Source organism: Podarcis bocagei (genome assembly GCF_964188305.1).
Source record: "Podarcis bocagei genome assembly, chromosome: 18".
Taxonomy (NCBI): domain Eukaryota; kingdom Metazoa; phylum Chordata; class Lepidosauria; order Squamata; family Lacertidae; genus Podarcis; species Podarcis bocagei.
Window position 1 is genome coordinate 11,315,874 of NC_138144.1, and position 121,720 is coordinate 11,437,593.

General features: G+C 49.6%; 4 protein-coding genes across 9 annotated transcripts; 3 read left to right on the forward strand and 1 right to left on the reverse strand.

Moving 5' to 3' along the window:
• The first annotated feature begins 4,269 nt into the window (after positions 1 to 4,269).
• Positions 4,270 to 32,115, forward strand: LOC308577484 (semaphorin-4D-like). 4 transcript variants are annotated; one of them, XM_081177693.1, is made up of 15 exons: positions 4,270 to 4,361; positions 7,162 to 7,333; positions 8,523 to 8,668; positions 9,285 to 9,344; positions 10,240 to 10,338; positions 11,684 to 11,783; positions 12,831 to 12,941; positions 17,147 to 17,292; positions 17,564 to 17,739; positions 19,773 to 19,929; positions 20,059 to 20,284; positions 21,047 to 21,162; positions 22,005 to 22,171; positions 23,418 to 23,470; positions 31,223 to 32,115. In XM_081177693.1, exons 2-15 carry the CDS (start codon positions 7,216 to 7,218, stop codon positions 32,005 to 32,007), a joined length of 2,460 nt encoding a protein of 819 aa, XP_081033819.1. In that variant the 5' UTR covers positions 4,270 to 4,361; positions 7,162 to 7,215; the 3' UTR covers positions 32,008 to 32,115. The 4 variants fall into 4 exon arrangements, with proteins under 4 accessions (XP_081033819.1, XP_081033821.1, XP_081033820.1 ...); XM_081177695.1 differs by lacking the exon at positions 10,240 to 10,338; XM_081177694.1 differs by lacking the exon at positions 9,285 to 9,344.
• Positions 32,116 to 35,373: 3,258 nt separating this feature from the next.
• Positions 35,374 to 72,723, forward strand: HOMER3 (homer scaffold protein 3). 3 transcript variants are annotated; one of them, XM_081177971.1, is made up of 11 exons: positions 35,374 to 35,532; positions 35,897 to 36,040; positions 54,806 to 54,965; positions 55,548 to 55,704; positions 56,878 to 57,009; positions 57,542 to 57,649; positions 58,430 to 58,551; positions 58,801 to 58,957; positions 65,245 to 65,352; positions 68,042 to 68,122; positions 69,636 to 72,723. In XM_081177971.1, the coding sequence occupies exons 3-11, from the start codon at positions 54,952 to 54,954 to the stop codon at positions 69,822 to 69,824; spliced, it is 1,068 nt and encodes a 355-aa protein (XP_081034097.1). In that variant the 5' UTR covers positions 35,374 to 35,532; positions 35,897 to 36,040; positions 54,806 to 54,951; the 3' UTR covers positions 69,825 to 72,723. The 3 variants fall into 3 exon arrangements, with proteins under 3 accessions (XP_081034097.1, XP_081034098.1, XP_081034099.1); XM_081177972.1 differs by having other exon boundaries at positions 68,042 to 68,116; XM_081177973.1 differs by lacking the exon at positions 54,806 to 54,965.
• A 14,078-nt stretch (positions 72,724 to 86,801) lies between these two features.
• DDX49 (DEAD-box helicase 49) lies at positions 86,802 to 98,276 on the reverse strand. The gene is made up of 13 exons (XM_081177842.1): positions 98,117 to 98,276; positions 97,449 to 97,572; positions 96,733 to 96,818; positions 96,415 to 96,536; positions 94,270 to 94,457; positions 93,540 to 93,680; positions 92,366 to 92,441; positions 91,863 to 91,939; positions 91,277 to 91,374; positions 91,036 to 91,110; positions 89,636 to 89,724; positions 89,027 to 89,098; positions 86,802 to 88,126 (listed from the first exon to the last, which is right to left on the reverse strand). Exons 1-13 carry the CDS (start codon positions 98,229 to 98,231, stop codon positions 87,944 to 87,946), a joined length of 1,446 nt encoding a protein of 481 aa, XP_081033968.1. The 5' UTR covers positions 98,232 to 98,276; the 3' UTR covers positions 86,802 to 87,943.
• Positions 98,277 to 98,698: 422 nt separating this feature from the next.
• COPE (COPI coat complex subunit epsilon) lies at positions 98,699 to 113,813 on the forward strand. Its single transcript, XM_081178004.1, has 10 exons — positions 98,699 to 98,887; positions 101,989 to 102,051; positions 102,233 to 102,333; positions 103,666 to 103,818; positions 105,082 to 105,135; positions 108,172 to 108,253; positions 109,720 to 109,875; positions 110,615 to 110,683; positions 111,511 to 111,585; positions 113,533 to 113,813. Exons 1-10 carry the CDS (start codon positions 98,780 to 98,782, stop codon positions 113,578 to 113,580), a joined length of 909 nt encoding a protein of 302 aa, XP_081034130.1. The 5' UTR covers positions 98,699 to 98,779; the 3' UTR covers positions 113,581 to 113,813.
• Positions 113,814 to 121,720: the final 7,907 nt, after the last annotated feature.

Genomic DNA, 121,720 nt, shown 5'->3' on the forward strand with positions numbered 1-121,720 from the left:
TGGGCGCCACTACTGAGAAGGCCCTCTGCCTGGTTCCCTGTAACTTCCCTTCTTGCAGCGAGGGAACTGCCAGAAGGCCCTCGGCGCTGGAACTCAGTGTCCGGGCAGAACGATGGGGGTGGAAACGCTCCTTCAGATATACTGGGCCGAGGCCATTTAGGGCTTTCAGGGTCAACACCAACACTTTGAATTGTGTTGGGAGCCAATGTAGGTCTTTCAAGACCGGTGTAATATGATCTCGGCGGCCACTCCCAGTCACCAGTTTAGCTGCTGCATTCTGGATTAGTTGTAGTTTCTGGGTCACCTTCAAAGGTAGCCCCATAGAGAGCGCATTGCAGTAGTCCAAGCGGGAGATAACTAGAGCATGTTTAATAGCAGCAACACCAGCACCAGCTCACAGCCTGTTTGTTGTGTCTGCCAGACCCACCTCCCACCCCTAAAACAAGACAATTGTTCCACGTAACAGAACAGAAAACCAGGCAGAAACAAAGAGGAAACTTACGGTCACAAGTCCTTTCCCACGGTTGTAATCTGTGGCAGCTGCAAGCTCCCTAGAACTTGTTACAGTTTCACAGTCCCCCTCTAGAGGGAAAACTTCTGGTTGTTCTTTCTTTTAAGGACAATAGCAACACAGTTTCTTTTTAGATATTTTGTCAATATTTGTTCCTTTAAAATGCGAAAGGAAACGGTGGAATCACAATGTTACTCTTCTTTTAACTATCTGTCAAAAACATTTGTCTCTGGTCAATGAGCTTCAAAACGTCAATTCTGACACCCCGCTCCAGGGTCAGGACGGTGGAAAGTTACTTTACTTTAAACTCACTTCTGCAGGTTTAAACAGTCCAAAAAAGATCCCCCTTCTCCTGCTACCGAAGGGGGGTTCAACGATTTTAAATGGTGAAAACCGATCCTTTAAAAGTGATTTTCTAAGCTCTAGTGTACGTTATCTTTGCTTTCTTCTGACTACAAGGAAACGGAAGGCTGACTTCCTGTTTAGACCTTCCCGTTTCAGTACCAAATTATGGTGAATTTTAAGTCCAATTCCTTTCTAATTGCCAGTTCTTATTTGAAGTCCAATTGTTCAATGTTTAAGTACTCACGGGTGATTATTTTAGATGCCAAATTGTCCCATGAAAAGGCAGCGCTCTCCGGCAACGGCTATGCGGCTTCGCTCCACGGAAAAAGCAGTTGACTCACAGCACCGCGCCACTTCCCCCTCTTCACTTCGGAGCCCGTTAGTGGGTTCCTTTGCGGGTTGGGGGGGCGCTAAGGGTGCCCGCCGAGTCCCACAGTCACAGGCTTCATCCGCCTGTGATTTCTAAAAGGGTCCCCGCTTCGCCGCAGCGGAAAAGACCCATTTCACGCGGAGCTGGTCCCTCCAGTTCAGAGGGAGTCCGCCATTGCCGATGGCACCACCCCGGAAGTCCCCTGCCCTGAGCTAAGTTTGACTGCTGCTGGTTGCTCACTCCTCCCTCAGCCTGGCTGTGTCCGTGGTGGCAACAGTTGGCTGTCCGACACATTCCTGCTTCCCTCCACTGTCCTGCCAAGCTGCATAAAAAGCTGAACCAGTGGAAGGGGAGGTGTGAGAAGCAAAAACTGGGAAATAAAGGCACAGGTGGAACAGACGATGGAGAGAGCAAGATCTTTCTACCCAGCAGCTAGCCAGAACTTGGAGAAAGGAGAAATTTCTTCAATTTATCTCTCTTCCGAAGAAGCCCAGGGCAGCAGAAATGCCAGCCATTTAAAAACAAGAAAATCTAAAACAGTTTAAAAAGAAATCTTAAAAACAATTAAAACAACTACAAGCTGTTCCGGGTAAAAACATTGTTCCATTCAGTGATCTTTGGGTTGCTAAGAGTGGTATTCTTCTGCCACCAAATGCCTGGGTGTAAACAGGAATGTTTTCAAATGTCTCCTGAAAGTTAATAACAATGGTGGAGATGCGTCTTTCCCTAGGGAAGGGTATTCCACAACTAGGGAACCACCACTGAAAAGGCCTTGTTCCACGTGATATAAGAATTAAGAGATCCAATGTGTATATTTTTGATCCTACTAATGTTCAGATGTTTTGCTTTTTATTGCATTTAACCTCTTACATTGTGGGGTATAGAAGGAGAAGCTCTTCTGCAGAAAGCAGTGACCATCTGGTTTATGTAACAGGTCCATGGGTTACCATCCTATGGGGGGGCGCTATATCCAACCTAAGATTTTTGCAGAGTGGGACCTATTGAAATTAAACCATGCATTTCAGTGGGTCGGCACTGCACAAGAATTGATGTTGGATACACCTCAACCCAGTTTGAAAGGAATATTGACAAGCGGAATGTGTGCAGAGGAGGGCGACCAAGATGATCAAGGGTCCGGAAACCAAGCCTTATGAGGAATTCCCAAAGGAGCTGGGGGTGTTTAGCCTGGAGAAGAGAAGACCGAGAGGAGATAGGATGGCCATCTTCTAATATCTGAAGGGCTGCCTCAAGGAAGGTGGAGCAAGTTTGTTTTCTCCTGCTTCACAGGTAGGGCCCAAACCAATGGATTCAAAGTGCAAGAAAGGAGACTCAACTCAACATTGGGAAGAACTTTCTGACAGTAAAACCCATTTGACCGTGGAGTCGACTCCCTCGGAAGGGGGTGGGCTCTCCTTCATTGCAGGTTTTTAAACAGGTTGGATGGTCACCTGCCAGGGATTATTTAGCTGTGATTCCTGCATTGTAGGGGGTTGGACTACAGAGGTGGTCCAAAAGAAATCAGAGCAAGATGTTGAGCACCAGGAGTTGCCGGAAGGAGGCGTACAAGGTCCTACCCAACCATCCTGGGGACTCCATTCTGGATTTGTGTTGTGTTTACTGCTGAGCCTGTTCTTCTGAAGATATCCCGCAAGGCAGCAGAGGTTTAGGAGAAGAGTTTTCTTTCTCCTAGATGGACTTCCTTCCCAGGTGGACAAACTCTCCAGCATGGGCAGAAACTGCCCCCTTGCCTGTTGGACCCACTCTTGGTCTTGTCCTTTCCATCCGCCAGAGCCTGTCTTTGCATGCAGGGAAAGTCAAAGCCGTTTCCGGGATTGGGGCCGCTGTCGCATACTGGCAGCTTCTAGGAGCCACAGGTGGGAGCTGAGTGCAGGGTGGGGACCAAAGGTGGACAAAACCCCCAGAAGAAGCAGGTACCCCCCAACAGTGGTACCACCCCTCCCCTAACGCCCCATACAGCCCATAAATTCAAAGTACGTCCATTGCAATTCAAGAAGCAATGTGGTTAGAGTGAAGGGTTACGACCTGGGAGAGACCAGGGTTTGGATTCCCACTTGGGGATGAAGCTCGCTGGGTGACCTTGGAGACCAGTTGCCACCTGGGATTAAGGAGGGGGAGAACCACATAAACCTCCTTCAGCTCCTTGGAGGAAAATGGTGGTGTATAAATGCAATAAATTGATATAAGAATAAAGGGCCCATTAATTTCCGTGGGTTTCCTCTGAGTAGGCTTTATTTAGATGCAAACCTGTATAACAAACAAACAGGAGTGGAGAAGAACATAGAATCATATAGTTGGAAGGGGCCCTGCAATAAAAAATAATGAAAGGTCTGGCCTCGGCTGCTCTGCACTTGAAGGTGGCGCAAGACACCAAGACGTCAGCCCTCCTGAAAGCAGACTCACTGAAATAGATAGGTCTAACTTGGCTCCATTCATTTGGATGGTTCTACTGAATAGAAGTTTAGTAGAAATTTAATTTGGATGGATCTACTGAATAGAAGTTTAGGCACGTAAGAAAACTAAGTCATATAATTATTTTTTGTTCTTGTTTTCATTATGTATTTTGTGTCCCCCCCCCCCCGTTTTTTAAATGCTGTAAACTGCCCTGAGATGTATGGATCATTATTATTATTATTATCATTATTATTATTACAAAACACAGAATTGCAGTAAGGAGTAAGGTGTAAGGAGATCACAATAATTGGCAATCTGTTTGTTTCAAAGTCCAGAACTGAAGCCTGCCTATTGATTGATTGCTTTCTTGCAAAGTCCAGAACTGAAGCACCGAAGCTGCTGCTGATTATTATTATTATTATTACTAGTATTACTACTACTACTACTATTTACTTATTGTAATTACAACATATATAACTGCAGCTTGGCGTAGGGTGGAGGGACCCCAATTATTACCAATAACAATTGATGGGCTGATTGTTCGGAACTCCAGAATGGCCGCCTGCGCTCAGGGAAGCCTCGAGCGCCCGCCCCCGAAGCTCCTTTGTTCGCCCTCGAGCGCCGCGCGGGCCGGAGCTCGGAGGGGGCGGGGCCAATTGGGAGGGGCGCAGGTCACGTGGGCGTATAAAAGCGCGCCCCGGCCGTTTCCCCCTCCCCCGCCCGGTAATTTGAGGAGGGGGGAGCGGGGAAAGCTGGCGGAGAACCTGAAGGGGGGAATAATAGTAATAATAATAATATTAATATTGGCAGGTTTAATAATTGGGTGGGGTGAGGGCTGAAAATAAAGTGGGGTGGCGCCTGGGGGCTTGTGGCAGGTGAATAAAAAGGTGAGGTTGATAAGGGCGAAATTGGGGAGGCGGCTGAAATAGGGGGACCCCAAAGGCCCTCCAGTCCAGCCCCCCCGGGAATGCATGAAATAAGGGTATCCTGAGGAGAATTTGGGGCGGAGGCGTGTGTGGGAGCTGGTAAAATTGGCGGGGGGGGGTGCCCTGAGGAGAATTCTGGGGGCGGGGGGGGGCTGCAACTGAAGACCAGGGAGGGAGGGGGTTTCCTGAGAGGAATATTTTGGGGTTGGGGTGTCTTTTGTCCTAGGAAGGGCATTGTTTTTTGTGGGGAGACGCCCTTGCTTAGAGGGACAATTATGGAGAGATAATATGGGGATATTTGGTGGGGGGAGGGAGATGTCCTGAGGGTGTGTGTGTGTGTGTGTGTGTGTGTGTATATATATATATATATATATATATATATATATATATATATATATATGGGGGTCATTACAGGACAAAGAAACAAAACCTCAAAGTGATTTTTTTGTGGGGGGGGGGGCTAGGGCTACTTTCACTGGCCTGCTTTCGAACTGCTAGGTTGGCAGGAGCTGGGATTTGAATCGCCAACTTTCTGATCTGCAAGAGGCTCAGTAGTTTAGACCCCATTGACTATTGTGGCAACATCAGGATTCACAGATCGTCTCCCATGTCAGACCTCCTCAGATGAAATTCAACAACTTAGGCTCAGTTCTTTATTTTGTATTGCAAAACTTACAAAGTTTATAAACTTAATAAAGAATAATAAGAATAACCTCTAAGTGGTTTGCACAAAAATATTGAAATGATCAATAAAGCACGGTTCCAAACAACTAAAACCTTTCAAAAGGTAATTAACACTAGCAGCAAGAGATTAAAACACACTTTGTCAGCATTACCTTGCATTACCTGACATTACATATTTTACATTGTCACTTTATCTTACAGGACTATTGTAAGGTTAATGGCAAGATAAGGATCGCTCAGAATGCCTAATGTTAATTATTTTTTAAATTTTATTTCCACATTTATGTACACCACTTCATTATGAGAGAGCCCCAAAGTGGTTCATAAAAAGAAAAATTAGATTATCAATAAAAGCAATTAAAAACAGGTATTCTTAAAACATTTCAAAGGTGATTGAAATCAACAGTAGCACTAAAATCAAGGATGCATGTAACTCCTACATGTCTGGAGAGGCTTGCCTAAACAAAAAATATTTTAAGCAGGTTCCAAAAAGAGTGCTGTGGAGTTGCCTGCTTGAGGTCAACAGGCAGGGAGTTCCAAAGTGCAGGTGCTGCCATGCTAAAATTGTTGCCTTCCTACAGCTGTGGCAGGAGTTTTATGTGGCACTTGTAACCATGTTATGGGTCTGTTCTGAGTATAAGCCGCCCAGAGTGGGTGGGGTATAAGAAATTTATTATTATCACTACTACTACTACGACTGCTATTACAGTATTATTATTGGAATTTGTTGGATACCACCTCTGGAAAATGGTATCCAACGAGCTGCACAAATATAAGCCCTGGGACACCTGGCTTGCCAGTAGTAGATGTGAAAAGGATTTAGGCGTCTTAGTAGATCACAAGCTGACATAAATCAACAGTGTGATGCAGCAGGGAAAAAAGCGAATGCTATTCTAGGCTGCAGCACCAGAGGTCTTGTGTCCTGATGAAGGGAAGTCATAATCCTGCTCTGTTCTGCAGGTCAGATCACACCTGGAGTCCTGTGTCCAGTTCCGGACACCACAATTTAAGAAGCAGAAATGGTGATTGGTATTTGTGTGCGTGTAAGGGCTCTGTTCTAAAGGTAATAATAGGCTGGCTAGGACCCGGGAGACCTGGCTTTGGATCCACACTCAGCCATGAAGCTCTCTAGCTGCCCTTGAGCCAGTCACTGTTTCTCAGCTGAATCTGCCTCACCGGGTTCTTGTGAGGATAAAACGGGGGGCAGGACAGAACCATGCACAGCTTACATACAAATGCACTGGCTGCGCTGACTGCACTGGCTCCCGGTGGAGTACAGGGTCACGTTTAAGGTGCTGGTTTTGACCTTTAAAGCCCTATGCGGCCTAGGACCCTCCTACCTACGGGACCACCTCTCCTGGTATGCCCTGCGGAGGACCTTAAGGTCCACAAATAACAACCCTGGAGGTCCCAAGCCGCAAGGTGGTTAGATTGGTCTCAACTAGGGCCTTTTCAGTACTGGCCCCGACTTGGTGGAAGGCTCTGTCACAAGAGACTAGGGCCCTGCGGGACTTGACATGTTACCGCAGGGCCTGCAAGATAGAGCTGTTCTGCCTGGCCTTTGGTATGGACTCAGTCTGACCCTTAAGTTTCCCTTCCCTTAGGGTTTTGATCTATGGGCTAATTTTAAAATGAGGCTGCATTTTAAATTGCATTTTAACCCGTATTTTAATAAACTGGTTTTTTGTTTGTTTGTTTGTTTGTTCTCTCTCCCCCCCCCCCCATTATGTTTTATTGAAATTTTATTGGTGTTAGCCACCCTGAGCTGTGGTTGGGGAGGGCGGGGTATAAATAAAAATGTATTATTATTATTATAAGAAATAAATAAATTGTCTAGGGTTTATTGTAAAGTCCACCGTAGAGACTGCAAACATTGCCGTATGAAACCTTTGAAACCGTCTTTTGCACCTCAGGTTGTTCAAGGCTACTGAGCCAACGCGGGAGAGACTGCAGGGCTCTGCAACGAAATGTCGGGCGTCATCACAGCCTTCTTTCACCTTCTTGCCCTCTGGGGGACGATCCGGTCACTCAACAACACACAGGGTCTTCTGGACTGTGTACCAAGAAAAACGGTGGTGTACCACTGTGGGTGTCCCACGACAATTGTTAATGAAAAGGGTGCTGAGGCAGTCTGTCAGACTCTGTCAGCCTTTGTCAACCTAGTGCCCTCCAGAGGTTTTGGACTAAAACTCCCATCAATTGGAGGGCACCAGCTGACAAAGTCAGGGCTAGGGAGATCTGATACAACAGGGCAACCTTTTATTTTATTAGAAGGGATCGTTTTCATTATTGTTATAGCTGAGGTAACAGTGCATATTAGAAAGTAATAAAATGTAGTATTCAGATAATATTTGTATATGAAGGGGAAAATACAAGCTTCAGAATTGTGCCAGGCAAGGAATTAATGGGTTAGTTTATGCAAACCAACCTGGCCAGGCTAGCTAAGGCTAGCTGTTAAGGAACAATGGGGAACCAAGTACTGAGCTATTAAGAGTTGTCTGCTCACCCAGGAGTGGTCAGAACTGGCAGGTTGCCAAGGTGGCGGTGGGTGTGATGTAACAGGAAAATTTGTACTTTTTGAAATCCAAATGTTTGCTGGAGGTGGAGTGTAGGAAGGACAAGCTCCTCCTGAGGTGAAAACACTTTAAGGGCACATGAGATTGGGTCCATAAAAGGCTGGAGGCCACATAGGGTATTGCCCCTCTGTATTCTAAAGCTAACTTATTTACATCAGGTTGAATCCGGAGACTTGCATTTGTTGAACTTGGGCCCCACCAAAATCAATGTGAACATTTAAGCACAGCAGAACCTGAGTCCCATGCATTTCCATGAGGAACTTGGGGCAGCTCACTTAGTCTGGATTCAACCCATCACCTGTAGACCAATTTACCACTGGCAGGGAACAAAACAGAAAAGCAAAGGCTTGGATCTTTGTTCCACACGGAGTAGACCCACCAAAAGAAAGCAATGCAAGAGAAACTATAAGTAAATCTCTCTGTTTTGCAGCAGATAGAATTATTATATGATATATAATTATATAATTCTACATCAGATCATTATGATTATAGTGACAGTAACGTTCGCTAATTTTTAATGCTTTTACTATAAGCCATTTTGAGCTCAGCGTTGCTGGGAAAGTGGAATGCAGATACCCAGATAGTCGTTTTCAAGTCATGTTTAGGCCTTGTCTTCTCTCTTCCATTTATATTCCATTTAAATTTCATTGTACACAGGTTGTACATTGACAATAAAGGCATTATTATTATTATTATAGCTGAGAATTTTAACGTTTTTTGGAAACAAGGACTATCCCATTTTTCCACCCTCTTCCTGAGTGAAGAAACCAACATTTTGTATGTGGGAGCCAAAGGCTATATCCTTGCTTTGGACTTGAGTGATATCTCTAAAGAAATAACCAGGGTATGTAATATTAATTTTTTATTATTTCATTGTTTAAAATATTCACACTTGTGTGTCTTTCAGGAGACTTTTTGCAAAGAAACCAAATTGTCAGATTATTTCTAGTCCCTTGTTTTCTTTTACTTTTTTAAAAAAGTAAAAAAAGCCTAACTTAAAAGCTTTTTATGTCAGGGCTGGGAGGTGGAAAATAGGAACCTGCCTTGCCCCGGGTGAGATGACTTGTCCATTTAATGCAGCATTGTCTACTCTGACTGGCAGTGGCTCTCCAGACTGAGAGAAGGTCTTTCCTATTAACCTGATATCCTTTTACCTGGGGATGACGGGGAACCTTCTGCCTTTGTGGCATGTGAGTGAGCCCCCTTGCAAGGCAAGCCGCTGAAAGAGCATCTATGGGTGGGCGAATATGCCCTAAAAACATAACAAAAAAAGCTTCACAGCTCTGGGAAAAACTGGAAAAAAAGCTCAACAACTTTGCCCCAAAAGTAAGCCTAGTACTTCTACTTCCAGCCCAGGAAGTGTTCAGCTAAAAGCAGTGGTGACTATAAAGTAGAAAATGGAATTGGTCTGCAGTTTCCGTTCACTCATCTTAATGTTTCATTTGCTTTTGGGTTCCTAGGAGGCCTGGTTTGCCCCAGAGAACAGGAAGCTTGAGTGCCTTCGACGAGGAAAGAGTAAAGTAGGTCTTGGCCGTGGTGCTTCTGGGTCACTTTAGCAATGTGGGTCTCTGTCCAAGAACAGGGTGCAATCCACGGACTCCAATTGCCCTCCCTGGAGACGGTAACTCTCCGGAGGCAGATTTGGGACCTCTGGCTGCAAATCTCTTAAGACCCTCACCAGGTTTAGGAAGCTGCCTTATACACTAAGTCAAACCTTTGGTCCATCTAACCCAGACTGGTGACTGGGAGCGGCCACATAACACCAGTCCTAAAGGAACTACACTGGCTCCCGGCACATTTCCTAGCAAAATCCAAAATGTTGGTGCTGACCTATAAAGCCCTAAATGGCCTTGGCCCATAGACCTGAAGGAGCGAGGGCCTTTGGTGGTTCCCTCACTTCAAAAAGTGAGGTTACAGGGAGCCGGGTAGAGGGTAGCAAGATGGGACACCCTCCCATCAGATGTCAAGGAAATAAACTTTCCCAAGATATCTGAAGGGATATCAGTAAGTTTTTAATGTTTGATATTTTGCTGTGTTTTGATTCTGTTGGAAGCTGTCCAGTCAGATGGCCGGGGTACAAGTAATAAATTATTATTATTATTATTATTATTATTATTATTATTATTATTATCATCATCATCATCACCATCACCATCACCACCACCACCACCACCACCACCTACCCTGACGGGCAGCGGCTGTCCAAGGCATCTCTCTCAGTGAGTTGCTGAGTCTTTGAATGAATGAACAAATCCCTGCTATCTTCAGTATTGTAAGTCAGGTGACTTTTGAGTCTAGACTTGGCTGCTTAACTCCAGTAGCAGAATAGCTTTCAGAGCTACATGTGCTTTTGATCTGTTTCTCCCTTCCCCCCACTGTTTCATTTTGTGTGTGTGTGTTGTTGTTTTTTAAAAGGCAGATTGCCAGAATTACATCCTCATTCTGCATAAGATAAATGCCACCAGCTTATATGTTTGCGGAACCAATGCATTTTATCCTGCTTGTCGTTACGTGGTAAGTTTGCAAAATAAGCTTCGTGGAACACCTATAAGTATCGTGCCCTAGTGTCAGGGACTGGGCAGATGCAGAGGAGTGATGGAGACCACCTCCCCAGGAGCCTTCCAGAGAGGAGGAAGGGGCAGGTAGTGTAGATCTACAGGACTGGTTCGACACAGGGCACACCCCAGAGGAAGAACAAGAGGGAAGAAGTTGGGAAATAATGGGAGATGAGAATCTAGGTAGCATTGAGCCGGCAGAGCCCGAGCAGTCACTGGGGAGACTCCCAGAACCCATTCCCTCCCCACAAACCAGGCGTTCACTGAGAATAGCAGAGCAGAGGGATTGGAGGCAGGCAACTGTATGAGAGGGGAGGAGTCTGATGAACAGGGAAGTACGAAGAAGGGGTGTGTCGTGTGTGGAGCTTCACTCAGAGCAACGGTAGATACTGAAAGGTGCTTGGTTGCCTTGCCTTGGCATCTGGAATAATAGTAAAAAGAACTAAAAAGCCTGTGCTTTCTCTGCCTTTCTGCTTTCCTGGGCAGTCAGCCAGGAGCTGACAACAGCACCCTGACACCTCCCCTTTCTCATATAGTGTCGTTGGGGGAGGGCCGTAGCGCAGAGGGGGAGCAGCTGCCTTGAATGTAGAAGGTCCCCAGGTTCAAGTCGCCAGTGGCACCTGCAGCTGGAGCTGGGAGAGTTTCCTGTCTGAAACCCTGGATAGCTGCTACCAGTCTGTGTGGGCGATACTAGGCCAGTTGGACCACTTGCCTCAGTAAAAAGCAGCGTCCTGTGTAAGCTCCGTTGGTTAGCGCATGGTGCTAATGATGGCAAGGTCATGGCTTCAATCCCCTTATGGTCCAAGAGGTCTTCGGTTCCTGCTTTGCAGGGGTTTGGACTAGATGATCCTTGGGGTCTCTTCCAACTCTACAATTCTATGATTCTATGTTCCATGATCTGTGAGTTCTGATCCCCTTAAAAGCATTATTTATTTGTTTATGTTGCTTTAAAGCATATATGTCTACTTCAGAGTAACCTCTCTTAGGTTTTAACTCTAAAAAAGTGCGCAGGCAGCTTTGGCAGCTAAAACCCTGTTCCTTGAGCAAAGCTTTCAGTAGCAGAAGTGCTTGATGTTTTATTGTGTTTTTATATTTTGCTGGTAGCTGCCCTGAGTGGCTGGGGCAACCCAGGAGAGTCCTGATGGTTGAACAGAGAGGCCTGCATCTGTTCGCCCCTCCCCTTCTCACCTCTTGCCCCTTCCATCCCTGCCATGTAGCCCCCTGAGGGAATGTGGGCCTCACCTTGGCTGCTGTCTCTAAACAGAAAAGCTCGGCTCATTTGGTTTTGCTTGGTTTGCAAATAGGTCATGGACAATAGGAAGCTAAAGCTGCTGTCCAAGGTGGTAGAAAGCCGGGGAAGATGCCCCTTTGAGCCGAGGACACGATACACGTCTCTGGTGGTTGGTGAGTTTTCTCATTGTCACAACACCACCACGGAGGGAGCTGAGATCTTTCCCACTTAGTCATGGCTGCCGAGTGCTAATTGTTCCAATTAGGTGTCTGGGGATATTTTGGATCTGGTCCTTTCAGGCCTTGAACAAAAGACTGGCTTGAAAAGGGAATCAGAAAGCCGATTTATTTTTATTTTGTTACACACAGCCCAGTCTGTCTGCTTGCATAAAGCCAGACTCCTCCCCCACCCCCCGTGGACTTTCCCCAAAGTTAGTCATGTCCATCCATTTCAACAGATCTGCCCTGAGTAGGGCTAACACTGGATACAGTTCTGAGATGCTAACAGCATTTTTCCAGCTCCACCCACCTTTAATCCTTCCTTCTTGAAATAAAAAAATTCCTTCCAGTAGCACCTTAAAGACCAACTAAGTTAGTTCTTGGTATGAGCTTTCGTGTGCATGCACACTTCTTCTGTATCTGAAGAAGTGTGCATGCACACGAAAGCTCATACCAAGAACTAACTTAGTTGGTCTTTAAGGTGCTACTGGAAGGAATTTTTTTATTTTGACTATGGCAGACCAACACGGCTACCTATCTACTACCTTCCTTCTTGGGTGCTTAAGATTTTGAATGATTCTGGGTCATGATTGTAGCCAGGATTTATGTTAGACGGGGGCCAGGACACCCACCTGTCATCATCCTCTGCCTGGCTCTGTCTAGCAGATTTGGAATGAAATGTATTCTTTTGACCCCAAGCACTCAGAAAAATCTGTCAAAACATTTGGCTGGAAACCCAGCCAGATGGGCGGGGTATAAATAATAAAATTATTATTAAATTATTATTTCAAATATTCTGGTTATTTATACTTTTAGTTAAGTATTTTTATTTATTTACTTGATTGGGGGGGGGCAGCTGCCCCCAGGCTACGCCCATCTGCTCGCTTGCCCTGCTTCTGAATATAGCCATCAGCCTGTCATGCACACACAAAATACTTGCCTGTTCTCTGTCATTAGTGCCAGAGATTTTTAAAAAGCCTGTCTCTTTATTCTCCTGCCCAGACGGTGCACTTTATTCCGCCACTTCAAACAACTTCTTGGGTTCGGAGCCAATTATACTACGGAGTTTGAGGAATCCTTTAAGGACAGAATTTAAAGCGTCATGGCTTAACGGTAAGTCTCTTTTTAAAAAAAGGTATGTCACTTTAACCCCTCCGCCAGGCAGATGTCGCCAATTAATGGAGCTTGGAGGTGCAGTGCTTATTTCGATCTCGTGACGGCATCTGCCTGCCTCTGCCTCTTGTCATGTACTGGGCCCTTTGCACATGCAATTAAATCTGCCATTGTTGGAAAACACACTCCCTGCCTCGGCGTCATCTGGCGAGAAAGCGGCGCAGCAGCCAAACGCTATGTGCACAGCTTTTCTTTACATGGTAGCTTAAAAAGCAGGTTTTCATTAAAACACCAAACAGATTTTGTTAAAGGGAGATCTTTAATAAAACAAAACAAACCATCAAACCAGGCTAGTGCTGGAGGGGATGTTAAAAGTAGCACAAGTCCATGTTTTAAAATACAGTATCCCAGTCCTTAGATTGAAAGAGATCCAGGGAACTGGTGCACAGGTTTGGTTCAGAAAAGATTTGGGTTGGGGGGTGAGTAAAAACGTGTTGTCACTGTGTCCTCCACAGTCGGCTGACATTTGCTTACGCCCCATTACTGTGCATGTGGTGCATACGCTGTTAACCCTGCAGATAGGGCTGAGGTGACAGCAGCAATTGGTGCAATGGCGAATGAGGTCACAAAGGCACACTAGAGCAAATGGAAGTCAATTTGGGCTGGCTCCTTTGCGTGTTGCCTAAGCCACAGCCATCGCCTCCCCACCCACCTAGCCAGCTTCTTCCTAGCTGCACCTCTCACAAAGCAGTTGGGCAAGGACAGGCACTTGTAAATGCACTGAGCATGTCTATAAAAGCTAAGGCTCTCCGTATTATCTTGACCCTGGTTCCTTCCTAATTTCATTTCCCTTTGGCCTCATTTTCCGTTTTCTTGGTTTTGATTTGATTTTTGTACCCCGCCCATCTGGCTGGGTTTCCCCAGCCACTCTGGGCGGCTTCCACAGAAACCAAAAAACACTAAAATATCATACATTAAAAGCTTCCCTGAATAGGGCCGCCTTAAGATGTCTTCTGAATGTCAGGTAGTTGTCCATCACCTTGACATCCGATGGGAGGGCATTCCACAGGGCGGGCGCCACCACCGAAAAGGCCCTCTGCCTGGTTCCCTGTAGCTTCACTTCTCGCAATAAGGGAACCGCCAGAAGGCCTTCGGCGCTGGACCTCAGTGTCCGGGCAGAACGATGGGGGTGGAGACGCTCCTTCAGGTATACTGGGCCGAAGCCGTTTAGGGCTTTAAAGGTCAACACCAGCACTTTGAATTGTGCTCGGAAACGTACTGGGAGCCAATGTAGGTCTTTCAAGACTGGTGTTATGTGGTCTCGGCGGCCGCCCCCAGTCACCAGTCTAGCTGCCGCATTCTGGATTAGCTGTAGTTTCCGAGTCACCTTCAAAGGTAGCCCCACGTAGAGCGCATTGCAGTAGTCCAAGCGGGAGATAACTAGAGCATGCACCACTCTGGCCAGACAGTCCGCGGGCAGGTAGGGTCTCAGCCTGCGTACCAGGTGGAGTTGGTAGACAGCTGCCCTGGATACAGAATTGACCTGCGCCTCCATGGACAGCTGTGAGTCCAAAATGACTCTTCTCTTCGTAGAATCATGGAATGCTGGAGTTGGGGCCCTGAGGGCCATCTAGTCCAACCCCCTGCAATGCTTAAGGACCACCTCTCCCCATATGAACTGACCCTGATCCTGTGTTCAACCTCTGAGGCCCTTCTTCATGTTCCTCCTTCATGAGAGATCCAGAGGGCAGCCACATGAGAACGGGTCTTTTCGGCAGTGGCTCCCCATCTGTGGAGTGCTCTCCCTAGGGAGACTCACTTTGTGCCTTCATTACATATCTTTAAGATTTCTCTATAACCAGGTCTTTGGCTGATTAACATTCTATGGTCTTTTCAATGTGTTTGTGGGAGGGGGAATTATGAGTTTGTTTTTGTTTTATTATGTATTTTGTGTTCTCATTTTGCATTTTATGTTGTGAAGCACCCTGTGAACTTTTAAAAAGGATGAAATATACAAATTTAATAAGTAAATAAATAAATGGAACCACCTATGGATGCTATCACAGCCTCTCAGCCGATTAGCTTTGCAGGCTTCCCTGCTGCAAATAAGCAAGCTACAATATGGATGACCTTTCATGTCTCAACAATAAGCGCCATCTTTCAGCTTATTAAATTTTGTTATTAAATTTTTAACTTGCAATCAAGTACCTCTCAAGGGGGCTCCGTCACCGATGTTTCTGCAGTTTGTAAACGTGCTCCCCGTGATTAAGTGCTTCCAAATCAGATAATTAATCCATAAATAAAGTTCTTTAATCTGTTGACAGGCCTATTTTCACCCATTTTCCTTGCCATCAGAAAGGCTTTATTTGCTCTGCCTTGTCGCAACAGAAAGGAGATGCAAGGCAATTTAATTAATTTCTATAAACGGCCCCTTTATTTAAATGAGGGCAAGAATGTTCTCATTTAGCCTGAGTGATAACAAACTGTCCTTTCTATGAAGGAGTAATCTAGGTTTCTTTGTACCGCTGGATGCCTGATGTTAATCTATGCTGATTTTTGCTGTTTTGCAAGTTTCAACACAGAAGGGGAGAGAGACCCAAGCAAGGATGCACAAAACACTTGAAATTTTAAAATAAGGGAATTAATCTCCCTGCTCTTATTCAGTTTCAGGGCCTCTTGGAAATCATTGGACAATTATGTTTCCCCTTTTTCTTCTTGATGACTGCTGCGTGCTATTTTATTGTTATTTTATTGCGCTTTATTGCATTTCTGTACACTGCCCTGGGCGTCTTGCACTGAGTGTCGGAACGTCTAGAGGAGGGATCTTTCAAGTGTCTGATGAAGTGTGTTCCATTCCATAAGATTTGGGGAATGTAAGAAGAGCCTGACCTGATCCAACAGACTCTTCTTATGTTCACATGATCCATTTAGGAAAAGGGCACTGCCCCACCAACCTCAGTCTGGCCTCACTTGTCCCCCACCTGCCTGCCTTGTTTCTTGGTTTTTTTGTTGTTCAGTCATTTAGTCATGTCCGACTCTTCATTACCCCATGGACCAGAGCATGCCAGGCACTCCTGTCTTCCACTGCCTCCCGCAGTTTGGTCAAACTTATGCTAGTAGCTTCAAGAAGAAGAGTTTTTGGATTTGATATCCCACCTTTCACTCCCTTTAAGGAGTCTCAAAGCGTCTCACATTCTCCTTTCCCTTCCTCCCCCACAACAAACACTCTGTGAGGTGAGTGGGGCTGAGAGACTTCAAAGAAGTGTGACCCAGAAGCTGCATGTGGAGGAGCAGAGACACGAACCCGGTTCACCAGATTACGAGACAACCGCTCTTAACCACTACACCACACTGTCCAACTATCTCGTCCTCTGTCGTCCCTTCTCCTTGTGCCCTCCATCTTTCCCAACATCAGGGTCTTTTCCAGGGAGTCTTACCAGTCTACTGTTGGGCTCCCTGCCTTCCACCCTACCCATCCCCATGGGCGCCAGGTGCCCCAATGGGAAGCCCACAAGCAAGACGGACACACAAGAGCAACTCTTCCCTCCTGAGGTTTCCCTTGCCTGCCTCTGACAGTGGAGGAAGGGCAGAGCCATCATGACTGGTAGCCATGGATAGACTTCCTCCTCCTCCTCTTTTGAAACCATCTAGGTTGGTGGCTATCACTACTGATTAGGGCTGGGTGATACCTGGTTTTCAACATCGCAGTGTATCACCAGCTAAAACATCGCAATATACTGATACATCAGAATGTCTGAAATAGGGATGGAGCTGGTTTTCAGCTTTGTGATATATCAGCAGCTAAACATCACAATATGCTGATATATCACAATGTCTCAAATAAGAATGGAGTTACGTAGAGGCATTGGCTTCATGGTTTTTCCCACATTGTGATTTTTCGCGTGCGCGCACACACACACACACACACTATATATATATATATTGCCAGGTCAAAAATTATGAAACCGATATCACAATATGGGCTTCAAAGTGGTTTTGAACGATATATCAATGCTATAACATAATTTTTGTTGGGTGCTGCAGAACTCTTCCCCCCCCTCCCCTTTTGGTATCAGAGGGGGTGGATTCCCTCCTAAAAGAATCATGAAGTTTGGAAGTCTGAGTGGGGAGAGTACGGTGCTTCAACTGGTTAGGATCTCTACCCCTGACATTGAACAATAACCCTGTGTCATTGTCTTCTTCAGAGCCCACCTTCGTTCACATGGATCTCGTGCAGGAGAATGGGGCAGGCTCTGACTCGGACAGAGTTTATGTCTTCTTCACAGAAGCGGCGGTTGAGTTTGACTTCTATGACAAACTTCTGGTCTCGCGGGTAGCCCAGATCTGCACAGTGCGTACCTGGACCCCTTGATTGTCTTACCAGTGCGGGAAAAGGTCCTCCATCCCTGGGCTAGAACATGGCACCTTCAGTTCTGTGTGGAAGGGGTGGGAGAAAGAGAAAAGGGGGTGCCAGGAAGAAAAGGACGGGCCCCATCCACTTTAGCTCTGACCCTGCCCACTATTGGCATGAAGCTCCCCCAGCCCTGCCCAGGGAATGAGGCCCTGATTCAGGGGAGGGGGAAGAGTTGCTGGCTGCCAGCTTGTTGGGTTATTTTCCACAGGGTGATCTCGGTGGGAGGCGCACCCTGAAGAAAAAGTGGACCTCCTTTCTAAAGGCCACCCTTGTCTGCTCAGCTCCTGAGTCAGATTTTCAGTTCAATGTCCTCCACGCCGTCTTCATGATCAAAACAACCAACTGGCGGGAAAGCATCTTTTATGGGATTTTCACCCAGCAGTGGTAAGGTTTTCTCACAGCCGTAAGAAGACAAGAGGAGCGCTGCTAGGCCAGCCCCCTGTCCTCCCCGAGGCCAAACAGTTGCCCCAAAGGGAAGCCCTCAAGCAGGCCTGAGCCCAAGAGCCCCCTCCCCGCCTCTCGTTTCCAGCCCCTGGGATTTGGAGGCAGAGCCTGGACATCAGGGCCACAACCTGGGTTTCTTTTAAAGCCATCAAAGTTGGCAGCCGCCACTGCCTCCTGTGGCAGGGAGTTTCATCGTTTAAATATTTGCTGTGTGCAGAAGGACTGTGTTATAAGAATTCTAAGGTCTCAAATATACAATAAATGTTCACAAATGCACAAGGTAAGCACACATACATCAGTAAATAAATCACATGTCTGAAATTGTTCTGTGGGGCAGTCCTGATGCCATCTTGATTCTTTGTTGTTGTTTAGTCGTTTAGTCGTGTCCGACTCTTGGTGACCCCCTGGACCAGAGCAGGCCAGGCACTCCTGTCTTCCACGGCCTCCTGCAGTTTGGTTCTTAATAACCCAAAATATTTCCTCTACAGAAGGAAATATATCGGAGAAAAATTCCCCAGTAGTTCTTTTCACTTACAAATCCTACAAAATCTGTTTTAAGGGCACATTTGTGTATGAATAGGGTGGGCCTCTGACCCGGATTGAAGAACTAAAGTATTTAACATCTCAAAAAAATGCCCAGGCTGCCCAGGTAATGCAGTCAGTAAAACATTATCAGGTATCCTGGCAGACAGGAGAGATGACTGCACACTCAATTTTTTGTGCTGGAAACCCTCTTTCTGTGATGTATGTATGATGCTTTTAGTTAAGTCTTTGGCTAAGGGGTTGGGCAATGTCTAAAGTATTTAAAAGTTTCTGCACACTTTGTTCTTGGTCTCTCACATCCTTGCAAGGAGGGCGGGGTACTCTGTTGCAACAGAAAAATAAAGATCTGCCTTGTTTTCTCTGGATCCTACTTCCAGCCATTCTTCTCATGGACTTAGGGGACTCAGAACCCATTGAGGAGTTGGGCAGCAAAAGCCAACCTCCAGTTTTTCCTTCAAAAAATGGTGGGGAACATGTGCTGTTTTGAGCATAAAGCAGAAACCGCAGCTACATCAGCCGCCTTTGCGTGTTTTCCCTGCAACTCCCAACAGCCCAGATAAGAGCACATGGCAATGATGACAGAACTACATCAGCCATCCCACAGGAATGGCAGAAAAAGCCTCACTAAAGGCCCCCTAACATAGCAGCAACACAAGCTTTTATTGAGGTCTTGTGAATAATTGACAGATACAACTTAAGGGCGGCCCACATTTCGGTACCCTGGTTTGACTCAAGGCAGAAGTCTCCTGTGTGAATAATTTTCTCCCCACTGCCACACCCTTTCTGTTTCTGACTTTTTCATACGAAGAAGCTTTGTCACCAAAGGATGATTGGGAAAAGTGGGCATCTCAAGATTGCAATTAGCACCTGAGAAACAGTGAATGCATCATGCAGACTGTGTGGCCGAGCTGTGCTGTTGTTGTTTCCCCCCGGCCTGTAGAATTATTGTTGCCAAACCTCTGCTGGAGCAAATGGGAGAGAAGTGCCTGTTTCTGTAAACAGTAAATTGGTAAAATAACCAATTCTTTGTTTATTTGGGAGGCACTGTAGTTCACTGTGGTGCTTTGCATACAGAAAGTTCAATCTCTGGCATCTCCTGTTTGGGGGGAAAAGGTTGGAAAGGGAAAGATCTTTCTCTGCCGGAGAAGTTGGACCATGATAGCTGTACAATCTTTGGCTTGTTGGACAGCCAAGGATAAGGCAGCTTCATAGGCTGAGCCCAGATCCCCCCCCCCACCTTCAGGGATGGCTGCTTCTTGCATCTCTGCATGATTTGCTTCTTCCACTTCTGAAGAGTGGGAGGGAGTTTTCATCTTATTTGTGGGCAAATTTCTTCATCAGACAAATCCTTTGGTTGTTCCAGAAGCAGGGAGGCATTCTGGAAAGACGTGCTCTGTCGCAGAACTTATTTCCTTTCCGTCTTGTTTCAGGGGGAGATTGGACATCTCCGCCATTTGTGCGTTCAGGATGGAAGCTGTTCAAGACCTCTTCCAGAAAGGAAACTTCAAAGGCCCCCTTGCCGTTGAGAATTCACATGCAAAATGGGTGGTGCACAGGGGAGAGGTCCCCACGCCTCGCCCGGGCGCTGTAAGTTGTCCCCCTCCCCTGGTTGACCATCTATGCCCCCATGTGGTAAGTGTTCAAGTGGATATCACTTGTACCAAACAGGTGAACGTCTGAATAAAAGGAATACTGTAACCATCTTCCTTTTTCTAGTGCCTCGAGATTTCTGCCAGGCACCAGGAGGGATACAGCTCTTCCCTTGACTTGCCGGACAGAGTCCTCCAGTTTGCCAGGGACCATCCCCTGATGGATGGCACCGTGAACCCCATCGGCCGCCAGCCGATGTTGGTCAAAAGAGGCGTGCGATACACACATCTTGTGGTAGACCAAACTAGTGGCATGGATAATGCAACGTACGACATCCTTTTCCTAGGGACAGGTAGGCCAACTTCCTAGATTGGGAATTGCCAGCATGGCACAAGCAGGCGCCCGTGTGCCCTCTGCTACCTCCCATGGAATCTGCTGAAGGTCTTGGGAAACATCTCAAAAATCTGCCATGCTTGAGAGACTCTTTGCTTTCCCCGCTCAGTTCCTTCTTGTGCTGACTCAGTCTCTCTCACATCAAACACTCCCTCTCTAAACATGCCTTCCTTTTGCTGGGTGACAAGGTTGGACGGTCATCCTCTCATCTGTTCCAAACAAAGGAGAGGGGCAAAGAACTTCTTTCTTGGAGTGAGAGTGGTGGGGGCTGATGTAGGCATCCCCCCCCCCCCGCAAGGTTGGCAGGGCGGCTACCAGGAAGCAGGGGGTGTCCCTATTTTCATCAGAGAAACGTGGGAGGATATGGAGGTTATGCGACCCCTGAGCCGAGGAGATAAGTAACTACACATACCTTTAGAAGACACCTGAAGGCAGCCCTGGAGAGGGAAGTTTTTAAAGTTTAATGTTTTATTATGGTTTTTTATATATGTTGGAAGCCACCCAGAGTGGCTGGGGCAAGCAGTGACTTTACCAAGGTCTTTTTGGCTTCTTTATCCGATGAATAAAGCACCTTTTTAGGAGGGCAGGAGACTTAACCTCACATTTTTCCTGCTTTTGAGTAATTTAGACCATGTTTCCTTCAAAACAGTGGTCCCTTCTCTTCTTCTCCCCACCCCATTTACTTTAATTGGGGTTTAAAAGTGTGCTTGATTTTGTGCAGATAAGGGCTATTTGCATAAAGCTGTCAACCTCCAGGGGGAGATTTTCATTGTGGAAGAGTTACAGCTGTTTCCATCTCCAGAGCCTGTGCAGACACTCAAGCTGGCTGCACAAAAGGTAGGACATCTGTCCTGATCCATCCATTCTGGTTTCTCTCAGTTACTCATCTTTCCGAAACTTCAGTTCAGCTTTCTACAATTCTGCAGCAATTTGCAGTTTATTTATTTTCAAGTTTTGAAAATCCAGTGACATTTGGGTCTGAATTTCTCCCCATGTTGACCTTTTTTGTCGTAGTTTCCCCTTTTGCAGAGCAGTTTCCCCCAGCACAATGCATTTTTGAATGTTAGGCATTTTTAGGTTTAACCTGTCATGTGTCAGTTTTGTACGTGTTGCCTGGCTGGAGAACTGCAATGCCAAAACCAGAGAAATTGAAATTTGAAAGAGTGGCTGCCTTTCGGCTTGGCCTCTAAATGCCTACATGGGCTGTGCAGCATGACACCACACCTTCCTCACCGTTTAGCCTTTTCCTTTCACATCATTTTATTCATTTAGTTATTGCCTTTGCACCCCACATTCCCCCCAAGGTGCACCTGCTTCTCCTGCTCCTCCTCTAATCCCCACAACAACCATGTGAGGTAGGTCAGGCGGAGAGGCAAGGACTGGCCCACTGCCGCCCGGTGAGCTTCCTGACTGAGTGGGGATTTGAACCATGGCACCCCAGGTCCTAGCCTGACATGTCTTCTTCTGCCTGCCCTTTTGCGTGCATCTCTTTCATGTACAGTTTAGTCCAGTGCAGGAAAGAGGTCTTAGAATCAGAGTTGGAAGGGGCCACAAGGGTCATTTGCCCAACCCCCTGCAACATGTCCAGCCTGGAACCCATGGCCCTGAGATTAAGGCTCTCATGCTCCATGCCAGCTGAGCTACACCGCAGTCTTGTCTGCTTGGTGCTCCCTTTCCAGGGCCTGCTGTATGCTGGGTCTGCCTCCCGGCTGGTGCAGCTCCCCGTGGCCGCCTGCAGCCGGTACAAGTTCTGCCTCGACTGCGTCTTAGCCAGGGATCCTTACTGTGCCTGGTCACTGCCTCTTGGCGCCTGCATCCCCGTGGCGAACCGGTCTGGGGGTTTGCGGTGAGTAGCACAACCCCTGCCCTGTGGGATGCATAATAACAATAGCTATTAGCATTTATGCAGCATTTGAGAGGGTTTGAAAGCTACGCCGTGCATTATTTACCATTCACTTAACATCACTGCCTCTCATTTCACTCTGAGCCCTCTAGGCGACCTCCGTGCCTGTAACTGAAACGAACACACATTATTCTTCTGCTTACTTCTACCTCCCTTAGCTCAGTGGCAGAGCAACTGTGTGGCATGCAGAAGGGCCAGGATCCACCCCAGCATCTCTACACAGGGCTGGGGGGAAACCCCATCTGACACCCTGGAGAGCTACTTCTGGGGCAGGTGGACCAGTGATCTCTTGGCGTAAGGCACCTTTCTGTGCTTCTGTTTCAGTAAGCTCTTAAGCCAAAGCCAGGAGGGCTGGAATCTTCCTTTAAGGGTTGGAGCATGCAGAAGGTCCTCTGCATTGCCAGGCAAGACCAGTATTGCCCAAACTCCCAGCTGTTTTTGGACTACAGTGCCAATCATCACTGACCACTTGTCCTGCTAATTAGGGATGGTGGGAGTTGTAGTCCAACAACAGCTGGAGACCCAAGTTTGGGAAACTCTGGAGACAATCGTGAGCTAGATGAACCAGCAATATGACTTGACACGAGGCAGCTTTGTGGTTTTCTGTGGAAAACTTAGCTCTTTGTTCAAGACCATGAGGACTAGAATCTTATATTTATCTGTAAAGGAAGGAACAGTGGTCTGACTCAGTAGAAGCTCCCCTCTGTACCCCTGTGAATCAGAACCTTTCCTCAGAACCATGAGGATTAGGATTTTAGTTTATTTTGAGGCGGAGGACCATAGTTCAGTGACAGAGCCCTTCATGTCCAGAAGATCTCACGTTCCATCACCGGCATCTCCATATGGGGCTGGGGAAAAGCTTCTCTGTTTGTTACCAGAGATTGAACTGGGCTGGCACAGTGTGCTTCCCACCTACCAGGCTCCAGCCCTGCCTGTGCGGAGAATAAACGCTCAAGGTGAGGCTTTGAAACCCACGCACTCTCAGCCACACTTCAGTGTGTGCCACCGAAGCACATTGTTCTCTGCTCTTCACAGGAGAGTCCCTGTTCGCTCCGAGCCCCTCAGCCATGATTCTGTGAATTTCAAGGCCAGGCGAGGATGCTTTCTGAGAGAAGTGGTTGCGCAACGCCAAATGCTTTTTCATGCCTGCATGAAGTATTCATGTTAATTCGCCTCTTCCTCCCTGCAGGGATCTGATTCAGAGTGTCAGGAATGGTGATGCCTCCAGGTGCCCTGAAGTGGGTAGGGGAATGTTTTATACATATATTATTGTTATTATTATTTTCTGGAGATAATAGGGTCTGTAAGCAAGTGCTCTGCCTGGATGTAGTTAGCCAGTTCACAAGTGGTGCTCAGGGCCAGAGGTTAAACTGGGTAGAGAAACACATGTGAATTTTACCTTTCTAAAGCCGGCACCATAATGATCCATAGGATGCCAAGTTACAGAAGGGATACTGTGTCCAGAGCAACTGCTCCATCTGGCGCGCCGGCAGAGAGTCTGAGGTCAGCAAACATTTTCAGCAGGGGGCTGGTCCACTGTCCCTCAGACCTTGTGGGGGGCTGGACTATATTTTTTTTGGGAGGAATGAACGAATTCCTATACACCACAAATAACCCAGAGATGGGTTTTAAACAAAAGGACACATTCTACTCATGTAAAAACACGCGGATTCCCGGACTGTCCATGGGCCAGATTTAGAAGGCAATTGGGCCAGATCCGGCCCCCAGGCCTTAGTTTGCCTACCCATGCCTGAGACCTACCTGCCTGTGGACTGTCTTGCCAGAGGGGTGCATGCTCTGGTTATTCCCCTGCTTGGAGTGTTACAATGTGCTCTACATAGGGTTACCTTTGAAGGTGAGCCGGAAACTGCAACTAATCCAGAATGTGGCTGCCAGAGTGGTGACTGGGACCATATAACTCCCGTCCTAAAAGACCTTCACTGACTCCCAATGTGTTTCCGAGCATGATTCAGATTATTGGTGCTGATCATTAAAGGCCTAAACGGCCTCGACCCTGTATACCTGAAGAAGCGTCTCCACCTCAATGGTCCAGCTAAAGAATCATAAAAGAAAACAAAAGATCTCAGTTGATGGAAACCACAGGAGGGTCGAGGTGCTCGACTCTTGCTTGCCGGCTTCTGTTTGGGGCATCTGCGTGGCCGCTATGCAGACAGGAGGCTGGACTAGACAAGGCTGGCCTGACCCAGCTGCTGAAGGGCTCTTATGATTTCTAAATGGATCCTCCATGGACAGAGCCAGTCCACCTTAGAAGAGTGGCGAACAAGAGTGGGAGAAGGCCACTGCTGTCACCTCCTCTTTGTGGGCTTCCCATTGCGGGAACCTGGTTTTTGCTGTAAACTGCAGGAGGGGAGAGAGGAGACTGGTGCTTGAATCCTGCCTCCTGGTTTCCCGTTGGGGCAGCAGTTTGGCCACATGGCCACCCACCCACTTTCAGACGTTGCCCACTTTTTGTGATCAGGAGATGTGCTGAAAAGTGTGAGATAAGCTGTCAAATGATGGAAAGACATGTAACCTCCCCTGCAAAGAAATAAGGACAAATGCTGTCTGAAGAACAGACATCATGCAACTTCTGGATAAGCAAGTTATCTGGAGGAGCACCTTCTCTCACACTCAGTCTTATTATGACATTTGTCTCTTCCCCCACCACCACCCATGACTCATAAAATCATAGAATTGTAGAGCTGGGTGGGACCCCGAGGGCCATCTAGTCCAACCCCCTGCGATGCAGATGTCAAATATACAATTAAAACATTCCTGTGCTTGTGCAGGATCTGCAGGAAAAGGGCTGGGAGATGGAGGCCTCACACCCAATGGGGAAGGGAGTTCAGGCACCCATCCAGGCAGGGGGAGGCTGCCAGGGGTTGAGATTTCAAAGGTCATGGGAGCTGGGCAGGGGAGCCACAAAACCAGAGGTGCCTGTCAATCACAGAGCTTGAGAGACAAGTCAGATGTGAGCAGCCAGTGTGAAAAGGTCGCTCTTCAGGACAAGGCTGCAGCTAGTGCAGAAAGAAAGAAAGAAAGAAAGAAAGAAAGAAAGAAAGAAAGAAAGAAAGAAAGAAAGAAAGAAAGAGAGAGAAATCCTCAGGGTATCGGAGAGAAAAATGCCAGCCTGTTGGGCAGCATGCTGTGGCTTAAAGGGCCCCAAGTAAGCCCAGGAATCCTCTGACCTTGATGTGACCCAGCAGTTACCGATCCCAGCTGAGAATGCCTGCCAGGCTTCATTGCAAGGGATCGTTTGCAGCCTCTGTTTCTAGCCGGCAGCCTGTCCAGAGCTCCACCATGTCAGTGCCATAGAACCCCTTTGGCAGTGCCGGATTAAACCCTGTGGAGGCCCCTAGGCAGTCTCCGCCCCCCTCTAGTGGGATAACAGTGAACTAAGAAGGCTTGGTTGTAATTTTCTTTCAAGATCAAATCAATATTATTTTGATCCATTGTCATGGGGCCCCTAATATGGGTGGGGCCCATAGGTTGGTGCTTATTCTGCCTATTTGGTAATCTGGAACTGCCCTTCGGAACTTGACTTTGCCTGGCAACAGTGATGTCGCAGGCAGGCGGGGGGCCAGGAGCCCTGCACCTCCTTTCCAAAGAGCCTGTTGCTTTCTCCATGGTAACGGTAATGCTGCTGTCCTCCACCCAGACAGACCCACATGCCCTCGCAAGCCTGCAGGCACTTCTCACATGCACCCGAAATGCACTTTTGGCATCAGAGGCCATGAATGCATGTTCCAGATTTGCCACTAGTGGACACTGTGCCATCCAGTTCCCCCTACCCTCTCAGGCTTCTCAGCCCTCCATGCAGCCTGGAGGTATTCTGTCTACATTGCAAACAACTAAAGGTAAAGGTACTCCTGACCATTAGGTCCAGTCGCGGACGACTGGGGTTGCGGCGCTCATCTCACTTTACTGGCCGAGGGAGCCAGCGTACAGCTTCCAGGTCATGTGGCCAGCAGGACTAAGCCGCCTCTGGCGAACCAGAGCAGCGCATGGAAATGCCGTTTACCTTCCCGCTGGAGCGGTACCTATTTTATCTACTTGCACTTTGACGTGCTTTCAACTTCTAGGGTTGGCAGGACCAACAACGGGTGCTCACCCCGTCACGGGGATTCGAACCGCCAACCTTCTGATCAGCAAGTCCTAGGCTCTGTGGTTTAACCCACAGCGCCACCCGTGTCCCTTTTGCAAACAACTACATGATCTTGAATCCTAGATTCATAGAGTTGGGAGGAACCCTGGGGATCATCGAGTCCTACCCTCTGCAGTACAGGAATATGCAGCTGTCTCTTATGGGGATTGAACCTGCAACCTTGGCATTATCAGCATCTCACTCTAACCAACTGGGCTATCACTTAAGGGCAAATCATTACTGTGCCCCCAGAGTCTGATTTGAACCTAGGATCACAGTTGCTGCCTCTTTGGTTAATTGCGTGCATCTCCCTTTGAATCTGCTGCATGGCGACTTCTGATATTTCCCAGAGGCACTGCATGAAAAAATTGTGTTTGGTTTAAAAAAAGCTTGCCTTTGCTCCCACAGGCACAGATTCCCCCCCCCCCCTCTTTTGTTAGCATGAACCCCCTCCTGGCTCTAGAGAATGGGACTGAAGGCATGTTCGCTTTTTCCTTTTGTAGTCATTCTCTCGAAAGCTGCCGCCTTTAATTTTTAGCCCCAGGCTGAACCCAGGGAATTCCCGGGTGCTGGGGAGTGAATGTCAGCGGGACCAGCAACAGCGGCCTGCAGCAGAGATTGTCGGTGCCGTTGCCGCTGAGCGCATCTCGTACAAGACGGCAAATATTAAAGAGCAGAAAGCGCATTAAAATTTCAGGAGCCCCAACCCTCCATGCAGCACATGTTAAGCAGCGCTTCCAAAGATGCGGGGAGGGGGAAACAGCAAGAATCTCTTCTCTTTCTCTGAGAGCCACTACACAAATGGAAAACTCTTTCCTATAGGGGTCAAAGGGACAACACTCACGTTGGCTGTATCAATCTCAGGATCACAAACACACCTAGGCCACCATGGCATGCCATTGCCAGAGCGTCATTTATTGCTTTATAACATCCACCTCCCACCCTTCCATCAGAAACCGGGACCTCAGAGCTGCTAGCTACCACCCTAAAACCCTCAAGTGCTTGTAAACTAACAAAGCAGCCACAAATGGCAGGAAAAGAGCATCAGCAGCCCAGCCCAAGTCAAATCAGGTCTAAGAGCACCCTGCGAGCATAGATTAAATGTGCTTCTAAATACTATTGCCCTAAATAATATTTATTTATATCCAGCTCAGCCCGGAGAGCTCAGTTGGTTAGAGTGCGGTGCTGACAATGCCAAGGTTGCAGGTTCAATCCCCACATGGGACAGCTGCATATTCCAACATTGCAAGATCTTGGACTAGATGATCCGCGGGGTGCCTTCCAACTCTATGATTCTATGAAATATCCACCTGTTTAACAGGTGATTTACTGACTCATTTTTGACCTGGGATAGCTCACTTGGTAGTACATGAGACTTATTAATCTCAGGGTTGTGGGTTCGATCCACACGTTGGGCGAAAGATTCCTGCATTGCAGGAGGTGGGACTAGATGGCCCTTGTGGTCCCTTCCAGCTCTACAATTCCATGATTCTAAATGTGCAAAAGGGGTGGGGTTAGCCAGCTCTGGGTACTGCTACCAAAAAAACCTGTCCCACATTCCCACCCTCTGCACCTCAGATGGTGGTGGGGGCCCTTAAAAAACACAAGGACTAGAATCATAGAATCATAGAATCATAGAATCATAGAGTTGGAAGAGACCACAAGGGCCATCGAGTCCAACCCCCTGCCAAGCAGGAAACACCATCAGAGCACTCCTGACATATGGTTGTCAAGCCTCTGCTTAAAGACCTCCAAAGAAGGAGACTCCACCACACTCCTTGGCAGCAAATTCCACTGTCGAACAGCTCTTACTGTCAGGAAGTTCTTCCTAATGTTTAGGTGGAATCTTCTTTCTTGTAGTTTGGATCCATTGCTCCGTGTTCGCTTCTCTGGAGCAGCAGAAAACAACCTTTCTCCCTCCTCTATGTGACATCCTTTTATATATTTGAACATGGCTATCATATCACCCCTTAACCTCCTCTTCTCCAGGCTAAACATGCCCAGCTCCCTTAGCCGTTCCTCATAAGGCATCGTTTCCAGGCCTTTGACCATTTTGGTTGCCCTCCTCTGGACACGTTCCAGTTTGTCAGTGTCCTTCTTGAATTGTGGTGCCCAGAACTGGACACAGTACTCCAGGTGAGGTCTGACCAGAGCAGAATACAGTGGCACTATTACTTCCCTTGATCTAGATGCTATACTCCTATTGATGAGGCCCAGAATTGCATTGGCTTTTTTAGCTGCCGCGTCACACTGTTGGCTCATGTCAAGTTTGTGGTCAACCAAGACTCCTAGATCTTTTTCACATGTACTGCTCTCAAGCCAGGTGTCACCCATCTTGTATTTGTGCCTCTCATTTTTTTTGCCCAAGTGCAATACTTTACATTTCTCCCTGTTAAAGTTCATCTTGTTTGTTTTGGCCCAGTTCTCTAATCTGTCAAGGTCGTTTTGAAGTGTGATCCTGTCCTCTGGGGTGTTAGCCACCCCTCCCAGTTTGGTGTCATCTGCAAATTTGATCAGGATGCCCTTGAGTCCATCATCCAAGTCGTTGATAAAGATGTTGAATAAGACCGGGCCCAAGACAGAACCCTGTGGCACCCCACTAGTCACTCTTCTCCAGGATGAAGAGGAACCATTGATGAGCACCCTTTGGGTTCGGTCAGTCAGCCAGTTACAAATCCACTGAGTGGTAGCAGAGTCAAGACCGCATTTTACCAGCTTCTTTACAAGAATATCATGGGGCACCTTGTCAAATGCCTTACTGAAATCAAGGTAGGCTATATCCACTGAGTTCCCTTCATCTACCAGGCTTGTAATTCTGTCAAAAAATGAGATCAGGTTAGTCTGACATGACTTATTTTTCAGAAATCCATGCTGACTATTGGTGATCACAGCATTCCTTTCTAGGTGCTCACAGACTGTTTGCTTAATGATCTGCTCCAGAATCTTCCCTGCTATTGATGTCAGACTGACTGGGCGGTAATTATTTGGGTCCTCTCTTTTCCCCTTTTTGAAAATAGGGACAACATTTGCCCTCCTCCAGTCTGCTGGGACTTCGCCTGTTCTCCAGGATTTCTCGAAGATGACTGCCAGTGGTTCTGAGATCACATCTGCCAGTTCTTTTAATACTCTTGGATGCAGTTCATCTGGCCCTGGAGACTTGAATACATCTAAACTAGCCAAATATTCTTGTACTGTCTCCTTAGTTATTCTGGGCTGTGTTTCCTTTGCTGAATCATTTGCTCCAAATTCTTCAGGTCGGGCATTGTTTTCTTTATCGGAGAAGACTGAGGCAAAGAAGGCATTGAGGAGTTCAGCCCTTTCTGTGTCCCCTGTTTGCATTTCACCATCTTCTCCTCTGAGTGACCCCACTGTTTCTTTGTTCTTCCTTTTGCTACGAACATACCCATAAAAGCCTTTTTTGTTGCTTTTAACCTCTCTAGCAAGCCTGAGTTCATTCTGTGCTTTAGCTTTTCTGACTTTGTGTCTACACGTGCTGGCTATTTGTTTGAATTCCTCTTTGGTGGTTTCCCCCCTTTTCCATTTTTTGTACACATCCTTTTTTAATCTTAATTCAGTTAAAAGTTCTTTAGATAGCCACCCTGGCTTCTTTAGGCACCTTCCATGTTTCCGTCTCATTGGTATTGCCTGACGTTGTGCTTTTACTATCTCCCTCTTAACAAACTCCCAGCCATCATGAACTCCCTTTCCTTTTAGTATTGCTGTCCATGGGATCTCACCCAGCACTTCCCTAAGTTTTATGAAGTCGGCTTTCTTAAAGTCAAGAAATTGAGTCCTAGTATGCTTGGCTGCTCCTTTCCGCTGTATAGTAAACTTCAGAAGAGCATGATCACTCGCGCCTAATGATCCTTCCACTTCTACCCCACTAACCAGGTCATCAACATTGGTTAGGACCAGATCTAAAATGGCTGTTCCTCTTGTTGCTTCTCCCACTTTCTGGACAATGAAGTTGTCTGCAAGGCCAGTGAGGAATCTGTTTGACCTTATGCTCTTGGCTGAGTTTGACGTCCAACAAATATCCGGGTAATTGAAGTCCCCCATTACTACTATCTCCCTTCCTTTTGCATGCTTGGCCATCTGTTCCAGGAAGGCATCATCTATGTCCTCCGTTTGGCTTGGGGGTCTATAGTAAACTCCCACAATGAGGTCTCTGTTATTCTTCTCTCCCTTAATTTTGACCCAAATGCTCTCACATTGGCTTTGAGGTTCTAAATCTTGGAGCTTAAAGCTACCTAACGGTGACTGGGAAACTACAACTAGTCTGGAATGTGGCAGCTAGACTGGTGACTGGGAGTGGCTGTTGGGACCATATAACACCGGTCCTGAAAGACCTACATTGGCTCCCAGTATGTTTCTGAGCACAATTCAAAGTGTTGGTGCTGACCTTCAAAGTCCTAAACAGCCTTGGCCCTCTATACCAGCCCAGACACTGAGGTCCAGCTCCGAGGGCCTTCTGGCAGTTCCCGCACTGCGAGAAGTGAGGTTACAGGGAATCAGGCAGAGGGCCTTCTTGGCGTTGGCACCCGCCCTGTGGAATGCCCTCCCAGCAGATGTCAAGGAGATAAGTAACTATACAACCTTTTGAAGATATCTGAAGGCAGCCCTGTATAGGGAAGTTTTTAATGTTTAATGTTTTATGTATGCTGGAAGCCTCCCAGAGTGGCTGGGGCAACCAGTCAGGTGGAGTGGGGTACTACTCCTACTAAAAACAATCATCATCAGAAGCAAAACAGTGCAAGGGCTGTAGGAGGAGGTTGGGAAGGTCATTGAAATGATGGAGGGAGGTGAGTGTAGCAGAAGGGTAACCACCTCTGGCTTCTTTCCTTTCTCAGCTAAGAACGTCAGGAGGCTCCCTGTCCCCCTGGGTAGCAGCCCACATCTCAGCTGCAGCTCTCTGTCCAACCTGGCCACGTCTGTCTGGACATTCAATGGGAGCAGCCTGCAGGACGAAGAGCCCAAATATCTCTTCCACACCAGGGGACTGGTCGTGTTTAACATGACGGCTTCTGACACCGGGCTTTACGAGTGCCAGTCTGTTGAGACATCCAACGGAAGAGAATTCCGCATCTCCATGTCCACCTATTTCCTTTACCTCCAGCAAGAGAGCAGCTTCGCTGTGGCTCCCGAGAGCGATCCATCAAATCGGGAGTGTGCCGTCTCTGCAGCTCCAAAATCGCAGCCCTTGGCGTCTCTCCAGACGGAGGACCCGGCAAGGCTGGAGCGACCCCAGAGAGTCCAAGGGCTCTCGTTCACATTGGTGCTTTGGGGAGGAGCCTTCGCCCTGCTTTTCCTTTCCTTGCTCTCCTGGAACCTTTACGAGGGCCACCTCTCTCTCCCCGGGAAAAGTGTGTGGAGCAGGAGGTCAGAAACGGTGGATGCCCTTGGGGCAGCGGATCCCGAGCCAGAGCAAACAGTCTTGATTCAGGGAAGCTTGGCCTCCTGTCCCATTTCCGGCTCGGCCAGCGAATCAGCCCTGCTGGCAAGCTCACCCCAAGAGACATGCAGCGCAAAGGCAAAGCAGACCACCAGCCTCGCCGCGGGCAGGGCAGCCTGCTGTTCTTCAAACTGCCTGGTCAGCAAAGTCCAGCTCACTGACGAAGAAGGCCTTGCAGCATGACGGCCTTGGCAGAGGGTCCGCACCACAGAAACCCCACGAACTGTCCCATTGTGTGCCCAGGACCCCCCATTTTAAGAGGGTTTGGAAAATAAATAAAAAAGTAAAGTTGATGCCAATTTACCTTTCTTTAATGTTAACTTGGTGGCTTGATTCCCACGTCGTTAGGCTGCCGTTGTGTCCAGTGGGCAAAACTGTGACTTCTTGTCCCTTCCTTTGCCAGGATTCCTTTCTTTGTTGCTGCTGGTCAGCGCAGTTGTCGGAAACTTGGTGGCGCATGGGGGGGGGGAGCATGTGAGTCCCAGGGCACTCGTTGCTCATCCTAATAGCGAGCGCAGCTGGTGAGTGCTGCCAGGATCGCCCCCAGAACAGGGTAAGTGAGAAATGGGAGACAAGTGTCAGCATGCCAGAGAGAGGGAACTACAAGGTTCGCAGCAGAAAACAAAACACATTTCTTAAAAGCATGCACAGCAGCCCAGAGTTGGGAAAGGGTGGCATGCCTTGCTCAGTGTGGGGATAGTGGCAGAAAGCCCAAGCAGGAGCGCACTTGTTTTTGGAGGGTGGATGCAGTGCAGTCGTTTGTTCAAGTAGTTTGTTTGGTGAGCTGTCTCCATTTGCATCCAAACGTGACCCTCCTTTTAGGAAATTTCTGCACCATCACACATTCATTTCTGCTCAAATGGTTTCCAAGGTGTGCTTATTCCTCTCACACCAAATTAAAATTAGAAACCACTCCTTGCGCCTGAGTGTGTAGGAAGAAGAGAAGTCCATCCTTCATAGAAGAAACCCAGAGCAGACATTCATGCAGGGGTGCAACCGGGAACCTCCTCCCGGCAGGCATCGATTCTGCTGTATCTCTGCATCAGAAGGGACAGATCCAGTCATCCCAGATGCAGAGACATGTCAGAACTGCATACCTCCGCGGTGGAGGCTGATTGGAAGAAGAGAAAGCCAGAGTGGTGGCAGCAGTTCATGCAGGGATGCAATTTGCAGCCTCCTCAGAGGATAGGTACTTCCTCTGTGTGTCTACATTGGGAATGACTGAATGAGCCAGCGCCACCCATTTTATTTTGTAAAAGTTGCATACCACTTGGCTAGGAAAAAACCCCCTCAAAGTGGTAGAATTCAGAAGCGGGGCAAAATCACCTGCCTTTCTCAGAGGCTGATAGGGAAGAGGCAAAGCTGGAACAGGGACTTGTGCAGAGAGAGAGCAGGCACACTCCTGCATGCAAGAAGGGTTTGTTGAACTTCATTTCTCAAAGCATAGACACTGGTGGATAAAGTGAATTATTTTAAGGAAGGTGTGATTTGGCAAGCGCTTGGACAATGCCATGCTCTGCATCATCACCCGTTTTCTTGTTTTGCTCCATCCTTCCTGTCCTTTTACCACCACCATGGCCAAATAAGACAAAATTCAAATGGTGCTAAAGACACCTTAGAAAGTAGGGCAAGTAGGGGCACCCTCAACCTGCCTTGAGGCTCATTTTAGAAACTAATTATTGGGCACGAGGCAGATTGTCTTAATTGGGTTGGCGGGGGCTGGAACGGGATGTGGACATATTGCGGGCCTTGCTCTGGGAGTGCTGTTTATGTGCCTTGTCCCATCTTGCTGGGATCAGAAGTGCCTCTCCCAAATGTTCAACAGGAAAGGAAGGGGTGCTTTTTATTTGGAGCATTAATCACCCAGCCGTTCACAAGTTTCCACATGAGGATCTGACTCAGAGCCCCGAGACGGCTCCTGCTCAGAGAAGGAGGCTGCGCCCAGGGCAGGGGTGCTGGGTGCTGGTGCTGCAGCCAGCTCAAGAGGAGTCCCTCTGAAAGGCTATCAGATCCCTAACCTCTGAAATGAGGACAGGTGTCTTTTTAAAAGGGAGAGGAAAAAATAGCAAAAAAAGAAAGCAACCACTTTCTATAAACTTAAGTAAAGGAATGGATGTTTTCTGAGTCCTGCTGGAAATATACCAAAGCAAGTCCATCTAGTTTTAATTTAGGAAACTTCCCCCTGCACACATCCCCAAGGGCTGCTACCAGCCATTACTACTACTACTACTACTACTACTACTACTACTACTACTACTACTATTAGTACTCTGCCCTTCTGACCGGGTTGCCCCAGCCACCCTGGATGGCTTCCAACAGATATAGGTAAAGGTAAAGAAGGGACCCCTGACTGTTAAGTCCAGTCGCGGACGACTCTGGGGTTGCGGCGCTCATCTCGCTTTACTGGCCAAGGGAGCCGGCGTACAGCTTCCAGGTCATGTGGCCAGCAGGACTAAGCCGCTTCTGGTGAACCAGAGCAGCGCACGGAAACGCCATTTACCTTTTTATCTGCTTGCACTTTGATGTGCTTTCGAACTGCTAGGTTGGCAGGAACTGGGACCGAACAACAGGAGCTCACCCCGTCGCAGGGATTTGAACCGCTGACCTTCTGTTTGGCAAGCCCAAGGCTCAGTGGTTTAGACCACAGCGCCACCCACATCCCTCAACAGATAGAAGAATGCAATAAAACATCAAACATTAAAAACATCCCTATACAGATCATGCAGATCGTGGGAGGGAGGGAGGTGCTGTTGTGCCTCAGTTCTGCTTGAGAGTTTCGTGTTGGGGACACTCATAGAATTGAAGCATTGCAAAGGTGACCCCAAGGGCCATCTAGTCAAACCCCTTGCATACAAGACACCATCCAGCCGTCTTAGGGACTCCACCAGATTTGTGTAGGGTTTAGTCCTTGCCCTTTTCTTCTCCTGAAGACACCCCACAAGGCAACAGAGGTTTAGGATCAGAGTTTCCTTTCCCAGGGGGATGAGCCCCATCTGCCTCTCACTTCCCTCTTCAACCTGTGCAGAAACGCTTGGTCTCATCTGCTCAATCTACTGGAGCCGGCCTTCACAGGCAGGGGAAGTCTTTAACGCCTTGAGACGACGTTCCAGGGATTGTGGTCGCTTGCTGACAGCTTCCAGGAACCACAGGTGAGAGCTCAGCTGAGTGCAGGGTGGGGACCAAAGGTGGTCAAACGACCACACCTCCCTAACACCCCAATAGTAATAATAGTAATGACAAAAATAAGAATATGATAGAAACATAGAGCATGTGGCCCCTGGAAGGCTCCCTGGGAAGGTGATACGGCCCCCAGGATCAGGATGCAAAGGTTCCGCCCCTCCCCATTATATATATTAAAAACACAGCAGTGCTTAAAACAAACCCCAGCATGGGCTGGGATGCCCTTCCTTCCCTGTCCTTGCAGTCGCTTCGCCCCCAAAGAGATCCGGGGGTCCTGAAAGTGACTCTGCGCCCCCGCAGAGGGTCTGCAAGCGAAATGCGCGCCAGAGCCTTCCAGCAGGTGGCGCCCAGGAGCCGACAAATAGGACACTCCCCCCCCCCCCCAGCCCTTGGAAATAACTCAAAGAAGAAATGTGACCGAGAGATGAAGCAGCAGAGAGTTGGTGGAGGAAGGAAGAGAATTTTTTTTAATGAAAAAAGGAGAACAAAGACCTTGCCAAGCTACCCCACAAAAGGCCATAGAAACGGGTAAGGAGACCGACTTTGATTCTGATTTATTTGCAAATGTTTGGGGTCGGGCTTAGAGAAGGAGAAATATTTGCAACACACCCGGGGGGGGGGGAGCCAGCTGACAGCCTTCCTCTGTTTCCACCCTCTTCCTGACACACACACACATCTGCTCAGCAGGAGAGGCAAAGTTCTTCTGGCGGGGCTCCCTCGTGGGTGGGGGGACCCCTTTGTGGTTTGCGGGGAGAGGCGGGTCGCTCCGGTCTGGGTAATCTGCCTTTGCAATGCATGGCTCCAGACTCATACACTATTTCAAATCTCTCCCTTTTGTCCGCCCGCATCCGCCCTGCCACCCCGCCGCCCCCCCCTCCCGCTTCCCAACTAGTGGATTCCCAAAGTGAAATTCCGGAAATTTGAGGAGGATCCGGATCCGGAGAGAAAGAGCCGAAGAAAAGAGGTGGGGAAAGCAACGTGGAAAGGATCAGAGGGAGACCTGGAAGAAAAGAGACCTCCGGGAGACGAAGATGGGGTGAGAAGCAGCCTTTGACTTTTGCACGGCTTGCACTAAAAGAATTGGGGGTGATGGTTTTTTGCCACTTTCTAAAACAAAAAAACTATGTTTGTGCGGGGTTTTGTTAAAAAAAAGATTTTGCTTCCCATGAATGAACAGATTTGCAACAAAGCCAAACCGCTGAATCGCTCGAAAGTTTCGAGGTCCCGGGGAGAGGCGTTTTTTCTGAAATTCTCTGCCACAAGGTTCTCATTTGGAGCCAATGGATTCTGGTCAGGGCAGCCCCTGCTGCAAAAGGGGAGGATTTATTTCCTCCCTCTTCTCCTGCTGCCAGTGACCTTTTAAACTGATCCTGCCACAGGCTCCCTTCCTCTTCCCCTCCCCAGCCCCCCCTGCTTCTGGCCATCACAGGGTGCAAGAAGTTTCATTTTAAATAATAACAATAGCAATAACAATAGCAATAATGATAACAACAGAAAAAAGTGGTCCTGTTTTCAGTCATCCTCTCTAGCCCTTCTCTGCTGAAAGGCAGGATGGATCATTGGGCGCCTCACTCTGCTCAGTGACTAGTTTCACCTGACCCCCAGTTTTGGAGAAAGTAGGGTGGAGCACGAGGGTCAGCTGGCCTCCCCGCCCCCCTCCCGCCTCACCATTACCTCCACAAATCCCATCTTGCAACCCCCACTGGGGCAACTGCCTGTTGCTCCTCCAGCCTCTCTTTCCTTGGGTGCAGGGGTGTAGGCCCAGGGCCTCTGCAAGGTGCCTTGGAGTGGCTAGGATCCTGCCCGCTCCCCTGGCTCTTCCTCTGCTGCTCTGGGCGGCCGGGTGAGGTGCGCAGGCTCTTCTGGCAAAGGTGCAAGGGGAAAGGGGGCACCAATATGGCTCCTTGCCAAGGGCGCATGGGAACATGTGCAAAATGTGAAGCCAGCTCTGGCTGTCCTCGCAGCAGGGCAGGATTTGAACCTGGGACACCCAGCTGTTGAACTCTCATAATCAATTTGGGTTCTGAGCAAGCAGGGTGTCCACAGGGCGACCCAGTGAAGTGTTCAGGAAGTGCGCCAGTTTAGCTGTATATTCTAGGTGTCCTTTAGCGTGCGTTCGTGATGACTTGCGCTCATAATGGCATCGGGGCGGATACGTGTGACCTGGCTTTCAACACTATTGGCACCTGCAAGAGTTTTGGGTTGGACATCCTGAAAATTTTCATATCCCCAAAGTTCAGGGTTTGCTTGTTTATTTTTCTCTTTGCAACTTTGTTGCAATATCACTGCAACGCTGGGGGGAGTGAGTAATAATGCAGAACAATGTGTAGACGGTCAAGGATAACCACCACTAAAGGCACGATTATTGTGCCAATGACATGGTCGTTTTGGGCACCTTTAGTCAGGAAATAATAATATTGCAGAAATGCTAAATGACTCAGGCCCCAAAATACCTTAAAAACTGCCTCCTTCCCTACAGACCCTCTCAGGTCCTGAGGTCAGAGGGGGCCTCTTGGTAGTTACTCTGCTCTCAGAGGTGGGGGGCGGCCCAGAGGGATCAGGCCTTCTCTGTGGTGGCCCCTAAGCTGTGGAAATCCCTGCAGAAGGACATCCTGCACCTTCATTGTCTGGCTTTTGGAGAATGTTAAAGACTTCCCTCTTTACCCTGGCTTTCAATGCTCAGGGTGTATGTATCTAGAAGCCACCTTGTTTTAAAGGGTTGTAATTGGTTTTGTGTTGTTTTAAATACAGTGGTACCTTGGTTTAAGTTACGAACTATTCGTTTTCCGAACTCCGCAAAACTGGAAGCAGTGTTCTGGTTTGTGAACTTTACCTCGGTCTAAGAACGGAATCCGAACAGTCGAAGGGCACCAGCGGTGGGAGGCCTTATTAGGGAAAGTGTGCCTTGGTTTAAGAACGGACTTCCGGAGTGGATTAAGTTTGTAAACCGAGGCACAGGCAGCCCCCTGTTTATGTGGTGCTTACGTTCCCAGGCACCTTGCACCTTGTGTATAATTGAAACTCGTTGGAAAAGCTGGCAAGCACCCATTCCAGTGACATTTCAGTGACGTCTTATGATGTTTCTGGGTCACTCCTGGGTTCGGTGTCCCAGTTTCTGATTTGATCCTGGAGTGTCCTGCTTTTCTTTAGGACGTCCCTGTTTTCATGGGGGAAATGTTGGAGCTATGTGACCCCCAAGCCAAGGAGATAAGTAACTAGACAACCTTTAGAAGACTCCTGAAGGCAGCCCTGTAGAGGGAAGTTTTTAAAAAATGTTTTATTATTGTTTTATATATGCTAGAAGCTGCCCAGAGCGGCTGGGGAAACCCAGTCAGATGAGCGGGATATAAGTAGTAAAATTATTAATAATAATATTATTGTGGAATAGGACATCCTTATTTTCATCAGAGAAATGTTGGAGGGTCACACACATCTTGAATGCACAAATACTGGGGGCTGCCTGTACAGTGGTACCTCGGGTTACAGATGCTTCAGGTTACAGACGCTTCAGGTTACAGACTCTGCTAACCCAGAAATAGTACCTCGGGTTAAGAACTTTGCTTCAGGATGAGAACAGAAATTGCGCAGCGGCAGCAGGAGGCCCCATTAGCTAAAGTGGTGCTTCAGGTTAAGAACAGTTTCAGGTTAAGAACGGACCTCCGGAACAAATTAAGTACTTAACCCGAGGTACCACTGTATTGTGTTTTAACCCAGCCTGGGACCTTTGGGTGAAGGGTGGGTAATTAACAACAATAATTAATACATAATACATCCACAAAAAAACTGCAGTCTGGAGAGGCCCTTGCAGAAATATGACACAATTGAAGCTAAGCAGCAGAAAGGCTCATCAATGCAGGAATAGTGCATTAGTGATGGGTTTATACAGAACTGTCCACTCATCATCGTTTTTCAGTGGGGCTCCATCAACTCCACACCCCAGTTCTGCAAGGCCCTTGTAGACCCCATCAGTTTTGGCATGGCGGAAAAAGAAAAAATGAAATACGTCCAAAGCTGGGGGGGGGGGCAGTAGACAGGGGCACACGCTCTCTCCCTGGTCATGAAAAGAGGAGACTGAGAGGAGACTGGAAACCAAGCCAGATGAGGAACAGTTGAAGGATCTGGGTGTGTTTAGCCTGGGAAAGAGGAGACTGAGAGGAGATAGGAGAGCCATATTCAGACCTCTAAAAGGTTGTCACATGGAAGAAGGAGCAAGCTTATTTCCTCCTGCTCTGGAGGGGAGGATTGAAGCCATGACTTCAAGTTACCAGAGCTGTCCGAGAGTGGAGAATGGACTAGCTAGGAAGGTGGTGGCCTCTCCTTCCTTGGAGCTTTTTAAGCAGAGGTTGGATGGCCATCTGTTATGAATGAACTAGCTGAGATTCCTCATTGCAGGGGGTTGGGCTAGATGACCCTTGGGTCCCTTCCAACTGCAGTTCTATGATTCTATGAAAGTGATCATTTGACAAATGGGGACAATGCTTCTGCCCTAGCTGATCTGCGTGGACCTCATGGGCATGTGGGGATGTAAAAGTGGAAAGAAAAAAGGATCAGCCACTCTTTTGCGAGAGACTAAGGAAGTGAAAGGATTTTCTCTCTTATTCTTATCCTATTCATTCATTCATTCAGTTTGTATCCCGCCCACCCTCCCAAAGGAACCTGGGGCTGCACACCACATTTATAGTGATGTTAGAACTCGTGTTCATGGTCCTTCCTGTGAAAGTGCATAGAACTATGGAACTCGCTGCTGCAGGAAGCAGCAATGGACACCAGCTTGGAGGGCTTAAAAAGACTGGCCAAATTCCCGGAAGAGAAGTCTATTGGCAGCTACTGCCCACAATGGCTGGGCTCAGCCTCCATGTTCTGAATACTGGTTGCTGGGAACCATAGGAGGAGAGGCATGGGTGTAGCCAGGGAGCAGTGGGGGCAACTGCACCTCCCAAATCAGGTGAATAAAAATACTTTACTAAAAGTAGAAATAATCAGAATATTTGCAATTGAAATGCTTGCCGAGGTCACCTGGATGATGTTGTGGCGCATTCTAGCAACTGGCAACCGCCCACTGAGCAATAGGCGTCACTTCTACAAACTGACCAACAGTGTTGCAGGTAGCTTGGTCCTGCCCTCCCCGACACAAATCCTGGCTACGCCCATGAGGGGAGGGGGCTCTCATGCTTATCTAGATGGACCCTTGGCCTGATCCTGCAGGGCTCTTCTTAGGTTGGAATGGAGCTTCCAGGCCCAGAGGCAGTCTATCTGAAGTTCTATAGGGTATTTTGCTGCTATGAGGAGTAGACTCTTTGGCCTGATCCACGTGAACCTTCTTATGTTCTTAAGAGGGCGGCCATAGTTTCAGGGCAGACTGCAGACTGCTTCCAGGTGTGCTGACTTCTGGCGCCAGAGGCTGAATTAAGGGAGTGCAGCTGCTTCGCTTGCACTGGGCGTGGAGCCTTCGGGGCACCACAACTAGGATGCAGAATGGAAGGCGAGAGGGGGGCTGTGTGCAAAAGTCCACCCACTTCTAGCTGCTCCAAGCGGAATTGTCCCTGGCTCTCCACACCGTTGGAAGCGCTGTGCTTATTCCTGCATGCATGACCCCCGCCCACCCCGCCCTCATTCCCCACATGCACCGGTGAGCATGGGGTTGTTCAGAGCCATCAGTGAGCGTTCACCACAACCCCCAAACAGATGCTGTTTTACAACCTGGTTTGACATCAAGCTCATAAATGGCGCTAATAGAACTAACTCACGATGATGATGATGATGCGGTTTTAATGACTTTATTTTATTTAAAAACCCAAACCCTTTCCAGCCACTCTCATTTGAGCACTGTGGTTAATGGCACTAATTGGAAAGGCTTCTCATTCTCCCTTTTTTGAATCATTAGGCCGGGCTTCCTCAACCTTCGGCCCTCCAGATGTTTTGAAACTACAATTCCCATCATCCCTGACGACTGGTCCTGCTAGCTAGGGATCATGGGAGTTGTAGGCCAAAAACATCTGGAGGGCTGAGGTTGAGGAAGCCTGCATTAGGCCGTGGGTGTGAACAATTGCTTCAAGTAACAAGAAAGCAGATTCCAGCTCAGCATTAGGAAAAAGCCTTCTGACAGTAAGAGCTGAAGGACGCTCCTTCCTGGGAGGTTTTTGAGCAGAGGTTTGGGGGCCGCCTGCCATGGATGCTTCAGCTGAGATTCCTGCATTGCAGGGGGTTGGACTGGATGACCCTTGGGTCCTTTCCAAGTCTATGATTCTACGATCCTGTGATTCTAATACCTGTGACCCTGCATTGGGCTGCACCTGACAGACCTCACTAACTTCAGTCCGTTGATTTATTGAAAAAGCTTCCCTTCTCCTGGTCTGTATCGACCAGAAGCATCTCTCTCAGGTTTCCAGACTCCTCCTTAGCTGTACCTGGGAAGGCCAGTTCCTGAGCCTTTTATCTTCTTCTGAATTCTGCTCACATGTTCTCCCCTATAACCTTTCCCCTATAAACCTTTTTATTGTCAAGAATGAAACAGCTCTGTTTTCCACCTGCTCACATGAGATTGTCCTGATATTTCTCTAAGGGTTGAGTGGGATTCCTCCGCAAGGTGCGAGCTCCGTGGACATAGTGTGGGGCTCCTGCCGTTCCGTTTGAGACAGGATGTGTGCCTCTGACCAACCATATTTCCTGCATGGGGGGGTTGGGGGATACCCTTCTCATTCTACGTTTCAGGGCAATGTGCATGAAGCCATGTGAGCTATAAAAAAAGAGAGAGGCGCAAACTCTCACCTTGGCCGGTTCAGCTGAGCTGACTCAGCAGGCACTGGGCTGCCTGCCAGCTCTCTGCTGCGTCTCCTCCGCTGCCTCATCGGATGTGAGGCAGCCGCGGGAAGCGAAGGCAGGGAGTTTGCAAAGAAGGCTGTCCTCCTCCTTGGAGACTCTGTCCAGGGCTTGCAGGGTCCGCAAAGGGCCATACCTAGCAAAAAGCTGCAGCAGATCATGGAGAGCCTTTGGGGAAGGGTAGAGGGAGGAGCAATATATGGATATATTGTCCAAAACCACTTTGAAGCCCATATCCTGATATCTGTTTCATAGTTTTTGACCTGAAAATATATTATGAATCATGTTGTGTGTATGTGTGTGCTATGCAAAAATCACAATGTGGGAAAAACCATGAAGCCAGCCGATGACTCTATATAGTGCCATGCAGTGCTTTTTGCTGGGGGTACACAGGGGTACATTTTGTGAATCTAAGTTTGGCCTCATTGAGGGGCATTATTTCAACATTGTTTAGATGGAGCCCAGAGATTGGGGCCCATCGCCAAGGGCCTCCTGGTGGTTCCCTCACTACGAGATGGGAAGCTACAGGGAGCCAGGCAGAGGGCCTTCTCGGTGGTGGCTCCCGCCCTATGGAACGCCCTCCCATCAAATGTCAAGGAGATAAAGAACTGTCTAACTTTCCAAAGACATATGAAGGCAGCCCTGTATCAGGAAGTTTTTAATGGTTAATGTTTTGTTGTTTTTAATATTTGGTTGGGTGCCGTCAGAGTGGCTGAGGCAACCCAGTTGGATGGACGGCATATTATTATTATTATTATTATTATTATTATTATTATTATTATTATTATTCCTCTGGCAGCACCTGTTGCTAGCAGCACTGTGACCAGACAGTGGGTTTCCCCAAACCCTGGTCCTCAGGCCACGGAAGTATTTCTTTATATAGATGGTGCAATAGCTCAGTTGGATAGAGTGTGGTGCTGATAATGCCAAGGTTGCAGGTTTGGTCCCCGAAGGGACAGCTGCCTATTCCTGCATTGGGGGGGTTGGACTAGATCACAGGTGTCAAACACAAGGCCCGCGGGCCGAATCCGGCCCGCCAGACCTCGTCATGTGGCCCGTGTAGCCGCCGTTCTCGCTGCTGTTCTCGCCCGTCCAGTGCACCATCGCCTGGTTGTGCGCCACGTCGCCTTTCAGCACGAAGGAGGTGGTGAGCAGAGAGGCCGCCTCCAGAGGTCCCCCGCCGGCACGACCCCGTAGGCCGCCCGCCTCGTCCCATGGGCTGTCGCGTCTCTGGCGGCGGCTCCGGTCCGGCGGGCACGCCGCCCAGGAGGCGCCCAGCGCGAGCAGCAGCAGCAAGCGGAGTGGAGCTGCCCGGCCGGACGCTCCTCCGCGCGCCCCAGCAGCTGCTGCTGCCGCTATGCTCGGCCTCCGCTGCGCCGCCGCCGCCGGGCAGGGATGTGAGTCTGGCAGGCAAGGCGCGGAGGAGGGGAGGGAGGGAGCCGAGATGGAGGCGGGAGCGCGGCGCGGGAAACAACGTCCCAGCAGGGCTTCCATGCCCAAGCGAGGCGCAGCGCCGCCCTCTGCCTGCGGGCCCCACCGAGCCCCGGAGCCCGGCCGGCCGCCTTCCCCGACGGCTGCTGGCAGCAGGGCTGCAGCGGGCGCGCCGGAGCAAGTGGACGGAAGCCCGGCGCCTGGGCAAGCGAACGTCCCCCTCAGCCTCGGCTTGCCACGGAGGGCAAGGGGAGGCGGCTGCCTCAGGCAGCAGGATCCACAGGGGCAGCTTGGCCCGTCGTGGAAATGTGCTTCCTCCACCAGCGCCAGATTTGGGGCCGCGCAGGCGCCTCACCCGCCCTGAGCCAAGGGAGCACAAAATAATGATAATGATGCCTATTTATTCTATGGGGGGGACCAAATTTTGTCCTCACTCATGGTGGGTGCCATATTACCAAAGTCGGCCCCTGCCCCCCCTCAATGGGATTTGAAATCCAGGGATTTGAAATCCAGGGATTTGAAATCCAGGGAATTGAAATCCAATAAATTCCTAGGAGTGCCCGTGTCCGTACTGAGTAAGCCCCTCAGCCCCTAAAAGCAGACGATACCAACTTTTCAACATTGTGATAGTGATGTTGTGATACGGTAGCGATATATTGCAGTGTTGAAAGCAGAGGGAGGAGCAAGCAGCATTGGCCCCTGTCAGAAACTGGGGTGCAACTGGCACATCTCCCCCCCCACCAGCGCCTGGCACAGGGAGGAGGCAGCAACAGGCGGAGAAGGAAGAGAAGGTGCAGACAAGCCCCAGCCACAAGACACAGTCCAGTAAAGGTGCCCTCAGACTGGGCCTGCACAATGTTATGATACATCACCACAGGGGCAGACTTTAGTAATCTTTCATAACAGGGGTGTCAGCCTGAATAAAATATTGAGGGGGGGCAGGTAGGCCCCACCTCACATCATCATCATCATCATCATCATCATCATCATCATCATAATTTATTACTGGTCAAAGACCAGCTCGAACCTCACATAATTTATCACATGCCACACACACCCCATTTAAATGTAAAAGCCCATCAACTTCAGGGGTCTCAGCCTGCTCAAATATTTTAGGCCGATACAACCGGCCCTTTGAGGGTGACCAAACTGCTGATGCGGCCCCCGATGAATTTGAGTTTGACACCCCTGGACTAGATGACCCTTGGGGTCCCTTCCAACTCTACAATTCTATGATTCTATGATTTTGTGTTCCATGTCGGGATGTGTCTGCCCCCCTCCTCAGCCGTGGCATCCAAGGAGAGGCCCTCTCAGGCCAAGGGCAGAGATGAAATTCAGAGAAGAGGGGAGGAAGGGGCAGAGGCACACAGGAGGGCATGAGGAGGGAGCTGGTGAGGCAAAGGCACAATTCACCAAACCTGAAGAAGAGGCAGATTTTTGAGGTTGCAGAAAAGATGGCCCTGAGGGAGATTTGCAGATTGGAGGTTGCAGGGGAGGGATGAAGGGAATGAATGCACAAGATCTGTTCAGCCCACTGGTGGTTTCCACCTTCTCTCGCTTTCCCTCTTCCTAGCAGCCCCCCCCATTGCAAAGCCTCCCATTGGATGAGTGAGGTGGTCAGCAGAGACCAATCAGAATCTCCTTCCTCCCCTCACGCCCCCTTTAAACACAGCAGGGAGGGGTAGTTTGGAAATTGCGGGGGGGGGGAGAGGAGGAGTACTATTTTAATAACTCATGTGGTCAGGGATGCTGCTGGGCACCTGCTTAAAAGTTGGAAGGAGAGAGACAGAGAGAGAGAGAGAGGGAGGGAGGGAGGGAGGTAGGTAGGTCTTGGCAACAGGAGCCCAGCGACCCCCTTTCAGTGTTTTGGCAGGGAAGAGTAGATCAGGTCATACTGGAGGTGCAAAAAGCCTTCCTTTCTTTCCCCAAGGGGGATTGAAAAAGAATAGAATGAAAAAAGCGCTTCCCACGAGACCAGGCTAGTCTGTGGAACTAGCGGCCACTCAGTCTGATTGTTGTAAAAGTGGATTTGGTAAATTCGTAGAGGAGGATAGATCTGTTGGTGACTATTAGCCACGGCAGCTGGATGCGTCCTCCGTATGCAGAAGTCAGTCTGCCACTCATAGAACTGTAGAGTTGGAAGGGACCATGAGGGCCGTCTAGTCCTAGCCGCTGTGATGCAGGAATCTTTTGCTCAATGTGCAATGGAAGTTGCTGGGGAAGGTGGCAAATTCATGTTGGGTGAAGCTGTCACAATGGCTCTGCCCTGCCTATTCAGAAGTAATGCTTCTGTTCTGAATATCGGTGGCTGGAAACCGCAGGAGGGGAGGGGAAAAGCATCGCTCTTGTGCACAGGATCCTGCCTGCAGGTTCCCCACCACGGGACCAGATGGGTCCCCTCTGGTCTGATCCTGCAAGGCTGTTCTTAGTCCCCTAGAGATTGCTTTGCATCCTTTTCCAGAGAAGCTAGCAGAATTTAAAGCATTTATCCATCGCAGGCTGTGACCCCAGGGTCCAAAAAGGCCTGCCCACTCCCAATGGACTTTCTCGCCCCGCCCAGAGTTTGATTCATAGAACTGTAGAGTTGTGAGGGACCCTGAGGGTCATCTAGTCCAACCCCCTGCAATGCAGGAACCTTTTTGCCCCAGGTGGAACTCAAACCCCCAACCCTGAGATTAAGAATCTCTTGCTCTGCCAACTGAGCTATCCAGTTCATCGGAGGAAGGCCAGGCTACGAAACCCAGGCATGCAGATAGGACTTGGGTGTGGAGAGGGATTTGGCCTGGCAGCTGCTGATGTCTCGGGGAAGGCGGCCAGGAGAGAGGCAGAGTTAATGAAGGGGGGGGGGAAGTGTGGACAGGAAGAGATGCAGTTGCACACATGGCTGGATGGCAGGGGTTGCCGTAGTCCTTTCTCTACCTCCTCCACTCTTTCATCTCTTCCTTTTTTTACCCATTCCTGTTTTTAAAATAGTTGCTTTGAAAAACCTGAGGGAACCAGGGCAAGGGAAAATTTGCCTGTGGAGTAGCTGTGCAGTGGATTTCTCTCTGCAAATGGCATTTATTTCCATGTGGCTGGGTGGAAATATCTCAGCCCCCCCCCCATACACACACACACACAGAGAAAGAGAGAGACCAGCAAAGTCAGGCATTGTCAGCATCTACTGCTGTGAAGCCTCTGAGCTCAGAGAAGAAAACGGGGAGAAGGAGAGGCGGCTGGCCTGACCGGAGGCTATTTTTAAACAGGCTTGAAAGTTACCGTGGAAAAGGGAAGGCTGGGTGCATTGCCATAGAAGCATAGAATTGTAGCGTTGGAAGGGGTCCTGAGGGCCATCTAGTCCAACCCACTGCATTGCAGAAATCTTTTGCTCAATGTGGGGCTCAAACCCACGGCTGTGAGATTAGGAGTCTCCGCTGGTTAGAGCATGTTGCTGATGTTAATGCGAAGGCTGCAGGTTCAAGCCCCGTAGGGAACAGCTGGATTGCAGGGGTGGGCTAGATGATCCTCAGTGTCCCTCAGTGTCCCTTCCAACTCTACAATTCTATGATTCTGTCCCAGCTTTGCACTGGAGCGCTTCCCCAGGAGCAAGGTTGTGAGAAGACCCCTGTGGCAGGATCAGGCCAGTGGCCTGTCTAGCCCAATGTCCTGTTCTCAAAGTGGCCAACCAGTTGCCCCCATGGGAAGCCTGCAAAGAGGACCTGGGTGCAACAGCATCAACTCTGGGTTTACTTTTTATTGGGGGGGTGAGCAACCTGCACCCCCAAAACCATATGCAGTCCCTTTCGTGTATGTGACAAGGAAGAGAGGTGCAAGGGGCAGCAGAAAGGGGGTTTTGCCAGAAACCCATGCACAGCATACATTTATCCCCCTAAAAAGGAATCATGGGAACTATAGTTTTCTAAAGGTGCTGGGAGTTAAGGTGTCATGGGGGCATGTGCTACAGCTCCCAGAATTCTAGGGTTGGGATGAAAACATGCTTTGAATGTGTGTTGTGTAGGCAGCCAGACAGAGAAAGGGGCCCTGTGGCCCTTGGCTCCATCCACCGTGGCCAGGCAGCCCCCAGCAGCAAAAAGCTTCACCGCTGTGGCCCTGCATGCTCCGACCGGTTCGCCCTTTGCGCTGTGATGCCTCCTCTCTCTGTGAGGCTGGTTTTATCAGCATGTCCCCCCTCCCATTCCCATCTCCTCACTGTCCTTTGTCCTGCTCCTTTTATATCTAAAGAGATCCATTCATTTCTTTTTGCTATGCTCCCAGCATCCTTGCTCTCTCTCTCTCTGCAAACAATCAAGCGCCAATCTTGCACGCTTCAAGAGTCCCGAGGAGCCGGCATGCGGAGGAGAATGCTCTCTCGCATGCACGCACGCGTGCGCACGACCCTCTGCCCCAGGACACGCACACCCGCTCACATGTGGAGACGCTCCTTTCTCCCCGCTAGGCCCTGCTGGTGGCCGGCTGGTTTCTAAGTGCCTCTTCAAAGCCCTCCGCAGCCGTGCGTGAAGCGCTCTCCCAGTGCCTCCAGGCAACCAGAGGCTGCTGGCATGCTCCGAAGAATGTCCTGGGCTGAGCATGTCGAGACAGCAAAGCTGCAGTCCCAGCGGCTGCTTCGCGTGACGTCCACCTGCTTAACTGGCCCTGCTCTGTCCTCTCTCAAGGGCCACTTTGGAGGCAGACATCCTTAACTACAAACCTCAAAATATGGGATCGCCTCGAAACTGGTGCCAAAGCTTTGCAGTTGTTTTGCGGCGAAAACCCCACGTTTGTGGGGTCCTGCAAAACATGGGGGTTTTGCTGCAAAATGACTGCAAAACTTTGGCACCAGATTCAACAGGATCCCAGATTTTGGAGTTCGTACTTAATGAAGCTTTGCAGGCAGATCAGAGGGAGTGTGACCGCTGAGTCGGGGGGGGGCACTGCAACTGTGACATAGTAGGCGTGCAGAACGGGAGGTTGGGGCATGGGGAGTTTTGGACTTGCCGAAATTTGAAAGTCCAAAGTCTGCCCCTGGTCGCTTTCAGATTGTTGCTCTTTTGCAGGGTAATATGGTGTAATAATAATAATAATAATAATAATAATAATAATAATAATAATTGTTGTTGTTGTTGTTGTTGTTGTTATTTCGATTGCTATTGCTATTGTTGCTGCTGCTGCTGCTGTTATTATCCCAGCCACTTTGGGCAGCTTCCAACATATATAAAAACATAATAAAGCATTAAGTACAATGGTACCTCTGGTTACGAACTTAATTCATTCCGGAGGTCCATTCTTAACCTGAAACCGTTCTTAACCTGAGGTACCACTTTGGGTACCTCGCTATGGGACGCAGGTGGCGCTGTGGGTTAAACCACAGAGCCCAGGACTTGCCGATCAGAAGGTTGGCGGTTCGAATCCCCACGACGGGGTGAGCTCCCATTGCTCTGTCCCTGCTCCTGCCAACCTAGCAGTTCAAAAGCAAGCCAAAGTGCAAGTAGATAAATAGGTACCGCTCTGGCAGGAATCATAGAATCATAGAGTTGGAATAGACCACAAGGGCCATCGAGTCCAACCCCCTGCCAAGCAGGAAACACCATCAGAGCACTCCTGACAGATGGTTGTCAAGCCTCTGCTTAAAGACCTCCAAAGTAGGAGACTCCACCACACTCCTGGGCAGCAAATTCCACTGTCGAACAGCTCTTACTGTCAGGAAGTTCTTCCTAATGTTTAGGTGGAATCTTCTTTCTTGTAGTTTGGATCCATTGCTCCGTGTCCGCTTCTCTGGCGTTTCCGTGCGCTGCTCTGGTTCGCCTAAAGCAGCTTAGTCGTGCTGGCCACATAGCCCGGAAGCTGTACGCTGGCTCCCTTGGCCAGTAAAGCAAGATGAGCGCCGCAACCCCAGAGTCGGCCATGACTGGACCTAACGGTCAGGGGTCCCTTTACCTTTACCTTTACAGTGGTACCTCTGGTTACGAACTTAATTTGTTCCGGAGGTCCATTCTTAACCTGAAACCGTTCTTAACCTGAGGTACCACTTTAGCTAACGGGGCCTCCTGCTGCCGCCACTGCGCAATTTCTGTTCTCATCCTGAGGTAGAGTTCTTAACCTGAGGTACTACTTCTGGGTTAGCGGAGTCTGTAACCCAAAGTGTTTGTAACCTGAGGTACCACTGTATAAGGCATCTACCTATATTCCTATATTTTACATTGCAACTGTCATGGGGGGGAAATGGGGTGTCCCATTTTTAATTGCGACAGCATGGCAGCCAATTGGGGTTCCGTGCTCTCATGTGATTTTGGGATATGATCCTGAAAAAAGCTTTTCCCAGGTCTACACTCTCACACAGATTCTGTGCTTAACAACATGGGAGGTGCAGGCCTGTCCTACATCAGTGTTTGCATATCCAGTCTGAACATTTGTGGGAAAGAAGCAGACTTTGCTCCCCCTCCCCCCCCCAGTGTCCCTATTTTCCAGGGACAGCCTTAGATTTACAGAAGCCGTCCTGGTTTCTGATTTGATCCTGGAATCAGGGGTGAATGAAGGCTAACCGACACCCGGGGCGGGGCAAACCACTGGCTGCGCATGCATTGTGCCGCTACGTACGACACATGCATAGCATCGTTACATAGGGCGCATTGTGTGGTATCGCTACATACAGTGCGTGCATGCGACACTGCGCATGCGTTGTATGTAGCAGTTTGCCGCTGGTGCCGCTTGAATGCCGTAGGGACGGTGGCGGGATCCTCTGCTCGTGGCGCGTGCATGCGACACTGCGCATGCGTTGTATGTAGCAGTTTGCCGCTGGTGCCGCTTGAATGCCGTAGGGACGGTGGCGGGATCCTCTGCTGCAGCCACGAACGGAGGATCCTCCGCATGCGGCGCCTATTGTGCCACCGCGCCCAGGGATGGCGGCGTGAGCTCCCCGCGGTGTGCCTTCTTGTCACCCCTCCAGACATGGCACCCAGGGCGCATCACCCCCCGCCCTCCCTTGCGACACCACTGCCTGGAATGTCCCATTTTTCGTTAGGATTTCCCTATTCTCATCAGAGAAATGTTGGAGTGTTATGCAATCCTCAAGCCAAGGAGATAAGTAACTATACAACATTTAGAAAACGTCTGAAGGCAGCCGTGCATAGGGAAGTTTTTTAATGTGTAATGTTTTATTATGTTCTCTACGTTGGGCTACCTTTGAAGGTGGCCCGGAAACTACAACTAATCTAGAATGCGGTAGCTAGACTGGTGACTGGGAGCGGCCGCTGAGACCACATAACACTGGTCCTAAAGGATCTACGTTGGCCCCCAGTACATTTCTGAGTGCAATTCAAAGTGTTGATGCTGGCCTTTAAAGCCCTAAACAGCCTTGGCCCAGTATACCTAAAGGTGCGTCTCCATCCCCATCATTGAGCCTGGACACTGAGGTCCAGCTCTGAGGGCCTCCTGGCAGTTCCCTCCTTGAGAGAAGTGAGGTTACAGGGAACCAGGCAGAGGGCCTTCTCGGTGGTGGCGCCTGCCCTGTGGAACGCCCTTCCATCAGATGTCAAAGGAAAAAACAACCACCAGACTTTTAGAAGATATCTGAAGGCAGCCCTGTTTAGGGAAGCTTTTAATATTTGATGAATTATTGTATTTTAATATTTTGCTAGAAGCTGCCCAGATGGGCGAGGTATTATTAATAATAATAATAATTACAGTGGTACCTCTGGATGCGAACGGGATCTGTTCCAGAGCCCCGTTTGCATCCTGAGCAGAACGCAACCCGCGTCTGCGCATGCCGCAGTTCACCGCTTCTGCGTGTGACGTCATTTTGAGCGTTTGCGCATGCGCGAGCAGCGAAACCCATTCCATTACTTCTGGGTCACTGCAGAATGCAACCTGAAAATGCTCAGCCTGAAGCGTATTTAACCCGAGGTATGACTGTATTATGTTTCTGTATACAGTATGTTGTAAGCCGCTCAGAGTGGCTGGGAAACCCAGTCAGATGGGCAGGATATAACACTACTACTACTACTAAATAGGATGACCCTATTTTCATCAGAGAAATGTTGCAGGATATGGATATGTCCCTTTTGTGCATTAGATCTCGAACCCCCAACCACCCTGGCTTCCTTCCTTGTTTTGATTCCCAGATGGGGTTGCCAACTGACCAGGCTACGCTGCTCCTCTTTGCCTTCCCCTCCTTTTTTAAAGAGCAGCCTGGCATAAAGAAATCAGCAAAGGGAGTTTGTTTCTGGCAGCGGAGCAAGAGCCATTGTCTGCAGCCTGAACGGCTGGTTGGAAGCATCTGTAAGCAAGCCAAAGAACGAAAGAGAGAAAAAGGCAGCCTGCAGACTGGGGGTGGGCGGGGGACGTGGCTTGCTGCAATGTGCGCCTGTCATGGAAGTGGGTGTGGGAGTCACACAGTCGGCAGATCAGTCCCTGCCGCTTGGGACCTCCAAACCCTGCCTCCAGGGGTGTGGTGCGCCAGGAGAGGGTGGCAAGCGTGGCGGGAAGATCCCAGGATGATCAGAGAAACATCTGAGCATTGCAGGGTAGTATAGTTTAGTATCAAAATACATTTTTATTTATTTGCAGAATGTGGGTCAGAATCTTTTCAAAATAAGAGAGGATCTAGCGATACTGAGAACAAATATGAAAGACCAGAAAACAGCGAGGCTGTTTGTGTTGATGAGGAAATGAGTTTGTCTCAAATTAGACTCACATTATTATTATTATTATTATTATTATTATTATTACTGCTGCTGCTGCTACTACTACTACTACTAAATACCAGCCTTCATCAAAAGATCTCAGTGTGCTTCACAGAAGAAAATACAAGATAAAACACAAGAAAATAATTGAACCAAAACAGCAAGACCATAATAACCCCCTTCCCACAGAAGGATATTAATCGCCCAAAGGCCTGATTGAAGAGGAACGTTTTTGCCTGGTGCCTAAAAATATAGACTGAAGGTGCCAGAGGTGAACCTCTCTGGGGAGAGCTTTCCCCAACCAGGGAGCCACTATCCAGAGATTGCCCAACAGAAGCAAGCTCTGCCTCTGAGTTTGTATACCTACTTAATATATATATTCTTTATTGAAAAACAAAAAGTACATAATTACAAGCACGGGTGGCACTGTGGGTTAAACCACAGAGCCTAGGACTTGCAGATCGGAAGGTCGGCGGTTTGAATCCCCGCGACGGGGTGAGCTCCCGTTGCTCAGTCCCTGCTCCCGCCAACCTAGCAGTTCAGAAGCACGTCAAAATGCAAGTAGATAAATAGGTACCGCTCCGGCGGGAAGGTGAACGGCGTTTCCATGCGCTGCTCTGGTTCACCAGAGACGGCTTAGTCCTGCTTGCCACATGACCCGGAAGCTGCACGCCGGCTCCCTCGGCCAATAAAGCGAGATGAGCGCTGCAACCCCAGAGTCGGTCACGACTGGACCTAATGGTCAGGGGTCCCTTTAGCTTTACCTTTACAAGCACACAGAGTAAAATAATATACAAAGAAGAAAAAGAAGAAATACCATCCATTTATATATATATAATTGTTTTTATTGGAAGATTTTCATGGATCGCAAAGGTGCATCTATCATCTCTGTTTTCAGTTCTAGAGTCCTGCCCACAGGTCAGTTATATTTGTTGTGCGACGCTGGTATCATATGCATTGTGAGGTTGTGAGGAAATGATTTGTGCCCTTTTGTAGCTGCCTTGTTTAAAACCTTCTGGGTGTCCTGTGATCATATTATAAAGTAGTAGCATTTGTGTTATAAACCAAGCACTTCTAGGAGTGGTTTATTTTTGTTTTTCAAGATGCTTCTTGTCAACAGCAACAAAAATCAGTGTGGGGCAAGCACATTTTTATTCTCAAAGTGTGGCCCAGAGAAACAAGTTTGAGAACCACTAGCATAAGTGGTGCAATTTTGGACCACAAGCCTGGGAGCCGCCTCAAAGCAAAGACCAGGTTATGACAATAAATCGTGCGATTTCTCTGGACAGATGCATCTCCTGCATCAAGAGCCGGGCTAGGGGGTTATGAGGGTGATTTAAGAATAGCTGCTGAAATTCAGAGCCCACACTCCTCAGATAGACTGCTCCTGCTCAGTGAGGTATTGTGAAGAAGAGCGAAGGGAACCATCCCAGCTGTGTATGTGTGTGTTTCCTTCTTGGTAAATATTTCTTCGTTCTGTTTTATAATATATTTAAAGCCAGAGAGAGCAGTTAGAACGGCAGGTGAAAATTAAAAGATGACAAACGAAACTTTGAAAGAGGCCCGGAGAATGAGTGGGCTAAAATAAAAGCATAGGAGGAGCTCTGCTAGATCGGGCCAGCAGCCCAGCTAGTACAGCATCATCTTCTTGCAGTGGCCAAATTGTTGCCTGTGGGAAACCAGCAATCAGGATTGGAACACAAGCCCTCTCCCCTCCTGTGACTCCCAGCGACTGGTATTCAAAAGCAGAGCAAAGCCATCTTGGCCAGTGGCCATCAATAGCTGTCTCCTCCTCCATGGATTTGTGTTATACTCTTCTGAAGCCATCTCCTGTGGGAGGGAGTTCCGCAGTTAACTATGTGCTGTGTGGAGAAGGACTTTGACCTGTTCAGAATCTCCCTTAGATGTCCACAAGTTCTCATGTTCGGAGGGAGAAAAACTTTCCTCTGTCCACTTTCTCCATGTCATGCATAATTTCATTAACTCCTACTCGGCGTTTCTGTAAACTAAATTCACAAAGTCCAACTAAAAGATTCCAGCGTTATCAAGTCTAGTTCCAGATGTGCCAGGCTTGTGACTAGGGTTGTCTTGAAAACGATGGTTCCATTGTACAGTCATACCTTGTCCGCTTCATGTTGTGTCTTTTCGCCTTACATCCCGCGGAAGTACCGGAACGGGTTACTTCCAGGTTTTGCTGCTCGCGCATGTGCAGAAGCGCCAAATCGCGCCGTGTGCCTGTGCAGATGCAGCGCTTTGAGTTGCAGGCATTTCATGTTACGGACAGGCCTCTGGAACGGATCCCGTCCGTAACACGAGGTACCACTGTATCATCTTGGGTTGGTTTGTTTTTAATCCGTGGTTCTCTGCTCCTCTGATTCCCAAATGTGCTTTGCTGTGGTAGGCTGCAAGGGACCAGGTCTGCTGCCCACACCAAGCCTCTCAGCAGACTTTCAACTACTGTTGTTTTCTATTGTATTTTTATGTTGTGAATAGCCCTGAGATCTGTGGATGAGGGGCTGCATGCAAATTCAATTAAGAACCATCATCATCATTATCACCCACTATTTTTTAAAAAAAATACATGCAGGAAAGGAAGCAGAGATGCAACATTTGTTTGTGTCGCTAACTCTTGATGCATTCGCCTCTCTAGGTGTCAGGAAATCTAAATCTCCCTGAGACATGGGAGCCCAGTATACAGGGGTTGCAAAGATTGATTCTCTCTGTGTCTGTCTCTCCCTCCTTCCCGCTTCTTCCTAAGTGGCCCAAAATCATTACAGATTAACAGCTCAGAAAACCTCTGGCCGGCTCTTGCTCAGCAATATTGCTTTCTGCCTCCGTCTCTTTCTCTCCTGTGTTTTGTGTGTCAATTAACAGCCGTCATTTTCCATCGCTAGGAAATGAATCGCCCGCCAGACCCCAGCCAAACTGGGAATTTCGCCCAGGGACAGAAAGGACTACCCTGATGGTTGATGACCGTCCTCAGACCCCTCTCCCAACCCCCACTTGTCACCTAACCATCTGCTTCGGTCAGAATTAACCAATGTCAACAATTAGGTAACAGCCTTGCCTTAATCTCTGCGCTCTGCTCCCCTGTGTCTCTGTGTTAACATTCGAACTAACAAAGGCCAAGACTTTGAAATCCCTCTTTTGATTTTGAGCTTTGAGCTGCCATAAGTCGATCGTTGCTTGGGGGGGGGGGGCTTCAGTTTCCAGGGAATGGGTATAGCTGAATCATTAGAGCTGGGGAGATCAACCTTCCGATTCCTATCTCCCTATAGCCTTTGATTCAGAAGAATGGGGACTAGAAACTTAGCTTCATTTTTAGGGAAAGGGACCAAAGGTGAGTGACAAGAAGGGAGCTGGTCTAATTTCTCTAGGAATGGAGAGTTCCCAAGCTGTCTGGGAGCAACCAAGAAGCCACCGTCCTGCAGAGAGGGTGGTGGTACCAAGAGAGGACCCTTTCCCCCCGAGATCTCAGAGCCCAGGCAGGTTCATTGCAGGGAATAAGGTCTCTCAGATATAGCCTGGCACTAAGCAGGAGAGCACATGAGGTGGGCTGGGGGGGGGGGAGCAATTGCTGGCTGCCAATCTCAGCCGCTGCTCAGCGCCTCCTTCTGCTCCCGCCCTCCTTTGCAGGGAGCAGCCGATCTTCAGCACCAGGGCACACATCTTCCAGATCGACCCGGCCACCAAGAGGAACTGGATCCCCACCAGCAAGCACGCGCTGACCGTCTCCTACTTCTACGATGCCACACGCAACGTCTACCGAATCATCAGTGTGGGAGGCACCAAGGTGAGAGAGGCGGCGAGAGCAGGAGAAAACAAACCCCATTGTAGGCGTGCATTTTGGAAAAGCGCTTTTTTATTTTTAAAAGAGATAATCTATAGAAACAGAGCACAGCCATCATGGCTAGTAACCTTTGATAGCCCTCTCCTCCACGCAATCCTCTTTCGAAGCCAAGTTGTTGGCCGTCACTGTGGCAGGGAGTTCCTCTGTCCAACTCTGCGTTGCACAAAGAAGTGTTTTCTTTCCTCTGCCCTGAGTCTCTCATCCCTTAGCTTCCTTGGGTGTCTGTAAATTCTAGTGTTCTGAGAAAGGGAGGAGAGCTTTGCTCCAGCCACTTTCTCGTGACCTGAGGCCGAAGGAGACCTTAAAAACGCTTGCCTTTCTCAGGCCTTTTGGGAAATGATATATAATGAGTTGAAAAAGGTATTCAGATATACCTTTTCTAAGAAACCAGAGGCCTTTCTTCTGGGCATGGTGGACCGGAAGGTGCCAAAGAAGGACAGAACCTTGTTTATGTATGCAACCACAGCAGCTAGGATTCTTATTGCAAAGTTCTGGAAGACACCAGATTTACCCACACTGGAGGACTGGCAGACGCAGCTCATGGACTACATGGAGCTGGCAGAAATGACCGGCAGAATTCGAGATCTGAGCGAAGAAACAATGGAGGAGGACTGGAAAAAATTTAAGGACTATTTGCAAAAATATTATAAGTTGTTTGAATGTTAAGATTGTGCACGATTAAGAAACGTTATGCTTCTGCAATTTACTTAAGTAAATGATAAAGTAAGTATTGATGGAAAAAAACGAGACAAATTAGAAACAAAATATTATGTTTATTAAGGGTGTTAAAACTAAATTACAAATTATCGAAATTGGTAACATAATAAATTTAAAGGTATAATAAGATGGGAAATAAGATAACAAATTGCTGAACTGGCTAGAATAATGAATGCAATGCTGAGAGGATGCGAGGAGGTCCAAAATCGAACTGTCGAAAGACGTTATGAAAGTTTCTTAACATTTTCTTCTTTTTTTTTCTATTTTTCTTCATATATAAAAAATGTTTCTTGCATGTTGCTATGCAAACAAATCTGTTAACCTATGGAAAGAAACGCAATAAAAAATTTTATTAAAAAAAAACAAAAAAAAACGCTTGCCTTTCTCTGCTCCCCAAAGGCCATCATCAACAGCACCATCACCCCCAACATGACGTTCACCAAGACCTCACAGAAATTCGGCCAGTGGGCCGACAGCAGGGCAAACACCGTCTATGGCCTGGGATTTGCCTCTGAGCAGCACCTCTCCCAGGTAAGAACTCAGGGGCAGGACAAGGAAAGGAAGGAACGGGGTTTATTTTTTTATTAAACTTAACACACAGTGCAAAGCGATGCACTACCCTAATCTCTGAGCAGTGGGAAACTCCAGGGGGTTCCGATTGCTTGACCAGGGCTCAGTGTCGGAAGGAAGGAAGATTGGCAGAGACTGCAGTGTCCTGAGGATATGTGCACATGAGTATGACCTGAGCATTGTGAGGGGGGCTCACAGCATTCGCACCCCAAGAGATCTTCCTTAGTCACAGCTTTGGGTCCAGCACAGAGCAAGCAGCTCTCTGTGTCTCCAGCTTCCGGCTCAGCCCTCACACAACTCTCTGGCTCTTGTTCTCCTACCTAGCAGCTTTGGAAACTTTGGGGAAATGTAATAAAAAATTTAAATTATAAAAAGGAGTTAAAGGGTGCTGTTCAGCTAGCAAGGTTGAAGAGGGCAGGGGCCTCTTTGTGGATCCATTTTACAAATATCCAAGATGGCGGCCGAACCCCTCCGTTTTATTTTCCCTGCTTAGTTTGCAGAGAAGTTTCAGGAGGTGAAGGAAGCTGCTCGCCTGGCAAGGGAGAAGTCGCAGGATAAAACAGAGCTGACCAGCCCAGCCCTCAGTTTGACGTCCCAGCAGGTAAGCAGGCCAGGTGTCCTGTTCCTCCAAAAACCCTGCAGCGGGGGATGGGCCAGTTCACTAGGAATTGAACCGACTCGTTGGGATGGAGACCAGGCAGGGGGAACCTCTGAAAACGAGGCCCAGCAGGGCCCTAATTTGGCCCATGAAATTGTTTTGAGCCTGCCCACCTCTCCCATACCTGACACCAGGTGTGGGGCAGGTGAAGGAACAGGAGAATTGCAGTACCCCGCCAGCTGCTCCTTGGCAGCTCCTCCTGGGTAAAAGGGACAGGCAGGTGGATCTGGGGGGTGGAGGACGCCATGTTCCCGGGTCTGGGCACAGATGGATCAGCAGCCCGTGCGGAGGAGGGAGTGTGAACAGTCCCTTGGCCTGGAGAAGGAGGAGGAGGAGAGAAGGGAAGCTTCGCATTGAGCAGGGAGCGTTTGTTAAAAATAAAGCCACCATTTTAATACTTAGCAATGCTTCTGAAGTGCTATGCAACAGTTCTAGTTGAATTCTGAGCATCCAGTGGCATGGAGTTCCAGAGGAGGAGGAGCATAAAAAAGTTTATGGTGAGGAAGGGAGGGGGTTCTTCTAGGTTTGGATAGCAAGAGAACCACCTGGGATTTTTGGAAGGTTTGGGATTTCCCAGTGTGGCACGGGGACTTGACCCCTCGGAGGGTGTGTTTGTCCGTGCATGAGAGCCCACCTTCCTGGAATGCTACAGGTGGCTCTTGAGGGCACCTGAACTTGGGCTCTGATTCACCTGCCCCCTCCCCATGCTCTCCTGCCCCACAGATCCTCCCCAGCCCCATCATCAGTTCCAATGGACCTGGAGACGACAAGCTCTTCCGCAGCCAGAGCGCCGACATGGAGATGACGACGGAGAGGGAGCGTATCAAGAAGATGCTCTCCGAAGGGTGAGGAGGGTGACGGAGGCGGCTTGGGGAAGGGGCACCCGAACGGTGGCTATTTTATTCCTCACTTACTCCCCAGCAGCTGGGATAGCTCAGTTGGCAAAGCGCAAGACTCTCCGGGTCCCGGGTTTGAGCTGCATCTTGGGCAGAATATTCTTGCCTTGCAGGGGGTTGGACTAGATGGCCCTCGGGGTCCCTTCCAACTCTGTGGCCCTTGGCATCCACCGCTGACCCTCTCTGTCTCCTTCCCAGCTCTGTCTGCGAAGTCCAGTGGGAGGCAGAGTTCTTCACGCTGCAAGACAACAACAACAAGCTGGTGGCCGCATTGAACGAGGCCAATGCCAACGTGGAGCAGTGGAAGAAGCAGCTGGCGGCCTACCAGGAGGAGACGGAGACCCTACGGCAGCGGGTGAGTGGGCGGCCTTGGGGGGGGGGCTTTGGTGTGGGAGCCTGGCTGGGGGGCTGACCGAGACGGCCGCCATCTTGGCAGTGCACCTCACCGCTGTCCTGATCTCAGGGCGCCATGACATTCTGCTCCAGGTGATGGTCTTGGTGGTACAAGGGAAGTTTCAAGGCAAGAGTTTTGCTTAATCTTCCATTATTCCGCTGCTTATATTTCAAATCCTGCCTGCGGCGACTTCATATATGGGGGATAATTGGATAGGTAATCCACCTGTGGTCTCCATTCTTCCTCAGACACATTATGTCCTCTTAATTTGGCAGTCAGTTTTGACATTTCAGCAGAGTCCATCCATTTCATATGCCATTCCTGGCTGTTAACCAGAAGGTTCGTGGTTCGAGCCCAGCCAGCGACGGCTCTGGGCAGGATTGCTGCATTTCAAGGGGTTGGACTAGATGACTCCTGGGTTCCCTTCCAACTCTACAGTTCTATGACACCAATAGGCACTGATTCTATGGGAGTAAGAGGGGCTGTGGTTTTTCTGCGAATAGTAGTAGTCATAATAGTAGTAGTAGTAGTAGTAGTAGTAATAATAATAATAATAATAATAATAATAATAATAATAATAATAATAATTTTATTATTTATACCCCATCCAAATGGCTGGGTTGCCTCAGCCACTCTGGGTGGCTTCCAACAGATATAAAAATATCATATAACATCAAACATTAAAAAGCTTCCCGATACACGGCTGCTTTCAGATGTCTTCTAAATGTTGTATAGTTTTTTATCTCCTTGACATCTGATGGGAGGGTGTTCCACAGGGCAGGTGCCACCACTGAGAAGGCCCTCTGCCTGCTTTCCTGTATCCTCACTTCTCGCAGGGAGGGAACCACCAGAAGGCACTCTGTGTCCAGGCTGAACAATGAGGGTGGAGACGCTCTTTCAGGTCTACAGGGCCGAGGCCATTTAGGGCTTTAAAGGTCAGCACCAACACTTTGAATTGTGCTTGGAAACATAACTGGGAGCCAGTGAAGATCCTTTAGGACCAGAGCTATATGGTCTTCAGGGCGGAAGCCTCTGGACTTTGACCATGCAGCCTCTGTGGGCCCAGGAGACGCTGGCTGCACAGGGGGGGGGGGTAGGATAAGGACCTCTCTAATCCCTCACCCCCCAAAAAGACAGCCTCCTCTGAGCTCAGGTGGTTCGGCAGCATCTCTGCATTTTGGGCGATTGGGTGCTAACAATGACCCCTAGAAGAGGGACAGGACAGAACTGCCCACTGCCCAGCGGAGGCTGAGGGAAGGAGGTGCGCAAGCCCTGGTCAGCAACTCAGTCTCTTCACACAGTAGTTTTGGAGGGTCTTCAAGAGACTCTCTCTTGTTTTATTTGTTGACAATATGGGGCTGAAAGATCATGATGGGGCAGTTTGTATTTCCTCTTCTAGTTTGAGGTTGACCTCTGTGGGATAACTCAGTTCTCAGAGCATGGGACTCTTAATCTCAGGGTTGTGGGTTCGAGCCCCATGTTGGGCAAAAGGCTCCTGCGCTGCAGGGGGTTGGACTAGATGACCCTCGGGGTCCCTTCCAATTCTGCCATTCTATGATTCTACCGGTGCATGGTCTGTGATCTTAATGTTGCCGATATGTGTTGTTTTGACCAACCGGATCACGCCCGGGGTGCAAAGGGTGCTCTCCAGCCTCACCTTGTGCCGTGGCGGCCGGACTGGAATGTGCTGTTGGTGCCGCCTGGGTTCTCTCCCCCCATATATATCATATAGGGCTTTTAACATTTTTAGCAGCCAGCAGGAGACTTTAGTTTGGGCAGCTCCCTCTTTGAGCAACTCACCCCATCGCTCTGCACATAGAGCTCTGGCAGAATCTGCCCCCATTTCCCAGCAGAAGCTGACGCTTTGGGGATAGGTCCCCGCAGAGGATAGTTTAATCAGGATACGCCCCAGACACTCAGAGCTTGGGGGAATCGGCACCAGATCCGCCGCTCATCTCTGGGGAAGTATTTCCATGTGGCAGGAGAGAGAGAGGGAGGCATGCGTGTAATTCCTCTCTCAGAGGTCGTTGTGCACGTCCCTGGCTTCATTGCATGGCGAAAGACGCTCCTTGCTTGCTAATATTAGCTCCCGCCCAAGGTCGTCAGGTGGGGGGGGGGGGAAGTGGCTGGGGAGGGGAAGAGGGAGAGAGGGAGACAGCGCAGCCACCTCTTGTCAAGCCCCCCCCCGCCACTTCAGTCTCTGCAGACAAAGGAGAGGTCACTGCCCCACCCTGACTGGTGCAACTCTGTTTTGCCGGCGGGGGGTGGAGGACGGGGACTGGGAATACACCATGCCCTCTGTCTCTTTCTCTCACCCTCCCACCTCGCTTTTTGGCAATTATCAGCGCATGCATAGCTCCGTTGGTTAGAGCATGGTGTTGATAACGCCAGAGCTGCAGGTTTAATCCCCGAAACTTCTGCAGGCAAAGCACATGTCCTGCCAAAGAACTTCAGCATGGTTCGTTGAAATAAACCAAGGATCTAGCCCTCAAGCTTCTGGCTAAGGGGCTAATTGAACTAGGAGCCTTGTGCCGTCAGACCCAGTGACCCCCCCCCCCCCAGCTCACTGTGCTTTGCATTCGTGGCAGCATCTCTGCTCGGTCTTAGACAGGGGGCCTTCCCTGCCCCACCTGGAGATGATGGAAACTGAACTCAGGACCTTATTTGTGGAAAGCATGGGCTCTGCCGCTGAGCTGCACCCCCTCCTCATTTCTGGGGGGGAGGAAGGGAGTTTGTTCCCCACTCCTCTGATACACACACAAACACACACACATTCCTTCCCCCTCTTTCGAAATGTTAACCATAAAAAACCGAATTTTGTTAGGGCTGCCATATGGCTGGATTTTCCCAGACATTACTGGGGTTTCAAAGGTGGAATTGACATCCGAGGGGACTTTCCAAAAGTTTGCGCTTTGTCCTGGATCTTAGGCAAGTCAACTGAAAAATCGTGCGGGTTTTTGTGTGTGTGTGTTTTCGTAAAAAACAACTCAACAACTTTTGGGGTGTCCTGGTTTTTACTTGTTGAAATATGACAACCCCAGTTTCGCCCGCAAGCACCTCGAACAGGGAAAGGTGAGCTGTCAGCGTTTTAAATAAATCAACTTAAATGGACACACTGGAGCTGAAATTCCTTTGCTGGTGGGGAGAGAAGTGGTGGATTCTGGAGGCAATTCTCTGCAAGGCGGCTTCACTTTCAGGAAATATCAAGGTGATCTCTCCTGCGTTAGTCATACTCTGAGCAGACTCAGTCGCCTGAATGACTCCACCCCATCATTTCCAGTACATCGGTTGTAACGCCACTCTTTGACTGATGTGTGTTTTTAAAATTGCACTTCAGTATTTGGCGGGGGGGGGGGGAGTTAACATTTCCAGCGGATCTTATTGTGTTTATTATTTGTTTTTTGCATGCTGGAGGTTTCGGGAGTCGTGTTTCGAAACCCTGAAGCCTTTTGCAAGGCTAAAAACACAACTGTAATATGGAACGGAAACAAATTTGTGAGAAACAAATTCGGGAAAGCCCAAACACCCCTCGAAAAACAACAGGCCACACTAAAAGCCCTGCTCTGAGTTACTGCGGGGGGGGGGGCACGCCTAACATTTTGGGGGCTTGAAAGAGAAACCTCCATGCAGAACAAAGCGACCTACTGGCTATGTGGAATGTCAGAAGAGTCGGGCGGCTGGATCTGGCCAAGGGGGCCCAGCTAAGCCCAGGATCCTGTTCTCACAGTGGCCGGCCAACTGCCCCACAGGGAAGCCCCCAAACAGGACATGAACCCCCAAACAGAACCGAAATGTCAGGATCATGGTCTTTTCTTCTGATCCTGCAAGATCACCCTTGCCTCCTTCAGCTTGTCACCATAGCCATGAGGGCTAGAATCTTCCTTTCCTCAAACGTCTGAGGTTCCAGATTTGTCCCTGGGATCTCGCTCTCTTCCACCACCACCTTTCCAAAACAGCAGCTGCAGGCTTGAAGAATGCACTTCTAAAAATGTAACCCTCCGTCTTGATGAATAATTGACATTCCCTCTCTCTCCAGCTGACCCCGTTCTGCAGGCAGCGGCATTCGGAAGAGAGGCGGTGCCTGGCTACCTCTCTGATGGGTTGTTGTGGTTGTGGGGGTTTTGCAACGATGCCTAGGGCTGCCGGCACAGCTTCCAGCAACTCAGGCTTGAGGATCCGGCCCTGTCGCTGGACGCTTTTGCATCAGCTGGCCTGGCTTTGTGAGGAGGGGCAGGAGGAGGAGGGAGGACACCCGAAGTCGCCTCCTTTGTGCTGGGAGAAAGGGCGCATCGAAGCATGGCTTCCGTCTCAGGAACATGGGCAGCTGTCTTGGAGCCAGGCCAGCGCCCCATCTAGCTCAATATTGCTGCTCCAATGCATACGCTCTCCTGATTGGCAAAAGGCCTTGTCTTTCGGAAGACGGCTTTGGTTGCGTAAGACCCCCCACAAATTGGCTATAATTGATCAAAGGCGATTGATGGCTGCTAGACATGATGGCTGAGCTCTGCCTGGTAATCTTTGGGGATATGGTGGTGCCCTGAGCGAGGCTGGAATTTAGCACCCATAAGTGGATCTTCTCGATATGGGTCTTCTCAACTGTGCGCCATTCACCTGCAGCAACGACCTTTTGGGATATGATCTATAATGAAATCAATAAACAGATTAAAGTGATTTTTCCAAGAGGCCAGAATCCTTCCTCCTGGGGATCCTAGACAGCAAAATCCCAAAGGAAGCCTCGGCTCCAGGGACAACGATTCTCTGTGCCCAGAAAAGGAAGGAGGAGAGAACCCCCTCAAAGGAAGAATGGCGGATGAAAACATTGGAATATGCAGAGATGGCAAAAGTGACAGCACTGATAAAAGATAAAAATTTAGAACCGTTTAAAGAAGACTGGAAACTTTATCTAGTCTATCTAAAAGTTATTTCCCATATGCAAAGTGTGGGGTGAAGTACAAAAAAAACCAGCAGAACATATTAAGGAACATGTTAGAGAGGATGAAATTAGATAAGACGGAAACTTAAAATGCAATATATGTAATTTGAGTTATAAACATTGATGTTGGGTGAGCGGGAAGTCACTAGTTTGGTTGAATTGGAATATAATTGTTGAGTAACAAATGTAACTTTCTATATGGAAAAAAGAATAAAATATTATTATAGAAGGGGGGGAAACCACCAAACACCCCCAACAGCGACAAGTTTTACAATTTACGGTGGGGCTGGTGAACTTCTGACCTTCTGGATGTTGCTGAACTACATCTCCCAGCAAGCTCAGCGGTCATGGCTGATGGGAGTTGTAGTCCAATCACACCCAGAGGGCCAAAGGGGCTTACCCTGCTTATGCCTTACAGACAATCACCCTCCTAGTCCGTCAAAGAAGTTTTTGCCTAGCCCAAAAAAGGATGTTGGGGAAGGCATAACTGCTGAAAGTGTAAACAGGCAGATGGATCTTTTCTCCACCATTTGTGAGGAAGTGAGGGCTTTGCGGGAAATGATGTATAATGAGATAAAAAAGCTGTTTAAAGTGATTAAACACCCCCCCACCCCACCGGAAGCCTTGTTCTTAGGAATTATAGGGACAGAAGTTTTAAAAAAACATGATTTGGTTCTTTATGTATGTAACACCAGCAGCTAGGATTCTCTCTGCACAAAAATGGAAGGAGGCAGAAGTTCCCACCAAAGAAGAATGAATAAGTAAGGTGACGAACTACGTGGAATTGGTAATGTTGACAGCCAAAGTAAGAGACTCTGACAGTGACAGTTTTCTTGGAAGAATGGACGTCCTTTTCGGACTATTTAGGGAAATAGTATAGTTTGGTGAACTCGCGAGCTGGATTAAAAATATGAGCAACGGAAGGAATTTGAGAGAACAGCATTGATGAGTTATTGGTATAAGACATTGAAGGCATTGTGCAGTGGGGGGAAAGTAAAACACCACGGAAAATGGGCCGGGAAGTCTGGAAAAGACCAACTTATTATGTATTGAAGTATGTATGTTAAACTTTTGAAAAGTGAATAGAAATTATTATTTTTAAAAACGATGTCAGGGAAGGTGCCAGGGGGGCCTGGCAGAGTACTGTATGGAGAAGAGGTGGGGCCCCGTGTGTGGGGCACCCCCTAAGCCAGGCTCCTGCCCTCGGGTGCGATGGAGGGCTCTGCTGGCGCCAGGCCTTGGGGAGCTGGGGTGCTGTCTCTCCCTTTGTCTCTGCTGCCCCTCAACCTGTCCGTTCTCTCATCCTCTTCCTCAGGTGGCCGAGCTGGAAGCCCAGAGAGGCCACGAATCCTCAGGGGAGGCCAAGGAGGAGTCCAGCCCAGCCCTGGAAGAACTGGAGCAGTTGGTGAAAGCCAGGGACGAGGTGAGGGGCCGCTGTCGCCCTCCTGGGGGCTCAGAGGCAAAGCTTACAATATCAGACGGTGGCTTCCTGCCGTGGCTTTTCCCATAAATTTTCATCAACACAAAGAAGCCTTGCTGTATTCAGTTCTTTCATATTTGTTCTTGGTACCTTACTCTCTCTCTTTTTTAACATAATTTTTATTGAGTTTTCCATATTTCACTACATTTTCATTACATAAATCCATAACTTGCTCAAACAAAGCATTGACCTCATTCCCTTCCTCTTTCTGACTTCCAAACATCTTTTACAAATTCTTCGCATTTCTATAGCCGCTTTTTTAACCTTATATCTTCTTTTGACATTCACCTCCTTATATGTAAATCAGCTCCTTATTTTCACATTACGAAACATTTCAACTCAAACCTGTTTACAATTTTCTTTCATATTAAATATAAATTTGCTCCAGTCCTTTTGAAACAGTTCGTCATGCCAATTCCGGATCTTGGTACCTTACTCTCATTTTGAAAAGATATCTTCCCACATTCTGCAAATAAAAATAAACAAATTTTGATGCTATGCCATATTACACAGAAATGTTTAAATGCTTCTTAGCTGTCCTGGAATCCTCCTGCCACACCAGGGTGGCAACATACTTCATCCTTTGAGAGCCACCGTGTCTCATGGTTGGATGAGACATCGGGACAGTCTCTCAAATCCCTTTTGCACACTCCCTCTCGACTGGGCACAGGGCTGCCCCTGTTGCCCCAACAGACCAACACCCCCCTCTCTTTCACACCCCCCCCGTGACAGATTAGCTGGAGTTCCCCCATCCCTCCTGGCCCTGCCAGCCCTGCTCCCTCCTCCATCGCTCTCCTTTCCACACCAGCAGCTTGCAGGAGCCCACACACCACCTCTGCTCTTGCTGGGGCGCCAATTAAATTAACAGTTTAAAGCAGAGGTTTAATTACAGGGCAGGCGCCTGCTCTAGACGCAGATCCGCCTTTCCGAGAATGCTGCGCAAGGCAGAAACTCGTGCCACGACTCATAGCTCTAAGAATTAGCATTTCTGTAGAGCAGGGAGTGGGCTAAGCTGCAGCCTCTTAGGATCTGGGGGGGGCTTTGTTGCAATTCGCTAGGTGCCTGAGGTGTCCCCCGGGCAGTGCTGTGGTTCAGCCCTGTGGACGTAAATGAAGGAGCGAGAGTTCCTCTGAGCATGTGCTGAGCCCCGGGATTTGAGACTAGATTAATATTTTATTAGAAGAATTTCATTTATAAAAAAGAGAGAGTGAGAAAAAAAGAATGAAAAAAGTGGACGACAAAGAAAAAACACTGTTACATTACCATACCTTAATATACAGATGTGTATATTCTTATTATGCCAATACATCAAACTCATGAGTAGGCATTGGGGAGAAATTGGGGTTGTCCGTCAAAAAAAGGGGGGAAAGTTCCTGTACCTCTTTTTCTAGAAAAAAAAGCACTGGCGTCAAGTATTCCTAAAAAGGCATGGTCAGAATAGCACACAATGGGGGTTGTATTAGGGAAAATAGGTTATTGCCTGCAGAAATGTGACTATCCAGAGGGGCAGGTGCATTAATTGCCTCTGTGCTCCTGGCATCGGCCCTCTGAGTTGGCTCATTGCTGCCTGGGGCGGTTGGGAGTTGTAGTCTAAGCCACCCAGAGGGGGCCAGGTTGGCGACTGGGCTCATTTAGCCTCCCAGCCATTGCATTCTGCAAGGGGGTGGAAAGCTGGTCAGAATGTATCCCTTTTCATTTTAATACAGTCATACCTCGGGTTACAGAGGCTTCAGGTTGCATTTTTTTGGGTTATGGACCGCCGAAACCCGGAAGTACCGGAACGGGTTACTTCCAGGTTTCAGCAGTCGCGCATGCGCAGAAGCACTAAATCACGCTTTGCGCAGAAGCGCCGAATTGCAACCCGCATGTGCTCAGATGCGCCGCTGTGGATTGCGAACGTGCATCCTGCATGGATCACGTTCGCAACCCGAGTGTCCACTGTAGTTTTGAAAGCTGCAACCAAACCACGTTTTGCAAAACAAATAATGGGGTTGGTGGGAGGGCTGCCTGACCAAGGCTGTGGACACATATCCTCCAACATCTCCCCAATGGAAAGAAGGATGTCCTATTCAGCAACAACACCCTGCCCATGTGACTAGGTTGCACCAGCCACTCTAGGCAGCTTCCAACATATATAAAAGCACAAGAAAACATGAAACGTTAAAAAAAAATATCCCTATCGAGGGCTGCCTTTGGATGTCTTCTAAAGGTGTATACTAACTTATCTCCTTGGCTTGGGGGTTGCATAGCAGTCCAATATTTCTCCACCAAAAAGAGGGACGTTCTAAGGAAAAGCGGGATGTTCCAGTATCAAATCAGAAACTGGGACAGCTTTTGTAAATCTGGGACTGTCCCTGGAAAATAGGGACACTGGGAGGGCCTCCAAACATATCACATGTAAAGCTTGTGACTCCCCTTTTCCCAGAGAATCCTGGGAACTGTAGTTTACTAATGGTGCTTGGGGTGTAGCTTTGTTAGCAGTAAACTACAGTTCCCAGGATTGTGGGGGGAGCCGTGCTCTTTAAAGGTATAGTTCTCTCTTTTGTTTCGTAGAATCGTAGCATTGCAGACTAGGAAGGGCCAAAAGGAACGTTCTTCCATTCCTGTTTGTGTTTTTTTTTAAACAACCCAGGAACTACGGCAGCTAAAGGGGCAGAAAGGAGGAAGCTGGGAGACGGATGAAGAGTGTGAGGACACCCGCCAGAAGGTGCAGGTAATGGGGGCAGGAGGGGGGGATTAGGGGCAGCTGCAATGGTGACTCGGCCAAATCCAGCTTTTCCCCAACACCATTTGCTCCCAATTAAAAGCATTGGTTTGCCACCCCCTAAGTGACTTAGGCCTGCCTGTCAATTCCTGTAAGAACAATTGTTTTATTATTTGTACCCCACCTTCCTGACTGGGTTGCCCCAGCTGCTCTGAAACATCAAAACATTAAAAACTCCCCTATACAGGGCTGCCTTCAGATGTCTTCTAAAGCTTGTATACTTCTTTATCTCCTTGACATCTGATGGAAGGGCGTTCCACAGGGCAGGTGCCAGCACCAAGAAGGCCCTCTGCCTGGTTCCCTGTAACCTCATTTCTCACAGGGAGGGAACCCCCAGAAGACCCTTGGAGCTGGGCCTCCGTGTCTGGGCTGGATGATGGGGGGTGGAGATGCTCCTTCGGGTATACAGGGCCGAGTCTATTTAGGGCTTTGAAGGTCAGCACCAACACTTTGATTTGTGCTTGGAAAGGTAAAGGGACCCCTGATTGTTAAGTCCAGTCGCAGACGACTCTGGGGTTGCGGCGCTCATCTCACTTTACTGGCCGAGGGAGCCAGCGTTTGTCCGCACACAGCTTCCAGGTCATGTGGCCAGCATGACTAAGCCACTTCTGGCGAACCAAAGCAGTGCACAGAAATGCTGTTTACCTTCCCGCTGGAGTGGTACCTATTTATCTACTTGCACTTTGATGTGCTTTCAAACTGCTAGGTGGGCAGGAGCAGGGACCGAGCAATGGGAGCTCACCCCGCTGCGGGGATTCGAACCGCCGACCTTCTGATAGGCAATCCCTAGGCTCAGTGGTTTAGACCACAGCGCCACCTGCGTCCCTAGCTTGGAAAAGTACTGGGAGCCAATGTAGGTCTTTCAGGACCGCTGTTATGTGGTCTCGGCAGCTGCTCCCAGCCACCAGTCTAGCTGCCACATTCTGGATAAGTTGTAGTTTCTGAGTCACCTTCAAAGGAAGCCCCACGTAGAGCGCATTGCAGTAGTCCAAGCGGGAGATAACTAGAGCATGCACCACTCTGGCAAGACAGTCTGCAGGCAGATAGGGTCTCAGCCTGCGTACCAGATGGAGCTGGTAGACAGCTGCCCTGGACACAGATTTGACCTGCGCCTCCATGGTCCAAAATCACTCCCAGGCTGCGGACCTGGTGTTTCACACTGACCCCATTCAGGACCACCCCCACCCACCCCCTGTCACCCTGAAATAGCACTTCTGTCTTGTCAGGATTCAGCCTCAATCCATTTCAGCCATCCATCTTCCAACCACCTCTAGGCACTCACACAAGACCCCCTGCAAAAGAAACATGGATTGAACATTTCTGGGGAACTGAGAGATGGTCTGTGGTCAACCCAGGTGCTCCTCTTCCCTGGGGGGTGATGGTCCTGGGGCAGCCAGCAGGAGGGTCCCTCATGACCACAGGGACCCTGAGGTCATTCTCCTCTCCCCCTTTTTCTCGCCAGGACTTGGAGAGGCGCAACACAGACTTGGAGCGGCGCCTTCGCCTGGCTGAGCAGTCTCTGTCGGAGACGCTTTCTGAGCGGGAGAAGATGTACCACGAAGTGGCCAAGGTGGCGGAAATCATGGACATGAAGATCTTCGAGCTGAGCGAGCTGCGGCAGGACTTGGCCAAGCTGGTGGAGAGCAACTGAGCCTGGCCAGAGGTGGGGAGGCTGCCCCGATGGGTCTCCTCCTGGCGGAAGCGGACAGGCGACGTGGCTCTGAAGTGGGTAGCTGGTGGGGCACATTTTTGGTCCTCCAGAAATGCTCCTCCAAGAGGATGCTGGACATCATGGAATCGTAGAGTTGGAAGGGAGCCTGAGGATCATCTAGTCCAACCCCCTGCAAGGCAGGAATAGGCAGCTGTCCCATAAGGGGATTGAACCTGCAGCCTTGGCGTTCTCAGCACCAGGCTCTCACCAGCTGAGCTATCCTGGCTGACACCTTCAGGCTTCTTTTTCCTGGCCTTAGTTCCCTTTCGGATGCTTCCATTTCTACAGACCCAGTTATCCTTTTTCTAGCCAAGTTAGTACGGTGGTTCCCCCCTGCCTTCCCTGATCCAGTAGGTTTTTGATAGAGAACTCTTCTCCCCCCTCCCCCCCCCCGCCAGCCTTACCAGAACCAGCGGCTGATTCAAAAACCTTTCTTGTAATCCTCCTGGTTGAGTCTTTTTAACAAGCTTGCTTTTTATAGATTATCAGAGACTTCCCCCTCAACCCCCCCCCCCCAGAGGGAACCTTGACTCTCTTCCTGGAAGTAAATGGGGCTATTTTCTTCTCTCCGCCCCCCACTCTCCTCCCAACAACACCCTCCTTCCATTGTACGTTTGGTTTTCTTTTCAAAGCGAGGAGTGACTTTGTCTTAGTGGGGTAATGCGAACGTGGGAATGAATAGTCAGCTTGGGAAAGCTGGCAGGGGAAACTGGGGTGTGTGCGGGGGGGGAGTGGGGGGTGCTAATGTCAGAGGGGAAAAGGCTATTTCCAGGGGGCCGGTGGGAGAGGGGCAGCAAGCCAAGCCAGCTGCCAATCTGGCAGGTTGCCCAGTTCTGCAAATATTGTGCGAAACCAAGAACCTGACCCTCTCCTGGTTTGAGAAGGAAGTGCAGCTTGCTCAAGGCGTATTCCAAGAAGTCAGGCAGGGGGTGTGACCCATTGGCAGGAACGTAGGTCCTTGTCTGCTTTGCTAGCCCAAAGGTGATGGGACCTCTGGCCCATGAACCGAAAATATTATTATTATTATTATTTGCAGCGCTTTTCTTCTAGAAAAAAAAGGTGCCGGTACTCACTATGAAGTTCTTACACTAAGTGCCACATTTTTAACCAGTGATTTTCTTCTAAGAAAACAAGTGCCGGTACTGCGTACCCAGGAGTACCCCGTGGGGGGGGGGAAGAGCACTGATTATTGGTTAAATTTGTATGCCACCCTATATACCTGCAGGTTTCAGGGTGGTTCACAAGATAAAAACACAAAATGCATTTTAAAAACCCCAACACATTTTAAAAGGGCATTGGGTGTCAATCAGCCAAAGACCTGGTTGAAGACAAACGTTTTCACCCGGCACCTAAAGGTGTATAATGAAGGCGCCAGGCAAACCTCCTTGCGGAGAACATCCCACAAAAAGGGAGCCACTGCAGAAAAGGCCCTCTTCTTGTGTTGCCACCCTCCGGACCTCTTGAGGAGGCACAGGGAGAGAGGCCTCAGAGAATGATTGCAGGGTTTGGTACGTTCATATGGTCCACAGGGCTACAATGTGGTTCCCCAACCTGTGCCCACTGCTGCACACCTGACGATGGCAGTGCCAGCCTGCTCCATTGCAATTTTCAATTTGCATGTCTCCATTAGGTTTCAACCACACCCAGACTTCAGAGGCGCTTGCCGTACCTGCCAATCCAGTTACTGCAAGCGCTTTTGAAGGCGCTCTCTCTGCACCAGTCAGCTGATGGGTTGTCCTGGTGTCCACTGGGAAATGGATCTACAAAAGAGGAGAATGTTGGAGCAGTTTGCCTCGCATTTGAGCTGCGGCTGGAAGGAAGGAACAAATCAGCGCTCTACAGCCAAATCCCTCTCTTTCTGCCGGGCCCTTTCTTGCCATGGGGCAGAGTGAGGTGGCAGCCGCAGGCAGTGGGCACAGCTGGGTGTGTGCCGAGCTGCCCTTGCCTTGCACCTGCTAAGCTAGGGGGCTGCCCCATTACCTGCGCTCAAAGAGTCAACTGAACACATGGAATTTGGAGGGAAGGGGGCTAATGCTGGCCTAGCGCATCCAAGACGTACAGAATTAATATGTCCAGGGTTAGCCAAAGCTCAGTGCCAGTTTTGCTTCTCCTATTTTATTTTAGTGGTTAAAAAGGAGAGGAAAAGTTGGGACAATGGCCTGGGAATTTGCCATGCAGCTGCCTTCACTAGGCAGACTGATACACACACCCCATGTGAAATTTGGCGAATTTGAAAACTCCACTCTCATTTAAGGTTCTAGTCCTCCTGACTTTGAAGAACCCAAGAAGAGACCATGCTTCCGGGAGGCTCAGATAGAGGCCCTTGAGACTTGCTTGTTTTCTCTGAGCATCCAGGTACGCTGCCTCCATTTGTCTTGCCATACCTATTGTACAGCGACAGGGCTATTTCCCACAAACCTGCGCTTTTCTTGAAGTTCTAAACCTCCCCCCCAAAAAAACAAGATGAAAACATGGCCCTAATTGGTTTTGGAAATCTGATTATTTGTTGCATGAAGACGAAAGCTTGGACAGATTTGGGCAATGCCCAGTGGAAGCTCTAGAAACAGGTGATGCTGAAGGGGAGGACGGGTGGGTGGGGGTTGAGCTGGAATTATTTAGAGTGGGGCTACAACCCCTCCGTATTTAGCCAAAGCAGATTATTGTTGTGTCTCTCTAAGACTAAGTAGACAAGAGTTTTAGCCTGGTGACGAATTCAGAATGTCCCCGTGTTGCAGAAAGAATGTATTCAAGCAAACCTGTGGATTGTGGCTGTGTATAAGTGACCTGATGATTGTCGGGTTTTACTGGAGGTGTTCAATAAGACAAAGCAGTGGTGGAACTATGACCCTGGGTGTTTCTCTCCCCTTGCCTTTCTCTTTCCCTCCTCTTTAATTGGGAACTTAATTGTGAATGGGGCTTGGCAGCCTCAGCCAAATCCACCAGGCTGCTCTTGATCTCGCGGCCACCCACTCCTGGGCTGCTCAAGGTTGACCAGGTTCCAGCCGGAATCCGTTTCAAAGCTCAGTTGCGAAATAGTGCAAGATCTTTCTGGGTGCTTTCTTTTTCCGCCACTCTGCCATGGAGGGAGAGGGCAGTCTCCCAGGCTGTGCCTCCGCGGCTGGAGGCATCCATGCTTCTGAGTCCCAGTTGCCGGTCCCAGATGTCCATCCAACTTCTGTTTGAAAACCTCCAATGAAGGAGAGTCCACCAACTTCTGAGGTCATGGAATCGTAGACTTGGAAGGGACCCCGAGGGTCATCTAGTCCAACCCCCCTGCAATGCAGGGATCTCATCTCAAGCATCCCTGACAGATGGCCATCCAACCTCTGCTTAAAAACCGCCAAGGAAAGAGAGCTCATCACCTCTTGTGGGAGTCTTCCACTGTCAAACAGCTCTCACTGTCAGAAAGTTCTTCCTGATGTTTAGTCAGAATTTCCTTTCTTGTAACTTGAAGCTATGGGTTCGAGTCCTACCCTCCAGAGCAGAGGAAAACAAGGTGGCTCCTTCTTCCATGTGACAGCCCTTAAGATGTTTGAAGATGGCTCTTCTGTCTCCTCTCAGTCTCCTCTTTTTCAGGTTAAACATACCCAGCTCCTTCAACCGTTCCTCATAAAGCTTAGTTTCCAGAGCCTTGGTCATCTCATTTGCCGCCCTCTGCACACGCTCTGGCTTAGGGGTTCTGTGGCACAAGCTGAATCCTTCCATCGAGCACTGGGGGGCGGTAAGGAAATTTTACCATCAAGAAAGATGCATGTTCAAATATATAAAAGGATGTCACATAGAGGAGGGAGAAAGGTTGTTTTCTGCTGCTCCAGAGAAGCGGACACGGAGCAATGGATCCAAACTACAAGAAAGAAGATTCCACCTAAACATTAGGAAGAACTTCCTGACAGTCAGAGCTGTTTGACAGTGGAATTTGCTGCCAAGGAGTGTGGTGGAGTCTCCTACTTTGGAGGTCTTTAAGCAGAGGCTTGACAACCATATGTCAGGAGTGCTCTGATGGTGTTTCCTGCTTGGCAGGGGGTTGGACTCGATGGCCCTTGTGGTCTCTTCCAACTCTAGGATTCTATGATTAGTGGGCGGTAGGTATAAAAAGGTTGGCTACCCCTGTTCTAGCTTGTCAACATCCTTCAACTGTGGTGCCCAGAATTGGAGGCGCTGTTCCAGTGGTCTGACCAAGGCAGAATAGAGTGGGACAGGGACTTCCCTTGTGCTCAGGGGTGTAACCTGGTCAGGTGGCTCCATTTTAGAATCATAGAATCATAGAATCCTAGAGTTGGAAGAGACCACAAGGGCCATCGAGTCCAACCCCCTGCCAAGCAGGAAACACCATCAGAGCACTCCTGACATATGGTTGTCAAGCCTCTGCTTAAAGACCTCCAAAGTAGGAGACTCCACCACACTCCTTGGCAGCAAATTCCACTGTCAAACAGCTCTTACTGTCAGGAAGTTCTTCCTCATGTTTAGGTGGAATCTTCTTTCTTGTAGTTTGGATCCATTGCTCCGTGTCCGCTTCTCTGGAGCAGCAGAGAAAGTAAAATGGAGGGAGAAAGACTACAAAGGGGGGGGGTCTGGCCTTTCCAGGAATGCCTTTCCTTTTCCCTTGCGCCCCATGAATCATCTCCCTCCCCCACAGTTGTGCTTTTGAAAGCGAGGAGATGCTTTGAAGCCCAATTTTGCCACCCATTTGTGCCCAGGACCCAAGTGCTGGTGTGGTGGCTGCAGTGTGGGACTAAGACCTGAGTTCAAGCTCACTGGGTGATCTTGGGAGCTAGTCACTGCCTCTCTCAGCCTGGCCTCCCTTGCAGGATGAGTGTATCAGAATTGTAGAGTTGAAAAGGACCCTGAGGATCATCACTCCAACTTTGTGCAATTCAGAAATATGCAGCTGTCCCATACAGGAATCAAACCTGCAACCTTGACGTGTGGGGAGAGAGGAGGACTATGGATCTCATTCACCTCCTCAGAGGAAAAGTGCGGGAGATATATACATATATATATATATATAGAGAGAGAGAGAGCGGCCTCATGAGAGCGATGTCCTCTGGGCCTGCTTTGCCATGGGAGCCGTTCCCCAGAAAATTCTCCATTTTTTTCTCTCCATTGCCGCTGCCCCTCCCCCCCGTCCCTCCTTCATGTCTGACAAAGTGGGGGTGCAAAGAGTGAGGTGTGGGGCTTCAGGGACCCCCGTCGGGCAACGAGCCTGCCAGCTGCAGCAAGCGGGGGAAGAGGAGGAATCTGCTGAGAAAGCGGGTGGCTTAATGTTTGACAGGCGCAGCCGGCAGGCAAGAGCCGCAGAGGCCGAGGGATTGACGTGTCCCCAGGGGATGGGTGCCAGTCAGATCTGAAACTCCTGTTTAGAGATGGGGGGGCAGTGAAGAAAGAGAGACCCGCTGTCTCCAAAGCGGGTGCCTTTGGCCCAAGCCAACCCACCGAATGGCTGCTTGCTGCATAGAGATGCCAGACCTATAGAGTTGGGGGGGGGGGACGCCAGCTGGGCTGACACCTTAATTCAGAGTGGGAGCCTCTACGGTTGGAGACCCAATATCTGGAAACCGCAGGAGGGGGGAGAGTTGCTCTTGGGCCGGGGTCTTGCTTGCGGGTTTCTCATCTGGGCATCTCTCTGGCACAGACTCTCCCCGCTCACTCCACCCTGTCGCCCTTTCAGCTTCCAGCCCCTCCTCTTCCCAGGCTTCTCCCTCTGGCCACTCATCTCCACCCCCCCCCCTCGGGCTCTGAGCCTCCTTCCCTGGGGGGGTCCCCAGCTGGTTCCTCCCACCTCCTCTGCTCCCCCCACCAGTCCAGGGCACCAATCCAGCCCCTTGCGAAACTACGGAATCCCCCCTCCCACACCCATTTGGAAGGCTTCAGATTCACTGTCTACTGATGGCTATTAGCCAGGATGCCTCTGCAATTGCTTTGGAGTAACAGCCGCTGGATTACTCTTGTGCTCGGATCTTGCTTTCGGGCCTGGCCACTGAGGACAGGATCCTGTCTCGATGGGCCCTGGTCCCGATTCAGCAGACTCTCTGTAGGCTCCTCTCCTCACCGTGCAGGAGGCAGAGGCGAAACGAGGCTGTCCTTCGCCCTGTTCAAAGACACAGAGACACACAGGCTGAGAGCCCCTCGGAGGAGTCACCCGGGGCAAAAAACCTGGTAGCGCCCCCACCCCGTGGATTGCCTCGCCTAAGCCTGGGGGGCCCTGATCCTGCGAAGACAAGGTGGGAGGAAGCCTGGTGGCTGGATTGGGGGGACGTCTCAGCCGTAGAAGGCACCCCAAGTTAAATAAGGTGCCTTGGTGTGAAGAATCTGTCCGGGGCGGGGGGGGGGGAGCTGAGCCTTCTCTTCCCCAAGTGGGCGCTCGGGGCATTTAATCCAATCTAGCAGCTGTCCGGGCGGGGCGATGCCAGAATCCGAGTCTCCAAGCCAACTGGCGCTCCATCTGGGAGCTGTTCCCTCTGCTGGCTCCCTGCCAGTTGTCCCTCAGCCAGAGAGAAGGTTGAGAGAGCAGGGCGCCCCCACCTCCCCCCGGGGGTGCCAACACAGCTCCAGCTCAATGGGGGGGGGGCAGGTGGGAGATGGCAGAAAATGAGTCCTCATAGAATTGCAGACTTGGAAGGGACCCTGAGGGTCATCTAGTCAACCCCCGCAGTGAAGGAACAGGCAGCTGTCCCAGATGGGGATCGAACCTGCAACCTTGGCACTGTCAGCCGACGGAGCTCTCCAGGGCTCCCTGGGCAGCGTGGCCGGGTCTAGGATTCGAGGACTCTCCTTCCTTGGAGATTTCTAAGCAGAGGCTGGATGGGCGTGTCCTGGATGCCTGAGTTGAGATTCCTGCATTGCAGGGGGTTGGACTAGATGACCCCGGGAACCCCTTCGAACTCTATAATTCCACGAGGACTGGAGTCGTGACTTTCTTTCCAGAGGAAGGACCCTGGCGCAAAAGGAGAGCAACGCCTTGTCCTGCCTCTCTCCCCCCGCAAGGTCACTTGCGCATCTTCTCCAGGGAACCTCGCTCCAGCGGGCGGACAGAGGACATTTGGGGGCCCCCCGGCCTCTGCTGCCAGGAAATCAAGAGGGTGACCTTCCTCAGCCTCGGACACCGACATCCTCAGGGAGAGGCCGCCCCTCGCTCCTCCTCCGGGGGAGCATCTTGCAGGAAGGACAGAGAAGGGGAGAGCGCGCTGCCGGCTTCCTTGCGCAGCCCGGAGGCGAGCGTCTCCCTCGAGAGCCACGTCCCGGCTCGGCGGGGTCACCCTTTTCCGAGGGCAGAAAGAGGCGAGGAGCCCAGATGGATCTTCCCTCGCAGGCCTTCGCCTCCTGCTCTCCGGTCTGTCGCTGGCTCCAGTTTCAGCTCAGCTGAGAAAGAGACAGCATGGGAAAAGCTCCTGCCGCTTCTCACAATGGGTCGCTCACCTGTGGGACTCCCTACGACACGATAATCTGTGCTGTCATTGTCCCATAGAGAACAACGAAACTGTGGGTGCTCGGGGGCAGCTTTCCAAAGGGGGCATCCCGGCAGAATGGTTGTGGGGCGAGGTGGTGCTTCTCGAGGGCTGCCGAGCCCAGGGAGGGGGGTTGCCTGTGGCCTTGCCGACTCCGGTGGGCTGCTGCTGGGGGAGTGGGGGACCGATAACATCTGGAAGGAAGCAGGTGCTCTCTATCCCTGTTCCAAGGAGAGGCCTTCCTCCACCTCTTGCGTGCAGCAGGGAATGCCTCTCCTTAAATTGGAGGGGTGGAAGAGTAGGCTCTCAGTAGAAGAGGAGAATCGCAAAGTTGGAAGGGACACCCGAGGGTCATCCAGTCCAACCCCCTGCAATGCAGGAATCTCAGCTCAAGCATCCATGGCAGGTGGCCACCCAACAGCATAAAAGCCTGGGAGGAAGGAGAGTCCCCATCTTCTGAGAGAGTCCATTCCACTGGTTCTTACTGCCAGAAAATTCTTCCTGATGTTGAGGGGGAATCTCCTTTCTTGCAATTTGAATCCATTGGTTGGATCCTCCTTTCTGGGGCAGCAGAAAACAAGTTGGCTCCGTCTTCCATGTGACAGCCTTTTAGATGTCTGAATATGGCTCTCCTAACTGCTCTCAGCCTCCTCTTTCCAGGCTAAACATCCCCAGATCCTTCAACTGTTCTTCCTAAGGCTTGGTTTCCGGTCCCTTGATCATCTTGGTCTCCCTCCTCTGCCCACCTTCCAGCTTCTCAACATCCTTCTTGAATTGTGGAACCCAGAACTGGACACAGGATTCCAGGCGGGGTCTGACCAAGGCAGGATCAAGTGGGACTATGACTTCTCTTGCACCGGAGATGAAAGATGAACCCCTTGGGCCAAGCTATTGCTTTGGATGTGTGTTGCAAGAGCTGAGCTGCCCATGAAGATAAACTTTGCAAGAGGTTGGCTGCAAACCCAGCTCACTGTTCCTCACGAGGCTTGGTCTCCAGACCCCGGATCATCTTTGTCTCCCTCCTCTGCACACCTTCCAGCTTGTTAAAAATCCTCCTTAAATTGTGGCGCCCAGAACTGGACTCCAGGTTTGGCCTGACCAAGGCAGAAGAGAGCAGGACGATGAGGAACCTAGGAAGTCCCCTGATTCCTGGCCCATCTATCCAGAGTCCTGCTCTGGGAGGCAGCAAGCAATGGGTTCCTCCTCCGCAGGATTTCTCCGCACCCACATTTCAAAATGCAAAGCAGCTGCTAGTTCTCAAGGAGTCGTGACTAAATAGGTTGGCGCTGAAGCAGAGAGGAGCCGAGGCCTGCAGGATCAGACCCATGTCACCCCTTTCCTGTCGCCTCCCAGGGAATTTTCAAAAATGAGGCTAAAGGGATGAGAAGACCCACAAGTGCTGCCGCCTAGTGGCTGGTCAGCCAACTCCCTCCCAGGGAGACTGTGGTGCAAGCAGGTTAGATGTGGGTCCAGGGGCGGTGAGTGTATGGGGAGCCCTTTTCCAAACTAAAGGCAGCCTTGGGGTGGGGGGGAGAGGGCAGTGGAGGGCAGGTGCAAGAGTGGGAGGGGCAGCAAATGTTAATTCACTCCCCACTCCCACCCCTCTCCGCTTTCCAGCTCATTCAGCCCCCACAACAACAGCCCTGTGGTGTAGGTCAGGCTGAGAGAGACAGTGACCGGCCCCCAGGTTACCTAATGGCAGCTTCACGGACGAATGGGGAGGGATTTGAACCCTGGTCTCTCCCAGGTCCTCGTCCTAGACTCTAACCACTGCACTACACTGTCTTTAGATGCTAATGCCTCAATCACACATACCTCTTTTATTCCAGAATCCTACTCTGAACAAGGGGCACAATCTTAATCTGTGGAAACCACAGATGCCTGCAAGATTCCAGCCCAGAGCAGAAAATGAGCATAAAACGGCTCAACTTTTTTTGGTTTTTAAATCAGTTAATTGATTAAATGTCTGGCTTCCCGCCAGTTTGTCACTCTGGAGTGGAGCATTTGCCTCTTTGCAAAGCCTCGCGGAGGGAAGGCTGCTTCCCCCTTTGAACAGCCTAGTGGCGTTTTCTCCTCCCTCCAAGGTTGAGAGGACGGAGCCCACACACCTCTGTGGAGAGGATTGGCAGCGCCTGGCAGGTTTCTGTTCTTTCTTCCTGCCTTGTCAGCCCCACACATTAACAGCACAGGAAGCACCTTGGAAATAATAAAGAAATCTGCAATTTAGAACATGCACTGGCCGATTCCACCAGGAGAACAGCCCTGGCTTCCCGGGAAAAAAAACACCCCCAAACATTTGATGCTGCAGAGAGCAAGGCTGGAGGAACTCGGGGGCCGCATTCGCTTCCGGAGGCCGCAAAAGTGGAAGGAGCAAGAGATGTATTTTATTTATCTGATACTTTTTTAAAAGGCTTGGCTCGTTTCTGCGCTCCTTTTTGTTCTCCTTCTTCTTTTTTTAAAAATGATATTTATTAAAGTTTCAAAAAAGGTTACAAAAATAAGAAAAAGAAAAAAAGGGAAAAAATACAAAATACAGAAAAATAAAAACACTTAAAAACAAATCAATCTTTCCATGTCATGTCTTTCATTTACTTGTTTCCCTGACCTCCTCACACCTCCCTTTTTTGTATTCCAGTTCAGTTAGTTAATTCAGCAAATCCTTTCCCTCTTTGTTTTTATCCTAATCCTTTAACTTAATATATTGTAACTTTGGATTCTCACCTGTTAACAAACCATTTTTACATACTCCTTTATAACATTGCTGCTAAAACCACTTAACTTCATTCTGACATCCTTCTAACATTCATTAATTTTGCAGTATTTCTGTAAATAGTCTTTAAATTTCTTCCAATCTTCATCCACCGACTCTTCTCCCTGGTCTCGGATTCTGCCAGTCATTTCCGCCAGTTCCATATAAGTCCATCACCTTCATCTGCCATTCTTCCAGAGTGGGTAGATCTTGTGTCTTCCAATACTTTGCAATGAGAATTCTTGCTGCTGTTGTGGCGTACATAAAGAGAGTTCTATCCTTCTTTGGCACCAATTGGCCGACAATGCCCAGGAGAAAGGCCTCTGGTTTCTTCAGAAAGGTATATTTAAATACCTTTTTCATTTCATTATAGATTATCTCCCAGAAAACCTTAATCCTTGGGCACGTCCACCAAAGGTGAAAGAATGTACCTTCAGTTTCTTTGCATTTCCAACATTTATTATCGGGCAAATGATAAATTTTTGCAAGCTTGACTGGGGTCATGTACCACCTGTATATCATTTTCATAATATTCTCTCTTAAGGCATTGCATGCCGTAAACTTCATACCTGTTCCCAGTCAGCCATCATTATGTTATGTCCAACATCTTGTGCCCATTTAATCATAGCAGATTTCACCGTTTCATCCTGTGTATTCCATTTCAACAGCACGTTATACATCTTTGACAAAATCTTAGTTTTGGGTTCTAACAGTTCTGTTTCTAATTTTGATTTTTCCACCTGGAAGCCAATTTTCTTGTCAAAATTGTATGCCTCCATTATCTGATAATAATGAAGCCAGTCTCACACTTTGTTTTTTAATTTCTCAAAACCCTGCAATTTCAGTCTATCTCCCTCTTGTTCCAAAATTTCCCAATATTTCGGCCATTTGACTTCCATATTGAGCTTTTTCTGAGCCTTCGCTTCCATCGATGACAGCCACTTTGGAGTTTTATTTTCCACTTTTTGTTCTCCTTCTAGGTGAGCGAGAGTTAGGATCAGAGCTGAAGGAGACATTCCCAGCCAGGGAGCAACTGCTCAGCGGGACAAGAGGGCTGGTGGAGAGTGTGGACTAAGGAGAGGGACTGTGGCCTGAGGACAGTTTCGAGAGCCAGATAGAGGGGCTGGGGGGGTGGTATTCGGCCCCCGCGCCTGACGTTGCTCACACCGACTCTAGAAAGCCTTTCCTCTGTTCCTATAGAAGCCATAAAGATGACTTGGGGGGCACGAAGTTTCCAGCTTTGGGGACTAAGACCCTCAGCCCATCTCAGCTCATTTCTGGGGCTCCCTCACCCTCTGGGCTCAAGACATAGGAGGCAGGCAAAAACTACTGATCGCTTTGGGAAAGGTGGGTGAACAGGCAAGGAACAGGCATCAGGCAGGCCCCCCAACACAGCCATCAAATTCCCTAGGAGAGGGACAGCTGGGATTCTCACCATGGATCACAGAATCACAGAATTGTGAAGTTGGAAGGGACCCTGAGGATCATCTGGTCCAACCCCCTGCAAGGCAGGATTCGGCCAAAAGATCAGCCACTTCCGACTCCTCTCAATATTGTCACCCAAGCAGTAAGAATCGTGCCATGCAGAACTGGCGCCAGTGCTTTTGCTCTTTCCATTCCTCCTCCCTCCCAGTACCTTTTTCCTTTAGTGATGTGTCTTCTTTTTTTAGAGAGAGAGCACCAGCTTTCCTGCTGATATTTGCAAGCTTGCCTATGAGGCTTTTTTAACCTGAAAAATGCTTCTAAGCTGAGAAATAAGCATCACCAAGCCCTGAGGTTTGGTGGAAGGTGAGGAGGCAGCGAGGGGGTGGGGAAGGCCTCTGCAGCAAATTTCTGGCAGGCTTGTAGAGCAAGACTACGAAGGCCGATGCTAAGCAGGCAAAATGAGGTCAGAAGGTGGGGGGTAGAGAAGAGATTTACTGCCTGGCCCAGGATCAGCAGCGGAAGCCAAGAGGAGTCGGAGCCAAGATCTTGAAAGGGCTTGGATTTGCCAGCTGCACCAGGGCCTCGCGGGTGGGGGATTCCTCACCAGGGGAGGCCCTGGTCTTACACCAAACCTTTGGGGGGGGTGGCCAGGTTGCACTGGAGGAGGACAGACAGACTGCTCTGGCTTTGCCTCCCACCTGGCCCTCCCTTGTTCATACTGTGACCTTGGGGCGGCTCTGGACACCCCCTCCCCCGCTTTGGTTGCTGCCCACCTTGGTGTGACTGCTGGCAAACACCACCCCCAGCCCAGCCCCTCGGTTTCCCCATGAGAACAGGCAGTGCCAGATTTCGGGCAGTGCAGGCAGTCCCCCCATGGGGTGAGGAGCTGAGGGGAGGCCAAACCAAGACGCTCCATGATTGAGAAGGTCCGTTTGGTGAGCCTGCCGTGGGCTGGCTGGGCAAAGAGGAGTGTGGGAGGCGCTGGGAGGGGAACCCCCCAAAAGGAGGAAGGCTCAGAGCCTGGGGAATGGAGATGGGGCACCAAGGAGAGGTCAGAGGGGGGAGAATGGGAGGAGGGGTTGGATCCTGAAGGGGCAACAGGGTTTCGTGAGCAGGAGGAGTCTGTGACAGGGAGCAGTTCAGACTCCTGGCTGAAGCAGAGGAGGGGAGTCAAGAACCAGGGAGTCTCCCTCTCTGACTGCAACAAGCTCTCTCCAAGAACACGCAGAATAACATGGAAGGCAAAACAGAGGCCAGAGGTGCGCAGGCACAGCTTGAGACTGCTTGGGAAACATCTGGGAGAGGAGTGGCCTTAAGGTGCAAGGCAGGGACTTGCAGTCCTGGCAACGGCTCCATAGGGGCAAGACCACCTGGGAAGGGTTGCTAAGTTGTATGCCGTTTCCTTGAATAAAGAGTTAACTTCACCCTGAGTGGAGATGACTGGTGTGTGTGTGTGTGTTATTGGGTTGTTGTTTTTATTTTGATTATATATTTTGTGGTTTTCTATTTTTATTTTCTTCTGTGAACCACTCTGAGACCTCTGGGTATAGGGCAGTATATATATTCAAATAATAATAATAATAATTTATTTCCTTTATTGGTGACCTGCGTCTGACAAAAAATGTTGGCCCCGCTCAGGGAGCCATACAGTGCTACATCGGGTTATAAACACTTCGGGTTGCAGACTCCGCTAACCCAGAAGTAGTACCTCGGGTTAAGAACTTTACCTCAAGATGCGAACAGAAATTGCGCAGCGGCAGCGGGAGGCCCCATTAGCTAAAGTGGTACCTCAGGTTAAGAACAGTTTCAGGTTAAGAATGGACCTCCGGAATGAATTAAGTTCGTAACCAGAGGTACCACTGTATTACTGAAGATTACTGCAGTCCCTTCACTGCCTATGATTCTTAGTCCTCCCTCGCAGGGTTGCTGTGAGGATAAATGGGGAGGAAGAGAGCCAAGCCAGCCGCCTTGAAGAAAAATGTTGGGGCAAAACGCAATAAATAAGCAAGCAAGGTAATAAACAAGGCCTCCAGTGGCCGGTGGTTTGATGGGTTGGTGGGTAGCAGTTGCCACTTCCTTTCCAAGACAGGCAGAGCAGTGGCACCTTGATCGTTTGCCCACCGCGAAGTCAGTCCTTGAAAAGCATTTGCTGCTACAATCTCTTTGTTGCAAGGGGTGTGTGCGTGTTTCTTTTCTTCTTCTGGTTGTGGCTGGCGCACCCCGACAGCGGAAGGGGAAGAGTTGAAAGAGGCGTGGATGGAGTGGAGTTGCTACCTTGGGAACGGTGTCCATGGCAACTGAATCAGGGAACCCCTCCAAGAACCTCAGCTGATGGAGAACAAGAGCGAGAACACGTGAGCAGCAGCTGAGGCACAAAGGCGCAGCCTGGATTTAAGGAAAGGGATATTGTGGTCAGAGCACCTGCTTCACACCCAGAAGGTCCCGGGTTCAAGCCTCCAGGCTGTCTTAAGAGACCACCGTGGGTGCCGCCAGGGTTGAAGTCAAACGGCTGCAGCACCCAAGTGACCTCTCTGGGGTACCAGCCTGGGCTGCGTGTCACGGCCTCATTGAGGATGTCCAAAGAAGAGCAAGACATTTGGGACCCGCTTGGCTGCAGGAGGTGTACAAGGCACCTTCCAGGCGCCTTAGGAACTCTGGATTTGTGGAGCGTTTGCTTCTGAGTCTTTTCTTCTCCCAAAGATATCCTGCAAGGCAGCAGAGCTTCAGAATCAGAGTTTTCCTTCTCCTAGATGGACTCCCTTCCCAGGTGGACGGGCCCCACCTGCCCCTCGCTTCCCTCTACAGCACAGGCAGAACTTGCCTTCTTGACCCTTGGACCCCCCCCTGGACCCCCCCCCCTTGGTCTCATCCACTTCAGCCACCAGAGCCTCTCTTCACATGCAAAGCACATCCCTAACCCACCGAGGGTTTGAGACCCATAGGCTCCCCTCACCTGCTTCAGTCGGGCAGTCGAAGCCGTTTCTCGGGATTGTGGCTGCTGTCGCCTGCTGACAGCTTCTAGGAGGTGCAGGTGAGAGCTGAGTGCAGGGTGGGGACCAAAGGTGGGCAAACCGCCCCCCAAGGAGCACAATGTGTCCCCCAAGAGAGGCACTGCCCCTCCCCCAACACCTGTTTCTCCATCTAGGGCTGAGGAAACAAACCCCGTTCCAAAACCCTCGAGAGCCACTGCCAGTCAGTGTAGATAATATTGAGTCAGGTGGGGCAGCGGTCTGATTTGATAGAAACCAGCTCCCCGAGGCTTCCTGCTTGAAACCAGCTCCTTATCACAACCATGAGGACTAACACCTTGAATTTCAAGAAAGGGCCGTGGCTCAGTGCATTGCAAGGAGGGCCAGGTTCAGTTCTCAATGGTGTATCCAGGTCAGGCTGTGAGACCGTGTCTGAAAGAAACCCTGGAAAGCTGGAGCCAGTATTGAGGAAGATAGACACGTGGTCTGATTAGACAGAAGGAAGTTTCCTGTATCTCAAAATCTGCAGTGTTCAGGAATAACTGGAGGCCGTTATTCTGGCCTGGGTGGTGTTGGTGTTTCAACTCCCCTAGGAATAGTAAAAAAATTCATATGCCCCCCTCTCTTCAAACTTGAGTGCGATATGCTGCAAGTTTTTTCAAAAACCACAACCAAACAGCATGGTGCACTAAGAGCCGTCAAGTCAGATCGGAGATGCTGGAATCCCCACAAGTCTTTGCGCCTCTGCTCTCTTCTTGAATAGCTGAGGGGAGGTTTGGGAGTGGAACAAGGGGGGGGGGCCTCTCTGCTTCAAAAAAAAGCAACACCTTGAAAGGTAGCGGCAGGTGATAAGGAAGATGAAGGCTGCCTGCCAAGACCCGTTTCTTTAATCTCTGGCAAGGCAGAAGCGCGATGTGAGATCAGAGGGGTGTTTTGGCAGATGAGGAGCAGCTGAGTGCAAGACCAGAAGAGCAAAATTCCTCTGCCGATCTGCCTGCTTCTTCAGCAAATGGGGTCCCCCCCCCTCATTGTCAGTGCTGCGCAGCTACTCTGGAGGGGCTGGGAGTAGGTGGGCCAGTCTGCTAGGCGAGGGTGTGGTTGAGGGAGACACAGAGCATCCCCATCTGAAAAGTTCAGAAGTGTGCTCAATACTAAAGCTGCTGCATGAAAAAGACGCTCAGGGAGAGACCACAGGTCCTTTGGAGGGGAAGGAAATTCTTGTCCTCTGTCAGAGTTAAGGAAAAACAAGAGTCTGCAGTAAAAAACATGGTCTGCAGTAGGGCTGGACAATATCCGGTTTTCAACATCGAAATATACTAAATACACTGGCTAAACATTGCAATATACTGATATACCACAATGTCTGAAATAGGGATGGTTTTCCCCACATTGTGATTTTTGCATAGTGCACACGCACACATGAAGATCCACAATATATTGCCAGGTCATAAACTATGAAACTGGTATCATAACATGGACTTCAAACCGGTTTTGGGTGATATATCGCTGTATCACCCAGCCCTACTCTGCAGTTTGAAGCAAGAAGGCAGACTCTGCATGATTTAGGATGGTGTTCCTCCTCATGCAAGGCAGCCGTATTATTATTATTAGTAGTACCCCCCGCCCATCTGACTGAGTTTCTCCAGCCACTCTGAGTGGCTTCCAACAGATATAAAGACACAATTAAACACCAAGCATAAAAAAAATTCCCTATACAGGGCTGCCTTCAGATGTTTTCTGAAAGTCATATAGTTCTTTATCTCCTTGACACCTGGTGGGAGTGTGTTCCACAGGGACCACCACCAGGAAGGCCCTCTGCCTGGTTCCCTGCAACCTCACATCTTGCAGTGAGGGAGCCACCAGAAGACCCTCAGAGCCGGATCTGTGCCTTCCTCCTTCTGGCATCCTTTGGGTGTTGCTTGACTACAACTCCCGTCAGCTCCAGTGCCCAACAATCATGTACGGCCACCTGGAGGATGGAGAAAGGTGCCTTCAGGAACTCCCTGGAATTCATCTTCCCCGGCCCCCTTCCGACTTTTGAGACAGGGCTGCAGTGCGGGCATGAGGGCTAGGAGCTTGGCTCTTTGGTTTGTTGTTGTGAACACCAAACTATCCAAGGCCAAATCATAGTTCTAAAAAGTCACTTTTATTAAATGATCTGCATGTCTGCCCCCCCACTGGGCTCCCCCTCCCCGATTAAAACTGAAGGCATGTTTCAACTGTACCCTGATTTCCTTCAGCCTTTCCCTTCATGAAAAGAAATACGTGTAAGACAAAGAACTACCTGCTCACTACCCAAAAAAGAGCACAGACTCATGCAGAGAGGCACTTTGGGTAGGTTGGACTCGCCAGAATTTGTATTTATTGACAGAGAGTTTGGGGGTTACTGGTCTTAGTTGTTGGGGTTAGAGAGCAGCCTCTCCAACCTGCCGCCCTCCAGCCACGCAGGGCAAAGACTCTGCAGCAGGAGGACAGTCGTTATCTCACAAATTTTCATTTTGGCCTGTCTCTTCTGTTCCCGACTTTTTCGTCATGGGACGAGAACCCTGAGAATATGCCGAGAGTTTGCAATTGAACACACTGGTGGCAGGTTTCAGCTTCTCTTCATGAAGATCTTAACAACCCAACTCCCAAGTGGAGGTGCAGCCACCCCAAATGAGATCTAGACAGAAACGCTGATTATTTCCTCCTCCCCGTGGCTTATAATTTATAGGAGGCACCCTGTTTTCCCACCAGCTGGATTTCTGGGGCTGAGAGACCTTCCATCGCTGCAGTCCTCAGGATCCAAACCACAAAGGACCCAGGAAAAGCTGGGTGGTGCAACTGTTTTCGGAATCTGTCAGCAGAGCGTGGGTACAAGAAGAGAGTAGACAATGAAGGTGGTCTTGTAACTAAGGAATTCGGTGGAAGGTGATCCTGTAATGAAGGGACCAGTTTGAAAACAGACTATCTTGAGGGGTCAAAAGCAACTGGAAGAAAAGTCCCAGCTGTGTGGAGCGAGAGATACTCCTGTACAGGCAAGAAAGTAACCACGGTAAACTGATGAAGATAAGGTGCCCAGTTCCGTATTCAGATTTCCTGGGAAACTGGATTCCCAGCGATCTCCCAGGGTGAGAGAGAGGGATACTCCCAGGTGAGAGTTGGGAAGACTCACCTTTCTCTGTATGGGATAAAAGTTAAGATACAGCAGCGAGAGAGGGCTTTGTAGTTTCCTATATCCTTTCTTTTCTTCTAATTTCTCTCTTGTTATTAGACCTTGTAGATTAGTCCGTTCTTTTTATTGTCTCATGGAAAATTTCAATAAAACTGGATTCCCAGAATCCTCCTGTCCTGTCCGTCTTGGCTCTGGGGTGCCCATCTCAGCCTGGGGCCAGCCCTGGTGGGCAAAGAGGGGGGACCGCGCCACTTCTTCCCCACACCAGACGGAAGGCACAAGAACCCCGGGTGGTGAGGGGTCGGGGAGAGGCAGCCTCACTTCTCTGCTGCCGGCTGCTTCCGTTGTTGCTGCCGCCGCTGCCGCTTCTTCCGTAGCTTCCGATGGAGGACGACCTGCTTCTTGTCTTCCAGGACCTGCTGGACTCTGCTCCGAAACTCGACATTCTTCTTCCTGATTTTTGCCAGCTCAGCCTTTCGCTGTGCCTCCAGGTCTGGGTCCTGGTGAGCGAGGAGGAGAGAAGGCAAGGAGACTGAGAAGCAGACCCTCTTTAAAGAGGGGCGCAGAGCACCCTGACCAGGGCTGTTCTGGCTGGGCACCTGCTGGAGGCCGCGCTGGACCTGCCGCTTATTGAGGGAGGGCACGGAGCAGGGTTTGCTCAAGGACTAGGGCAGGGGTCGGCAAACGTACCGCGCCTTGGGCCGGTGACTCCAGCACCGATCGCGCAGTGGGCCGAAGGGTGGGGGAGCGTATGCCCATACGCGTGCGCACACGCTATTTCTGGCACGCTTCTGGGTCGGAGCACCAGAAGTAGCTTGTGCGCATGTGCATGGGCCTCCTCCAACCCGGATGTGCACTGGAAATAATGCTTGTGCATGCGCACAAGCTATTTCTGGTGCTCTTCTGACCTGGAAGTGGGCAGCCGCAAAGCGCAGTGCCAGTGAGAGTGGGCGGTGGCAGTGGGCATCACTGCGAGCTGGATAAACGAGTACCTTGGGCCTTATCCAGCCCGCAGACCTTAGTTTGGGAACCTCTGGACTAGGGGGTGGGTGATGTCAGCTTTTCAACATTGCGATGCATCACAGGCCAAACGCTGTGATCTGGTGATACATTGCGATGTTGAAATCTGGCCAAGCCAAGGCTGCTTGCTGCTGCTGCTGCTGAGAGCAGGGAGTGGAGAAGCGGGGGCAGGGGGTGGGGGCTGTGAACTGTGCTGCCAAGAGACCCTTTGTGCCTTGAAGGGAGATGTAACTAGTTGCTGCAGATGTGGCGCTCTTAAAGATCACCTAAGGCAAACAGATGTGGCGAGAGGGGGAATTGCTGCAGAGGAGGGACACACACACACACACACATACACACACACACACACAGGGCCACCCCATCCCCTGAAATGATTGTACCTTTCCTTCTAGGATCATCTGCTTCCTTTTGTTTATTTCCTTTTTCTCATCAAAATCGGTCGCCTCCAATCTCTAGGAAGAAAAGAAACATAAAGGTTGTTTTAAAGCAGTGCTTCCCAGAGCAGGCAGTACTGTCCGGGGGGGGGGGGGGAGAGGGATTACCTACTGAGGGGCTGGTGCTGTAAGGACTACTGGGATTTGAAAAGCTGATATCGCTGGAGCAAGTGATTCCATCAGTTTTGCTGAATTAATTAAGCTAAAAAGGTTTTAATCAGATTTTGAACAAACATGAAATTAATTGCGAGTGTTTTGAATTTCATTGTGTTGTTATCTTGCTTAGTGGGTCATGCAAACCGCTATTCTGAATAATGCTTTTTTAAAGGGCAGGGGACGCTGGGAATGAGTTCATGGAACCACTGTTTTCAAAGCATGTATGTATCCTCAGGCTTCCGTTTTGCTTTACCTGGGGAGGCAGGGAAATGGGAGGAGGCTAAAACACGGATCTTGGAGTGGGGAGATCTGAGTTCAAATCTGTGCTTCCCCGCAAAGTTCACTGGTATCCCCAGACTGCAGATCTACAACCCGGCCCACCCCAAAGCCATCACTCACAATCTCGCATTCCCGTCGCACAACGTTCACTTGGGTAAGGATGTTCAGTACACTGTGTTCCTCCACGGAGAACTCCTGAAGCTTCATCTCTGCAAGGCAGAAATGCATGGGGGTGTTCCTAAAGGATCTACACTGGTTCCCAGCACATTTCTGAGCCCTATTCAAAGTGCTGGTGCTGACCTTTAAAGCCCTAAACGGCCCCATATACCTGAAGAAGTGTCTCCACACCCCCCTTCAGCCAGCCAGGGTCCAGCTCCCAGGGCCTTCTGGCAGTTCCCTCCCTGCGAGAAGTGAGGTTACAGGGAACCAGGCAGAGGGCCTTTTCAGTGGTGGCACCCGCCCTGTGGAACGCCCTCCCATCAGATGTCAAGGTGATAAGGAACTATCTGACGTTTAGAAAAGCCCTGTTCAGGGAAGTTTTTAATGTCTGATGTTATATTATGTTTTTATATGTGTTCAAATCCACCCAGAGTGGCTGGGGCAACCCAGCCAGATGGGTGCGGTATAAATAATAAAATTATTATTTTTAGGTGAGTGCCAATGGAGCCCCCACCTCTGCTCACAGAGCGCTTCCAGAATTGAGCTGGTGGCGCAAGGGTGATGAGGCTGCATCTTGGGCAAGGATTTGAGACATTTCTTAGCACCTCCATCGAACCTCCTCAGCCTTTTTGGGCTTTCTATCTGTGGCTGCTGTTATTGGCCGGTTTTATTGTTACTGAACATGTATATGTTGCTTAAGGTCAGAGCAGGTTTCTAAGGAGCTTACAAGTTTAAAACACAAATGAAGTACAGTGGTACCTCGGTTTATGAACTTAATCCGTTCTGGAAGTCCGTCCTTAAACCGAAACCATTCTTAAACCGAGGAGCGCTTTCCCTAATGAGGCCTCCCACCGCTGGTGCCCTTCCACTGTTTGGATTCCCTTCTTAGACCGAGGTAAAGTTCACAAACCAGGACACCACTTCTGGTCTTGCAAATCGTTCCTAAAAAGGACTGTTCTTAAACCGAAGTACCACTGTACATGCGAACAGAGGGTCAGCGGTGGCAACCAGGAATGGTGTGAAGAACCGGGTGAGAGGAAGCAACTGCAAAACGAGTGGTCTGCCAGTGGGAAGGGAGGCTGATAAATGTCAGCAAAGCTGACTAGGGCTTGACTGCAGCCTTCCCCAACACGGTGCCCTGCGGACTTTTCGGATTACGACTCTGTGCTGGGTGGGTGCTGATGGGAGCTGTTCCCGCCTGGAGGGCACCAGGTTGGAGGGAGGCTGTGCTGCCACGTCAAACCCCTTCCCAGCCATTTGCATCGCCCTCTTTCCCAGGTGGCCAGAGGAGCCGCCAAACCGGTAACTTGGCAGTTCCTGTGCGATGGGCTGTCGCTCCCAAGCTCTCTTTCTCGACTCACTGATCTGCTCCTCGATGGCGTGGACCAGGTGGATGTCATACTGCGTCACCAGCGTGATGGCGATGCCGTTTCGGCCTGGGGAAGGATGGAGAGAAGAAGGGGGTTCATGCACACAGGACAATTCTCCTCCCCACCAGGGACCCCCAATGCAAAAGAAAGTGCCGCATGTTCCATCCATGCGGGAGCCAGTTCCTACTCTGATAATGGTGGCTAATCAGCAGGTTGTAGCAGCCATCCTTACCTGCCCGGGCAGTTCGGCCTACCCGGTGGATGTAGATTTTGGGGAGCCCCGGCGTGTTGTGGTTGATGACCACTTGGACTGTGGGGATGTCAAGGCCCCTGAATTGAGAGAGACGAAGAAGAGAGGGGCAGGGTGAGAAGTTGGGAAGAACCGTCCACCCAGCACTGTCCCCACCAAAAATTAAAAAGGGGAAATATATACATTTAAAATCACCAGAGAGGGATAACAAACTCAGGTGTTCCCAAGAAGGTACTTTTAATCTTTCTTTGTATGTGACAACAGCAGCAAGAATAATCTATGCACAAAGGTGGAAAGACCAAGAAATACCAACCAAAGAAGAATGTCAAAATAAATTGATAAAATATGTGGAGTTGGCGAGAATGACAACAACAATTAGGGATCAGGAGGAATCATTGTTAAGGGAGGAGTGGAACCCTTTGCAGAGTATTTGAAGAAGAGTATTTGAAGAAGTTAAGCAGTCAGATAAACCTACAAGTAGGACTTGAGCTGCAAGTAGCAGCGAAAAATAATTAGGATATTAAATATAGATGGAAGCGGGTGGTTAAGAATGATAGGCAGTACCCACCTGGCGGCCACATCTGTAGCGATGAGAATCTTAAAGACGCTGGATTTGAACTTGGCCAGGGCTGCAAAGCGCTGCTTCTGTTAGAAAGAGTGGAGAGAGAGAAGGGGGAAAGGCAGTCAGAGCAGGGAAATGTAGGAAGTGGCTGGGCTAAGTGGATGGGGAGGCAGAGACCCCTGCCTGTTGGCGGACCCTTTTTAAACTGGAGGTGCCAGGGGTGAAACCTGCAGGCTAAGTAGGTGCCCTCCCCACTAAGGTATGGTCCACCCACTGGGGGAAAGCAGAGGAAGGAAGAACTAACCCCAGCAAGAACTCCCTCTGTGGGTGTGTGGAGGCTCCTGGCGAAACAAAGAGGGACCACGGATTCTCTCACACCAAAGAATCCACACAGCAACTGCGTCTTGCTTTAAGAAACATCAGCATGTGGCTCCGCTTGCCCCCCTCCCTCCCCCCGTGTGTTGCCCCTCCAGCTGTTAGTGCAAGGCCTCTGCCAGCCTCTGGCTCACCTGCTTCATCATGGAGTGCAGAGCCACCGAAGGGAAGTTGAACCTCCTGAGCATCATGTTCAGGATTTGGCAGTTCCTGCAAGAACAAGAGACCTAAGTCCTTCCTCTGGCCTGGCCTGCCCCGGCCCCTGCTCTCTTGGCACTTCAGGGGAACTCTTGGAAACCCCCTGCCACATCCAGGGGGCCAAGGGTGTTCCGTTATGGTTGTTGCTTCCCTTCTCTGTGGCCACAAATTACTAATGCAGGACCGAGGTCAGTGTTTTCCAAACCTGGGTCTCCAGCTGTTTTTGGACTACAACACCCATCATCTCTAGCTAGCTGTACTTTACCTGGCAGGGCTGTTCAGAGGACTGACTTCCCAGCCTTGCAAATATCACCCTGACTTGCCTAGAGGGGAATGCAATATATTGGAAAGAGCCAAAAAGGTTTCTGTCTTACTCTGTCTTACCCTTTTTCTCTCCTGCCCAAGCATATTCTTGTATCTGCAAAGCTCTTTCTCTTCTACAGGTCAAAAGCTTCCACAAGCCAGCTGGCAGGGAAGAGTGCTTCTGAGCACGAGCCAACTGCCCTTCGGCCACCTCAAAGGCATCCTCCTGCAAGGGGAACGTCCAAAGAGGCCCCAGGAGGTCCTCCATCTCGTCCATCTTGGGGCCAACCAGAAGCCCCTCAGGGAAGCCCCTCTCCTGCTCTTCCCCAGAAATGGGAATTCAAAGACAGAACTCCGCGGGGGTCTAGACAGCTACCATAAAAGCCCTGAGGGCTTAAGAATTTCCCTACCCTCTAGTCCAGCATCCTGTCCTCACTGTGGTCAACCACCTGCCCCAAGCAGGAAGCCCACAAGCAAGCTCAGAGCAAAGCAGCTCTCTCTGCTTGTGCTTCCTCAGCAACTGGTGTTACCCAGAGGTGTTTATTCCCTCCGGACAGGGGAGGGCGGAGCGCTGCCATCATAGCTAGGAGGCAATGACAGCCTCAGTTAATCCTCCGGGGAGAGGAGTGAGGAGTCTGGGCTGAACCCGGCACCTGCCCCTGCCTGGAGCAGAAGTTCAGGATTGCCTCCAAGCCAGCTGTGAGCCTGGGGAACTCCCCCCTCCTGGGAATTCAGAACGGAAGGTGAGCTTTTGAGCCAGCAGGGAAGAGTGGCAGAGAAACAGAGGGAGGCCAACCCCAGACTCACTTGCACGTGTTGGTGAAGATGATGATGGACCAGTCTTCATGCTCATCCTGGAATGTCTGGACCAGGTGGACCAGGTAGGCGTCCTTCACCTTCTCAGGCACCAGCAGGTAGCGTTGGTCCAGCTGCTCCACTGTCCGGACCCTGGGAGGATGGGGAAGAGGAGGCCCAGTTAGGGGTGACAGAGAGTTTAAGAACTTCCTTGCACCAGACCTGGCTCTGTGCCTCCCCAGCACAAGGCTGTCTCTTAGTGGCCCTGAGTCTCCAGTAGTGCTTTTCCGGACTCTCCAAAAGGAGGGGACTAAACATGGGACCTCCCAGCATACAAAGTGTGAGATACAGTCTCTTCCCCTCCATTTGCAACAGGGCAAGAAGATGGCAGGTTGGGACTGAGACCGGCTACATGAGGGTTATTGCGAGGCCTCCGAATCATCATCATCATCCATATAATAAAACAATATATAACAACAATGACAATGACAACGCCAATGACAATATAATGCATGTTAGGACATTTGGCTGCCTCTCATCTATCCATTCAGGTATCTCTTAAGCCAGGGTTTCCCAAACTTGGGTCTCCAGTTGTTTTGGGACTACAGCTCCCATCATCCCTGACCCCTGGTCCTGCTGGCTAGGGATGATGGGAGTTGTAGTCCAAGAACAGCTGGAGGGCCAAGTTTGGGGAACCTTGATGTACACTGTCTACCACTCAGAGCCTGGAGGTCAAACTCACTCGGATTTGGATTCCCAGAAGAAGGGCTTGTTCATGGCAATCTGCTTGAGCTCGTTCAGGGTGTCGGTCAGAGTGGCACTGAAGAGCATCGTCTGCCTGCTGGCTGGGACTGCGGCCAAGATGACTTCCAGGTCTTTGGTGAAGTCGGTGCAGCCCTGCTCCAGCAGCCGGTCAGCTTCATCCAGGACCTGAGGCAAAATGGAGGGGGCAGGGACAGGTGTGTCACCAGTGAACTGCCAGAGACGGAAGGGGACGGAGCAGAAAGGGAAATCCTCCCAGGGAAAGAGAGGGATTGTGGGAATTTTAAGTTGCTGCAAGGTTTTTGGCATTTGCTTTTGACAGAAAAAATGAACATTACTAAAGAAAATATTGTTTGTTTTCCAAAATAAATGCCACTGAATGCTTTTGATTATACCAATGTGTTGTTAAAAGAGTTGGTGTTATGTATGATATTGACAGCCTGAATAGTAATCGCAATTCAATGAAAAACAACCCCAAATCTGACACTGCCCCTTAGCCATAAGGAGAAAATGTCGCCTAACATCATCTGGGCAAGGGCAAGAAGCACCAGGCACTTTCTTTATGATCTGGCAGTCTTTTACGACATACACAGCAGAACCATTTTTTTCAAGACAACCTGGACAAGACAAACCTGGACCGACACTTGATAATCGGGTAAGGCTGATATTCTTTACTTGGACCTCGCTATTCTAACCCATGTGCAACTGTACATGCCTGTTCTATAGTTTTCCACCTTTAAATTTTCCTCTTTGTTCTAACCGCTGTCTCTGCTTTACATACAGCATAAAACCACATGGGAATGTCAGACCTCCAGGCAGGCCATTCTACTCCTTCCCAGGGCAAGGGACTCCAAGCAGCCCCAGCCAACGTTCATGGCTGATGGAAGGCGGAGGGGGAGATACTACTACTACTGCTTCTACTACTACTATTTATTTATACCCCACTCATCTGGCTGGGTTTCCCCAGCCACTCTTCCAGCACATACATAGACAACATCAAACATTAAAAACTTCCCAATACGGGGCTACCTTCAGCTGTCTTCTAAAAGTCTGATAATTGTTTATTTCTTTGACATCTGATGGGAGGGGATTCCACAGGGTAGGCGCTACTACTGAGAAGGGTCTCTGCCTGGTTTCCTGTGACTTCACTTCTTGCAGTGAGGGAACAGCCAGAAGGCCCTCAGAGCTGGACCTCAGTGTCTGGGCTGAACGATGGGGGTGGAGACGCTCCTTCAGGTATACTGGGTCAAGGCCGTATATTGAATGAAGCGTTCAGACCAGCAGAGGAAGCTCTCAGTGCATCAGTATATCAATCAAACTTTTACTGTGCTAGCTGAATGCCATGACATTATCCATATACAAGATAAAATAAAGGGGAGTTGCATGCAGTTTGTGTAAGTTAGATCTCAGCGTCCCCTTTACAATTAACGTTTCGTTTAACTAATTTATTTGCCCTAATCTTCCTGGCTGTCAGAGCATAGAGAGCAACTTTGTAAGTTGTAAAGTCACCCTCTCCGCCATGGTTAAGCTCCTTTCCTGCAGAAAGGTTTTATAAACCGATTCCTTGGTTCTGCATAAAGTGGGCATTTGACATGGGCGCCTGCAAAACCATCAGTATATGTGAATGTCTGGCTTGCTTAAGACTCTATAGAACTGTTATTCACAATAATAATGGAACTTGGGAGGCAGATAATACTTTTATTTTTATGAATCTTTATTATTTGCAAAGGGAATCTTTGTTAATAGTTGCCTATCCCTTTGGAGCTGTGCTGCGTTTTTGTCCTTTTGCCCTTCCAGGCTGTCAAGGCTTACGGTTCATATTTTTTATTCACATAATCATAGCATTGCAGCGTTGGAAGGGACCCTGAGGGCCAGCTAGTCCCACCCCCAGCAATGCAGGAATCACAACTAAATTATACATGACATGTCCTTTGTTTCTTTTCTTTGCTGCATTTGCACTTTTTCTTGCTGAGAAACAGAAATGCAAAAAGCCAAAAGCTTTCTGAGCCGCTGTGGGGAGAGAGGCATCGCACAACCCTGCGGAGGCTTGAAAGTGGCCGGATGCAGGCCTGGCTGCCGAACTAGGGGCCTCCTTGGAAATTAGGGTGAACTCTCTGGGACTTACCAAGAACTTGATCTTTTGAAGGCTGAAGGTGTTGGAACTTCGCAGGTGGTCGGCCAGCCGGCCCGGGGTGGCGATGACGACGTGGGGCTTGCGGGACAGCTCTAGGGCTTGAGCCACCATATCTGCAAAGTGGGAAAAGAAGGGGATACCTTAGCCCTCTCAAAGGGCGCAGAGTGACACCCCCCACCCTGCTGTGTGCAGATTTGCCAATATATTATCTTCAGCTGCTCGGTGGCCCTTCAAGCAAGATGCCCTTAATTTTGTTTGGGAGAAGGGCGGAGGAAGATCCCCTCCGTTTTCTGAACAGGACCTACGTACCCATCCCACCAACGATGATGCAGTCCTTTAGGCCCAGCGGCTTCCCCAAGACCCGGAACTGCTCGGCGATCTGGTGGGCCAGTTCCCTGCCGGAGAAGGAATGACAGGAGATTAAAAAAACACGCCACTCCTTGGGCAGAAAGAGTGGGGTACGATGATGATGATGATAATGATGTATTTCTTGTTTTTTATATTGTCGTGAACTGCTCCGAGACAAAAAAGCGCTATCTGAACTTAAAGATAAAGGACCCCTGACAGTTAAGTCCAGTCGTGAACGACTCTGGGGTTGTGGCGCTCATCTTGCTTTACTGACCGAGGGAGCCGACATTTGTCCGCAGAGTTTTTCCAGGTCATGTGGTCAGCATGACTAAGCCGCTTCTGGCAAAACCAGAGCAGCGCACGGAAATACCGTTCACCTTCCTGCCAGAGTGGTACCTATTTTTCTACTTGCACTTTGACGTGCTTTCGAACTGCTAGGTGGGCAGGAGCAGGGACCAAGCACTGGGAGCTCACCCCGTCGTGGGGATTCGAACCGCCGGCCGTCTGATCGGCAAGCCCAAGAGGCTCAGTGGTTTAGACCACAGCGCCCCCCGCGTCCCTATATGAACTTAATAAATAATAATAATAATAGTAATTCAATTAACAACAATGATATCTGAGTCGATGAGGACCAAGGACTTTTCTCCAGCAAGAAAAAGCAGCAGGCTGGCTCTTACCTCGTGGGCGTCAGCACCAGGCAGAAGATGCCATACGGATCTTCGGAGAGCTTCTGCAGGATGGGCAGCACAAAGGCGGCCGTCTTGCCGCTGCCAGTCTGGGCACACCCCATGCAGTCACGGCCTGCGGGAAGAAAGCAGAGGGGAAGGGCAGCAAGCGGGGAGGCGCTCTGCACGTGCTCAGAGGCACTCTTTCCCCAGCCAGGGCAGCCGTTCCTAGGAAAGGCTGAGGCAGCTGCTTTGGAGCAATGGGGAGGGGGGGGCTCAACAGGCCTTGCCATCAATGGGCGTGGCCTGTGTGAAGGGGCGGGGTGTCTGCGGAGGGGCGTGGCCAGAAGAACAGGAGGGTGGGCCTCGTGGAAGAGGCGTGGCTTCCAGAAGGGGGCAGAGTGGGAGGGGCTTAAACAGCAATAGGGTGGGCAGGGCCTAGCTCGCTGAGGCAGGGGTGGGCGGGACCTGCGTGAAGGGGCGGGGTGTCTGCGGAGGGGCGGGGCCAGAAGAACAGGAGGGTGGGCCTCATGGAAGAGGCGTGGCTTCCAGAACTGCGGGCACAGTGGGCGTGGCTTAAATAGCCATGGGGTGGCCGAGGCGTGGGCGGGGCCTAGCTCACACGACAGGGGGCGGGGCCTGCGCGTCCGTTTCCTGAGGCGCGACGGAGCCGGGCTTACCTTGGAGGGCGGGCGGGATGCAGGCCTCCTGCACCGGCGCGGGCCTCGACAGGCCCAGCTGCTCTGCCTGCGACACCAGCCAGGGCGACAGGCCCAGCGCGCGGAAGCCGGACATGGCCGGAGCCCCTCGCCGCTCAGGAGGAAAGAGCGGAAGCAATCCCACAAGGCACCGCGACAGGCGCCGGCGCATCTGCGGCGCGTCACGCCTCGCTCCCCTCCAATGGCCCGCCCTTTGGACTACGACGCCCAGCATGCATTGCGCCCAATAAGCCAAGCCCTAGTCCCAGCACATGCAACTCCCATGCGGGGCTCAGGGGTTTCAATGGCTCTGACAGGAAGAGGGCGGTTGTTTTGTTTAAAATATTAGCTAGCCGCTTGTTTTCCAGCAGGCGGAGCCCGTATGCAGTGAGCGGGTCCCTCTTCCCTTTTCGTATCTCTAAGCAGAAGGGCCTCCTTTTTCCCCCGGCCCCAAAACTCCAGCTCCCGGCAAGCATTTCGCCCGCGGGGCTTCCCGATTGGTCAGGCGGGCGGGCGGGCGCGGCGAAAGGGCGAGTGCCGGCCAATCGGCGCTTCCCGGCGTGCCTTGCGAGGGGCGCTGAGGAGAGTCCGGCGGCGAAGACGTGTCCGCTCCTGTCCCGGAGGCGAAGGCGAGGAAGCGCAGCGATGGCGGCGGCGGCGACCCAGGGCGAGGCCGACGAGCTCTTCGACCTCAGGAACAACTTCTACATCGGCGCCTCGCAGGCGGCCATTAACGAAGCGCAGCGAGTCAAGGTCACAGAATAATAATAATAATAATATTTTTTTATTTATACCCCGCCCTTCCCAGTTCAGAAAACCAGGCTCAGGGCGGCAAACAACAAATTTAAAGCACTGAATTGATGCAACAAAAAACAGCATAAAATACAGTATAAAACGTGAATAACAATAAATTCAGAATTCAAAAATCAATTTAGGGGGGAAATCCATCCAATAAACATTAGATGAATCCCAGGGCTGGCTGGCTGAATTAGTCCTACTTGGGCCAGCAAGGAGACCAGGGGAGAATCAGCTGTGGGGTCTCAGAGCGGGTGATCTTCATAAAAAGGGAAGAAAGAAGAATAAAAGATCAGGCTGAATTCAAATTAAAGGCCAGGCGGAATAGCTCTGTCTTACAGGCCCGACGGAAGGAGGTTAAATCCTTCAGGGCCCTGGTCTCCTGGGACAGAGCATTCCACCAGGTCGGAGCCATCACTGAAAAGGCCCTGGCCCTGGTGGAGGATAGTCTGACTAAACTAAACCATGGTTGTTCATGGACCTTAAGGTCTTCTGCAGGGCAGACCAGGAGAGGCGGTCCCCATAAATACGAGAAGAGCCAGAGATGCTGCGGGGGGATGTCTGTGGGGATTGATTGCGCCTCCCCAGTGGAAAGAGTCCATAATCAGCCCAAGTCCATAATCAGAACAACAATCATTATACCCTGGACTTCCGGGTTGACGCGATCTGGAAATGGCGGATTCCCTCCGAGCTGCGGAGGGAATCGGCTCTACTGAGGACGGGTCTTTGCCGCGCCGGCGACGCGGGGACCCTTAAAAACCGCAGGCGCGGAAGCCTGCGGACTGAAGACTCGGCGGGTGCCTTAAGCGCCCCCCCTGATCCACAAAGAGCCTTTTTAAAGGCTGCGGAGAGGATACGGGGGTGGCGTGGCACTGAGAGTCGACCGCTACCTCGGTGGAGCGAAGCCGCGAGCCATGACCAGAGAGCGCTGACTTTCTTCCTTGAAAATTTGGACTGAAAGAGTTACCCGTGAGTAAGACGGATTGGGACTTTAAAAATTTTACCCTGAATTGGAGACGACCGGGGGGTGTGCTAAAAGGAAGTCCGCACCCCCCCCTGCAGACGATCTAAGCAACGACATAAGAGCTAAGCTGGAGAGCCTACCCTTGGTGGGGTGAGTTAAAAAGGACACTAACTTTCAAGATTTAGTTAAAGGAAATTTTGTGCTGGAGAGTGGAGTTTTGGAGACCCTCTTTATGTTTTGAACCCCCCCCTCCCGGGCTCGGGAACGTCCTGCCTTTGTGCCTGTGTAAGAGCTGCGGAGTTTGACAGCTGTCAAAGCTGTCAAACGGGCAGTTTAAAGCGGAAAAATCACTATTTAAGATCCCTCTGGATTAAGACGAGTTATAATTGAGCTAAAATTGTTGAAAACAAAGTAACAATAACAAGCTAAAGGACTGTTGGAGAAAAGACTAATAAGTAACCAGATTCCCCCTAGGGGGAATTCTGTGAAACTACAATGGATACAATGGCTGTGGATGGAAAGTTACTAGTGGAAATCGAAAGGATGTTTCAATTGGTGGGAATCTTACAAGAGCAGAGCTTAGCCATGAATAAACAACTTAACATTATGACCTTGGGAACAGGCAACTCTGCTGTTTGTATTGAGGACCTGAATGAGAAAGAATCCACAGCTGAATGGGAAACAATGTCTACAGAGGTGGAAGAGACTAAACAAGAAAAAGAGAAAGTAACCTTGGGAAGTAACAACCAAAAGTTGACATCTGTGGAACACAAGCAAGGAGACTCTGGGAACACATCTACCACAAGTCTGCGAAAGATGCAGAAGAAGAAGGAGGAGGTTCTGGGACAATATGGAATACAGGAACTTAAAATAAAGAAATATGATTGGGGCCTCCGTTTGGACTTTGACTTTGAGGATACAGGCTTTGTGGAAATACTCCAGCAGTTGCTTTCAAATCTCCTTGTGGGAAGAGAATATGTTTTGATGGTGAAAGATCTTTTTCCAGACTCGACGACTGACATAAAGGACTACCAACGAGACCGGCGGAGAGGGACTGAAAGGGACTTGAAAGCCTCGGACGTGAGGAACCCAGGCTGAGAATCTTGACTTTGGATTTTTATTGGGAAGGGACAAAAACCGGGGATGGGAGGGAGGGAAGAGGAGATTCTTAAAAACTCTTAAGACTTTCAGGTTTGGTTAATATGACTTTTAATCAAGACAAAATGAAAAATCGATGGAAGAGAACTTAAGTCCAACTTAGGAAAATCAATTTTTTTATTAGAAAAGAGGTAACAAAATGAATAAGATGGTTAAGAGGAGAAATACCAACTTGCTGATATAATCCTGGGAATTGGGATGCACGAGGGGGGGGTGGGGGGAAGTCAGGGAACAAGGTTATGAGAAGAGGATCTGCTGAATTTATACATGTTTGTGTCTTGTGTTATTTTTGTGTTTGTATTGTCTTTATAAAAGCGGAAAACCCAATAAAAATTTTATAAAAAAAACAAAAACAATCATTATACCCTGGGTTGCCCCAGCCACTCTGGGCAGCCTCCAACGTATATAGGAACATAATGAAACGTTACACATAAAAAACCTTCCCTTCAGGTGTCTTCAAAAGGTTGTACAGTTACGTATCTCCTTGGTTCGGGGGTCGCAGAACTCCAGACCCTCCAATGACAATGGGGCATCCTAAGGGAAAGTGGGACATTCCAGGATCAATCAGAAACTGGGATGACTTCTGTAAATCCGGGACTGTCCCGCCAAACATATCCTTGAAGCTTCCTGGGAGATAGGACAGGCGAAAGGAGTGAGATAGAGGGTGGCATGTCAACAGCCTGCCAAAGGCCTGTTTATCAAGGGAACGGTGATCAAAATGTGACATTTCTGCTCAAATCCTGCTTGAAGCTTTGGGACATCTGCTTGGCCCAAGCATGGTGGACTAGATGCCCAACCACCCCTGGCCTGAACCAACTGGTTTTTACATTTCTTATGTTTCTATGAGACTTTCTTTACAGCTTCCTCTTCTATGTTTCCTCCCACTCCTGCCCTTCAACTCTGTAAATGATTCTACTTCCCCCTCTTGTTTCTTCAGCCCTCCAGTCCTGACAAAGAGATGGAAAGGGATATCTTCCTGTATCGTGCCTACATTGCCCAGGTGAGGCTTCTGAAAAAAAGGACAGTTTGCCTGCTTCCAGGTTTGCCCAATGCGTGGGTTGAGTTTTGAAATTCCATGTGTGTTTTTTTATAACACCTTGAAAGCAACTGTCTCAGAAACAGCCATGCCTTCTATCTTTCCAAATTCACTTTTGAGACTTCCCATTTCTCCTTTTGTACAGCGAAAATATGGAGTGGTGTTGGATGAAATCAAGCCCAGCTCACCTCCGGAACTCCAAGCTGTGCGGATGTTTGCAGAATACCTTTCTAACGAGAGCCAAAGGTGGGTCTGGGTGCCCAGACACAGCAGCCTTTCTCCTGGAAAATCAAATTCCTAGGAATGGTGATGGGATTCTAGCATAATATCCAGATTTTAAAATTGCAGCGCACTCTGGATGACAGGTTGACCCTTAGGGAGAGCCTACAGCAAAAGGGGCGCAACCACTGAAAAGTCCCTGCCTTGTTTGGTCCCCTCAGATGAGGTGCATGCAGTGGTAGAAACTCAGGTGTATAAGTTAATTGCAAAATGGCACCTTAAACCTGGGTTATGGTCACCACAACAAAATGTCTAGGTGTCATTTTCCCCCCAGTGAAATTTTTATTATTAATCATTTCATTTCTATACCTCTTTATATTTTGGGGAAAAAACTCTTCAAAGTGGTTTATAGCGCATTAAAACATCAAATAAAACAGTACAGAATAAAACAAATTCAAGCTTCAAGGAAAAGATTTCAGATCTTTCCCTAAGTGACATTCTGCCCCATTTTTATTTGCCTACTTAATTTATAGAGCTGCCCCATAGCAGAAGGATTCTAGGAAGCTAGTGGGGTGTAGTGGTGAGAGTGTCAGACTAGGACAGGGGTCGGCAACCTGCGGACCATGGGCGACAAGTGGCCCACGGGGGTCGTTTAAACGGCCCACGAGCCATCCCCGAACCAAGCCACCTGCTCAGTGAGTCCCTGTGCGCTGCACTAAACCGGTGCAGCACGGAGCAGGACTCGCTTCTGCAGCGCTGGAAATTGAGTCTGCACATGTGCAGACGTGATCCAGCCCACGGAGCGATCTCTGTGGGAGTGAACTGGCCCAGGTGAGGTAAACCTTGCCGGCCCTGGACCTGGGAGATCAGGGTTCAAATCCCCACTCAGTCATGGAGCTTTCTGGATGACCTTGTGAGTCAGTCACAGCCTCTGTGTTGTTATAGGGATTAGCTGAGAAGGGGTGTTGGTGAACAATGGACCCCTTGGATAAAAAGGTAGGAGATAAATGCAATGAATAAGCTCTTCTGCTTACTTGCTTAAGAAAGCTGGAGGGGCCAGCCAGATGGAGAACTCCATGTGGTCACAGCTGGCCTTGTGCCGCTTGGGGAATTTCTAACACTAGGCGTTTAGCAAGGGGCCTGTGAAAAGGACTGCAGGATCCAGGGATCATGTGGGGAGAGGCATTCGCAGGTGTGCTTGCAAATGGTGGTTTTTGCCATTAACTGTGGTCTTCAAAGACACCCTGGGGCAACTCCCAGGTGAGAGCTGGGAGTGGAGGGGCCTGGGCTGCTTCCATTTCCTGATGCTTACTTTAGTGGCATTCCTCTCTCTCCCCACCCTGGGCCCTGTGTCAAAAGAGATGCGATTGTGGCTGAACTGGACAAGAAGATGGCTAAGAGCATTGACGTCACTCACAACACTTTCCTTCTTATGGCGGCCTCAGTCTACTTCCACGACCAGAACCTGGATGCAGCATTGCGGACCTTGCACCAGGGGGACAGCTTAGAGGGGTGAGTGGAATTGAGTTGTTGTGGTGGCGGCTTTTTTTCTTGGCTTATAGCACAAACCTGAACTGCGCCAGCTGACCTTTATAAGAACAAGTGTTGACGAATTGGTGCCTGAGTTTGATTTCCCCCTCATCCTTCCTTGTGCCTTTTTCCTTGTGTGTGTGCATCTTTTTAGATTGTAAGCCTCTGGGCCCAGAGCACCTTGTTTCAATTGAATGCATATCAGCCGCTCTGTGGGAGCCTTTTTGGTTGAAGAGCCAGAACAAACGGTCAAAACAAAACTGCGGCTGGGGCTTCTCCTGGAGAGTGGCTCCTTCCATATTTTGAGGAACTGATAGCCAACCACATTCAAAGAGTTGCACTGAGTTGACTAATGCTTGCTCTGCTTGGAGTAGATGCGCTGAACTGTGTACACATGGCTAAGTTAGGTCTGCTAATTTCAGTGGGGCTACTCTTGAGTAGGTATTGCTCAGGACTGCAATTCCTCAAGGACCACCTCTTTCCATATGAACCTACCTGGACCCTGAGATTATCTTCTGGGGCCTTTCTTCATGTGCCTCCACCACGAGAGGTCTGGAGGGGGGTAACATGAGAACGGGCTTTTTCTGCAGTGGCTCCTTGTCTGTGGAATGCTCTCCCTAGAGATACTCAGCTGGCACCTTCATTATTCACCTTTAGGTGCCAGGCAAAAACCTTCTTCTTCAACCAGGCCTTTGGCTGATTGCCATCCAACGCCCTTTTAAAATGTGTCATGGGAGGGGGGATTATTTTTGCTATGTATTTTGTGTTTTTATATTGAGAACCACCGGTGTAGGGCAGTACACAAATTTGCCGGTGTAGGGCAGTACACAAATTTAATACTGATACTAATAGCAAAATCGGACTAACATGCAGCCCATTGAAATTAATCGAACTAAGTTAGGTTCTATTTGCACCGAACATTTAAAGCATTATCTTTTAAACTGCAAATAATAGCAGGAACTGTAGATTTCTAAGGCTGCTGAGAGTTAAGAGAGTTATAATTATTGGAATGTTTTAACAACCAATCCTTCTCCCCTGGGAACTGTAGCTCTGGGAGAGGATTTGGGGGTGTCTCCTAACAGCTCTTGGCATCCTAATCAAACAACATTTCCCAGGACTCTTTGGGCACTAAGCCCACGAGTCTTTCAGACGTTAAGAACTTGGCTCTTGTCTGACCCAAGGTCCACAGGCAGCAAACTCACAGGTGCAAGTTCCTAAAACTCTCCTTTCTCTTGTTCCCTCTAGCATGGCAATGACTATTCAGATCCTTCTGAAACTGGATCGCCTGGATCTGGCCCGGTAAGTTTCCCCAGAACCGGAGTCGCTTTCAGCACCAGCCGGCTTCTGTCCGTCCGTCCATCCCCTCGTTCACCTCCTCCTGCATGTGCGGTGCAATGCGTAACCAGCCACAGAATGCTTGGCTGTGCCATGCATAAGCGAGTTCCAGTTTGGAGCCACATGATTGGAGGCCTCTGCCCTCAGCAGGTCTACTCTGAGCAGCAGCACCTCAGAAGCTTTTAGGCGTCATTTTGGGTGGGTCTTCTCGATGTTGCCAGTCAGTTATTATTATTATTATTAATATTTGTTTATATGCCGCCACTCTGGGCAGCTGCTGACAAAAAATAGTCAAAACACAATGCAGCATCAAACACTAAAAGCTTTCCTGAACAGGGATGCCTTCAGATGTCTTTTAAAAATCACATAGCTGTTTATCTCCCCCCTGATGGGAGGGCGTTCCATAGGGCAGGCATGGCTACTGAGAAAGCCCCCTGCCTGGTTCCATCTAACCTCACTTCTCTCCGGGAGGGAACCGCCAGAAGGCCCTCGGAGCTGGACCTCCGTGTCTGGGCTGAACAATGGGGGTGGAGACGCTCCTTCAGGTACACTGGGCTGAGGCCATTTAGGGCTTTAAAGGTCAGCACCAACACTTTGAATTGTGCTCAGAAAGTACTGGGAGCCAATGAAGATCCTTTAGGACCGGGGTTATATGGTCCCTGTCACCAGTCTAGCTGTTGCATTCTGGATTCGTTCTTGTTTCCAAGTCACCTTCAAAGGTAGCCCCATGGAGAGCGCATGGCAGTAGTCCAAGCAGGAGATAACCACTCTGGCGAGACAGGGAGTAGACAGGCAGAGTCTCAGCCGGCGTACCAGCTGCAGCTGCTAGACATAATAATAATAATAATTTATTATTTATACCCCGCCCATCTGGCTGAGTTTCCCCAGCCACTCTGGGCGGCTCCCAATCAGTGTTAAAAACAGTACAGCGTTACATATTAAAAACTTCCCTGATCAGGGCTGCCTTGAGCATATCCGCCACGACCTGAAGCAGCTTGGGCAGGGAATCCTTGGTGCAGCGGGGAGGTCGGTACACCAGTAGGAATACAGTACTGCCCCTATTGCCCAACTTCCAGAACATGCACTCAGAAAACTGGGTCTTCCCAATAGGACACCTGGTGCAAACTAATGACTTCCTAAAAATCACTGCAACCCCCCCTCCCCGCCCACATGACCTGGGTTGCTGTGCGTAAGAGAAACCTGGTGGACAAGCAGCGGCAAGGACAGGCCCATCTGCTTCATCCAACCAGGTCTCTGTCACACATGCCAGGTCAAATCCTCCGTCCACAATCAGGTCGTGGATGGCAGTGGTTTTATTCATCATTGACCTGGCATTGCACAGCAACACTTTCAGGTCATGTGGGTTTCCCTTGCTGATTACTGTATCCTTCTGGTCAGGACCAGACCTGGAGGCAGGAATAGTCCTCAAACAACGACTAAACCTGCCTCCTTGGTAATGACATGGTCTGGTCTTAGCATAACTCCTCCTCCTGCCCGTAATCACTGAGATCGGGTGTCCCAATACACCCCCCCCCCCCCGTGGAACCTGCCCCACCCAATCTATTGGCTGAGGCCCACTCCCAGGCAGCCATGACCCTTCCCCTTAAAAAGCAAAATACAAACTATATAATAATTTAACAGAATAATAATAATAATAATAAAACAAAACAAAACAAAGCAAGAAACAATAGTGCTGACTAAATGCTTATCCCACCCCAAGCAAAAATAAAATAATGAAATAATATAATATTATAAAAAACAACAACCGCCATTTAAGGTGCTGCAAATTAAAAGCAATTAAAACATTTAAAACCAATTTGTCCTTTGTTGCCGGTAGCTGCTCAGGCCTCTAAACTGTAGTGGTAGTGCAGGCCCCGCCCCCTAGGCCGGATGGAGTTGGCAGGAGAGGGAGCGGTCTTCCCAACACTCACGCGAGCAGCAACAGCAGCCGTGTCCTCCCGGAGGCCTCTCTCAGGCCTCTTATGCTATGGCGGTGGGTGCAGGCCCCGCCCCCTAGGCCAGATGGAGTTGGCAGAAAAGGGAGCGGTCCTCCCAACACTCACGCGAGCAGCAGCAGCAGCAGCCGGCAGACATCTGCCCTGGGCCACCCCTAACCATTGGGGAAGGACTATAACTCAGCAGCAGAGCCTTGGTCCGAAGGTCCCAGCTTCAGTCCTCATCAGCATCTCCAGGCAGGGCTGGGAGAGTCTCTGCTGGTCAGTGTAGACCAGGGGTCAGCAAAATATTTTAGCCGCGGGCCGGTCCACTGTCCCTCAGACCTTGTGACGGGCCAGAGAAGCGGCACTGAGGGGGGAGCTGGAAGAAGAGCCGAGGGGGGGGGGCAAGTAGTCCTCCTCCCCAGCCCCAGCTGCTGCATTTACCTTCCCTGGGGCTGCCGCCACCGCTGCTGCTTCTTGTGGGTAGGCAGAGCGAGCTGGTCTGCTCTGTTCTCTGGCCCACAGGAGCAGCAGGGCGGCAGTAGCGGAGGGAAGATGAGAGGTGCAAAAGGACTGGCTCCAGAGAGGGGCTGCAAAAATGGCTGTCAGCCAGCTCAGCCCAGCCCCCTTCCTCCTCTAGGCAGGGCAGGGAGAAGCCAGGAGGAGGGAGGGAGGAGGCGGCACCACGGGGTGTGTGTGGGGGGGGGGAATGGAATGGCTCAGGGGGGGAAATTGTGCAGTCCAAACGAACAGAATCCCCACATTGATCCACGGACAGTCCGCGGGCCGGATCCTGAAGGCAGTTGGGCTTGATCCGGCCCGTGGGCCTTAGTTTGCCGACCCCTGCTGTAGGCAGTACTGAGCTACGTGGATTAAATTGTCTGGTTCAGGATAAGGCAGCTTCCTATGTTTAAATCATCTTTTTTGCTGTGGACCATGAGGACTAGAATCTTCGAGTGTCTTTATGGGAAAGAACATGGCTGAGTGTTACAGAACCTGTGCTGCCTGCAGAAGTCCCAGGTTCCATCTCCAGTAACATTCTCTCTCTCCCTCCATTCTGCAGGAAGGAGCTGAAGAAGATGCAGGAGCAAGACGAAGACGCGACTCTGACCCAGCTGGCGACGGCTTGGGTGAATCTCGCCCTGGTGGGTACCATATCCCGGTGCATTCCTGTGTCAAGGGTGAAGCCAAGTCATTCTGTCATTTTTTTATTAAAACACCAGGAGATGGACATGGCCTAGCAGCCCCCTCCCCCCAAAAGGCTTCAGGATAGAGAATGGAGTTTGCAATGTTTTGGACTTTTTAGTTCAGAGAAAAGATGAGAAAGATGGCCTGGCAGAAGGGCACAAAATTACACATGGCATGAAAACCGTGGAGAGTGGAAGGTTTTCCTCTCTCATAACGCCAGAACTTGTGGTCATCCAGCAAAGCTGAACGTTGGAAGATCCAGGACAGACAAGAGGAAGTACCATTGTTAACCTGTGGTACTCCCTGCCACAAGAGGCAGTGATCACCACCAACCTAGACGGCATTGAAAGAGGATTGGACAAATTCATGGAGGGGAGAGCTAGTGATGGTTCCTAGCCAGGGTGTCTCTGCTCCCATGGCTGGAGGCAGTCGTGCGTCTGAATACCAGTTGCTGGAAACCCCAGAGAGGGACGGTGCTCTTGTGATCTGGTCCTGCTTGCAGGTTTCCCATTTGGAGCATCCGGTTGGCTGCTGTGAGAACAGGGCGCTGGCTCGGTGGGCCATTCTCCTGTTCTTCGCCATGGCTAGGGAGCATCATGCCCAGGGGAAAAACAATGCTGTCCAGGGTTATAAAGACTGTGGAGAGAATAATTGGGTGCACTCTTCCCACCTTGGATCAAATCTATGCTTCCAGGTGTCATAAGAAAGCTGCAGAGATAGCGCAGGATAGTGCGCACCCCGGAAATGATCTCTTTCAGCTTCTGCCTTCTGGAAAAAGGTCCAGAGTTATAAAGACTAGGACTAGCCGCCTGAGAAACAGTTTCTATCCAAATGTGATTTTGGTTTTAAACCCAGTGTAAGGTAGTCTCTGTGGGAGTATATTGTATTTAATTATGGGGTATCAGAGTTTTTAGGGGGCTAACCAGGCTGGGATAGCAGACTTGTTGGTTTTTGAATGTCCGGTGTAGATTTTTTCAATTTCATTGTTCTGTATGGGACAATGAAAATAAAGATTATCATATCATATCATATCGTCCACATGTAGCCCTCGAGGCCTCTCCGCTGGCCCTGGTTTGCAACATCCTTGGAAGGTTTTGTTTATTTTATTTATGAAGGATTATTGTTTTGTTGTTTGGGTTAAATTATTTACTTGTGTTTTATTCTGTGAACTGCCCTGCGATCTTTTGATGAAGGGCGGTATGTAAGTATACTAAATAGAAATAGTGAAAAAAATTGCCTGGCTAGAAATGTGTCGTCAGAACCCTTGCTGGACAGAGTGAGGGGCATGTGTAGGAATGTGCCTGCCTTGCTCCACCCACTTTAACCTTTAGCCCCGCCCACTACCGGCCCAGGCAGGGGAAGCAGCCCTCTGGCTGGAGAAAGGCTTGAGGTGGCCTCTCCACTTGTGATTCTCTCTCTGCAGGGCGGCGAGAAGTTGCAGGACGCCTATTACATCTTCCAGGAGATGTCTGAGAAGTGGTCGCCCACCCTCTTGCTCCTCAACGGCCAGGCTGCTTGCTACATGGGCCAGGGCAAGTGGGATGATGCCGAGGGAGTTCTCCAGGAGGCTCTGGACAAGGTGAGGGACCCCCCTGCCCGCCAAGAGCCTCTGAGATCCCCACCTGGGAGGCGGTCAGTGCAGCAGCGGCTGTTCCCCAGAGGAACTGGTAGGGTGGGAGCCAGGGAGCCCCAACGGCCGATGGGGCCAACCAGAAGCTCATTCCTGTTCTGGTCCTGTCCTCTGCTCAATGAGGACTAGAACATTGGGACTTACGAGGTTGTCTCACCCCGTCAGCAGAGCTGCCCCTGTTACAGGTGCTACATAACACCTGCTCCACATTCAGGGTGGCAGCTCCTAAACTTTGGAACTCCCTTCCAATTGAATTCAGGCAGAGAGACTCAGCCCCGTGTGGATTGCACCTGGCATCTTCTGCGGCCCAAGCAGGTTTTGTGGCACCAGCTCAGGGGCTAGAGGAATTAATCAGCTGGCCTGGTGATGGGGTGTCCTCCCTTGTTAGAATCGCAGAATGGAAAGAAACCCCCCCCAAGGGTCTTCCAGTCCAAGCTCTGCAATGCAGGAATCTCGGCTAAAGGTCCCCCCCACCCCACAGGTGGCCTGCCAATCTCTGCTTAAAAACCTCCAAGGAAGAAGAGTCTGCCACGCTCTGAGGGAGTTGAGCAGCTCTTACCCTCAGAAAGTTGAGTCAGAAACTCCTTTCTTGCGATTTGAATCCTTCAGTTCAGGTCCAGCCCTCTGAAGCAGCAGAAGACAAGCGGCTCCCTCTCCTTTAGCATTGACTTCTCCTCCTTTCCTACAGGACAGCAGCCATCCTGAAACTCTGATCAACTTTGTCGTCCTCTCGCAGCACTTGGGGAAGCCTCCAGAGGTGAGGGCCGTCCCCTCTTTTTTTAGGGGGGGGGGGTCCTCTGCAACCCACCAGACTCCAACTCCCAGCATCCTGGCAGCAGTCGGGAGTCCTGCCGCACCAGGAGGGGGGCAGATGCTGCCCTTCCATATCTGGAAACTAGCCTTCCCTCTGCCTGTTTCTCGCTTCATGGTTCCTTCTCTGTTTCCCACCTGCTCCAAAATCTGTGCTTCCTTTTCTTTCCAACTACAATCTGGGGTGGGGGAGACATTTGCACCAAGTGAAGCTTCCCAGCTGAGACCTTAGTGGGATTTCTTTTTTTTAAGACCTTAACATTAAAAAGCATACAAAGTGAGAAGCTTCTGTCCCCAGCTCCTTGCCTTCTTCCCTCTCCACTGCCCTTCATCTAGGAAAATCAGTGCCCATCTCTACTCCTCCATCCCTTTTTAAGGATATTCCCCTCCCCTAAATTTTTGCTTGTGTTAATCTGGATTTCCTACACTTACTGGAAAAAGACCAGAGGGTATTCTTTGGTTTTATGTTGGTGGTTATTACTATTATTATTTTATTCTTATTCTTATTTTTTAATTTTTTTATTTCATGAAACGATTGTGGGAAAACCTCAAAGTGATTTATAAAATGGGAAACTTCTAGTTGCTTGTTACTCAAAGCTATCCAAGCGACCTGCAGCGGATTTTTAAATGTTACCATACAGAAACATGCATTAGATTTTAAAGAACACATTTTTATATTAAAAAACTTAAAACATAGTTACATAATAAATAACACTCCCGACGACCCCTTTACTCTCCCTTTGTCTGACCCTCCGTCTTCTTCCTCCCTTTGAGGTCACCAACCGTTACCTGTCGCAGCTGAAAGATGCCCACCGACATCACCCCTTTATCAAGGAACACCAGACCAAGGTAAGAGGACCGTCTCTTCTGTTCACCCAGCCCGGGGTGGGTTGGGCTGGGGATCGTAGGATCATAGAACTGTAGAGTTGGAAGGGACCCCGAGGGTCATCCAGTCCAACCCCTTGCAGTGCAGGAACCTCAGCTAAAGCCTCCATGACATATGGCCATCCAAGGATGTAAGAACAAAGACAGCCCAGGGTTTCCTCAACTTGGTTCTCCAGCTATTGTTGGACTACAACTCCCACCATCCCTATTTAGCCAGCCTAGTGGCCAGGGATGATGGGAACTGTAGTCCGGAAACAGCTGGGGACCCAAGTTGGGGAAACACTGTCTTGGACCTACCAGAAGTTGACTTGCCTCCCGTGAGAGCAGTGGGTGGGCAGGTCATTAGAGATCAGGCCTAACAGAAAAGCCTCTGGCTTTTTGATAAACGAAATCTTAAATAGTTTTTCAGCTCCTCATATACCTCGTTCCAAAATTCCCAGAGATAAGAAAAATGTATTCCTTTACGCAACAGCCGCGGCCAGAATATTGATCGCAAAGAATTGGAAGGGGGAGAAAATACCATCATTATTAGAATGGCAAAGCAAGCACTGTGAGTTTGTGGAAATGGCAAAATTGACAGCAATCATTAGAGGCCGTTCAAATCAGAGAATAATTAAAGAGTGGGAGGAGTGAAGGAATACATGAAAAAATATGGTTCCGGAACTGTAATATTAATAGATAATGTGTAAAGCGTGCAGGGGTAAGCAAGGAAATAAAAAAAGAATCAATTGAATAATAATTAAACTACAACAACACAACAAGATGGAAGAAGTTAAAAAAATATTGAGATCACACATGGGTGAAGGGAAGTGGGGGGTATAGGGGAATTTATAAGAAATTTCTAATATAATATTTCTAATTGCGTTGCATTTATATATAGCAAAGGGAAGTCTGTAGCAATTAGGTATGTTTTATGCAGCTTGTCACGCTGGCCACGTGACCCGGAAGTGTCTGCGGACAGCGCTGGCTCCCGGCCTATAGAGTGAGATGAGCGCACAACGCTAGAGTCTGTCAAGACTGGCCCGTACGGGCAGGGGTACCTTTACCTTTACCTATGTTTTAATCTAGTCAACTATGTAATAGGCTTATGTTAGGAAACGAATATGGGTTTTGAATTTGATGTTTGTAATTCTTTTTCGGTTTTGGAATAAAGTTAAAGAGAGAGAGAGAGAGAGAGAGCAGGGGGTGGGCAGGGGCCCCCTTCACACATTCACAAGGATGTGCCGCGGGAGACTTGATTCCCTGCAGGGCATAAACTCTGGAACTCCCTCCGGCAGGAGGCAGCAACAGCCACCAACCTGGATGGCTTCAAAGAGGATTAGACAAATTCATTGATGGCCACGATCCACAATGGCCTGGCTCTGCCTCGACGGTGGGAGGCAGCCGTGCTCCTGGATCCCCGTAGCGGGAAGCTGCGGGAGTAGAGAGTTGCTCTTGTGCTCTCGTCCTCCTGGCAGATTTCTGGTTTGGGTGTGGTTCACGCAGAGAGGCGAGCGACAGGCTCCTCTTTCGTGTCAGGCAATTCTGCTACCTCCAGTCACGTGGAGGTGAAAATTCTGGCCCCAAGCAGAGACTGATTGAGAATGCCGGAAGGATAGATCATGCAGAGACGCAACAGGCACAATGGTTTTTTTGGGGGGAGGGGTGTTCTCTGGAGCCTTGAACAACTTACTTCTCCCAATGCACTGTGCATGATCACTGCACAAATGGCACACTCTTGCCAGGTCCACGGCCATCTGTCAGGGATGCTTTAGCTGAGAATCCTGCCTAGCAGGGGATTGGACTAGGTGAACCTCGGGGTCCCTTCCAGCTCTACATTTCTACGATTCTGGGTCTGTTTCAATCAAGGTTTCGTCCCCTTGTAATTCACGCTCTTATTCTGCTTCGTCTGTCTCTTTCTTTGCCTTGAAGGAGAATGACTTTGACCGCCTGGCTTTGCAGTACGCACCCAGCGCCTAGACTGGCCGGGTGCAAGGAAGCTCCAGATGGCAATGTTTTGCAGAGCAGGATTCTGTGTGCCAGGATCTCCGCTTCTCCCGTACAGGTGAAACCTGAAACCGGTCCTCCCCACACTGGTCCGCCATGGGACAGCATCGAAACCCCAAAACATTTTTTGCCCTGTGCAATGCAGAAAAGAGATTTCTGCAGACTGTAGTTCGAAACATTCCCAATAAAACCTCTGCTAGATTTAACTACCTGGCTCTTTCTGATTGTGAAAACCTTAAGCCGCCTTGGACTAGGGCAGCCCAGGATCGTCAACGTGGAGGTGAACCTGGGGCTTTACAGCTGAAATCATTTCCCTGCTCCGGAGTTCACCTTCGTGGGAGCCCAGTGATATTGACAGGAGGTTTGTTTTGTGGCCCCCCAGACCAGAAGGACTTCACCTGGACGGTGGGCTCAGCTCCAAGCCCCTGCCTGAGCACTTCTAGCTGGCCATTACAGAGGTGAGGCCTATTTCCTGCCCAGGCAGAGAGAAGCCTGCTTTGGGAGGATGTACAACAAAGCCTCTGGCTTTTGGTGTAGCCCAAATCTTTCTCTCTGTACAATGGGCCCTTTGCTCCTTTTGCCTGGGGCCTTACACACACCGGCATGCAACCTCCCCAAGGTGGAAATTCAGATCATGCCGCCCTCAAAAGGTTCCCTCACACCCTGGGATAAAAGAACCATTTCCTGACCCTTGGGTTTTCCTTTACTTTTTATTTATTAGTAGATACCAAATGAAGTGTGTTTGGGGGGGGTCATCCTGAAGCTCTGGCAAAAATGGAGCACCCCTTTCAAGATTGGGGACATGCCTAGAGATTTTATTTGGTTTTTTAAATAATATTTTATCCCTTTTCCGTATACAAAGTTGCATTTATTATTCAACAATTATATTCCAATTCAATAGAACTAGTGACTTCTCACTCGCCCAACATCAATGTTTACATACAATGGCATTTTACAGTCCTGTCTTATCTAATTTCACCCTAACATGTTTCTTAATATGTTCTGCTGTTTTCCTACTCTCCAAACACCGCTGTGGCTTTCACTTATGAGAAACAACTTTTTATATAGACTAGAAAAGTCTCCTTTGAAATATTCAAAATTTGTATCTCTTATCAGTGCTATCAATCTTCCCATCTCTGCATGTTCCAAGATTCTGTTTGATTTTTTAAGTGTTAGGGAGCCAATAATGCAGCGAGGTTTTAGAAGGACGTTACTTGTTGTTTACTGTTGTAACAGTTGTTTTCTCAAAATTTATTTGCTGTACCATGAAAATAAATAAAAACAGTATTGAGGAAAAAAAAGTAGTGTTGGGAAGATGGCCTTCAACTCAATCAGACCTCACAAAAATCTTGATGCCTTTTTTTCCAGGGTAAGCTGCTCAAAAGACTCAAACCGTATTCTCAAGGCCTTGGGCAGCTCCTGCGCAGGAGTACAGCCAGCCAAGATGCATGGAATTTCATGGGGACAAAGGGCATTTCCTGCAAGACAGGAGCAGTTGAGAAGCTCCTTTCTGCCTTCCAGGGGCCAGGAAGAGCCCTTTAGCTCATGCCAAAAATGGCACTTGCTATTCAGAGTGGGAGGGAGGGCGAGTCCTTTGCCCTGCTGGGGCGAGCTCCTTGGGGACCCTCCCATACAGAGACCAGAATTGGAGGTGGTTCAGGATTTGAACCCAGAACCTTCCACTGCCTTTCATGAAATTGAAACCTCTTGCTTGTCCCACACAAGGTAGTCTTGCTCTTTGTGGAAAGAATATGCTCAGGCCCTTCCATACCCTCCAACATTTCTCCGATGAAAATATGGATGTCCTATTGCATAATAATAATAATTTTACTAGTTGCCACGGTCAGTTTGGATAGCTTCCAACATATATGAAAACATAATAAAATTTTAAACATTAAAAAACTTCCCTTTACAGGGCTGCCTTCAGATGTCTTCTAAAGGTTGTATAGTTACTCCTCGGCTCGGGGGTCGCATAACTCCAGCCCTCCCACATTTCTCTGATGAAAATAGGGACGTCCTAAGGAAAAGCGGGACATTCCGGGATCAAACCAGAAACGAGCAGCTTCTGGAGGCACCTGAAGAATCTTTGCAAAACTAGCTGAGGTTGCAAACCAAATCTTCTCGTGGGGGACTTTCTCTCTTCCTGTCTCCTTCCTCGTGCTCTTTCAAAGCTGACTTTGAGGTGCAGGGGTTAGAGCTTGCCTTAATGCCGTGGCCCCCACTGCAGTGGGGGGGAGCAACATTGTGTAAGGTGGTGGGGAGCTTTTTCAACTCCCCCCGCTGTCAGGCCGCGGTGTCCTGTGCGGCACATGCAACATTTCTGAATGGGGCCCTTTGTCCTTCCCGGGGAAAGCTGTTCCCTGGCAGAAGCCCTGTGGATGGGGAGGGGGGCCCAATGAAGGTCTCCTTTGTCTAGGGTTGTGTAGGAGGGGAGGGAGCTTTTTTCGAAGAAAGGCAGGCTTGTGTGTGTGTGTGTGTGTGTGTCTCAGCGCCTCTGGACCCCTGCATGGTGGTTTGGAAACAATGGCCGGACTCTGAACGGCCTGAACAAAGGCGATAGGGCCGCTGACCCCATTCCATTCTTTTATTTCCCCCTCTCCCCACACCCTGGTTTGGCAGCAAGAAGGGGGGGCTATTTTCCTCCCCAGCTGGTTCTCTGGACATGCTTTGAAACCTGGAAGACAATGGCCAGCCTCTTCGCACAACTGTTGTAGAATCAGAGTCGGAAGGGACCCCCAGTGGTCATCTAGTCCAAGCCACGTCCAAAATGTGCCAGTTGATGGGCATTGCCATTCCAATGGTGTGTTTGTGCTGTGTCTTGTGATGGGTTATGTCAGATGGGGCTTACCTGCCCCCCCCCATATTTTATTCAAGTTGGCACCACTGCTTCCAACTCCTCCTCCCTCCCTGTCACTTTTCCTCTAGTGCTGTGTCTCTTTAGAGTGTTGCTCCAGTGATTTTTAAACTGTTCTGGGTGCCTCTTTTGGGGGTGGGGGCCGAAGAGCCGCATGATAAAAAAGTTATACATAATAATGAAATAATGAACAAGTGAAACTTGGGTCTGGATGACCAGGGTTTGAATGCAGAAGGGCCATAACAGAGGGGTTAGCGCACCTGCTTGGCATGCAGAAGGTGCCAGGGTCTGGCCTGCAGCATTGCTAGGTTGGCTGGGAGAGACTGCCACCCAGTGTGGACAATGCTGAAGTAGGTGAAACTCAGTAGAAGGCAAATTCCTGTGTTCTTCATTTATTTAGAACCATGAGGACTGCAAACTTAGTTTATTTTCAAGAAGAGGCCCATGGCTCAGTGGCCAAGCACCTGCTTGGCACGCAGAAGGTCCTGGGTTCATTCCCTGACTGCATCTCCAGACCCCCACTTGAAACCCTGGACAGCTGCTGCCAGTCAGTGTGGACAACACTGACCTCAGTCAACACCTCTGAGTCAATGCAAGGCAAACTAAACCCCCAGCTTAAGCCATGAAGTTCAGTGCAGGTTTTCTCAGCTTGACCCACCTCACAGGGTCGTTGTGAATCCAAAAATTGGGGTGGGGAGAAGCCATCTTGAGCTCCTGGGAGTAAATCTGGAGCATAAATGTGGTACCACTTTTGGATCGAAAAATGCAACCATATTATTTATATCATTAAATACAATAATATTATTATATCGAACAATACAGTTTACAAATTATAAGCAGTGTCTGGGATTTTCCACCATAACAAATCCCAGATACCTATATCAACAGTATATTTTATAAAATATGTTGTTATTGATAAATCCCAGACATGTAGTTTAGAAATCATAGCGACTCCCAGATGCCTATCATCTGTCTGCCTTTTAAATGTTTTTTTTAATAAACATTGTTGAGAGAGAGATCTGGGATTGGCTGACAACAATATTAGATGGAAGGTAGTATCTGGGAGGGGCTATAGTTTGCAAAACTGATACCTGGGAGCCGCCCTTAGTTACAAAATATTTGACCAATTATTAGACAGCAAATCCCGGGTGCCTGTCTTCTGTCTGGCAGACGGAAGATAGGCATCTGGGATTTGCTGTTTTATAACTGGTCAAATTATAGAGAGAGAGATACTCGGGATTTGCTAGGGAAAATATTTTTTATATCCGGCATTTGTTAAGTCAGTTACCTGTATTAGGGATCTGAGAGGGGCTATAATTTGCAAAACTGATACCTGGGATTTGCTATCATTAACATTATTTTTTTGTTAAATCGTTTTTATTAAATCATCCAATTAACATATCAAATCATAATCCAGTAGAAATAATTTGGATGATAATTTGGTCTTTTTTATAGTTTTTTTTTTATCATTAACCTTTTCTGACCATTTCTAAGACCCCCGCCCCCAGGTACCTGCGGAGCCTCCCCCCCCCCCCGCCGCCCCCTGCCGGCCGCTCCTCTTTCCCTCCCCGAGGCGGGAGCGCGCGCACGCCGGGCCGGCCCTCCAGCTGCGCGCATCTGGCGGGGGCGCGCGGGCGCTGCGGCAGCGCTTCTCGGCGGGGCCGGCGAGGAGGATGGCGGCGGCGCCGGGCTACGAGGCGCTGGTGCGGCGCGGCTACGCGAGCCTGGCCGGGGCGCTGCGGAGCTGCTCGGGCTGCGGCTGGGAGCTGGCCCGCCGGACGTGGGCCGAGAGCGCGCGGCTGGCCTGGAGCGAGGCGCTGCTCTGCCTGCTGGGCGCCGTCGGCTGGACCGTCGCCCGCCGAGCCGCCACCCGCCGCCTCTTTCAGGTTCGTGGCTCCTGGCAAGGGTTAAACTGGTCCATGGCTTTGATTTGGGGGGGAGAGGCTGAAACCCATCAGTGACTCGTCTTTTTATGTGGGGAGAAGGGAGAACGTGGCTTTGCGCTGCAGGGGTTAAACCCACCCTTGACTTTTATGGGGGGGAGGGGGGAGAGACTATAGCTTTGCTTTGAAGGGGTTAAACTGGCCTCATATTTTGGGCTGGGGGTGGCTTTCCAATGCATTCCAACAGTGAAATCGGTGCCTGCCTCGTTTCTCCTGTGTGGGTGGGGGAATTAACTTTGCATTGCAAATGTTACATTGGCGCTTGGCTTATTGGGGGGGGGGGCTGGTTTTGCATTGCAAGGGCTGCACTGGTCCTTTCATTTTTTGGCGTGGGGATGATATGGCTTTGTACCGCAAGGGTCAAATTGGCTATTGCACACTGTCTTCTTTTGGTGAGGGGGGAAGAATCTGATTTTGCACTTCAGGGCTGTAAAACTGGTCATTTAAAAAACCCCTCTTTTTGAGCAGCGGTGGGGAGTGAGATGGCTTTGCACTGCAGGGAGGGTTAAAAACCATCACCTTTGAGGAAGAATCTGGTGCATGTGGTGGGAAAAATGAAATCCACGGTGGAAATGGGTCAGTGCATTGCCTCCAGAAAAAGAAGCATCTCGTTTGTGCATTGATGGAGTGCGTAAAATTGGTCAGATCATTGCATGGAGGGGAACTACGTTTGTACGTGTATGGGGGGGGCACAACCAAGAAATCTATTTTGCTGTGGTGGAATAAAACGGTCTTTTCATTATATCCAGAGAGGCAAGTGAAATGTGCCATTGTAATTTGGGGGGGGGGGTGTGCAATGAGGGGCAGGTGAAAGTGTTTGGTCCTTTGCATTGCCACGGGTGGGGAGGAATCCGTCATTGTGTTGTATTCTTGGGGTGACTCCATTCGGAACAGGGTGGCCTTGAAAATTGTGCTCTCTCTGTGTGTCAAAACATGTCGTCACATCTTCCTGCCGGGTGCGAAATCTGCATCCTTGACATGGCATTTTTTGCAGCAAAACTTGGCGTTGTCTGTGAGGTGGCGCTGGAACGGGGCCTTGAAGTCTTGTGGCTTGAAGCCTGTTGTTGGGTACCTATTGGGGGGGGGGAGGCAGGGATGCAAAATTTGCAGGGAACGAGAAGTCTTATTTGTTGTGAGTTGGCTAGCTTTTTAAAAAACCCAGTTTTAGGAGTGTGTGTTCAGATTCGAAGATGGCATCTGATGTTAGATTCATCCTCAGACTGACCAAAGTGGATGGACGTGACTAACTCAGTGGGACTAGTGGGGGGGGGCTCCAAAATATACACCTCATAAATGTGTGCATCTCTTGGGGGGGGGACAACTGGGGCATATAGGAATTTCTTCCTCTTCTTCTCCTTTTTAAAGCTTTGCATGTTAGAATAATAGAATCATAGAATGGTCGAGTTGGAAGGGACCCCAGGGGTCATCCAGCCCAACCCCCTGCAAGGCAGGAATCTCAGCTAAAGCATCCAGGACAGACTGCCACCCAACCTCTGCTTAGAAACCTCCCAGGTCCATCACCTCTCGTGGGAGTCTGTTCCATTGCTGAACGGCTCTTACAGTCATAAAGTTTTCCCGAATGTTTAGTTGGAATCTCCTTTCCTGTAACTTGAAGCCACGGGTTTGAGTCCTACCTTCCAGAGCAGGAGAAGACAAGATTGGTCCATCTTCCATGTGACAGCCCTTGAGATATAGGAAAATGGCTCTCCCATCTCCTCTTTTCCAGGCTAAACATAACCAGCTCCTCATCAGGCTTGGTTTCCAGACCCTTGATCATCTTGGCTGCCCTCCTCTGCACATATTCAGGCATCTCAATATCCTTCTTAAATTGTGGTGCCCAGAATTGGACACATTATTCTGACCAAGGCAGAATAGAGTGGCACTATTCCTTCCCTTGACCTGGACACTAGACCTCTGTTGATGCAGCCTAGAATAGCATTAGCCTTTTTTGCTGCTGCATCACACTGTGGACTCATGTTAAGCTGGTGGTCCACTAAGACTCCTGTTGAAATACTTCTTTTATTTAAATGATATTTTATTAAATGTTCAAAAGTTTAACATATGCACTCCAATATGTAATACATTTTTCTTTCGTTTTGTCAACTTCCCACCCCATTTCAGTTGTGTTTTTATTTCTCCCCCTCTGCTGTGCCCTGTCTTCTGTCTCTTATACTATAACAGCAATAAAATCATTTCTAATTCCTCCCATTGCTCATACTTCAAATCCTGATCATGAGTTCATCATACTATAGTATTTCTTTAGGGAATCCGAAAAGCCTTTGATTGCGTGTTGAAAGCTTTCAAAAGTACTGGATACATTGATAAGATACTCCCTAATGTCATCATTGGTTTGGATTTTAGAAAGGAACATTGCTCAGTGGGTAGAGCAGGAGACTCCTGATCTCAGGGTTGTAGGTTTGAGCCCCACATAGGGCAAAAGATTCCTTCATTGTTGGACTAGATGACCCTCAGGGTCCCTTCCAAATCTATGATTCTACGGTCCCTCATGTTGAGTCAGGCCATCTAGCTCAGTATCTTTGACTCTGGGGTTGAGGAGATGATGGGGATGGAACCTGGGACCTTCTGCACGCAAAGCAGGTGTCCTAGTTCTGAGTTGCAGCCATTCCCTGTGAGTTACTGTCTTTAGATGCCAAGAGAGGTAAGGATCTAGTCCTCATGGTTCAGCGTAAAGGGCCAGTTTAAACAGGAATGTAGAGAGCTTCCTTACACTTGCCAGATAACCGTTGTGAGAACAGGATACTGGACTAGATTCCCCCACCCCTGACCTGATCCAACGGCTGCAGGACCCAGTCTTAGGTTCTTAAGAAGTTCAGAAGAGCCTCCTGGATCAGGCCAGTGACCCACCTGGTCCAGCATCCTGCCGATCAGACACCTGTGGGAATCCTGCAAGCAAAATGCGAGCTCCACAGCGCTCAGCCGTCATGTGCTTTGCAGTAAAAATTCAGAAGGCATTATCATTCCCAACTGCAGAGGTTGAGCAGATCCTTCATGGGGAGCTGCCATCAAAAGCCATTCCAGAATGCGGCTCCCAGACTGGTATCCTCACTTTTCACAGCTGTAGCCTGTAGGTGGTGCATGCTCTGGTTATCTCCCGATTGGCCTACTGCAATGCGCTCTACGTGGGGCTACCTTGGAAGGTGACTCAGAAACTGCAACTAACTCAGAATGAGGCAGCTAGACTGGTGACTGGGACCACATAACTGGTCCTAAAGGATCTTCCCTGGCTCCCAGTATGTTTCCAAGCACAATTCAAAGTGTTGGTGCTGACCTTTAAAGGCCTAAATGGCCTCAGCCC

Bases quoted from the DNA above. Each gene is read 5' to 3' on its own strand.
- LOC308577484 (XM_081177693.1), top strand. From the start codon at position 7,216: ATGTCGGGCGTCATCACAGCCTTCTTTCACCTTCTTGCCCTCTGGGGG. The intron at 17,293-17,563 runs GTGCGTACCTGG...TATTTTCCACAG, and splicing joins GGGTAGCCCAGATCTGCACA to GGTGATCTCGGTGGGAGGCG. The intron at 23,471-31,222 runs GTAGGGGAATGT...TTCCTTTCTCAG, and splicing joins CTCCAGGTGCCCTGAAGTGG to CTAAGAACGTCAGGAGGCTC.
- HOMER3 (XM_081177971.1), top strand. The intron at 57,010-57,541 runs GTAAGAACTCAG...TTCCCTGCTTAG, and splicing joins CTGAGCAGCACCTCTCCCAG to TTTGCAGAGAAGTTTCAGGA. The intron at 68,123-69,635 runs GTAATGGGGGCA...TTTTCTCGCCAG, and splicing joins ACACCCGCCAGAAGGTGCAG to GACTTGGAGAGGCGCAACAC.
- DDX49 (XM_081177842.1), bottom strand. From the start codon at position 98,231: ATGTCCGGCTTCCGCGCGCTGGGCCTGTCGCCCTGGCTGGTGTCGCAG. The intron at 94,458-96,414 runs GTAAGTCCCAGA...ATTTTGCCTCAG, and splicing joins TTCAAAAGATCAAGTTCTTG to GTCCTGGATGAAGCTGACCG. The intron at 88,127-89,026 runs GTACAATCATTT...CTCGCTCACCAG, and splicing joins AGATGATCCTAGAAGGAAAG to GACCCAGACCTGGAGGCACA.
- COPE (XM_081178004.1), top strand. From the start codon at position 98,780: ATGGCGGCGGCGGCGACCCAGGGCGAGGCCGACGAGCTCTTCGACCTC. The intron at 103,819-105,081 runs GTGAGTGGAATT...TGTTCCCTCTAG, and splicing joins CAGGGGGACAGCTTAGAGGG to CATGGCAATGACTATTCAGA. The intron at 111,586-113,532 runs GTAAGAGGACCG...TTTGCCTTGAAG, and splicing joins TCAAGGAACACCAGACCAAG to GAGAATGACTTTGACCGCCT.